Source organism: Pinus tabuliformis, chromosome 6, assembly GCF_031772625.1.
Source record: "Pinus tabuliformis cultivar Carrire ecotype Pingquan chromosome 6, CPIR1, whole genome shotgun sequence".
Lineage (NCBI taxonomy): Eukaryota > Viridiplantae > Streptophyta > Pinopsida > Pinales > Pinaceae > Pinus > Pinus tabuliformis.
The window spans coordinates 86,932,501-87,076,679 of record NC_142292.1 but is presented as its reverse complement, the minus strand read 5'-3'; positions in this window follow the sequence as shown (position 1 = coordinate 87,076,679).

Genomic DNA, 144,179 nt, shown 5'->3' with positions numbered 1-144,179 from the left:
AAATATGGGAGGGGAAGCGGTTTTTGATGGCCCAGTCAATGGGCTTTTCTAAAAAATTATGTGTTTTAAGGTCTTTTGTCTTTAAAATTGTAAATATATGCTTTATCAGTTCTAGTATAGGTTCAGTTAGACTCCATGCCCAATGGAACACTAGGAAATTTTGCTAATTTTTCTTCACAGGAAAGGCAATGATCTGCAGTTCTTGATACCTCACAAGGAGGATCTCATCCCCAGAAGGAGCCAGTGTTAGCCCTGCTACATATCTCTGATTTCTAAGGGCCGGAAGTGAGCTTGGTCCATGGTCACACCCAAGAGAGATTCATAACGATTACTTTCTCTTTCCTTCATTCTCCTTTCATCGGTCCTATCACAATCACATCTATGTGTGTATCAAAGACCGTGCTTCTCGGCTTCCGCCGATGCGATCTGATCGTAAATCGCATCCGCGAGTGTATAAAATCCGCGCCCCTCGGCTTTTGCCAATGCAATATTGTGATGTGATCTGATCACAATCGCACGTCGCCATACGTAAAGGCCCAAGATCCAAAACTCGATCTGACGACTCCCGTCGCGCCCAATGAAGCGATTCGCCCAATCATCCCTCTGCCGTCTGATCAGTTATGCCCAGATCCAACGGCCCATGATTATTCTCCTCCCGCTTCTTCTGATATCCCTCGCCAAGCCATCTCCACTGTCTATCCACCGGATTCGACGGCCAGTATCGTTCTTCCATCCGACCATTGCACAAACCGCATACCTTAACCATTCCATGCTTTCGAAAGGACGAAGGTGACCAGTTTTAGTACCAGGTGCATTTCCTCCTCAACAACCACATTCAAGCAGCAGTATGGCCGAGAAGGAAAGGGACAGAGCATGAACAGGCAAATGCATTTAACAGTTATGGGACTTCATCCCATACGACACTCCAGCCACCTGAGAGGACAACAGAGTACCTGAGAAGATCAATTTCATCCACTGCAGCAAGCAAATCGCACTCAGACTCCATCAGGCAGTTAAAGCGGTTGGTGGTCAATGATGACCCCCCCATACTTAGAATGGCAGAGTGCCTTTGTAATGAAACTCTATATATACCCAGAAACAAGATGTAATCAGGGTTGATGGTTGTTGTTTTGATGTAAGGTTCAACTTTTGGAGACTGTAACTGCTTTGATACTTGCAGCGTCTCGTTGGCATTTTCAACTAATACAAGCTTCTTTTGTTGTTAATTTCTCACTTTCCACCTCTTTTCTGTTCTAGGCTGTGCTTGATTTACATTTTTTCCTGAACTCTTGATGTTTAGCATTAGAGGGGCTATCATCCCACCTCTGTGTTTGAATCTTGCATGTATCAGTGAATGTGTCAATCAGGTTTCTTTTCACCTAGTGGCAGAGAGTTGAATTAGATTTTGCAGACCTTTTACTGGTTGCATCCAGCCATCACAGGGTCCTGTGCATTTTCTGGTGTGGTCGGTATTCTCCGTATTCACCCAATCCTTAAACTATGAGTAATTGGTGGTCTAAAGCCTTGTAGTTTGGGGGTGTTCACGCATGTCTGGAGTCAAGCAAAGTAGGAGTGGTTATCTGGCTTGAATATGCATCATTCCTTCCATTCATCCATTTCCAACATTAAGTTGAGTTTGTGATGTCCCGATCATCTCCGAGTTACAACCTAGGAGAGTTTCTTGGGTGATAATAGTGGGTTCGACCCTGGGCATGGTCTGATTCTATTGTTCTAGTTATGAATCTTTCATACCACACAGACTCAAATGTTCCCTTTCTCCTACCTTCGTGCATGGCCTGCTGAACTACACCCCTTCATAGCTTTGATCATTAGCACTATTCCTTGTTCTACGATGACCTCTCCTGGCCCATCTATCTGGGCTACTTCTTTTGGTAGGTATCGATGTTGACCAACCTCCTCCCACATCACCCTATCGATATTTTTTGTCACTCCTAAAATTTCCATCCTTATAACTCTCTTGGTCCATCCTTTCCTTTTTTTCTTTTTATGCACAATTATGTGTCGGCCGTTAGCTTCCATGACAATATGTTTTCCTATGTCCCTTTCCTACTCCTCAGACCATCTCCTGTGTCTCCCTCACTTCCCGTGCCCGTGCAGGCAGTATAACTACTTATGGTGTCAAATTATAAGGGAAAAACACCATGATTGAAAAACAACATCTCTATCAACAATGGGATTGAACTTATAAACCTTCATCTTGGTCCCTTTATAAATTTCCGCTCCGATGTAGTATAGGACACCATCGCTTCATTGCCAACTCCAAAATATATCCTTTGAGAACATTTTCAAACCAAAACTTAACAACACAAGAATATTTTTTGCTTACCGATTGAAGTTGAGGTGCCTCGTCTGGTGTCCACTTCCTTAGTTCTTCGTACCAATACGTGGGGTTTTTATCCTTCAATTGTTGAACCCACTCTGTTAAAATATTAAGAAAATTTCCAAAGAAAACTTCAAGGAATTTAGTAAACACGTATTGTTGTAGCCATTTCTTCAAGTTCTGGTTCTTGTCTCTGATCTCTTTCATAGCGAACTCACACAAATTTCATCTAAACTGCTACATAATTTCCTGCCTTATTGGGTTCCACTATTTCCACATTCCTAGAAGATAGACCCATTACACAACCATCCCAGTCCTATCAACAGAACCATTTGTTGGCGCACGAGATTAGGATTGACTCGGGATTTTTGACATAGTGGCCAAAAAAGACCCGCTTAGCATTGGCCCTTTCAACAACACCCATGAAGTGAGTGAAGTCTCACCAGAGACGCTAATGGATGACTATCAGAACCAAGCTTTTGCAGTCTAATAGGACTATCTTATAGCTTGGAATAGACTACTCCTAAATGACACATGCTATAACACCTTATGGTTACTACGCATTGTACAAAGTGCTAAACCCATTTGCCCATCCCAAAATGAAAGTCCACAACAACTATGGTATATGACTCCATATACAGACTCGGGTCAAAGAAGGCAATGTCGATGCCACACTCTGACAACTTCACTATTGACACACGACATTGATTAGCATTTCAACCCATGGTTAGTGGTTTATCCTTTCTGATTCATTCAAAGTAATTCAACACATACAACATTATGGTTCTATACTAGACCACGCCATCACCATACACAACATTTCCATTGCATATTATTAACATCAACATCAAGATTATTAACCAGAGATATACACCATCAACCCATCACAAGTGATACCATAAATTAGCACACAAAACATTCATACATATATGCATCAACATGCTAAAATAACTTCTCCAATCACTAGTTTATATTCATAATAGTAAAAGAGGCCTGACATCCAAGATTACATACGTTAATTCAATAGGATCTTCGACCTTTCATGAAAACACTCCATAGAAAAAATAACCAGACAATAATCATCAATACTAAACTCATATAACCAGAGAATAAAACCATTACAAAAGAGTTGTGAAGTAGTGACAAACTTAACTACATGCCCACAATTTACATCTAAAAGACATAGGTATCCTATGCAAACTTCGAGATTCAACTTCTCTTGTGCTTCGTCGTCCAACAACCACTTTGTATTCCACTACCGTCCATTGTTGCTAATGATTTCATATAATCCTACTTTGGATTCAAAGGGTCGTATTATAGCTATCTGGAACCATATTGAGTCCTCTCATCTTCCCTCCTAACCATTATAGTTGTCTGAGAAACCGTTAATATATTTCCCTTATCCTCTTCAGTTGTCCCATGGGTGGTAACGACTGTCGAAAATATCTTCTCCACTATTCGACTCCACTATGCCCCATCTCTTCCTCCTTCAAAATATCTCCAACTCTCTGATCACCAAGATATCCCTAGTCAACTCCTTCCTTTGTAGGATCCCAACTATCAATATTCCTTTGCATGTGTCTTTCCTTCCTTAAGTTTCCATAGTCACCCTTCTACGTAGCCTCCATCTTTGTCATATTCCACCTACTACGCCAACACTATGCTATGCTATGTTTACCATGCCATCCCTGTGTTGCGCTCCTTCAACTCCTTTATGTGCCCCTCATCCCTGTTGTGTGGACCTATAATACCAAAAATTAACAAATATTCTCTAGGCTCCAACATGAGCATTATCTTGATATATGTTTTATGTACAAGGCCAATTGAACTAAAAACTTGGAGTCCTTGTTGATTAGGATGGTTTCTTTATCAGAACATAGTCACAGTTGGCATGATAAATATCTCTTAAGTTACTCCTATTCAACATATGTTCATCCTCAAGTCTTTAGTTTACCATTTCCACTATTTTGTTATCATGTTTTTGTTCCAAAGAGTTGTTATTACTCTTGCAAGATACACAAGAAACAAGGTCAAATCATCCTTCTCATGATCATCAAATTATACCCATCATCTTATGCCACTACTGTCTGATGATTAATTTATGTTAATAAATTTTATAATATCTTCCTTCCAACCAATTTGCAGTACCATTCACTTGTCCTTGGACAAAAACATTATTTCCAATGATGGAGAGCAACCAATAGAAACTGCATTCTCACGTAATCTAGTGCCAAAGCCTTTATAATCCACATTACATGTGTAACTGTGTCTGACTTGTAACATAATTTAAAACAACCATTCATGATCAAGATGGCTCTTAACTACTAGACTATTGAGAATGACCAAGTACCCAAGGACTTGATTCTAGAAGAAAGGCATGACAAGTAGACACACATATGAATTTATGTGATCATGAGCATTCAATTTCTTATTAATGTCATAGGTTATTGATTAACTTGGTCTAGCAGTAGTCATCATAGACTCATTGTTTGTGGGATTTTGTAAGCTGTGGTTCTGCATTGGCATTAGAGATTTCTTTTGTAACAATCTTGAAGGATAATTTTCTATTGCTGGTAAAAATGAGCCATAATTTCCAAACTTGGGGTTGTGGGAATTCTAAGCAAATATTTTATTAAGTTACCCTAGTATATCAGGTGAGTCAACTCCCTCATGATCCTTTAGAAAATGTCTTAGTAAATTTTGCAATTTAAGATCGTTATATGGGAAAGAATTGTTACTTTCATTGCATCTATGCAGAGGACTTTCACATAATGCCTCATCATTGAGAAACCCGCAGCTTGGAAACCTAGACAAAATTGCAGGTATCATACCATTATGAAACATTTAATTCTTCAGTCGTATAGGGCAACATCAAGTCAGAAATTCTTACCAGATAACTCATTGTTTTCAAGCCTTAGATTAAGAAAATGAGTCATTGTTGCCTTCTAATTAAGAGATTAGTTGAGCATTGTCCTCAATGGTGGATTTGTAGTGTCTTCAATGATCTTTGCAAGAATTTTTCTTGCTTCTTTTCGTATTACAATTTTTCACAACCTATTCATTTTTGTCATGGAACATTCAACCATTAACATGCAATACCAAGTTATGATCTTCTATCTTTGACCCTTCTTTCTTTCTTCTCCAAACTTGGTTAGGTTTTTCATAGAACTTTTGTTCTTTGATTTGCTTAGGAACCCACTTCATGTTATTTTTGCAATGCCATGCTATATGACTAATATTGTGACATTGAAAGTATTTTATATTGACCTCCAATGGCATAGCAGCTGATCTAAGATAGCCTTTATAGTCATTCTTGTAGTATGCCTTAAAATATCTAGCTTTATGACTGAAATCAATCCAAGAATAAAAATAACCAAAGAATAAGCTTTGATACCTTTGGTACCTGGATGAGTAGCATTATTTTGACGATCTCCTAAAGTTGTTCTTCCTTGGAGGAGGCTTAGAATTTTGTTGATCCATATTGATTCTTACATTTAGAGTGTTTTCATAACTTTGTGGAGAAGTAAGTTTGCTAAACTCATATTGATTTCCTTTCTTGGGACTAGAGATCTAAAGGGTATGGCACTCAAGTTTTGACTTGATTTTTATTTTACGTGACTTAGGTCTTTCATCATTTTTGTGTGAAGTCTCACTTGTAGAGCCAAGATTTGATTTCTCAAATGGTTACTTTTTCCAACTGAGGATATTATCTAATAATTGAGAACTTTTCAAGTTCTTATTGAGCTTGAAAAATTCATTTCTCAAGGAAACAAATCTCTTATTCAAACCTCTCACAATCTTCTTCTTTATTTATCAGTTGGATATTCATTACTTCTTATGCTCTATTTTCTTCTTCTAGCTAAACTTTTAGGGAGTTGACTTATTCTTCATGTCTTCTTTCTTATTGATGAAATTTTGCTTCAAGCTTGCTAATTTTTTTATAACTTTCTTCTTCTTGGAGCCTTAAGAGAATTATTCCTTTGTACAGTCAAGGTCTTGATTCTTCTCTTCAAGATCTTTATTTTCTTTCATTAATATACTTGTTTCTTTCATAGCAACTATTAGTTCTACTTTAAGTTTTACTTCAACCTTTACTTTAATGTATTTTTCATATTTATTACCTTTCATGTTTTTGGTGCCTTCATATATTTCCTTTGATTTATGATTATTCTTGTGTTCTTATTCCACATGCTCTATTTTTTATTCAATAGGCACAAATCTAGATTCTGCATGAAGTTTTTGTAGTTTTTCCTAAAGTACTTTAGCTAAATAACACTGACCCACCTTGCTTTTTATAGAATTTGAGAGATTACTTAAGATCACTTCCATTGATTTTTTATTGTACTCTTCTTCTAACTCATATGTAGTTGTGTTTCTAGTAACAATTGATTCCCATAGTTCATATCCTATAGCCATCAAATGGTACTCCATTTTGTTGCTCCATGACACATAGTTTGTTCCATCGAACGAGGGAGATTTGCCAACATAATTTACTTATGTTTTCATGACTGAGGAGGAGATACATTCTGAAGGTTTGGAGGCTTTCCTTTTTTAATTTTTCATAGAATCTACCATCTAGATGTTAGGTTGTGCTTGACAGTACTAGATATGATACCAATTGTTGAAAAAATTTGGGGGGGTGGGGCGGGGGGGGTGAGCCAATATTTCTTTACAATTTTTATATTATTCCAATTAATATCACTAATAAAACCAGAACATAATATGTAGAATAAGAAGAAAAAAATTTATTAATAAAATTAGTGAGGACTCTAATCCTCTTACAAATAATCAAGCTCCAACATGTACAATAAAATTATAACTTCTTTAAGGCTCCAACCCTGAATGAGGATTCCAATCCTCAAATATTATCTAGACTATGACCTAGTCTCTCACAAGGCTCCATCCTTGTATGAGGACTCCAATCCTCTATCTTGCCAATATAGGCTCCAACCTAGTCAATATGAGGGCTCCAATCCTATCAGGCTCTAACCCTTTCACAACACTTCAATTGAAAATCCATCCAATGGCTATTCCAAGGTCTCTTAAATTAATGTTTGAATCATGCTTCAAATAATTCTCCACAAAGTCTTCAAGATCTACTCAAACTTTTATTCATGGTCTATTCTAGATCTTCTTCAAAAGGTTCCTCCAAAAGTCTTTAATAGGGTTGTTCCAAACAACTCTTCAGAAGATGTTCCATAACTACAAAAATGAATTCATTAATATTTCTCAAATTGGCTCCCAGAGTTATTTCTATATCAACTCAAAGAATACTCCAAGGTCTTCTCCAACACTATACTCATGTCTGCACAAAAACACTTCAACGACTACTCCAAAATATGATCCCAAACTTGAATACAATGGTCCTCAAGTTTAGCTCAAGAAGGTCTCCAAATTATGAATGAGCTTGAACTTTCACAAGGTTGTTGGAGAATCTAGTATGGCATCTATTTAAATAATTCTCCTTATCCTTAATAATTGCTCGTGAAATGCAATTAGCTTCTTATTGTTCTTTATTAGATTCTTTAGGCTCCACACAAGGGAAAAACCCCTCCAAGGGGAAAACCATAAAGAACTTCTTCTCTTCTTATAGAATCAATTCAAATGAGAAATGCAAGACCTAAACCTTTAGACCAATACCTCCTCCAAGTACCAAGTTATCCCTCCAAGAAATCTTCCTTCAATGAGTCAAATTCAACTAAATTTAAATCCTTCAAATCTACTTTAAACTCATATTTTTGGCCCCCACTCATAGAATTTCAGAATTGTATTGTTTTTAGAAGTTTTGGCCCCTTCAATAGCTCCCCAGAAACCCTAATTTTGTACATGTCAGAGAGAAAGAAATAGGTCAAAAACTTAAAGTATTTCTTCTTTGTTGATTTTTTCTTTCTTCTTTGACTCTCGCTCTTCTTTTTCTCCTTCTTCTTGCTTGAGATCGAACTGCAGAAGTGTGTGGTAAAGAGGTCGAATCTCCTTCTATGTATATGCTTCTCATGGGGTCAAATAGCCCTCTCTTAGGCCGACTTTTCACAGTTAGGGTTGACTTGGTTTTGGAGGTCATTTTGACTTTCTAGATTCAAAAATATATTCTTTTTCATGTTACAACTTGCCCAGATGGGTCTTATACAAATAAAATTAACTCTCTTGACTCATGAAAATTATTCTTGTGACTTGATAAACCATAGAAGCATGAAATTCATGCTTGATGTAGTTGGCAAGAAGCATGAAACCCATGCTTGAAATGCTATTTTTGTTTCTTCTTTTGCTTGTTACATAAGATATACATAATGACATGAGTAAAATGAAAATTATGAAGACCAAAACTAGTTACATTTTCCAACACTCCCTCTTAACTAGGGAGATATTCATAATTGTACAAGTGGTACAAGGATTTTCTCAAACTAAAGAGTTCCCATAAGAAGAGTTAGATTGATAAGTCATTTTAAGCATCATAACCAACACTGTCAACATAATAAGGCCTTTAAGTGACAAGATAATTTTATTTCATAGCATAATGATGAGAGACTTTATGCTAGAAACCACACTACCTCTAAGGAACATACCCCATATGAATGTTCACTATGTATTTCCTTTTAGGTATGTTCTTATCTTAGAATACCCATCTTCAAAGAATATCAATCCTCTTCAACCACTCTTGTCTTGGATACATGTCTATTCCTAAAAGAGTGTGAGTCAACTTCCTATATTATATTTTCTATCCTCAAGGAGTATCAATCTTAGATTCTTATCCAATCCTCCATTCTCCTTCCTAGTGCCTTCACTGAGACTTACAAAAGTTAGTCTTGGTATAGTGCATGACACATGGAGAATATCATTCCCTCTTGTTTAGGGATTAAATCCTTGCTCCTTTTTCAACATTTAAGGAGACTTCTTACTCCCTCTCACTCATAGAGGAGATTCCTTACTTCCTTTCAATTAGCAATTCAATTTCTTTAGTATGTCTTCATCAATACATCGAATACTAGTTCTTCATGTATATCTTCAAGTAGTTGCATGGCTCTGTCCTTTTGCATCTCATCATATTGAGATTTTTTTAATGGAGCCAAAGTTTCTTCTGTGACAAGGTTCATGCAATCAACCTTTCATATCACTTTCCTCTAGTCAACATCAACAAACGCATTATATTTTAGCCAATCAAAATAGAGTTGGTCATAACTTCCTTAAATCATGAAAGTGATATTCAGAGTCATTAAAACAAAAACATCAGGTTATCATTTTGTACTGCTACCTTTCAATCCCAAGATTATGTATACATCTTGATCATATCATCCTCCAAGGATTATCAAATCCATACACTCAATACATGTATTCTTTATGTTCAAAACAAACAATTGTACTTGCCTCAACTACCATTATGCATTTTTGCATCATTCTTCCAGGTAGCAAAACCGTATCAATACCAAAACATTAATATTATATGAAGGTCTTTCCTCAAATAATCAAATTTTTCTTTCCTGTTTCCTTTGAGATCAACATCCTTTCTTATGGTCCAACTCCATATTATATAATAATACTTCTCCATGCTTTTGATTTTAATTGAGGTGTCCATGGAGCAACATGCAATGATTTCTTCCTTGGAATTATCATTATCAACTTTATTTCTTTCTTTAGGAGACCATATTTGATGTTGATCAATAACATCATGTCAAATTCATGATATCTTGTGGAAGAGTATTGATCTTTAGCCTTTCCAAGTCATACTAAACTTCTTTCTTCCAAGTGTTGAGTAACCACATGGAAGATCTCTCAAGCTTATATTACCAAGCACATTCTTATGAGCAAATCTTTCTGCAATATTTATATAGAAATAAATTATACTTTCTAAAGAAGAGTTACTGAAAACATGCATATTTTATTCCATATAACCATCTAGTTGTTACTCATTTGAATGAGCTTTATTCTATCCTTATCAAAGATAATATTTCTTCTATAAGAGGAGAAAGACTTCAATTATACATTTGATACTACAACTCGACCATCCACATCCCTTCATCCTTCAAGACTATAATTTCCACACTAGGTGGAATATACTAGTCATAATTATTTTTCAAAGAACCTTCTCTAAATGATGGTTATTTTTGGAGGATCTTGGTGATCCTTCTTGCAAGATGACTTCCCATAGCATTATGTTAGAGAGTGCTTGGATGAACTATGATGTGAAAGATGGTCCAAATCTTTTCACTCTTTCTAGCTATATGACTTCTTCCAAATAAATTTGATTTTGTAGACTCTAATTCTTCTATTATCATATGTTTCCTTCTATGACGCGATGCTTAAAAAAAACAAAATTCTTCTAGAGAATTCAACGATGCATGCTTACTCTAACTTCTACTTTCTAATAAAATAAAGACAAACTGCAAATGTACATGATAGAGATGGAGCTTCCTTCAATAGCATATATCCTTAGGATCTTATCCTTTTGGCTTCTTTTCAAGTCCTTCCTTTTCTTTAGCTATGTGAACTACACTTCTCTCCTTCCTTTTGTTATTTTTCTTATTTTGAGGATTTTTGGGACGATCCCTGTTAAAATTTCCATATGCATTGCATCCAAAACAACACTATATCTTAGATATATCTTGTTTTTGTTTGGACTTCCCAAACTTCCCTTTCTTATTCTTGTATTTTACAACAAAGTCTTGATACTTTTCATTTGATTTGGTGTCATCCTTTTCCTTTATCCTTGTCCCTTCCAAGATGCAATGAACCCATAGTTCATCAAAGGGAGTAGTATATTTTCTTGAGTAGACACTAGTTGCAAACATGCTCCATTTAGGTGGCAAAGAATTTAGTACACAAGTAGTCATATCTGAATTAAAAATGACTTCTCTATGCCCTTGCAGTTGGTCCCTCAATTGTGATATCCTTATAATATATGAAGACATATCTTCATCATTTGACATCCTTGTTCTATATATTTGATTCCTCAGGGATGTTTTCTGACCTGATGTACTTTTAGAGTACAATTTCACCAACTTATCATAGATTGATTTAGATGTAATCAAATTAACAACAAAGGGAACAAGATGATCCTTTATGGATTCAATAACAATCCTTTGTGCCCTTACCTCTCTCTACTTATATCTTGTTGATTCTTGAGTCTTCTCTTTGTATGTTTGAGTAACTTTTCCAAGAACATATTCCATTTCTTGATTTTATTTAACCACCAAATTAATCATTTTCTTCCATGCTAGGAAGTTTGTTGATCCAAAAAGCCTATTTCCTTCCTTTCAAAATGAAGTCATTTTATTTATAGGTTGATACATGGAGGATAACATGATACTTGTTTAAACAAATTTCCTTCTTGATGGTGCCTTAAACTATCTTGATACCTTCAAGAACCTTCAAGAGACTTCAAATATTTCCCTCAATAGCAAAGAGCCTTCAAGAAACAAAGATAGATGTCCTTCCTTCAAATGATGAGACCTTGTAGTAGCTTTCCTTCCTTTAATGAGAGCTTTATCCTACATATTATGACGAAGTCTTCTTCCTTATGCCATTTTTTATGTCCTTAGAAAATGATTCCCATTGATAAGCAACCTTCTCTTGCAAACAAGATGATCTCCAAGATGCATTATCTGCATCTTAGCTTTGATACCATGTTGGAGAATCTAGTATGGAAACTATTTAAACAATTCTCATTATCCTTAATAATTTATTATGAACATTAATGAGCTTCTTATTGTTCTTTATTGGATTCTTTCATCAAAAAATTATCAAGACAATAAACAATTAAATACATTAGACACAAGAAGTAGGCTCCGCGCCAAGGAAAAACACCTCCAAGGGGAAATCCCAAAGAGAACTTATTATTTTCATATAGGATCACTTCAAATGAGAAATCCAAGACCCAAACCTCTAGACCAATACCTCTAAGTACCAATTCAATCCTCCAATAAATCCTCCTTCAACAAGTCAAAGTCAACTAAAGTCAAATCTTTCAAATGTGCTCCAAACATATATTTTCAGCCCTTAGATGCATAATTTTGGACCTGCATTGATTTTATAAATTTTGGCCCCTGCAATGGCTCCCTAGAAAGTTGAATTTCACACATGTGAGAGAGAAATAGGTCAAAAACTAAAATTCTCACTTCTCCCTTGATTTTATCTTTCTTCTTTGATTATCACTCTTCTTTTTCTCCTTATTCTTTCTTGAGATTGAATTGTAGAAGTGTGCGCTAATGAGTTTGAATATCCTTCTACATATGTGATTCTCATGAGGTTGAATAGCCCTCTCTTAGGCCAACTTTCATAATTAGGGTTGACTTGGTCTTGGAGGCCATTTTCACTTTCTAGACTAAAAAATAAATTCTTTTACATGTTACAACTTTCCCAAATGGGTCTTATACATATAACATTGACTCTCTTGACTCATGAAAATTATTCTTATGATTTGATAAACCCTAGAAGCATGGAATGTATGATTGGCCTAGTTTACAATTTAAAAGAAGCATGAAACCCATGCTTGAAAATAATATTTGTATTTCTTCTTTTGTTTTTTACATAAGATATACATATCACGTGTATAGTGATAATTATGAAGACAAAAACTAATTACATTTTCCAACAAGGGTAAAGGTATTCAAAATCACCAAAAGTTTGTTCAAGATGTCTTTTTCTTCAAGACTGAATCTCTGCTACAAGAACTAAGCTTATACAAGTCCCAAGTATAAGTCTACTCCACAAAGCCGAGGTCTCTTTCTCCACTAACCAAATATGATTCAAGTGTTCAAACGTCCAAAAGGTAAATGGGATTAGGTTTTTCCCAAGGTGTCCACATATCCAAGAGGTTTGAAATATTACCTTTCCATAGGTTCAAGAGGTTGCAAGGCCAAAATCTGAGATTTTCTCACAAGTGTGAGCTCTAGTCAGACTTAAATCCTTACCTTAGGGCTGAGCTACAGGATGATTGTCAAGAGGTTGAGATCTACTCGAAGGTAAGGATGAGATCTACTCTAAGGTAAGGTCGAGGTATGTTCCCAAAAAAGGATCCCAATATGCCACCAAAAACCATAGAAAAATATAACCAAAAAACCCAAATGACCCTCTCCTTGATTTCTTACTTTAGCACCTAAGTTCATGAGTTGTGAAATTATTCTTCTTTTACCTCAGTTCCGAGTACCTTCTATGCTTTCTTGGTCAAATTATATTGGAAATTGGAGGATTCATTATGTCTATTTATACAGATTCAACCATGAACGAAATGTCATGTCCCTTTTTGGGAGCCAACCTAAAATAATTCTCTTTTACTTGTATTTGTTTTAGGGGCCATGTGAGGTTAAATTACGTATGGAAGCAATGAAGAGTAGAGTATGGATTTGACTATAGTATTTGGAAAAGAGCCTTAAGTCTCTAAAAGGTTAACCAATTCATTCAAAATCAACCTACTCTATATCGTAGAAAAATCCATAGATCAGTACTTCTAAATGAGATATGCATGGCTCCCTTCCATATTTAAAGCTATAATATTCTTTCTAAAATCTTAAATACAAATTTTGTCTTACCCTTGACCCATTGAACATGAAAGAGTTATTGTAGTAGTTATAAAAAAACTCAAATGGTGGTAGAGTCTTACCTTCATTGAATTTGAAACACAATCAATCTGATTCAAGAATTGCCCTAGATTTCCAAATATGATTCACAATCATTTTTTGACAAGTTAGGCATACCAATAGGACAATCAGTCAAGAATCTCTTTTTACAATAGTCCTTCTCATAGGCAAAGATTTGTTTCCTTATTTGATGCAATGAGATTTAGCAAAACTAATGGCAGAAGTAGAAAGTAACCCCCTTTGCTTGGGCCATCAATGAAAATAATGATGACATCTCAACAATAAAGTTATTTTTTGTTCTATTTATTGTGTTCTAGTTTAATTTTTGATAAAATATTAACTGACATAATATAACAATTGAAATAATTATTGATTCACCCCTCCCCCCCACCTCAGTAGTTCCAACAATTACTTTTAACAAATGTTACTTAGTTAATCTAGAAAAATTGAATTCACATCACATAATCAATCATCAAGTTGTATGGACAAATAAATTAAAGTGCAAGTCAAAACTTAAAGATGGAACACTGGAAAACAATATTCAATTTATTATAATCATTTGTGAGGACATAAATCCTTTGTAAGCACCAACTTACAAATTTAGTAGGCTTCAACCCGTCGAGGGATGCCGACATCAATCCGCTTGTAAGTACCAACTTACAAATTTAGTAGGCTTCAACCTGTCAAGGAGATTAGGACACCAATCCTAATTGAGCTCCAAATTTCGTCTTGTTTACTTGTTCATGAATCAATTTTTAGTCTAAGAAACTTTGTCTTCATGGTAACTTCTCCTCTCTCCTTTAGAAACTATTTTTTTCATCACAATGAGTTTTACCTTAAAGCACCGGGAATTTTCCTTCAAACTAGGATTGAACTATATTTTGAAATAGTATAACTCGACCCTATAAAATAGAAGATCTCAGCCTAAAAATTTATCCCTCTCAGAGACAAAATTTTTCTTCCTTATATACCAAGACTTAGCCTTCAAAACAAGCTTGTAACTTGAATTAAACAGAGATGAACTCAACCTCCTTTTATACCACAAATTGGCCTCCAAGACATGTTTGTAAATCAACCTCTTTCAATTGAACTTCAATAGGTACAAAATTTTGCTTCAATATGCTTGAATTTGGATCTAAAAAAATACAACACTTTTTCCTTAATCCAAACCTCAAACAAACCAAATCCTTCCCAAGAGCAATGCCAAAAACCCTTCAAAAGATGTGTCAATGCCCTTCCACAAAAAGACTCTCCAATTATGCTTCTCTTTGCTTCTGGTTCATGAGTTTTGAACCTTAGAACTACTCCTTCTCTTTCCTTGTGTAGATATATTCAAGCTTATTGAGTGAGTACCTAAGTATCTCCTCCTTGCGCATATGTATATTGGATTGACCCCCACAAACAAGGCTGACTTGCCCATGACTGGGCCAAACTTACTAATGACTAGGATGCCTTGTATTTAGTAGCGTAATAAATTCAAGTTTTCATATCTTCTTAACTTTGAGGATTTAGAGGGAATTCCATTTATCATTGGAAAGGTATCGGACTAAGCTCTCGAACCATATATCATATGCTCCCATTTGAGCTAGGTAATTGGAGTAAACATTCCTTGAAAGATAGGGTATCTAGTTGTGTTGAAATATGTAACTAGGTTTTGTCTTCATAATGAAATATGCAATCATGATTTTATGTATTTGATGTAATGAGAAAAATAAATTTATTATTGATGTTCTTGAGGCATGGGTTTCATGCTCAAGGAAATTTATTTTTAGGTCAAGCTCCCATTGTGAGATTCTAGGGCTTGTCATTAAGTTTACAAGTCAAAAGAGTCATTATCATTTATGAAAGACCCTTATTGGCCATGTTACATATTGTAAAGAAAATTATTTGAGTCAAAATTAGAGTCAAATACCCTCCAAGACCTTGTCAAAGCTCAATGAACAATTCAGACTGCACAAGTAACAAGTCAGCCTAGACACAGTGACTAGTCAGCCTAATTTGAAGTGACTAGAAAGCTATATATAGGGCACTTGGTCTCACTCACAACTCCCTCAAGTTCGATCAAGGAAAAAGAGAAGTGCGAGTAAGAAGAGGGTGAAAGAAAGAGAAGAAATATCAAGTTTCTAAGATTATTTTTGGGTATTCTTCACACATGTGTGAAGTGGATTAGAGCATCCTTATGTAGCAACAACTACCAAAATTGCATTCATCATCAAGGGTCTTATTCTGGGTCAAGAAAGGTCTCTATATCAAGTCAAATTTTCAAGGAAAGGAAGTTAGGTCAAACAAAGTTGAAAGGATGGAAATCTATCCATTTTTTGAGTCACATGTGTGACCTAAGGTTTCTGTAGAAAAAGCCTAAATTGTAGGTCTGCAACAACAAGTCTAAATTCTGAACTAGGGCTAAAACCTAAAGTTGTGGAACAAGTTTGACAAATTTTGACTTGAAAGAAGAGAAGTTCATCAAGAAGAAGTTTTGTCTTGGTCTTGGAGGGAGTTTTGGTCAAGGGTCTAGGTCTTGGAATTCTTCAATTGAAGATTCTATAAGAAGAATAATTCTTGTGGGTTTTCCTCTCAGAGTTTGAGAGGTTTTGGCCCTAGATGATTGCCTATATCTTGTGTCCTTTGTTGGCATTATGAGACAAGCAAGTTTTGGCCTTGATGGCAAATCACACTGATGACAAATCATAGTGCAGAAGGATAGCAGCAAGGAATTGATGATCAGACTACAAGTATGAAGAGAAAATATATACACGTTGGTTCACTATATACCAAGTCGCGTATACAAGCAGGTTCACTATATACCAAGTCGCGTATACGCAGGTTCGCTATATACCAAGTCGCGTGTACACGCAGGTTTGCTATATACCAAGTTGCGTGTACACGCAGGTTGGATTCAGTAAAAGAGCGTGTATGTGGAAAACTTATCTTTGGTCCGTGGCGGTTATTCCTTGGAAGTTGTGCCTATGGTTTTGGACCATGGTGTCTCGACGGACGTGTTGATCCCTAGTTTTGAAGTTGATGGTATTGGATTTCTATGGTTTTGGCCTGTGGTATTGAGCAAGGCCTAAGGCTATATAAGGAGAAGAAGATCATTAGGCAAATGTATCTGAAAATTCTTGAATATCTGATGAAGTATTAGATCCAGTATGCAGGTTATGGGTTGATGATGCAATTGCTTGATCTGAGCTAAGGAGAGATCTCACCGGTTGATGGAGAACAAGATCTAAGGAGAGATCGGGATCTAATAGTTTGAAATGCACTATTATGATATGGTTGATTATGCGTATTTCTAGATCTGCATACTGACGCAATGTTATGTTCTGGGTCTAACTGATGTCTGGTACAGCTGCAAGTTAAGAGAATTTATTTTTAGATCTGTACGCAGGTTGTCTTTGGTAAAAGCGCGTGTATACGCGGGTTTCTCTCATTGAAGTAGTGTATATCTTTTGAAGTTTGATTTTTGGGGTTGCAGTTGGGTCTGACTGCTATTGCAGAGTTCTGTAGTCTGCTCTGTGTTCTGGTGACTGGTGTTGACAGGGCTTCAGTGGTTCAGTGATTCAAAGATTGATGATGCTAGTATTGGTTGTTTTGTGCTTCAATGATCTGTTACGAAAGTTGAATGAATTGTGGTCTTAAGATTGTAATGTTGTGCTTCAGGAATATCTAGTCTGAAAATGTATGAAAAGTGGTACCTGAAGGAAAGAAGATTGTAGGCCAGCACCTACGTACTAGTATCTTAGCTAGTACAAGAGCAAAGGGGGTTGGAGCTCCCTTCCAAGGAAGTTTGGAGAACGAGAGAAGGTTGAAGCCTTCAGCAGGTTGTAGCCTTCGTACTGGTATAAGGCTGCACCAGTACAAAAGATTGTAAACTGAAGTTTCATATTACAGAAAGATAGAGACGACTTGCAGCAGGTGGTTTTCACCCACATTGGGTTTCCACCTTATATCATGGTGTTCATGTGTGTGTTTTCTGTGTGATGATCTGTTCTGTTATACTGCGCCAATTTTACTATCATGGTTAATAATGTCCTGATGCATTTACTGAAGATAAGCTACTGAATCATAAGTTTTCTTGTTATACGCTGGTTGCTTTAGACACAGTAGCGTGTACATGCTATTTCTCTTAACTGAAGTAGCGTATATGTTTCTGAGCATAAAATGAAAAAGTTTTTCTGATAATACTGATTCACCCCCCCCCTCTCAGTATTATTTCCAACAATTGGTATCAGAGTAGGTCCTTCAGAGAAGCTTGATCGCTTGAAGGTAGATCGTTCATCATGAGCAACTACGAGAGAGAAGCATCAATCAGGCCACCGGTTTTTGATGGGACAAACTTCAATTATTGGAAAGTAAGAGTTACTGCCTATCTTCAATCTCTTGGTACAGAAGTTTGGGACATCGTAGATACAGGCTACACTTTTCCTTCAGCTGCTCCTACAGATGCAAACGAGAAAAAGAAATATGAAACAAATGCGAAAGCAGTCAATACTCTATTGGGATGTATATCTCAATCGGAATTCATGAAGGTAATGCACTATAAATCTGCAAAAGAAATATGGGACAAAATTGTCACGAGCTATGAAGGAGACGAACAGGTAAAGCGTGCTAAACTTCAAACTCTCAGGATTAAGTATGAGACTCTCAGAATGTATAATGATGAAAGTGTGGCTAACTATTTCCTTAGGGTAGATGAGATTGTTAATTGCATGAAAAACTTGGGTGAAGAAATAAAAGAGGCTATTGTGGTTGAAAAGGTTTTAAGATTTTTGTCCCCCAAATTTGAATCTAAAGTGTCTGCCATAGAAGAAAAGGAAAACCTGCAAATTCTTACTATGTCTCAGCTTCACGGAATTCTAACTGCTTATGAAATGAGAAAGGTAGGTCCATCAGACAGAAGAGAAGCTGCCTTCAAGGCTTCAGGCAAAGAAGATTATTATGAAGCAAGTCACGTGCCAGAAGATGAAGAAGAAGAATCAAATTTTGTCAGAAATCTTCAAAGGGGTTCTGGAAGGTTCAGAGGTAAGTTACCTTTTAAATGTTTTGCTTGTGGAAGAGTAGGTCATTATGCTGCCAAATGTCCTCACAAAGATAAGAATGACAAGGGAAAGGAACCTGTTAAATGGAACAAGAAACAGAATGAAAAGAAGAAAAGCTATTACAATCATGAAGATAGTGATGGTCTTTCAAATAGTGACGAAGATGAACAAGGTAATAGATACAAACTTTTAATGGCTTTTGAAGATGATGACTACATGGATGCTATAGATGTAGATGGCTTTTATGAAGAAATGAATAATCTCAAAGTTTGCTTAGAAGAGAAAAGTGCTATTATTGATTCTCTACAATGTCAACTGACTGAAAAGGAAAAACATCTTGAAAAATTGGAATGTGAGATTGTTTGTCTTAGAAAGGAGATTGAGAAAACAAAAGCGATTAATCTCAAACTTGTTAAAGGATCTGAAACCTTGGATGAGATTATCAATGTGCAGTGATCTCCTCTGATCAAGACAGGTCTGGGATATAATGGAGAAACATCTCAAGCCTCTACCTCTAAAAGTTATCTTGATGCAGCAAGGAGAAGCGAGCAAAGGCCAAATAAAAGTCATCAGGAGAATCAAGGACAGTTTACCTCAAGAACAAATAAAGACCATCAAGAAATTCGGGGACAAACTGCCTTAAGGACAAACAGAAGCTACAATCAGCCACAGGTAAAATCTTCCCAATTTGCTCCAAGAATGAATGTGAATAGAAGCTACAATCGGTTGGATGATAGATCTGATTATCGCAGAAGTTTCTTTAATGGCCAATGCTTTTCTTGCCATAACTTCAGTCACAAAGCAGCTCAATGTGTTGCCTACAAGACAATCATGACTAGAGAAGCTCAAAAGCAAGGGAGAATGACTGGAACCATGAAAAGGACTTATAACAACTTTTCGGTTCTTGAAAATGAAGTTGAATGCTCTATTTGTAATAACTTTGGTCATGAAGACTCTCAATGCAGGAGCAGGTTCTGGAAGACAACTCAGAAGGAACAAACCTCAAATGTCAGAACATGGACAATAAAGGAACCGCAACCAGAAAGATGTGGGATAGCCTTTTATGCAGAAGGTCAAGAAAGTCTATGGTACATTGACAGCGGATGTTCGAAGCATATGACAGGGAACAAAGAAAAGCTTGAGTCATATACTGCATTAGAAAAGGGGAAGAAAGTTTCTTTTGGAAACAATATCTCTGCAGCCATAAAAGGAAAAGGTGTTGCTCCATTGAAAGAGAAGGTCAAAGCTGGAAATGTTTTGTATGTTGATGGATTGAAGCATAATCTTCTGAGTGTCAGTCAGATGTGCGATCAAGGAACAGAGGTAATATTTAGATCAAATGGATGTTGTGTTCGTGATCTTGATACAGGTAAAACAGTGATCAAAGGAAGAAGGACTCCAAATAATCTATACATATTTGAAGAAAGACCACAACAATGCTATTTGAGCAAGGATGATGAACACTGGCTATGGCATCGGAGGTTGGGGCATCTAAGCTTTTCACAAATAAGGAAAGCATGCAAATATCAGGCAGTTCGTGGTCTTCCAGATATCAAAATTCCAGACAACACTATATGCAAATCTTGTCAGTTTGGAAAGCAAACCAGAACTAACTTTCCAGAGAAGGAAGGATCAGCCAGCATACCTCTTGAGCTAGTCCATACAGATGTATGTGGTCCATTTAGGAAAAGGACACCTCGAGGAGAAGAATATTTGATATTATTCATTGACGATTTCTCCAGGTTTGTCTGGTTAGGGCTTATGAAGCACAAAGATGAAGCATTCGAAAAATTCAAATCCTTCAAAGCCTTGGTTGAAAATGAATCAGGACACAAAATTAAGTGCCTCGGATCTGACAGAGGTGGGGAGTTTACTTCAAATGAATTTTTCGATTTCTGTGAAGAACATGGGATAAGAAGAGAATTCTCTACAGCTAGAACTCCTCAGCAAAATGGGGTTGTGGAAAGAATGAACAGAACAATCCAACAAATGGCTCGTGCTATGCTTGATGAATCAGGTACTCCCGCAAATTTCTGGGGTGAAGTTGCACATGCTACGGTTATTATTCTTAACAAAACAAATGTCCGAGTAAACAGCACTCAAACACCTCATGAGCTCTGGAGTGGTGAGACTCCTTCGGTGAAGCACTTCAAAATCTTTGGGAGCAAATGTTATATTAAGAATACTGATGAGCAACTTGGCAAACTTGAACCAAGAGCAGATGAAGGCATTATTCTTGGTTATTCTCCACATAGCAAAGCATACAAGTGCTACAATAAAAGACTTGGCAGAATTGTTGACAGCATTGATGTAGTGGTTGATGAGAAGGGATATATTCCTAGGCAAGTTCATCATGAAGACATTGAAGAAGATGAAGGCTACCCTCAAAAGCAAAATTATGAAGAAGAAGAACCTCAAGAAGAACCAGAGGAGCAGACAAGAATAGAAGAGAAGACTCCATCCAGATATATTCAAAAGAATCATCCAGAATCTCAGATTGTGGGGCAGAAAGAAGCAGGAGTACAAACAAGAAGAAGAATTGCAGAAGCTTCAAGCTATTTGGCATTACTCTCTTCCACTGAACCACAAAGTGTGAAAGAGGCATGCAAAGATGAATGCTGGGTCAAAGCAATGGATGAAGAACTTGAGCAGATCGAAAAGAACAACACTTGGGAATTGGTTCCTAGACCAAAAGGTAAAAATGTCATAGGGACAAAATGGGTCTTCAAAAATAAATTGAATGAAAATGGAGAAGTAATTAGAAACAAGGCCAGACTTGTTTGTAAAGGGTATGCGCAGCAAGAAGGAATAGATTTTGAAGAGACCTTTGCTCCTGTTGCAAGACTTGAGGCCATCCGAATGTTCCTTGCTCTCTCAAGCTTTCAAAACTTCAAGGTATTTCAAATGGACGTGAAATCAGCCTTTCTGAATGGAGACTTAGAAGAAGAAGTATATATTGAGCAGCCAGATGGTTTCATTCTTGGGAATGATCCAAACCTTGTATGCAGATTGAAAAAGGCTCTCTATGGTCTCAAACAAGCTCCAAGGGCTTGGTACTATCGATTGGACAAATATCTTCACCAACAAGGCTTTTCAAAAGGATCAGCAGATAGCAATCTCTATATAAAAGTTGAAAATAACAAATTGCTAATACTTGTTGTTTATGTAGATGATATTATCTTTGGCAGCAATGAAGAGACTATGAGTCAAAACTTTGCCTTGGTTATGCAGAAAGAATTCGAAATGTCACTACTTGGAGAATTGACATACTTTCTTGGATTGCAAATCCAACAAAATGAAGGAGGCATCTTCTTGTCTCAAACCAAGTACCTCAAGCAGATCTTGAAGAAGTATGGCATGGAAGATTCAAAGCCAGTATGTACACCCATGGTTACAGGATGCAGCCTCAGTGCAAATGATGAATCAGCAGCAGTTCATCAACCAACTTATAGATCCATGATTGGGAGTTTGCTTTATTTGACAGGTACCCGACCAGACATCATGCATGCAGTCGGAATAGTTGGGAGATTTCAGGCAAATCCAAAGGAGACTCATCTTCAGGCAGTGAAGAGAATTTTCAAATATCTTCAAGGGACACAAAATTATGGATTATGGTATCCTAGAGATACAGATCTCACACTTCATGCTTATACAGATGCAGATTGGGCCAGAAGCGTGGATGACAGGAAGAGCACAAGTGGTGGTGCATTCTTTATGGGCTCCAGATTAGTATCTTGGTTCAGCAAGAAACAGAGTTCGATTGCCTTATCTACAGCTGAAGCAGAATATGTGGTTGCGGCATCTTGTTGCACACAACTTCTTTGGATGATGCAGACCTTACAGGATTTTCAAATCACTTGCACTTCACCAGTCTCTATCTTATGTGATAATACAAGTGCAATCAGCATTTCAAAGAATCCAGTCATGCACTCAAAGACCAAGCACATACCAATCAAGTACCATTTTCTTCGGGAACAAGTGCTTGAGCAGAAGGTCAAGTTGGAGTATGTTCCTTCTAAGGAACAAGTTGTTGATATTCTCACAAAACCACTGCCCAGGGAAACTTTTGAATATCTCAGACAAAAGCTGGGAGTAATTGATGCTTCATCCTGTTGTTGAAGCTTGTCTGTTCTATAGAAAAGTTGGTATACGCAAGTTACGTAAGGGATATCTGCGTATATACGCAGATTTATGCTGGGAAAGTCGCATGTATGACGTGCGTGTGTTGTAGAAAGCATATCTGCATACATACGTTGTTTTATGGAGGAGAAGTCGCGTATATGGAGTTCTGAACAGCAAGGGTAGATTCTGGTTGGAGAAGGTCTGAGATGGGTATGCCAGACTTCCTCAGGCACAGTTTCAGGGGGTGCAACAGGCACAGGTTCAGGGGGAACAGCTTAAAGTCTCATAAAGCATTGTTGGCATTTAGATGCTTTTGGTTCTAGTACACAACTGTTGGTTGACTTTAGGAGAAGGAGCACAGAAGGAAATCTTGGTCGCTGATCTAAAAGATGTTTATCAGATGCTGCTTGTGACTTTCATAAGTCTTGGTCTAGATTTGTTGTCTCTATGTCATGTATCTCTTTTATCTCTTTTATGGTGTCAAGGTCATGTAACGGCCTATGTTGGTTTCCCCACTATGCCTGGGATGAATGATGTAATATAATTGGTTGTTATATGTAACTTTCTGATGTATCCCCTCTTGGAGTATGGATGTATGTATTGAGTCTTTTGGTGATAGGAAGGTATTGGTTCTTTTGAAGAACATCTTTTGCAGATATTGCCTACAGTCAGGGGGAGCATGTTTCAGCACAGCCAAGCAGAGATATCAGCACATACTCAGGGGGAGCATAGCCCTTTGCCCTTGATGACAAAGGGGGAGAATGGTTCTAAGGATCTTGGGGTTGCCATCAAGTCCAAAGGGGGAGATTGTTGGCATTATGAGACAAGCAAGTGTTGGCCTTGATGGCAAATCACATTGATGACAAATCATAGTGCAGAAGGATAGCAGCAAGGAATTGATGATCAGACTACAAGTATGAAGAGAAAATATATACACGCTGGTTCACTATATACCAAGTCGCGTATACAAGCAGGTTCACTATATACCAAGTCGCGTATACGCAGGTTCGCTATATACCAAGTCGCGTGTACACGCAGGTTGGATTCAGTAAAAGAGCGTGTATGTGGAAAACTTATCTTTGGTCCGTGGCGGTTATTCCTTGGAAGTTGTGCCTATGGTTTTGGACCATGGTGTCTCGACGGACGTGTTGATCCCTAGTTTTGAAGTTGATGGTATTGGATTTCTATGGTTTTGGCCCGTGGTATTGAGCAAGGCCTAAGGCTATATAAGGAGAAGAAGATCATTAGGCAAATGTATCTGAAAAGTCTTGAATACCTGATGAAGTATTAGATCCAGTATGCAGGTTATGGGTTAATGATGCAATTGCTTGATCTGAGCTAAGGAGAGATCTCACCGGTTGATGGAGAACAAGATCTAAGGAGAGATTGGGATCTAATAGTTTGAAATGCACTATTATGATATGGTTGATTATGCGTATTTCTAGATCTGCATATTGACGCAATGTTATGTTCTGGGTCTAACTGATGTCTGGTACAACTGCAAGTTAAGAGAATTTATTTTTAGATCTGTACGCAGGTTGTCTTTGGTAAAAACGCGTGTATATGCGGGTTTCTCTCATTGAAGTAGCGTATATCTTTTGAAGTTTGATTTTTGGGGTTGCAGTTGGGTCTGACTGCTATTGCAGAGTTCTGTATTCTGCTCTGTGTTCTGGTGACTGGTGTTGACAGGGCTTCAGTGGTTCAGTGATTCAAAGATTGATGATGCTAGTATTGGTTGTTTTGTGCTTCAATGATTTGTTATGAAAGTTTAATGAATTGTGGTCTTCAGATTGTAATGTTGTGCTTCAGGAATATCTAGTCTGAAAATGTATGAAAAGTGGTACCTGAAGGAAAGAAGATTGTAGGCCAACACCTACGTACTAGTATCTTAGCTAGTACAAGAGCAAAGGGGGTTGGAGCTCCCTTCCAAGGAAGTTTGGAGAACGAGAGAAGGTTGAAGCCTTCAGCAGGTTGTAGCCTGCGTACTGGTATAAGGCTGCACCAGTACAAAAGATTGTAAACTGAAGTTTCATATTAAAGAAAGATAGAGACGACTTGCAGCAGGAGGTTTTCACCCACATTGGGTTTCCACCTTATATCATGGTGTTCATGTGTGTGTTTTCTGTGTGATGATCTGTTCTGTTATACTGCACCAGTTTTACTATCATGGTTAATAATGTCCTGATGCATTTACTGAAGATAAGCTACTGAATCATAAGTTTTCTTGTTATACGCTGGTTGCTTTAGACACAGTAGCGTGTACACGCTGTTTCACTTAACTGAAGTAGCATATATGTTTCTGAGCATAAAATGAAAAAGTTTTTCTGATAATACTGATTCACCCCCCCCCCCCCCCCCCCTCTCAGTATTATTTCCAACATCCTTTGTGTTATTTTTCTTTATGGTTTGGCAGTTGTTTGATGAAGAAGACACTAATAATAAAAAAGTGAAAGCAGAAGCTAACTAAGTGAAGTAAAAAATACACCACAAACAATTATCAACGCAAGAGAAATCATCCTATGTTACTAGCCATAGATTTCTTAACATGGTATCAGAGCTAAGGTGACAAGTCAAGGAAGGGAAACTTAAAGAAGGGCACTCAAGGGCTAAAGTACTAGAATATTATCAAGAGAATCAATCATTAATAAGGACAACTCATCTCAAAGGAACTACAAGGACAAGGATTATAGCATCATCTTGAACGAAGAAGACCTCGAAACCATAGTTCATTCAAAGAAGGATTACACACTTGAAGAATTATTGGGAACCTTGCACAATCATCACCTTGAGAAGAAGGAGACATCAAAGACCCTACCTCTACTCAACTAAAGAAGGACTACACTTTGGAGCATCTTGAAGCCTCTACATAAAATAAAAACAAGGAGAAGGTATTATCATCATTCATCAAGGAACCAAGGTGATCTTCCTCTCTTTGAAGGATCAATTTTGAAAGAAGACATCTTCTATCATCATCATCATCAAAAAAATCAAGAAGGAAGTAAGTTGAAAATATTTTCATCAAAGAGTATCTTCACAAGTAAGTATATTTATGTCCACATCTAAATCTATCAAAATGAATTCATTTTGAAAGGAAAGCAACAAATTGGTTGGGTCATCAAGCTTTCTTGCATGGAAGAAGAGGACAAAATTGATCCTCATAGAAAACGAAGTCATTTATCATGTTAAGGGTTCAATCACTAAACCTCCAAAGGAATAACCTCAATTTCTTGCAAAGTACATGAAAGGGGAAGTAAGGGCTCAAAGTGTTGAAAATGAAACAAGAAAATCTTTGTTTGACTTTGCCTTGGTCAAACTAGAGAAAATTTAAATTTCTATTTCAACAAAAATCTTGGAGGTAGTTAATTGAGGTGACATGGCACTTGTCACTTAGTTAACTTAGTTAACTCATTTAATTCAAGTTGGGGAAGTGTTGAAAATGCAATAAGAAATTCCTAATTTAATTTTCCCTTGATTAAATTAGGAGAAATTCGAATTTCAATTTCAATAGAATACTTCGAGGTAGTTAACTAAGATTACATGGCTTTTGACACCACATTAACTCGTTAAATTCGAGTTGGAAACACTTAATTTCAGTTATACATGATTGATTGATAATTTGTAGCAATCTCTTTCACTTAATTTGAGTTATTGTTAGTGTAACTAGTTCTCACTATCAATATTACTAGTGGAAAGTGAATTGTGTGTAACTTTTTTCACACTAAGTGATCATTCAGTTAACTGATAAATCAACACAAAATAATTGTTGCATGCAGAGAATTTGAGTTACTCAGTCAATATTGGAGTTCAAGGGTAGTGTACTATCAATTATAAACTATTCCAAATTGTACAGGTCAACCATGTAGTCAGAGAAGGACCTATATGAATTTCACAATCTAGATTGAGGAATTTCCTAAATAATAGGGGGCTAATTCCTTGAGGAACAACACAACGAAATAGGATCTTGGAGGCTCGAAATTTTGGCTAAGTATTGGCCAAGGTTAGTCAGTCAGGCAGAGGATATAAAATACAAGTGCAGGTTGAGCTCAAGCTTGAGCAAAGCATATTGTATTCATACATATTCTTTGATTAATGCAATACATATAGTAAGTGGTTTTGAACAGTTGCTTTCTTGTACATAAATATCTGTGTATGTGTGTTAAATATTGATGCATGTTAATGATTTGTGTTTTCGATCATGAATTTACTTCCGCATATCAATAAAGTAGCTTCTAGTCTTGCGATTTAGAAAATTTCATGACCATTTTAGAATATACACATTAATTTCTACATGGTATTAGAGCTAGATTCACAGTAGAGAAGAGATTTTGAAGTTTTGATTGCAGGAGGTTCGAATTTGAATATCATTGTTACAAGTTTTCTCCAGGACTGAGAAGATGGATTTCAATGGACTCACGCTCAAGTATGCTTTGGAAGGAACCAAAAATTTTGTGGCATGTAAGATCCAAATGGAGGTAGTATTAGATGATAATGGGCTGCTAGAATACATCAAGACATATGTATCAAAACCCCCAGCATCGGATGCCTACGATCTTTCTCAGTGGAATAAGGATGTGGCTAATGTGAGGAGTATCATATTGGAGGTATTTCGGGATCATATTGTCTCAAATATCCATAGGATAGATGCTTTGTTCATGATGTGGAAAACATTGATCGAGTTGTTTGAGAACAATAGTGACCACATGAAGTTTACACTCAAGGATAAGCTTCGAAGTATTAAGATGCAAAAGAATGAAAAATATTTGTAGTACCTGTTAGCGCTCGAATTTGGCCTCAGGTTGAAGAAGGCAAAATCCAAGGCAACATCAAACCACTTAGCCTCGTAGCTAGCCCTACGAGGACAGGAGAGGGCTCTCTCCAGGTCTATCTCGGCAAAAGGTCTTCAAAGGGCTGAGATGACCAATAAAGAACACTGATTTTAGGCTAGTAAACTGATAGGGAAAGTTTTATTTCAAATTTTTAGGGTTTTGTTGGAAAACTGAGCACGGCAATTTTGGGTGCGGGGATGAGACACAGTTTTTGCAGAGGTCTTTTTGGGGCAAGGTAGGAGATTTTCTTGATGCCTTTGAAGGAAATGAATGGATAGGTATGACTGGTGAGGAGCTAAGGAGAGCAAGAAACCATCAAGAGTTCTCCTTAAACAGATGAAAACATAGATATTAAGCAAACTTAAAGGCAGAGCATAGAAACCATGAATTCTACCTTAACACTTCATTTACTTAATTTGCAGAAGAGAAGAGTAGGAAAATGATACACATAAAAAACTTACAAGTACATGAGAGAAACACACCATCAACACAAATCACCACAGGAATCCCAAATAGTGCTGCAAAACCCTGGTCTTTCCTTTGCCAAAATTGCAGAGATACAAAAAGTAATACAGTCTAAGATTATCCCTCAAGAGTCCAACCATGAAAATGACTAAGAAAGTACATGATATAGGCAAGCTAACACATTTCCTTGCCTCTAGGGGTCGAGCTCATCATCCTAGGAGCTGTTTCAACCAATTCTAAACTGAGCACTACAATCTAGGCAATCAAAACAACTTGCCTCTATAAGCTAGGAAACCAATTCATTCATTAATTTTTTGCTATTTTATGAATGAATCTTCTAGAATAGGTAAATAAGTGTCATTTAAACATAAAATTACATTAATTACATCAAGGAGGGTGAAAAATCCCACCAAAAGTCAAAACTGGTCAAATGCTGCGTTTTCCTGAGCTGAAGATGAAAGATTGAGAAAATGTCCTGATGCGTAGCGCGCCTTTGATCCCACTTTTGAGGCACTTCCCGGCATCCAAATGAGGCTCAAGTGGGCTTGTTGGAAAGGTCTGGATGTCTACTCTCTAGCTCAAGTGGAATTTCTCAATTTGGTGCCCATTTGCCCCTTCAAAAATGCAATCTCCCAAGACTGCTTCCGGTGTGTCCAAAAAGTGGCAGAAGGTCATTTTTTGCTTTTTTTTTGACCTTTTGGGGGCCCAAACCTCAATGAAATGTCTTGGCAGTGGATGATAAAGTGTAATTTGTCATGAAAAATCCAAAAATGCAGAGTTTTTGTGAAATGGACCTCCCCATCTTCAGGGTAGCGCGCGGTGCGCTACGCGTTGAGGGCAAAAACCTGTTTTTAGCAAAAAAATATCAAAATTGACCAAAATTGCTCCAAATTTTCTGAATTTTGAGCTGGGGGTGTATCATTGAGCACCATGCTCCTTCAAGGAGGCTTCAGCCAAAATCTGAAGTGGATCGGGCCTTTTCCTCCGTTTTAGTGCCTTGGCCAATCGTCCTTTGAGTACCTTCATTTTCACTTTGCACACATGTATGTGGGCCCAATAATGATTCTTCATGTGGCGGAGCATATCTTTGTCCCTGTTTGCCTTGGCTAGCAACTTCTATAAATGAGTGTTCACCTGAATGAGCATAGACCCTTGCTCAATAGGTGTCAAATCACCGGGTCTCTTGCGAGCCAAGTTCCGGTCTTCTCAGATCCTCCGCAACTCATCAAGAGTGTGTTCATCCTCTAACTGTTTGTTGCGCTGCTCTAAGTATTTGATTGTCCAATTTGCCATTTCCAACTTTTGCTGCAACAAGTGATTTTCAGCCTTTAGTTGCTGAATGATCTCCTTTGGCTTCGAGCTAGGAGAAACGATGTCAAGGTCAATGATGTCTATGTCCGGATCACCTGATGGTCCCTCATCAATCATGGGCTGCTTGCCTCTCTCCTGTACCTGTGCTGCTGTCGAAAGCGAGGCCCCTTCCACCTGATGTGGAGATAACACTCGTTGTGCTGATGAAGAAGGCGAGACCCCTTCCACCTGGTGTGGAGATAATACTCGCTGTGCAGATGCAAATAAGGCCCTGTGGCCTCTCTGATATGTAACACATGCTGGAGTGCTAACATGCTCGGGCTCTGGAATGTGAAACTGATGTGAAGGCCCTCCCTCATCATGGACAATCTCAGGAGGTGGTTGTGGCACCATGAAGAAGTCGCGAGAGATGAAATCCTCCCAAGCAATACCCTGCTGTGCCAACTGATGCATCACTATGATCTCGATCAGTGCATAATGATATATACTCTTGTGTTGCTATGCGGGGTTCTTCCTTTGCACTAAGGGCACCATCCTCTCTATATTTCGGCACATGAAAAATGGATTGTTCATCATTCGTACCCAGGTGAAATGCATCAACAAACGGATATGGTACGAATATAAACGTGAAAATCTGCCCTCACAAGTGAAATAGCGCATAATGAGCCTCATCAAAGGTGCATACTCATCCCTTAGGAATCTGAAGGGAAAAACAGCAGTTAGGTGTCTCATACACCCGGGTTTGATATATGGTTGATAATGAAATTTGTCTAGCTGTTGGCGCTTGTTCCACTCCTCCCCAACATTTGGTATCCCGGTGGCTTGAGCAACAATTTCGGGTGATAGGGTAAAATCCACTCCTGCAAGGTTCACATGACCATTGTGCAAATGTAGGAGGCACGAGCAATTTTGTTCTGAGAAAGGCAGCCTGATGCGTAGCGCGCCCCTGACGCGTAGCGCGCCCTCCCTGATGTGTAGCGCGCCTCTGAAACTGCCCAATTTGCTCAATGACTCTTGAAATCGCCTTTGCAAGGATTCACTTAGCTTGTGAGAGGCAAATGAGTTGCTAATGAAGAGTGATGTGCTTTTATAGGCTCCCTTTAGATTTTTATTTGCCCAAAACCCACTTTATAATGTTTGAGTGTTGACACTTTTTTGAATTAATTGGCTCTGACTTCTGGTTTCCTTTCTTTGAAAAAATTGATTGAAATGATGTTTTCTTCTGAAAATTTTTGCAGGGATAGCTTCTAAGTGGAGAATTTGAAATTTTTACAATTTTTACAAAAACGAGATAATGACCTTTGTTTTTCAAAAACAGAATTTTGAAAACAAGGTGAAAATTTAGCTGTACAATAGTGAGAATTATTGAAATGATGTTTTATGAAGGACATCCCTCTAGCTTGCTGGTCTTTTATGACCTCTCAAGACAAAAATTGACCCAACCCTAGACCTAAGACCTTGAAATTTAAAACAAGATGAATGACCCTTTGAAGATTTTATTTACTTAGACAAACGTGAACCAACAGTGCCAAACAGGAGGGGAATAAAAAAACAAACTCCCTCCACCAGGGTTATGGCATGCCTAACGGAATGCAACATGATCACACTGATGGGACACCTAATCATGAAATGCAAAGAGCTTTGATCTCTGGTGGAGGGCTACTAGACCGACTCTAACAGTACCTGAGCAGGTTTACACAGTGTCGTGATGAACTTGGTAGGGTTGGCGTTATTGTCCCTAAAGAAGATTTGGTAACCCTAGCCCTCTTGGGCCTTCCCAAGAGCTAGCATATTTATCAAGATTCGGTAAATGTTAGAGAGAAACTACCAAGTTGGGAGTGGTTATGGTCTGATCTAGTGCAGGAAGAAATAAGGTAGAGCAACAAAAATGGGACTTCATCCAAGGGCGAGGATGAAGAGAATTGTGCCTTGGCTAGAAAGGAAAAGAAAGGGAAAGGGAAGAAATCCAAATCCACAGTAGAATTTGGTCAAGGGGACAAGAAGAAAGACTTCTAAAAAATCAAGTGCTTTCATCGTCATGAACTGGACCACTATGCCATAAAATGTCCACACAAGAAGGTAGGAAAGAAGACCGTATGAGGAGAAATGGGTGAAGCCTTGGATTCAAAGTTCGAACTTGATTTTACCCTCATTGCATGCATGGAAAGTACAATTATGGGTAGTGTGTGGTATCTTGACAATGGTGCCTCATTCCACATGATGGGAAACAAAGAATTTTTTCAGTGTCTTGGAGAAGAAGGATCTCGACCATATGCACATCGAGATGGGAGATGATGGAAGGTATAGCACAACCAACATTGGTACATTTACTTTTCAGAGGGAGTCTATCTCACCTCTCAAGCTCAAGGATGTGATGTATGTACCAGGTCTGAAGAAGAAGCTAGTTTCCATCGTGGTGTTGGAAGACCGCGGCTATGATGTGATATTTAGATGTGGAAGACTATGCAGCATTGAGCACAAAATCAAAGAAGGTGCAAAGCTGATATGTCAACGAATTATGGCATAGAAGACATGGCCATTTGTATCATGGAGCTTTGAAGTTCATGCAGCAAATTTCTAAAGGACTCCCCAATGGAGCACTAGAGCAGCTTGATACATGCAAAGGGTGTACCTTGGGGAAGTACACAAAATCCTCCTTCAATAATGAGGACAATAGGGCACATGAAATCCTTGAAAGGATCCACTCTGATAGTTGTGGACCTTTATCAACAACCTCCACTGCCAAGCAAAGGTATTATGTTATATTTGTATATGATTTCTCACGGAAGTGTTGGATATACTCCATGCAGAAGAAAGACCATACATTCTCCAAATTTGTTTAGCTTAAAGCACTTGTTGAGAAAGAGACTGGAAGGAAAGTCAAGGCTCTTAGGAGCAATAATGGTGATAAGTATGTGCCGAATGAGTTTAAAAATCTTTGTGCAAAGGAAGGCATTCAATGGGAGTTGACAACAACTCATACCCCACAATAGAATGGGGTGGATGAGAGGAAGAACATAACTATTGTGGGAGCAACATGGGCTATGTTGCATGACCAAATCCTACCTCTACACTTGTGGGATGAAGCATGCAACACAATGGTCTATTTGAAAAATAGAAGTCCTCACGGGATTCTTGACATGAGTAGGAAGCTTTTTCAGGGAAGAAACTAGATGTGTCACACTTCAAGATCTTTGGATCATCAGTTTATTGTCATGTTTACAAGGAAGCAAGGAAAAAGCTCAAGCTAACAACAAAGTTGGGCATTTTTGTGGGGTACACAGATACACCTCACAACTATTGGGTGTACTTTCCATCTCTCAGGATGAAAGTGGTCAGGAGGGATGTGAATTTTGATGAGGAGAAGAAAATGAGGTGTTCTCTTGAGAGGGATCTTCAATTGTAGCATGATCAGGAGCTTTTGGATCCAAAGGAAGAACCTCAGGAAGTTTTTGAGCAACCAAAAGAAGAGGAGTAGAGAGTGAAGTCATCCACTAAAGCAGAGACATCCGGAGAAGGAAGGAAGTGAACCAGGGAAGCTAAAAGATTGTTGTAGGATGCTAGAGAGAATGTGGGAGCAACCATATCACAACGCGGGCAAAGGAGGTCACCAGATTGGTACATTGGATACATGACTCTGATGAGTGAACTTGTAGAGACAAATCCATCCTCATTAGAGGAAGTTGTAGAGAAGCTAGTATGGGTTGATACTACGGTAGAGGAATATGATTCCATTTTCAGAAACAGTGTTTGGGAAGTGGTCCCAAGACCAATAAACAAATCAGGGGTTGGTTTGAGATGGATTTACAAGGTAAAGCATGTAGCAGATGGGAGTATAGAGAAACACAAGGCCAGATTTGTGGCCAAGGTGTTCTCTCAAGTGGAGGTAATTAACTATGAGGAGACCTTTTCTCCAGTAGAAAGGTACTCATCCATCAGGTCAATTCTAGTATTGTCAACGCAGATGGGGTGGAAGATCCACCAGATGGATGTGAAGACGTCATTCCTCAATGGATTTATTGAGGAAGAGGTGCATATTGAGAAACCAAAGGGGTTTGAGACTTTTGATAGAGAGTCACATGTGTGCAAACTTAAGCGAGCATTGTATGGACTCAAGCAAGAAGCCCATGCTTGGTATACCAGGATCAAAATCTATCTCACCGGTTTGCGCTTCGCCAAAAGTGAAGCAGATGCAAACCTTTATCACATTGTGGTGGAAGGTAAATTATTGATTATATTTTTATATGTCAATGACTTGATCCTTACTAGCGATGAGCAACTGATCAAATCTTTCCAGGAGGACCTTGAAAGAGAGTTCGAGATGAAGTTCATGAGACTCATTCATTATTTCCTTAGTTTGGAAGTATGGAAAGGAGATGGGGAACTACTTTTCTCTCAAGTAAAGTATGCCAATGAGATATTGAAGAAGTTCTGCGTGGAGAGTTGCAAACCCATGGAAAAGTCCTCTAGCAGGTAACTGGAGGAAATAGGATGCCACTTCAGTTGAGGAAGTGAAGGCTACCATTTATAGGCAGCTTGTGGGCTCACATATGTATTTGGTGAACACACGACCAAAAATGTGTTATGCAATTAACTAGCTTAGTCAAGCCATGGTTAAGCCAACCAAACTATATTGGAAGGCAACAAATCATGTGTTGACATACCTCAAAGGCACTACTAAGTTTTATCTTTGGTACAGAATGTTGGACACCTAATCCACTAAGGGTTTTATGTGGAAGTTGAATAGTCAAAAGGAGTCCAAGAGATGTTGGAAGATGAATCCAACCATCATAAGAATGTATTATAAATGTACACCTATAATTGATAGAAATGTCATTCATGTTGTGGTGGTTGTTGTTGTTGTGGTTGTTGATTATTATGATTTTCAGGCACCTTTACTTTTTCAGTGATTTCATCAAGAACTACGTATTCCTTGTTTTCCTTTTCCTGTTTCTTTTCCTACAACTGATTCTTATACAAGACCTTTTCATTGAATATTACATCTCTGCTCCTAATGATTTTGTGATTTTCGTAATCATATAAGCGATAACCAAAATCATTAACACCATATCAGAGCCGAAGGTCTATTTGGCTGTTAAACTCGCAGGAAAGAAGGGTTCCTGGTTCGAGTGGGAGCAATGGTGGAAGATGGTAAGTTTAGGGTCGAGAAATTTAACGGCCAAAACTTCTCGCTGTGGAAGATGCAGATGGAAGATTATCTGTATCAGAAAGATCTATACCTACCATTGGGCGGAAAAACAAAGATGCTGACGGGTATGAAAGACGAAGAATGGAACCTTCTCAATAGAAAGGCACTCGGAACAATACGGTTGTGCCTTGCTGCATCAGTCGCCTTCAACATTTCTAAGGAAACCACGACAGAGGGTTTGATGCAGACGTTGTTGAAACTATATGAAAAACCCTCGGCCTCAAACAAGGTATTTCTTATGAAACGGCTATTTAATATGAATATGTCAGAAGGTGGATCTGTTGCAAACCATTTAAATGATTTAATACAGTTACAAGTCAGTTAAGTTCTGTAGGGGTAAACTTTGATGATGAAGTTAGAGGTCTGTTATTCTTGTGCTCATTACCAGAAAGTTGGAATGGTTTGGTAATGGCCATTAGTAACTCCGTTTCTGGATCTAATACTTTAAAGTTTGATGATGTTGTCGGTGCTATCCTTAGCGAGGAAATGTGACGGAAAAGCTCTGGTGAGACATCGGGAAATGCTTTGAGTGCAGAGTCTAGAGGAAGAAAAATGGAAAGAGGAAAGAGCTCAGGATATCGTAGTAAATCAAGGAAAGGCAGATCTAAGTCCAGATCAGGGATAGTGTGCTGGAAATGTGGAAAGAAAGGACACCTAAAGAAAGATTGTAGATCTCGGAAGGGAAAAGAAGGAGATGCACAGCAAGAAAAAAATCATGAAGCAAATGTGACAGGTGAGGTGTTACAAGATGCTTTGATTCTTTCTTTCTAAAATATTACTGATTCCTGGGTGGTAGATTCAGGGGCTTCATTCCATGCCACACCTGATAAGAAATACTTTCATGGCTATGTTCAAGGAGATTTTGGACAAGTTCGTCTGGGTGATGATAAACCATGTAAAATCGTTGGAATGGGTAAGGTTCTTGTAAAGCAGCAGAATGGAAACCAATGGCTATTAAAGGAGGTAAGGCATGTTCCAGATCTAAAGAAAAATCTGATTTCAACAGGGCAGTTAGGCGGTGAAGGTTGTGTGACAACTTTCACAGATAAAGCTTGGAAGGTCACCAAAGGAGCCCTGGTAATAGCAAAAGGCGAAAAGGTTGGTACATTGTATTTATGCAATGGTATTTCTAACTCTGTTAATGCTTTAACTTCCAAAGGAGCAGATGCAGCATTATGGCATCATAGGCTCGGACACATGAGTGAAAAGGGGATGAAGATTCTTCACTCAAGGAATTTGTTGTCAGGTTTGAAGAATGTTGATTTGGACTTCTGTGAGAATTGCATTTATGGAAAACAGAAGAGAGTCAGATTTCTCAGAGTTGGGAAAGAAAAGAAGAATGAAAAATTAGAGCTTGTGCATATAGATGTATGGGGACTTTCTCAGGTATCATCTCTCGGTGGCTCTCGTTATTATGTTACTTTTATTGATGATGCAACTAGAAAAACTTGGATTTATTGTATTAAGAATAAATCTGATGTATTTGACACTTTCAAGAAATGGAAAGCTTTGGTTGAGATTGAGACAGGAAAGAAATTGAAGTGTCTTAGATCGGACAATGGAGGTGAATATTGCAGCAAAGAGTTTGATAGGTACTGTTCAGAGCATGGAATTCGCAGAGAGAAGACAGTTCCAAGAACACCACAAGAAAATGGTGTGTCAGAAAGGATGAACAGAACAATCATGGAGCATGCAAGGTGCATGAGATTGCATGCAGGATTGCCTTTACAGTTTTGGGCAGATGCTGTAGATACTGCTATTTATCTAATAAACAGAGGGCCTTCAAGTTCCTTGGATGGTGGTGTTCCAGAGGAAGCATGGACAGGTAAAAAGGTAAACTACTCTATTTTAAAGCCTTTTGGTTGTGAGGCCTTTGTCCATATTGATAAAGAAAATAGAACAAAGCTTGAGGCAAAGTCAAAGAACTATACCTTTATTGGATATGGTGTTAATGATTTTGGTTATCACTTATATGATTACGGAAATCACAAAATCTTTAGGAGCAGAGATGTAATATTCAATGAAAAGGTCTTGTATAAGAATCAGTTGCAGGAAAAGGAAAACAAGGAATACACAGTTCTTGATGAAATCACTGAAAAAGTAAAGGTGCCTGAAAATAATAATAATCAACAACCACAACAACAGCAACCACCACAACAACAACAGGCACCCCAAACACCTGAAAATGGTGTTAGAAGATCTACCAGGATAAGTAGACCCCCTGAACGATACTCTCCTTCATTATATTATTTATTGTTGACTTATTCCGGTGAACCCAAATGTTATGAAGAAGCAATGCAGGTTGAAAGCAGGAAGAAGTGGGAGGTAGCCATGGAAGAAGAGATGGACTCCTTAATGCATAACCAAACTTGGGATTTAGTCAGGTTTCTTGTAGGAAAAACTACATTGAAGAATAAATGGGTTTATAGGCTGAAGGAAGAAGATGGAGGAAAACAGAGGTATAAAGCTAGACTTGTGGTGAAGGGGTTTGCACAGAAGAAAGGTATTGATTTTGATGAAATATTTTCTCCTGTTGTTAAAATGGCTTCAATCAGAACTATTTTAAGTCTTGTAGCAGCTGAAGATTTGCATCTTGAGCAGTTAGATGTAAAGACAGCCTTTCTCCATGGGGATTTGGAGGAAGAGATATATATGCAGCAGCCACAAGGATATGAGGTGAAAGGGAAGGAGAAACTAGTGTGCAGGTTGAAGAAGAGCTTGTATGGCTTAAAACAAGCTCCAAGGCAGTGGTATCTAAAATTTGACAAGTTTATGTCTGAACAAGGTTATACTAGATGTCACTCTGATCATTGTGTTTATTTGAAAAAGAAAAATGATGGCAGCTATATTATATTGTTATTGTATGTAGATGACATGCTTGTTGCAGGATCTAACATGCAAGAAATAAATGTGCTCAAAAGAAAATTGGCAAATTCATTTGCAATGAAGGATTTGGGAGCTGCAAAACAAATCCTTGGTATGAGAATAACTAGAGACAGGAAAAATTGTAAATTAACATTGTCTCAGAATGAGTACATACAAAAGGTGTTGAAAAGATTTAACATGCACAATGCAAAACCAGTTAGTACACCTTTTGCTAGCCATTTCAAACTTAGTAAGGAAATGTGCCCAAAGACCCAAGAAGACATGGATTATATGTCTAAAGTTCCATATGCATCAGCAGTTGGAAGCTTAATGTATGCAATGGTCTGCACAAGGCCTGATATTGCACATACAGTGGGAGTTGTAAGCAGGTACATGAACAATCCAGGAAAGGAACATTGGATGGCAGTGAAATGGATTCTCAGATATTTAAAAGGTACCACAAATCAAGCATTATGCTTTGGTGGTTCAAACATCTCCCTACAAGGATATGTTGATACAGATATGGCAGGTGACAGAGATAACAGGAGGAGCACTACAGGATATGTATTTACTGTTGGAGGAACAGCTGTCAATTGGGTTTCAAAAATCCAAAGTATTGTTGCACTTTCAACAACAGAAGCAGAGTATGTTGCTGCTACAGAGGCTAGTAAAGAAATGATTTGGTTACAAAGGTTTATGGGCGAATTGGGTAAGGAGCATGGTATGGGCACGTTATACAGTGATAGTCAAAGTGCCATTCATCTTGCAAAGAACTCAGCATTTCATTCCAGGACTAAACACATACAACTCAAGTACCATTTCATACGATCAGTGTTGGAAGATGGAGAGTTGAAGCTGGAAAAGATACACACTAGCCAGAATCCTGCAGATATGCTAACAAAAGTTGTAACCAGGGAGAAACTGAGAATATGCTCAGTTTCAGTTGGTCTTCAAGGATGACGATGAAGATGAGAAATAGCCAGGTCCAAAGAGGAGTCATTGTCTAGCAAATGGAGCAGCGGTGGAGTTGCTACAATCAGTCTCCAAGTGGGAGATTGTTGGGTGTGGAGCCTAATTATCTTCTATATTCAAATGTATTGCCACATAGGACCCCAGTTCGAAATGGGGGTGGCAACGCCGCCCATAAAATATTCGCTGCAGGGGGGGTCCAAGGGGGGGCGGCTGTGGGGGGTTTCGGGGGCAGCGCCCCCGAAGCTAAAAACAACTGTAAAATTGCCTTGTAAAAGTATAGTAATTTCTAGTCAATCTGGGCCGTTCATTAGGCGGATGATCTGACGGTAGAACTTATGTTTAGTTTAGGGTTTTTTGCCCAAGAAGGCAACCCCTCTCTTTGTATGAGGGTATTGTATTTGAGGCTGTGTGATAGATGTGTATTCTGTGAGCGAGAAATAGAGAGGTGAGACTGTGAGAGAAAACAGAGGATATTACAGTGGATTTGCTGTAGGTTGTGTCTCTTCATTTTGCTGGATAATAGAAAGGAAGGACTGGCTATTCGGGGTGGACGTAGCCCAAATTGGGTGAACCACGTATATTTGTGTCTCTCTTGTTTTGTGTGTTTTCTGTGTTTATTTTTCTGCAATATTTTATGTGTTCCATTGCTCCGTAATATCTAATTTTCTAACGATTCATTGTTTTATCATTCATGTCTATTCAGATTCCATGTGTGTTTAACATGGTATCAGAGCCACGATGTGTGGCCTTCACTGCGAACTAGTTTTGTGGTCTAGCCATTTTGGGTGTTTTAGTAGCAGATTTGTCTCCTTGTTTGTTATATTTCTTTATTTTAGATCTATCATTTCCCTCTATCGAATTCACATCGTTTTCACATGAAATCCCAGAGTTATTATGAAATCTATCATCTGTCAACCCTATTGGTTAGTGTGTTAGGCCTCGTCGGTAACATCTCTTCCATCTTCTATTTTCTAAACTTGTCACTCCAACGATCTGTCAATTTTCAGCGATTCCTTGCCTTTGCCAGAACATCTTCGTTGTGGTAAAAATGTATCCATTTTTCATTTGAAGATTCAGTTCATGCACATTGTTAACATCGCGCATTAGTTCTTGTCTTCCAAGGGAAGGGTTATCCCTCCAAGGAGATATTAAATCTGCCAAAGAAAATATATGCCACTTGTTGGGTTATGGGTACCCATATCTATTTGAAAATATGGTTATCACAACTTGCATATCCACTTTAAATCGCAATTGAATTTCATGTGTTGATTTTTGCGCGCTATATTGAATGCCTATATATTGGAGTCAATTTTCACCATTGAATCCCTGCGTTGAAAGAAGAGCAGTTGAATACTGAAACAGTGTGTTAAATGAAGTGTAATTTCTGCTTTGAACAATCTCTAGCATCACTGTGTACATTGAGTTTTTGAAGGCAGTGCGTTGCAATGAAGCCTTGAAGTCAAATCCCGGTATGTGTGTTGAATAATCTCCTAGTCTGTGCTCTTTATATGTTTGTTAATATACAACACAATTTTAATGAGCCTGAAGGAAGACATGGAATGAATTTAAGAATGGAGTCTTCCATGGAGGTCAAGCATTCCTAAAGATAGAAGAACGATTCCATAAAGATTAGACATGACAAGATTTTCCTGAATTAAAGTTGGTCGATTATCACTGTTATGGTGTGATTCCAAGGAGGAAAGAGGGTGGAATCCTATCGCTGCCAAGTCTAGACTAGTGCTGGACATTTTTTTGGGCCGAGTTACAGTGAAGTTGGAATGAGTTTGATCTTTGTTTGAAGGTTGTATATCACCTTATAAAGGCTCAATTTTGGATCTTGTGTTAATTGCATGGAGTTCTAGGCCAATGCCAGTGAACTCGAAGGAGCTACGAATAATTTGTTGTGTTTATAACAGTTGATTACATCTTTTGTTGATTGTTGGTTGGATGTATCATCACATTTGGAAGTCTAGTCTAAAATTTGGGCCTAATATATGGTATTGGGTAGCATATTTCTCAAACTAAAGCTGGAAAACCCCTCCAAGTATGTTATCTCATATGTATATGCAATCTTTGTTAGCTACCATCTAAATACCAGGAGGAAGGACCGCTCCTCATGCACCAGTCTACAGTCCTCCTCAGCCAATTATGCATGCTCCTCCTCCAGCACTCGCTTGATGTGAAATATCTCGAATATGAAACATAAGCATTGAATGTCCTGTGGTATTTATGTGCATTCGCTTACTTTTGTTCGATTATTGGGTTCCTACGTTGGTTTGAAAAATGGTCGAAGGGAAAACAATTGGTGTTGTATTAAATTGATGCTGGAACGCGTGTTTGAAATCATGTTTTCAATGCAACACAGAAGAATTGAAAGCAAATGTGTTGATTTGGTCTTCGTTCACTGAGGAAGGTTACATCATATTTCCTTATTCCTACTCTAATGCCATTATTCTGCATTTTTCCTGGTGAATTTGCTAATTTAAGAGGCATAGAGTATCTGGAGGACCAACAATAGCACTCAGGCAAGGTTCAAACCCTATTGTCGACTCCATAATCTAGACTTGAAAACCTGAGCACATGCATCCCTTGGTGCGTTGAGAATTTAGAGGGTCGAAAGCACTCAAAGGTGCGTTGGTGATGGGAATAGACAAGGTTTGATACAAACCTACTTAAGCTACTTTTTGATGCAGTAAATATTCATTATTGGCCATTTAGAAAACATTGCTTGTATCTTTATTTGATCAGTCATGGTGTTTAGGTCTCAAATTATCTTATTACCCACAACCTGGTGGCAATGCTAGAAGTATTTCCAAAAAGTGTCATTTAAGGAGGTACGTTAAAATATGTTGATTGCAGTGCTTGGTTTATTAAAACCTCATCATATGTGCGCTGGTCCATTCATATGACTCTATCGCTAGTTCATATGTGAGTATATATGTTATCTGCATTGAATATATTACTCTTTGCATTGAAGTTTGTGCCTAATTTCAGCGTAGAAAATATTGTATGCTAATCGAGCTCTCCATATGTCTTGATCTATATTGTGCATTGAAGATTAGCTGAATTATATGGGTAAATTGTGAATTATCTCGTTGCACAAGTGTTGTGGTCTTTATGGATAAAATAGAGTTGTTTTTGGATTAAAACAATTATTTTTGTAGGAGAAAATCATTACTATTTCCGCCTTAAAGGGCTATTGAACATTGGTTGTTGTTGCAAATTTACAAAAATATTTTGCAGTGACATCGTATTGCAAGTGAGTATTGTTTCTTCTTTACAGGTTCATAGTTGTGATCAGTTTTAAGTGAAATTTTGAAAATGGATAAAATAGTCATAATTGGTGAAGTATTAGAGTTCTTAAAAACTCTAATACATTCCTCTGATAATGATATAGTAAGAATCATCAAAGATTCTCTTGTTGACAATAGAACCTGTTTGTAAAATGCACAAGAGAAGATAGAATTTTTGGAGCTTGAATCTCAAATTCATCAAGACGAATTAAAACAAAAGAGTTGTCATTCTGAACTTGTTTTTATTTAGAACATTGAGATAGACTCCCATCAACAACAAGTCAATAATGTTGAATTTCATTTAGATCTAGTGCCAAATGAAGGAGCATATTTTCAAAAAGAAGCAGAAATTCAGGATACACTTCCCAAACCCAGCATTAGACCTTGGGAAGAGCTTGTCGATAACAAGAAAAAAAAATGGTCTTGGATATGACAAGGATGTGTCCTTTCATATTCCAGATTACTCAAAGCCCATCTAGTTCCATAGTGTGGGGTTTCTTCATGACAGTTCACCTTCAGCTGTTCCAGATTCTACTCCTCTTCCACACAACCACAATAGATTTTGTTAAATGCCAAAATTGTGACAGATTTGGCCATATGAAATATCATTGTTTTGATATTCATCCATGTGAGCATTTTCATAAAACCACTCATTCTTCAAAAAGATACTTAAAAAACAAGGCTCCTACAAGAACAAAGACTCACCTTGGATGGATCGCTTCTTGGAAATGGGCTTCAATAACCAAGAATATATTTCGGTCATATGTTCAAATTTGTTCTAAAGTATTGAAAAGTCTTGCAGTTGAGTTTTCTCCATCATCTCACCTTGTATGTGACAAGGGGGGAAGTGATGGTCATCTACAAGATTCAAATCCACATCAAGCGAGCCTGAGCCACAACTTGAACCTACTACCTAATTTAGAGTTGTAGCTAGAGACGCAGAAGTTCAAGCGAGCATGAGCCACAACCTGCCATAACATATTCAGAGTTGTAGCCAGAGTCAAATATTCCCCTGAGCATGCCTTTGGTTGGTGGTCAACCTTAAACCATCTATGTGGGTTTGAGACCTCCCTTTTCAAGTTGAGCTTCTCCCTCTTCAAATAATTGGGGACACTTCCTCTAGCAGAAGACTTCAGCTTCTTGCTACTTATGGAAGAGTTCCAGGAATTGTATTAAGAATTCTAGAGTTGGTGGTCATCCTTAAACCAATACATGTTGTAGACCTCTTTTTTCTAGGTTTGAAGGTCTCCCTCTCCAAAGCATCAGGGACACTTACTCTGGTAGAAGATTTCAGCTTCTTATGAGACTTGGAAGAGTTCTGGGAACTACACTAAGTGTTCCAGTGTTGGTGGTCATCCTTAAACCACCACCTTATACCAACATTTCAGAGAGCAGATTAATCCTAGTGTTGCCATGGACTTTTGTACATTTTTGTATTACAACTATCATCTTGGACTCACACATGCCTCTTCGGATTAAGGGGGGGAATGTTGGACACCTAATCTGCTAAGGGTTATGGTGTGGAAGTTGAACAGTCAAAAGAAGTCCAAGAGACATTGGAAGATGAATCCAACTGTCACAAGAAAGTAGGGAGTGAAGTTGCAAGGCTTCACAGATGCAGATTCGGCGGGGATTCCATCAGATAGGAAGAGCACATCAGGAGGAATTTTCAATGTTGGGTTATCAGCAGTTTCTTGGTACAACAAGACACAAATATCTGTGGCACTCAACTCAACAGAAGCAGCGTACATGGTTACAAGTCAAGCAACATGTGAGGCTATCTGGATGAGAAAGATTCTTGTTGGGTTATTTGGTTAGAAGATGGATTCTATAGTGATTTAGTGTGACAACCATAGGTTTATCAAACTCTATGAGAATCCAATATTTCATGATCAATCCAAGCATATCAACATTTGGTATCACCATCTACGAGATTGTGTGTAGAGGTAGATCATGTTGTTGCAGTACATTCCGACAGAGGAACAATATGAAAATATTTTGACAAAGGCTTTTTCAAGAGGAAAATTTGATTTCCATAGAAGCAGTATTGGCATATCTGATAATCCCTTTCTTGTTGAGAGGGAATGTTGAAAATGTAGTAATAAATTCCTAATTTAATTTTCCCTTCATTAAATTAGGAAAAATTCGAATTTTAATTTCAGCAGAATACTTGGAGATAGTTAACTTAGGTGACATGGCTCTTGTCACTCACTCAACTCAGTAAATTCGAGTTGGAGACACTTGATTTTAGTTCTACATGATTTATTACAAATTAGTAGTTGTCTATTTCAGTTAAATTGAGTTACTGTCAGTGTAACTAGTTCTCACTGTTAGTAGAACTAGTGGAGGTCAAGTTAAGGGTGTGTAACTTTTTTCTGATGGAGTGATCATCTAGTTAACTGATCAATTAACCCAAAATAATTATTGCATGTAGAGAATTCAATTTATCCAGATGAGATTGGAGTTCAAGGGAAGTGTACTATCAGTTGTAAATTATTCCAAGTTGTATAGGTCATGCATGCAGTCAGAGAAGGACCTATAGGAATTGTGCAATCCAGATTGAGGAATTTCCTAAATAATAGGGGCTAATTCCTTGAGGAACAACGCAGGGAAGTATTGGCCAAGGTCAGTCATTCAGGAATAGGATAGAAGGTATAGGTACATGTTTTGCTCAAGATTGAGCAAAGCATATTGTATTCATCCAAATTCTTTGATTAATGCAATACATATAGTAAGGGGTTTTGAGAAGTTTCTTTCCCCTAGGTAAATATATGTGTATGTGTGTTAAATCTTGATGCATGTTAATGATTTGTGTTCTCGATCGTGAATTTACTTTCGCATATCAGTAGAGTAGATTCTAGTCCTATGATTTAGAAAATTTCATGAGTATTTTAGAATCTACACATTAATTTCTACATGAATCTTGAGTTCAATTCAGTATGATTGATTAATAGCAATCTATTTCAGTTAAATTGAGTTATGGCCAGTTAAACTAGTTCTAACTATTAAATGAACTAGTGGAGGTCAAGTTGTGGAAGTGAAACTTCAACCACACTCAATGATCAACTAGTTAACTGATCAATCAACCCAAAATAATTGTTGCATGCAGAGAATTCATGTTACCCAGTTGAGATGGAGATTCCAAGGAAGTGTACCATCAATTGTAGACTATTCCAATGTGTACATGTGGTGCATAGAGTCAAAGGAAGTACCTAGAGGAATTGTGCAATCCAATTGAGGGAATTTCCTAAATAATAGGGGATAATTTCCCCAAGGAACAACGTAAGGAAATAAGAGCTTGGAGGGCTTGAAAATTGGCTAAGTGTTGGCCAAACTTATTTAGTCAAGCAGAGGGATAGACTATACCCTTGTAGGTTGTGCTTGAGCTTGAGCAAGCATATGTATTTCATCTTTATTCTTTGATTAATGCAATATAGATAGGAAGGGGATTTGAGTAGTTGCTTTCCCCTAGATAAATATCTATGCATGTGTGACGTTTCCTTTTGAATGTCTATGGTTTGTGTTCTAGATGGTGAATTGACTTTCGTAGATAAGTAGAATAGCTTCGAGTCTTGTGATTTAGTAAATTTCATGATCAGTTTCGAATCTACACATTAATTTCTACATCATATCAAAACAGGCTTCACAATAGATTAGAAATTTCGCAGTTGTTATTGCAAGGGGATCAAATTTGTAGGATTAATTCTTCAGAGCTAGAAGGAAAGATTTCTATGGAATGAGACTCAAGTATTCCCTTGAGGCAAGATCGAATATGTTGCTTGGAAGGACCAAAAGCAGGCAATGTTGGAAGATAATGGATTGAAGGAATTCATCGATAATGACATCCTAAAACCAACAACTGTTGATGCTCAAGATCTTGAAAATGGAAGAAGTTTGTATATAAGGCAAGGAGAATCATATTGGAGGGAGTACGAGACCATATTGTCTCAAATATCCATGGGACAGAGACTCTGTATGAAATGTGGCAAGCACTGAAATATTGTTTCAGAATATTAGTGACCACAAGAAGCTGGCGCTTAAGGATAAACTTCAAAATATCAAGATGCAAGAGAACAACGCTATTCTGCAGTACCTGAGAAGGTTCACACAATGTCATGATGAACTTGGTCAAGTTGATGTTATTGTTTAGAAGATGATTTGGTAAGTCTAGCCCTTCTAAGCCTTTCGAAGAGCTTGCACAAGTACCGAGATTCAGTGAACGGGAGGGAGAAACTACCAAATTGGGAACACCTATGGTCCGATTTGGTACGGGAGGAAATAAAGTTGAATACCAAAGATGAGACTTCATCCAAGGGAAAGGATGAAGAAAATTTTTCCTTGGATGGAAAAGCAAAGAAGGGAAAGGGAAGAAATACCAATCCAAAGCAGAATCTAGTCAAGGGGGCAAGAAGAAAGACTTGTCCATAATCAAGTTCTTTCACTGTTATAAATTCAGACACTATGCCACAAAGTGTCCACACAAGAAGACAAGCAAGAATAACTCGACAGGAGTAGAATGTGTAGCATTGGCTTCATAATTTGAGCTTGACTTAACTCTCATTGCATCCATGGCCAACACAGTGATGGGGAGTGTGTGGTACTTGGACAGTGGTGCCTCGTTCCATATAATGGGGGATAGAGATTTTTTCAGAGATTTGGAGGAGAAATTTCTCCATATGCACATCTATATGGGAGATGATGGAAGGTACAGCGCGACCAATATTGGTACAGTCACCTTTCATAGGGAGTCAAACTCCCCTCTCAGACTCAAGGATGTGATGTTTGTCTTAGGCCCAAAGAAGAATCTCGTATGCATTACAGTTTTGGAAGACCGTGGTTATGAAGTTATCTTCAACAAAGGAAAGGAATTCCTAAGACATATAGCCACAAGACAAGTGAAACAGATCAGGGTTCGTGTGAAGAACCTCTACAAGCTAGATGTGGAGGATTGTGCTGCATTTAGCACGAAGGAGGAGAACGTGCAGAGCCATGATGTTGGTGAAATTTGGCCATTTTCATCATGGTGATTTGAAGATCATGTAGTAGATGACCAAAGGCCTCCCCAAAGGATCACTAGAGCATCAGGATACATGCAAAGGGTGTACCTTTGGGAAGTACACAAAATCCACTTTCCATGATCTGGAAAACAAAGCACATCTAGTCCTTGAAAGGATTCACTCTGATGTTTGTGGACCTTTATCGACAACCTCCACTTCCAGGCATAAATATTTTTTCATTTTTATTGATGACTTCTCACGGAAGTGCTATATCTTCTTCATGCAAAAGAAAGATGAGACATTCTCCAAGTTCTTAGAAATAAAGGCATTGGATGAGAAAGAAATGGTCAATGAGGTGAAGGATATTAGAAGCAATAATGGAGGTGAGTACGTTTCGAATGAATTTAAAAATTTCTTTGTAAAAGAATGCATTCGACGAGAGTTGATAACACCCCGTAACCCATAGTAGAATGGGGTGGCTGAGAGGAAGAACCACAACATTGTGGGAACAGCGAGGGTGATGTTGCATGATTAAGGCCTACCTATGCATTTGTGGGTCGAGGCATGCAACACAACCGTTAATTTGTAGAACAAGAGTCCTCATCAGATTCTTGGAATGATTACACCAGAGGAGGCTTTCTCTAAGAGGAAGCCAGATGTGTCACACTTCAGGATTTTTGGAGCCTCTATTTACTGCCATGTCCCAAAATAATCAAGGAAGAAGCTACAGCTGAGAACATAATTGGGGGTATTTTTGGGTTAAACAGAAACTCCCCCCAACTATCCCTTAGAATGACAGTTGTGGGAAGGGATGTAAAATTTGATGAATACAAAGCCATTTGGTGCTCTCTTGAGAGGGAGCTTCTGATCCCAGCAGAGGAGGAGATTTTATCTCCAAAGGAGGAACCTCAAGAAGTTGTGGAGCATCCACAAATTGAGGAGCACAGAGTGGAGACAACCACTCAAACAAAACCATCCAGATAAGGAATTAAAAGGACCAGGGAATTTTAGAGACTTGTGAAGAATGCGAGGGAGAATGTGGGTGCTCCCTCAAATCAACACAAGAAGAGAAGGTCACCAGATTGGTACACTAGCTACATGCCTCTAATGAATGAGCTAGTAGAGACTAATCCATCCTCTTTTGAGGAAGTAGTAGAGAAACTTGTATGGGTTGATGCAACGGTGGAGGAGTACGAATCCATTGTAAACAATAAGGTTGGGAAGTGGTCAAAGGAACAATAAACAAATCAGTTGTGTGTTCGAGATGGATCTTCAAGGTGAAGCATGCAGCAGACAAAAGCATAGAAAAGTACAAGGCAAAATTCGTGGCTAAGGGGTACTCTCAAGTTGAATGGATTGACTATGAGGAGACCTTTTCTCTTGTAGTAAGGTACTCATCCATCAGACCAATCCTTGCTTTGGTTGCACAGATGGGGTGGAAAATCCACTAGATGGATGTGAAAACAACATTCCTGTTATACAGTAGTTTGTGACACTCCCCATATCGTATCCTAAAGTGTTGAAATTTGTATCGTTAATGCCATAAATGACAGAAGTTTTTAATGTATACACCATGAAACATGTTCAGAAGCATCCCTGAAGAAGAGAAGAAGACTTTCCTTGAAAGAATTCTGAAGAAACTTGTCAAAAACCTTTTTTTAAGGATCAACGCATTTTTCATAACTAGTGACCTGTGCTGGTCACTTGTTGCATCATACTCTCCTAGCACTGCTAGCATGACTTTTATCGGGAAAACCCGAATTGATCCTCTTCGAGCAGTTTTTCCCAAAATGGAGGAGAAGCTTCTCTTACTAGAAGTCTCAAGAACAACGAGATGGTAATAGGTGAATGAGGATGGGAACGAGACCTCCCATTCCTGGTCCTTGATCCTACTTTCATGGATCTTTTCCTTGAGATGTGGAACTTCTCCCTCCTTTCATGGATCCTCAACTCCATCTCCTTCCCTATAAATGAGATCCCTATTATCCACTAATGGTTGGCTTATGATTGGTTGCCTTCATAGTACTGAACTATGCCCAATTGCTACCCATTTTTCTTAGGAGAAAGGAGTGCTTGAAGGTTAAGGCTAGGACTTGGAAACTCACCTAACGGAGGCTTCCAACATCAAGGCTTAAGTGGTTGTAATGCTCGCTTTACCATATTTAATAATACATTATGTGTTTTCTTCCCATAAATGTGTCAATTATTACTCATATAGTGTAATACTCCTTGATCTCTTACATGGTTTATATTGGAATGAATTTTTCTGTGTATGTGTTTCTTATCTCCACGTGATTTTCCTTGCAGGTATTCATCCATAATGGTGAAGAGGAGATTGATCTTGGCAACGAAAGAATCAAGGACGACACCAATGGATGTTGGCATCAGAGTGAGGTAGGCCATCTATCCTCCTTTGTGTTTTCTGGTATAAACTAGGAAAGTTTACATATTTTTGTCTTTGTTTGTTGCTACATCTTCCCATAGGACTAGAGGGATCGTTTATGTCTGCAGAAAGGATTTCCTGCCCAACAAAATGGCGACTTTGATAGGGAACTTATAACCCTTCAGACCTTTTTTTATTTTTGGTCTTTTTTATTAGTTTGGCCAACCTCTTAGTGATCTGTAACTTAGGTTCATTATGGGTTTGCATTCTGAGTAGTATGTTCTTTAGAGTGTCAAGTTTGGACCTCTCTTTGAGTTTCTTTTCATTTTCCTAAGTCTTTCTTGCTCAGCAGATTTTGTTCTGAAACAGTCGCACTGTTAGTGCTGATTTTAGCCAGTACAGTCGCACTTGAACCTCTGTCTCACACTGTCTGCCCACATTAATCCACAAAAAATGAGAATGTTTTATTGTTCCTACCAGAAATTTCTAGTGTGTCTTGATCTCCGAAGTGTCCTCATGCTCTGTGTGCATATAATTTTCCATTATTTTTGTTGATTTCTTATTGGTTTTCAAAAGGCCATCCCATTGTTTGAGGTAGTGAAAGTGAATTTTGGTTGATTCTTTAGTTCTTTGGGTCAATTGAATTTATTGTTTGCTTCTTTTGTGTGTGGAAGGAATACTAATTTGTTGTTGGTTAAAGCATTATTAGTTCTTTTGAAAACCATAAAAGAAATGACATTTGCATTTGCTTAGCTTTCATCTCAAAGTTTACTTTTCGAAATTGCATTAGATTACATTGTATTGAAAATTCAATTTTTGGATTATCATTGAGCGTAGATTACATTGCTTAGTGTTGAAAGTTGAAAAGTTCATTCTCAGTCATTGAAAAGAAAAATTGAAAAAATTCATGTAGGTGCATTTTAGTGAATTGAAATTCATTTTAATTTTGGTGGGTGCATTGAAATAGTGAAAGTGAAATATGTAGTTAGGAAGCTTTGTTTGTTGCATACTTGGTTGTTGTATCAATGTTTGAACTTCTTCCCTATGCTATATAGCTTTCATTGAAATGAAAAGAATCATTTTTTCATATTAGTTGCATCGTAGGTGTGTTCAGGTGACATCGATTTTTGAGCCTTGAAATTGAAACTTAATTCAAGATCAACTTTAATATTTACCTCAATTATCCTAAGGAGAATTTGGAACATTAACGAAAACATTTAGAGGTATAGGCTAGAGACATGTTCCAACGTCGAGCGTTGCATCCTGGGGGTGAAATCTTGTTCCACCTATGGAAGTGTATAGGATTGTTCTCCAGTACTTTCGGGTATATCAGAGGCGCTCCACGCATGGTAAGTATATGGGAACTCTCTCATCGAACAGTTATGCATTAGACAACACTACTACTGACTGCAATCCCATGTACGATCGCATATATTTTTGGAGTCCCCTATAGGTTTCTATCCATCCATAGGTAACTGAATTTGTCACCTTGTATAACGTGATACGCCGAACACAGCATTCAGGGAGATTGGTTGATGTACGTTAACTCCTTGGTTCGCCAAGCTATATATTGTAGTTCACGGTTGCTTGGTAAACCTTCATGCCTAATTATCCCTTTTTGATTTATTTTTTATTAATTTCTAAAATTAATTGACCATGAAATAACATCGTACCCATGAAACAACTCCTTTTGTCCTCAAAATAAATGGTTAATTGTAAAGACGGAATTGAGCCAAAGTATTCACCAACATACAATTAGTAATTGATTTCGTGAAAAGGCCATTGTGGCAGAACCACCTAATCCTCCGTCACACCACACGCAAGGTTCACCTCCCATATCCTCTTCACATTCTAAAGCTGACAGGTTACAACAAGGAGTCCAAAACGAGACCCCAGATACAAAACGCAATATCTATGGAGATTTTAATGCACCTAATCCACCTATAGTTGTAGGTTCCAATATTTTTGAGCCTGAGCCCCTTGAGAACCAATGTGTTGAACTTGGTACCCTCCTAAGTGTGCAGCCCCTTTCTTCCCGACCACCGCCTCAAGAGTTAGTCACTTCATCTCAGTACTCTCCTCCGGCTAGTCCTCAACCTACTTCGAAGTTCTTGTTTTTCCTCCCAATCCACTCTTTGATCCAAATCCTATGTATTTATCAAATCTTGTGTATTTATCACCTCCTCATCCGTATAGTCCTTTTGATACTCATAATGTATTGATTCGAGAACTTTTCCCAAACATGGTGATAGATAGTGATAACCCCTCTATAGATTTAACACCCCAAGGTGTTCCTTTGGAAACATTTGAAACCCATGTTCCAACTGCTAACATTGATCATATATCACTCCTTCCTCCTGAGAACTTCCCTTATGTTTCCACTCCCTACAATCTGATGAGTGGGCCAAGTACAACTCCTACTTATAGTGTACCCTTGGTCCCACCGAGTTATAACTCTCTTGACGATGCTTTTTCTGACACTTCTAGTGCAACTTCACTTTTTCATAACCCCATTTGGTAGTCTGGTGTCACTCCTACTACTGGCTTGTTTGTTCCAAACGTATTAGTACCTACGTAGACCCCTGCCCAGCCTATAGTAATGATAGGTCAAATGAAGGTTCCTCTTGGGCCTTCTTCTCTTTCTACTATAGCCATGGTAATCATGTTCCTCGCTCAGAGTGAACAACCTACGACTTCATCTATTCCACCATCTAGGGGGGAAATGCCTCCACCCTAGGTACTCCTGCTTCTAGTGGAAACCATGCAAACTATGTACCCCCTCCTCCTGCGTCAAGGGCAAGTCAGCCCACTGGTGTTATTTCTTACCCGAGTGGAATGTCAATTCCATCTATATCAGGTACTATCACAGGGACCCCCTTGCAAGGTCACCAAGTCCCCTTGACTCAACCTTCCTACCAACAGCCATATGTTCCTACTGGTTCTCAACAACCTCAAATTCCACTTTCGGAAGTTCCTCCCAATCAGCAGGTAGGTCCCAAATGCAGTATGTACTATGGCCCCAATCCTTTGTATCCTCATGGGACTAGTAATTCCCCTTTGCAATTGTTAGAGTCGGTCTGGTCAGTCCTCTGTTAGAGATCAAAACTCTTTATGCATTTCATTTTTAGGAGTCCCGCTCCATTCACCCAGCTGCATTCCGCTAGGAGCATGCCGTAATCTGACGGAAAAGGTCATGCTAGTCATTTCCCCTCATGTCTGGCTCCTGCTGGCTTAGGTCTTTTGTCAATGATCACTAAATTCCATGACAGTCAAGGTCTGGTCCTTTAATGGACAAAAGTCATTTTCGATAATTTAATCTAGGGATTAATGATTTGGTCTTCAACCATGTCCAATAAAGCCAGGCAGGCCAGAGTGAGGCCCTTACAAAGTTATGATTCAGAGAGTTTCATCGTCATGTGGACAAATTTCGACTGTTCTTCAAAACTCTGTTTTGAAGAAAAGTCAAACAGTGTCATTTGTGAAAAAAATTTCAAAAAAGTCGTCAGTCATGGTTTCCGTGGCCAAATGCCCTGTCATGCAATCCCTGCAAAGAGTGCTGAAAACTTCATCATTTTAGCTAAAAATTCAAAGGGAAAAGTGAAATTCAGTGTTGCATTAAATCAGTGAAAAGTGTCAAAATGAAACATTATTAAAGTGGGTTCTGAAGAAGCAAAAATTAAACCTATGACTCCAAGGTCTTTATATACAAGTTTCCACAAGAAACCAAATCATTATGCACACCAAGGTCATAGAGAAACATAGCAAAGTGATTGAGGGCGCAAGCACGCGTTTGGAGTAAGTTTGGGGTCGGTTTCAGGAGCACGGTGCACACACAGAGGGGCGCGACGCACAAAACGCGACCCCGCAATGTAAAATTACAACGGGTGCGACGCATATACCGAGCGCAAGGCACACCCACAAAGGCCTGAAACTGTGCCAAATTGCCTCAAGTTTCCTATGAAACCCCTCAAATCAACGGGTAGGCTGTATATCATGGCTTGCTCATCAAATTTTGTGAATGTTATGATGGTTCATGGCTATGTTTAATTGCAACAAAACTCATAAAACAACCACAAGAAAGCACCAAAAGCCATTGTTGCTAGGGTTGCATAACTGTGGTGTTGATGCCAAGGTTCTGTTACCACCCTCATTTTCCCTTTCTTACCATTTTTCCCTATCCCCCCTATCCCATTTTTTCCTATTTGCCCTACCCTAAAATATTGCCAAACCCCTATTCCTTATCCCTCCACTCTTTGGTCAATATAAACCCCAAAACCCTACCCTATCAAATCCCCAAAAACTCCTATATATCCCTAAACAAAACCTCTCCCCATAACCCCTATTCCCATCATATTATTCCCCTCCTAATACTCCATTTTTTTCCTTGGTTCCCCTTGGTGGCAGATATCACAACAACACCTAGTTTCACACCATCATCAAAGGGCAGCCCAAGTACAGTACACACAACAGTCATGGCATCTGAGCATTCATCAGAGTATGAGATGGAGACACAAAGTGATTCGTCCTCGGAAGAATAGGCTCCCAGGAGACATCACAAGGGTGGCAAACATGTTAGGGATGAGCCAACCACCCTCACTGAATTGCAGGCCTGCCCTCTTGCCATGTCATGTTTCCAGCATCTATCATGTTTTGAGTTTTTTCAAAGAGTGGCTAACGTTCGAGTTCATCATGAGTTGGCCCGTCTTTTGTGCTTCACCTACATGGAGATCACTCTATCTTGGTCGGGGTCACCTTCACACTGACACCCGAAACTATCTCATTAGCAACCGGTATACCGAATGTTGGAGAACCATGGCACAAGAAACAGAAAGTTGATTGGCAGCATTATGAGCCTTACATTAAGGCCAGTTGCTTGAGGTAGCTCACAAGAGTCTTTCCATTCAGATATTTGAGAGATGAATATGCTCCACTCATGAAGTTGATCATGAAGTACTTCAGCTGTGAGGGGAGGTTCTCTCATCTATATGCCTATCACATCAGGTTACTCATGCACTTTACCAAGGTACGGATGATGAACATCCCATTTTTCATTTGCAGGAACATAGAGAGGATGAACACCTTCATGCAGCACAAGACCCCTCAGCAGCAACTTAACAGTGTTTATCACTTTTCCCTTATTAAGATTTTGGTGGTTCATCAGCTGGGATTGCAGGGGATTACTTGGGATGATTTCATCTCCCATGACCTCTTCAACACTTCACAGGTATTATCAGAGGTTAAGCATGAGGGTGAACCTTTTCGTCGGTATGAGCGCCATGAGACTGCTAGTGTGTCGGTTTTCATCACATATCAGAGGGGTGCTGGACATTTGTTTGCAGCAGCAAAGCGAGTGTTATCTCCACCCGGGGTGGAAGGGGCCTCACTTCCGACATCAGCACTACAGGTACAGGACAGAGGTAAGGAGCCAATGCATGATGAGGGGCCTTCAGATGAGCCATCAGGTGAACGAGATACCGAATTCGTTCTCTTTCATGATGATGATACAGATATAGAACCGACAAGTGCACAGCTCAATGAGATCATCCAGGAGCAGCAATAAGAGATCGAAGCCTTATCACTTGACATGGAGAGGGCTAAGTGGAACATGAAATATCTGGAGCAGGGGAACAAACAGCTTGAGGATCAGCAAGCGATCATGGAGCTACAAAACATTCGTGAGCATCGCCAAGCTGCACAAAGGAGAAGAGTTGAGCTCACGTCATTGGAGCAAGAGATTAATGAGGATCGGAAGGCCAAACTCAAGAGAGTTAACATGCACTTAGAGAGGCTTCTGGACAAGGCTTACAAGGACCATGCATTGCTGAGACACATGGCTTTCCACTACATGGCGCAAAACAAAGTGTGCAACGCCCGAATCAGGAATTTGAAGGCGAAATTGAGGAAGGCAATCAAGAAGCAAAAGAGGCAAAGGGAGCTTGATCGACTTCAGATATTGGCCAAAGCCTCTTTGGCCCAGCATAGCACTTCATAGAGAACCTCCAGCCCAAATTTCAAAAAATTTGGGGCAATTTTGGTCACATGACAAATTTTTGGGCACAAAAGAGGGTTTTTCTCCCTGTGCGTCGTGCCAGTAGATTGGGAGCTCCAAATCACAAATGGTTTGCATTTTTGGATTCAGCATGCAAAATCATGACTACTGGTGTTTGGACAAGAAATTTGGGCATGATTTGAGTCTCCAGGAGGTCAAAAACACTCAAAAAATGACCTCTCTGCCCCTATTTTGACACACAGGAAGCAGTCTTGGTAGAATAAATTTTTGGAGGGGAAAATGAGCACCAAATTCAGAAATTCCACTTGGGTTAGAAATTAGACAGGCCAAGCTTTCCAACAAGCACACTTGGGCACAATTTGGACTCTAGAAGGTACCTCAAAATCGCCTCCAAAGTGGCGTGGCGCGTACAGATTTGGGCGCGACGCATATAGAGAAAAAGGCCAAAATCGCACCCGTTTCGCGAAATTTCAATTCGCGACTTTCTCCAAATGGGCCTGCTCATTTACACTATATTTTTCTTAGCAATGAAGGGAATGTTTAAAAATCATTTCACTAAAGGTGGACTCCTATCCAAGTTGCAAAGGAAGGTGAGCAGTCACCCAAGCCATTTGTCATTTTTGTAACGCTGCACCTGTAACTAATGGTTGGATTTCCACTTCCACTTTATAATGATTCGTAAAACTCCCCAACTCTTGGTCGTTCTATTTCCTCATGGCATAGTCTATCTATTGTATGCAAACCATTTGTAAAGGGTTTTTTTGTAATTTCTGGGAGACTGTGGGAGAGAAACTCAGTTATTCATTGTATATTTTGACAGAGGATTAATGAAAGGCAGCGGCTCTGTTTCATGAGATTCATGTGGTTGTGAGTGTAGCAAATGTGTCTCTTATGTTTCATATGCATTTCGTAATGTTTCACAGTTCATTTCATATTCATTTCCAGTGAAATTTTCTAAGTTAGATAAGGTAGAATTCATTTTTATTGCTCTGGTTGTGGGAAAATTTCATGTTCAGTCTTCTTCTTCTTTTGAAAAGGATTCATGTACTTATGCCCTTTTCACCCTGTTGACCTCTACCGGTCAACTACCCATGCAGTACCCCCCCTTTTTCTTTGCAAGAAAGGGGCAGCACCTGATCAACGTGTCTGTGCCATCCAGCAATCATCAGCAGCTTGATCAATCTAATTGTAAACCCAGTCTGCATGTGTTAATTGTAAATAATCTTAGCAGATATGAGTCGTGTATGTGTATTGCCTAGGTGGACCTAACTTTCTAGTGGTAATCTACGTCCCGGGAGGTTTTTCGTCTCACCGATCCATGGATCGGCAGAGTTTTCCTTCAAACCTGACCCCAAAACCGGGATGGATTTTGTCATTAGAAATTTAGGAGAATCCTAGTGTGTTGATCTGCTAGATTATAGTTGTGTCGCAGAACTGGGTGTTTTGTGAGGGTCTGTATGAAGTGGGTTTGTCCCCTTGAGATGTAAATTGTAAAAAGTCATCATGAAATGTGTCTTGAGGGTTGAAAATGTTTTAAATCCCCTCGTGAGTCCTAAGTCCTAGGTCCTAGGTGATGTTTCCAAAGGCTTAGTTCGATGATCCATTTAAAAAAATGAAATAAAATAATAAAATAAATAAAAATTAAGAAATTTAAAAATTTAAAAAAAAATAATAATGAAATAATAAATAATAAAAAATTTAAAAAATTTAAAAATTTAAAAAATAAAATAAAATAATATTTTAAGTGAATAAATCGACGGATGAGATCAAGAGATGTCTTGATCCTCATCAACGGTCGAGATCATTTCTACATGGATCATTCGAACTAGCCGTTGGGATCATTTCCTTTATATAGGGTCTTAGGTGGTCATTTCAGATAATTCGATCTGGAGTCAGATACTGAAGAAGCTCTCTTGTAAATCTGTTTCTGGTTAATAAAAGAAGACTTTGGGGTCCATATCTTGCTGGTGTTACTATCTTAAAATGCTGTGAGATTGTTTCATTTTCTGCATATGTTATTTTCAGCCGTTAATAATAGCTTTTTGTAGAGTATTGTGAGCACACGTATCTTGTTCACTTGCTGGGGTTTGGGTGTTGTTAGGGTTTCTAAAGTAATGGCAGGTATCTCCATTACTTCCTGAGATCTAGCAGCATTTTTTCCCTCTTTATTGACAGTTGTTTTGAGCTGTGCAGAAAACATCATTTGAAGGAAATTTTGTGGGTATTCGGGGAAGTTCTCGGCTGAACCAGCCAACTCCCGCAAGCATTTTTTTGTTGAGCCCAGTTGGATTTGATCCTAGGTCTATCATTCGGTTTATTTTTTAAATTTGCATGAGAGATTTTCTGAAGTTCTTCACAGTGAAAATCTGAGTTTTCTGATCTTTAAAATTTTTCTGTGCTTATTGCTGAATCTGGCTGTTAAGGGGCCAAATCTGTACATTAAATCAGCTGATCTAGGGTTTCAAATTTCAAGAGTTTTCTTTGTACAGTTTTTATTAGGGCTTAGGGTTTTTAGGTTAGCTTCTGGCATACTCCATCTTGAGTTCTTTTTCTTCTTGCAGGTTACAGACCCTAGACAAAATCGATAGAAAGTTTTCTCTAGATGCAGCGTTGATCGTTTGCCCATCTGTTTGGCTGGCCGTCGAAGGATCAAGGCCCAGAAATCACGCATAGAAAGAAGCATATTTCGTTTCAAGGGTTTTGGCCGTCCTGTCACCCATGTGAAAACTTCCTAGCTGCAAAAAATCTTGAATTTGTGCATTGACTGCATAAAGGAAACGCATTCACTGTATCCAGCATGAAAAGCTTCAAGTGAAAATACAGTTAACCAGTTCTGTTGGGCTCGTGGTCCCGGATTATATGCGATGCTTCAAAATACCCACGCACCTTAAATCTCAGCCGTCTGGTTGCTGTTTTCAAACAATGTGTAAAGCTTTGACGTGGTGGACATACTGTGAAATCGTCAGACAGCGTGGACATCAACAAAAATTCGTTGCTACACAAATTTTATTCACATAGACGGTATACTGTATGAAAAGAATTGCTCAGATCCGATCTCAGTAAAAACCATTCCACTCTAGCTGAAATACACGTCCTCAGGCCTGCAGATCTGTAAGCCGTGTGCGTAAAGGTTTTGAAATCATAAGTTAGCAAACGATTCCCTTCAGAAATGCTGAGCTGCCGACAGAGAATCGACTTTCTAGAAAGCCGAACAGCTGTTCATGGTTTCCGCATTTAGTTTCTTTGTTTCAGAACGAGGTCTCGATTTACTAAGGGCGTGACTGTGTATACGGGCAAGATATTTGCAAGCAAATCCATCCACGCTGCCGCAGCATAAAAAAAGATGCACGTAACCTCATTGCCCAGCGTACTTCTGTCTCCACGCACTCATTCTCACGCTGCTGTGAACCTGCGTTTGGCGTTTTCCAAAAGCCTGCATCCACATCTCCCGCAGAGGTATGCTGTTGTCGTTCACGGGCCAGGTAACGTCTATCATAAGCCTGCGTTTTTTTTTTATAATTTTGATTTTTTTTGTAAATACAGCGTAACTGTAGTTTAGGGCTCCGATTCATATTTGCGTTTTCGTTTTTTTGTTTAGATTTTGGTTTAGCGTAGGTTTTAAGTTTTAGATTTATCTAGAGTTTAGAGTTACGTGTAGATTTAGTTTTTCATAGATTTTAATTTTATTTTTTTTTAGATTATAGAATTAGAATTAGATTTAATTCTGTTTCTTTTAAAAAAACATATATAAAAAAAAGTGTGATGTTTTGATTGTTTTAGCCTTAGTTTTATTTTATTTTATTTTAACCCTTTTTTTTTAATTTTTCATTTTCATAATATATAAAAAATAAAAAAAATAAATTTTTTTTTTTTAGGGTTTTAGTTTAGATTTAGAATTTTTGTTTTAGTATAAAAGAAAAAATTTCGAAAAAAGTATAAAAAATAAAATATTTTGGTGGAAAATTATTTTTTCCAGATCCAGTCATTTTCGGGATTTATCATCTTTCATGCTGAGATCTAAATTTTCAAGTCGAGATGCGAAATTGATATTTGGTTAATGGTTTATGATTCGTGATGGTTTAAAGCATTCATCTTTCAAAATTTTCAGTTACTGGATATCATTTTAAGAGCATTGTGATTTAGCTGATGGTAGATGATTGTTGTTCATCATTCAACAAGTAATCGTTTTAACCACAATCTCTTAAGGCACTGGTTTGCTCAACTAATTAAATCTTTTTAGTGTTTTTCTTAATCGTATCTCGTGTCTCCCAACCAACTGGTCGACAGTTGGTCTCATCATCTCACAGGGACTACCCCCCTTAGCCACGGGAGACAGGCTTAAACGGAGGGATCGGGGATCAGAGTGATAGCCCCCGGTCTGAGCGTTGTCGTGTCAATCCGCGCGACAACATTTTTTGGCGCCGTTGCCGGGGAGTTTGTTTTCTCGGCGTTTCAACGACAATCTTCCTTCTCATTTTTGTCTTTTCATCTGGCCCGACAACGCCAACATTTTTTGGCGCCGTTACCGGGGACAGAGTTTTCCTGTTCCTAGAGTTTCATCGACATTCATCTTCTCATCTCTCATCTCTCATCTCTCAGTTGAGCTAGCAGATTCAATATTTTTGGCATATTTTCATCCCATATCAGCAGCATCTCTTGGGGTTGTTTCTTGTTTGGGTGGCGACTCCATTTTCTCATTTTTCTCAGACAAGAAGCCTTCCTCATATCTGCTAGCGATTCCTTTTTGGATCTTAGAATCAGATTCATTGTTCAAGTGGCGACTCCACTTCTCTCATCTCTTAATTTTCTTGAGCAGAAATCTCTTTCTATCATCCATTTGATCCCTTATTGTTCATCATGGATTATTCATGTAAACCATGTCATTTTACTGATAATCTCCATGATCTTCCGAAAGAGGCCATTTCTAAATTATTTAAGTTCTCGGGTGGTGATTCGGTCACTGTTAAACAACATTTAAACATGTTAACTTGTGTAATGATCTTATATTGTAGATTTCCTCAATATAATCATGAAGATTTCAAGATGCGTCTCTTTGTCCATTCTTTAGAGGGTGATGCCTTGAATTGGTTTAATAACTTTCCTAATGATTTTTTCACTTCTTTACAAGACATTCTCAATGCTTTTAAAGATAGATATGATAGTCCAAACAGCTTGCCTTCTACCTCTAAAATTGTGCAGCAGAATGAAAGTAATTTGATAAGTGGTCCAGCTGAAAGATCCCAAGACGATTCATCATGTCAGAATGTGTCATCCACCGGAAATATTGCAGATCAAGTTCATGATAGTGAAAAATCAGGGACAAATGACAATGAAAGGGAAGAGCAAAAGCAAATTTTACGAGATCTAATGATGCTGGTGAGAAATATGGAAATCAATCAAACTAATTATGTCAATGATGTGAAAACTTTATGCACCCACCTGGAAAAACGTAATAGGGAGATTGAGGTCATGCAAAATCAGCATGCTAAAGAAATTGAGGCCATGAAAACTAAATATGAAACAGAAATTGGAAACATGCAAAGCAGGTTGTCAGTCTTAGAGGAAAACATGGTGACCATGAAAGCTGATCATGATAAGGAAATTGACTCTATGCAAAACAAGTTATTAACTATGGATGAGGAAATGACTATCATGACGTTCAATCATAATAATCAGTTGGCCGACATGCAAGCGAATCATAAAGAAGAAATAAATTTCATGCAGCATTGCTTGATGAACATAAAGGAAGGAAATGTTAAAGTAATAAAAGATATGCAAGAACACCATGCCAGACAAATCAGCGCTATAAAGGTTGAACACTCTAGACAGATGGATGCCATTAGAATATAGGTTCAAAGGTTTCAGCAATTGGAAGATGAAAGAAACCAGGTGACATCAATAGATCATGAGCCTTCTCATGTGCTGCAACAAGCTCCATCTTATTATGAGGAGGTTATTGATTCGATTGAAAGATGGTTAGTTGAAGGTGATCCGGATAGACTTAAGAATGATAAAGATCAGATGCAAGATAAAGAAAGACATATCACGCATAATTCATCTGATAGTTTTGAAACAAAAAGTTCCAGGTCATCAGTAATTCAACCTACCAAAAAGAGAAAGCGTAAGAGAAAGAAAATAAGAAGAAGATTTGACGCATCAGACGGCCGTGAGCAGCTTGATTTTCGGATAGGAAAAAGTCCTACTATATGCAAAATTGGACATGGCACATCCGACAAGCAGCCGACAGATTTGCCTGAAAGCAGGCAAATGCTCAGTATGCACTATATTGAACACATCTGATGCCGTAGGGCATCCTTTGTATCGTATTTCTAACCCTACTCCTTGTTTTTCTGCATTTTCGTTTCTGCTTTAGATAGTTAATAAATGAAGAGCTTTTATCTTTATTGTGCTTAACGTATATGTTGATTTTTGGATGGACGCTACTTATTTTTGTGTTGTATGGATGCAGATTCTGGATTCTCACATTCCTGCAAGCAGCAACGTGTCCCCAAGTAGAGCCAGATGTTGACCTCTGCCGGTCAACTACCCATGCAGTACCCCCCCTTTTTCTTTGCAAGAAAGGGGCAGCACCTGATCAGCGTGTCCGTGCCATCCAGCAGTCATCAGCAGCTTGATCAATCTAATTGTAAACCCAGTCTGCATGTGTTAATTGTAAATAATCTTAGCAGATATGAGTCGTGTATGTGTATTGCCTAGGTGGACCTAACTTTCTAGTGGTAATCTACGTCCCGGGAGGTTTTTCGTCTCACCGATCCATGGATCGGCAGAGTTTTCCTTCAAACCTGACCCCAAAGCCGGGATGGATTTTGTCATTAGAACTTTAGGAGAATCCTAGTGTGTTGATCTGCTAGATTATAGTTGTGTCACAGAACTGGGTGTTTTATGAGGGTCTGTATTAAGTGGGTTTGTCCCCTTGAGATGTAAATTGTAAAAAGTCATCATGAAATGTGTCTTGAGGGTTGAAAATGTTTTAAATCCCCTCGTGAGTCCTAAGTCCTAGGTCCTAGGTGATGTTTCCAAAGGCTTAGTTCGATGATCCATTTAAAAAAATGAAATAAAATAAATAAAAATTAAGAAATTTAAAAATTTAAAAAAAAATAATAATGAAATAATAAATAATAAAAAATTTAAAAAATTTAAAAATTTAAAAAATAAAATAAAATAATATTTTAAGTGAATAAATCGACGGATGAGATCAAGATATGTCTTGATCCTCATCAACGGTCGAGATCATTTCTACATGGATCATTCGAACTAGCCGTTGGGATCATTTCCTTTATATAGGGTCTTAGGTGGTCATTTCAGATAATTCGATCTGGAGTCAGATACTGAAGAAGCTCTCTTGTAAATCTGTTTCTGGTTAATAAAAGAAGACTTTGGGGTCCATATCTTGCTGGTGTTACTCTCTTAAAATGCTGTGAGATTGTTTCATTTTCTGCATATGTTATTTTCAGCCGTTAATAATAGCTTTTTGTAGAGTATTGTGAGCACAGGTATCTTGTTCACTTGCTGGGGTTTGGGTGTTGTTAGGGTTTCTAAAGTAATGGCAGGTATCTCCATTACTTCCTGAGATCTAGCAGCATTTTTGCCCTCTTTATTGACAGTTGTTTTGAGCTGTGCAGAAAACATCATTTGAAGGAAATTTTGTGGGCGTTCGGGGAAGTTCTCGGCTGAACCAGCCAACTCCCGCAAGCATTTTTTTGTTGAGCCCAGTTGGATTTGATCCTGGGTCTATCATTCGGTTTATTTTTTAAATTTGCATGAGAGATTTTCTGAAGTTCTTCACAGTGAAAATCTGAGTTTTCTGATCTTTAAAATTTTTCTGTGCTTATTGCTGAATCTGGCTGTTAAGGGGCCAAATCTGTACATTAAATCAGCTGATCTAGGGTTTCAAATTTCAAGAGTTTGCTTTGTACAGTTTTTATTAGGGCTTAGGGTTTTTAGGTTAGCTTCTGGCATACTCCATCTTGAGTTCTTTTTCTTCTTGCAGGTTACAGACCCTAGACAAAATCGATAGAAAGTTTTCTCTAGATGCAGCATTGATCGTTTGCCCATCTGTTTGGCTGGCCGTCAAAGGATCAAGGCCCAGAAATCATGCATAGAAAGAAGCATATTTCGTTTCAAGGGTTTTGGCCGTCCTGTCACCCACGTGAAAACTTCCTAGCTGCAAAAAATCTTGAATTTGTGCATTGACTGCATAAAGGAAACGCATTCACTGTATCCAGCATGAAAAGCTTCAAGTGAAAATACGGTTAACCAGTTCTGTTGGGCTCGTGGTCCCGGATTATATGCGATGCTTCAAAATACCCACGCGCCTTAAATCTCAGCCGTCTGGTTGCTGGTTTCAAACAATGTGTAAAGCTTTGACGTGGTGGACATACTGTGAAATCGTCAGACAGCGTGGGCATCAACAAAAATTCGTTGCTACACAAATTTTATTCACACAGACGGTATACTGTATGAAAAGAATTGCTCAGATCCGATCTCAGTCAAAACCATTCCGCTCCAGCTGAAATACACGTCCTCAGGCCTGCAGATCTGTAAGCCGTGTGCGTAAAGGTTTCGAAATCATAAGTTAGCAAACGATTCCCTTCAGAAATGCTGAGCTGCCGACAGAGAATCGACTTTCTAGAAAGTCGAACAGCTGTTCATGGTTTCCGCATTTAGTTTCTTTGTTTCAGAACGAGGTCTCGATTTACTAAGGGCGTGACTGTGTATACGGGCAAGATATTTGCAAGCAAATCCATCCACGCTGCCGCAGCATAAAAAAGACGCACGTAACCTCATTGCCCAGCGTACTTCTGTCTCCACGCGCTCATTCTCACGCTGCTGTGAACCTGCGTTTGGCGTTTTCCAAAAGCCTGCATCCACATCTCCCGCAGAGGTATGCTGTTGTCGTTCACGAGCCAGGTAACGTCTATCATAAGCCTGCGTTTTTTTTTTATAATTTTGATTTTTTTTGTATATACAACGTAACTGTAGTTTAGGGCTCCGATTCATATTTGCGTTTTCGTTTTTTTGTTTAGATTTTGGTTTAGCGTAGGTTTTAAGTTTTAGATTTATCTAGAGTTTAGAGTTACGTGTAGATTTAGTTTTTCATAGATTTTAATTTTATTTTTTTTTAGATTATAGAATTAGAATTAGATTTAATTCTGTTTCTTTTAAAAAAACATATATAAAAAAAAGTGTGATGTTTTGATTGTTTTAGCCTTAGTTTTATTTTATTTTATTTTAACCCTTTTTTTTTAATTTTTCATTTTCATAATATATAAAAAATAAAAAAATAAATTTTTTTTTTTTAGGGTTTTAGTTTAGATTTAGAATTTTTGTTTTAGTATAAAAGAAAAAATTTCGAAAAAAGTATAAAAAATAAAATATTTTGGTGGAAAATTATTTTTGCCAGATCCAGTCATTTTCGGGATTTATCATCTTTCATGCTGAGATCTAAATTTTCAAGTCGAGATGCGAAATTGATATTTGGTTAATGGTTTATGATTCGTGATGGTTTAAAGCATTCATCTTTCAAAATTTTCAGTTACTGGATATCATTTTAAGAGCATTTTGATTTAGCTGATGGTAGATGATTGTTGTTCATCATTCAACAAGTAATCGTTTTAACCACAATCTCTTAAGGCACTGGTCTGCTCAACTAATTAAATCTTTTTAGTGTTTTTCTTAATCGTATCTCGTGTCTCCCAACCAACTGGTCGACAGTTGGTCTCATCATCTCACATGGACTACCCCCCTTAGCCACGGGAGACAGGCTTAAACGGAGGGATCGGGGATCAGAGTGACAGCCCCCGGTCTGAGCGTTGTCGTGTCAATCCGCGCGACAACACACCCTCCTAAGCAATTCCTCCATTTCGCGTTATTTCAAACTAAATTGCTAGACTTTCCACCAGTCTTGCCTCACGAAGTAATCTGTGCCTTTGTATTAAATTCTCTACTCATTGTTGTCCGTTGGTCCCATACCATTCCAGAAACTCATGTCATTCATAAAAAATTGCTTCTTGTATCCATATTTACTTACTAGCCTAAGATCAATATTTCACTATTAGTCATCTCAAACCATTCCATTTACTTATTCGCTGAGTGTGACTTGGAGAGAGCCCTCACCTGTTCTGGTAGGGCTAGCTACCAGACTGAGCATGGTTTGTGGTTACCCTGAATTTTTCCTTCCTTCAGCCTAAGGCAGATTTAGGTGCTAACATAGTGGCGACTCCACTAGGGAACAAAAATGGTTTGCTTGAAGATTGTTTTGCCCCAGTACATATCTCAAGTTCAGAGCTGATTGTTGATGGTGAATAGCGATCAGACATAAGAAGGCTGAAATCATTCACCTGGCGACTCCATTCACTGAAGAATCCAGCAATCAATCCTTCATGGTGACTCCACTGCAGAGAGATCAGTAGCTTTGAGATTTTCAAAATGGAGCGGGTTACAAGAAGATACGCTCCCATGAGCCAAGATCACATCCCATGTTTTCCAAATAAAATTCCGAAGGTAGATTGGTCAAGGAATCTGCCTACGTTTAAGGATGATGGTAAGAAGGACGCTGCTTTACATCTAGTTCAATTTCACATGCATATTTGCAAGTTGAAGGTTGATTTTCCTGAAGATTGCTTGATGAAGATATTCCTAGCCACTCTGGAAGGTGAAGCCCAATCTTGGTATGAAAGTTTGCCACCTGTTTGTATTTACTGTTTAAAGGATTTTCATGCCCTGTTCATTGAAAGATATCAAGAATCTTATCCATCATTAAATCTAGTTCATGACTGTTGCAAACATGCTTCTACTTTTATTGAAAGCCTTGAAAAATACTATGAGGATGATAATTTTATGGATGATGAGATCATGGAAGCCTTGTATGAGAATCCATTTCAGCAACATGAAGAGAAACTAAAGGAGTCCCATCAAGATGCTCAGGAAATGTTGCAGCAGAATCTAGATCTTTGTACGGTGAAAAATGAAGGAATTTTGCATCTTGACAGTCAACATGAATTACATGAAATAGATCAGCAAGTTGAAGAGTTCCATATGGTTGAAAGTGATGAAAGAAAAAGTGTTGGTTCAGATCTGTGCATAGAAGAAGACAGCATGCAAGGAAGTCCAGTTCTAATTCCAGAATGTGATAATGTCAAGTCACCCATTTCAGATTCAGATTCAAATTGTGATGACCAAGAAAACCTTGTACTAAGTCCCATGAAAGAGAAATCTGCTATTGAAATCATCTGGGATGAAGAAGACAGAGTTTTGGATCCGAATATTCTCATGTCAACAGAACACAGTCTTCATGAAGAGGTAATCCAGTCAGCTCATGAACAGCAAGATGAGATCGTTGCTCAAGCAAGTAAAAAAGTTCCTCTGGATGAATTTATGGTAGATGATAGAGATGTTAGAGTTAGGTTTCAAAAAACATCTGAAGTTGCTTTTCTCATGATTGATGAATGTGATGAATGTAATGAGAATCTGGCTGTCATGTCGTATGAAGATGACCTACCATATATTCAAACTTCAACAGACCAGACTATTCTGTTGGGTTGTGTTATATTCTTTCCACGACTAACCTACGTAGTTAAACGGGGGGTTAGAGGGGGGCGGTAGCCCCCCTTCGTTGCGCCGATTGCGCAGTGGGGGGCGGGTAGCCCCCCTCTACGGGGTCCGGGGCAGCGCCCCGGGAAAATTTTTTTTGGACCCTATATTAGGTTGGGCGAACCTACCTATGGTTTTGTGCATGATTTTCGCACATGGTATTGGACGCGATGGTTTTTCGGTCCATGGTATTGGATGCTTCGGCATGTATAAATATGTATTGTAACATTGAAAGGAACATAATGAAAAATCAAGCTGGTAGTCCCGTTTTTGGGATCCAGGGAAAAAATCTCTGTGCATATGTGTTTTATGGGTTATGCTCTCGCATTGTTTATTTTCTTTGTTTAAGAATTCGTATGCATGAAATTTCTGTATAGGGTTAAAACCTACATATTCAGGATTCCCTTTCAGATTCTTCCTCATATGTCTCATGTTTGGAAATGTTTTTTGAAGAGGAAATCTGCTCATCCACTTGTTCAGAAATTTTTGAGGACCAGGACCATACTTTTTCTGAAGAACATTATGAAGGAAGATCAGCATCAAAAGAAAAAGACATCTTGTTTCCTAAACAGGAGGTAAATCTTCATGTTTTCCATGATCCAATGGCAAATCTGTTGCAGTCAGCAGTGAAGGTGATTATTGCAGTATTCAATAATGAAGGAGATCATGGTCGACTATGTTTTTGGATGCCCAGTTACCAGTATCTGTTGTTGACCAGGAGATCTAATCAGGAGAATCAATCAAAAAGGCATCTACTTGATTGGTTATATTGGAAGACACATTACACATGATTGTACATATTGCATTAATATGCAGGTGGCTGTCATCATAATTTGAAACCCTCGAATCTTGATGGACTACTGCCATTGAATAATTTTTGTCATTTCTTGTTTTAGTTAAGTCAGTCATGAGTCATTTCCTTTTGCATTGAGTCCGTTTTTTCAGTCATGTTGGTTTCATAATTAATGTCGGTTTAAGTCAAGTTCCAGTCAATAAATGCGTCAAAGTCTTGTGTTGTTTGTCGAAATAATGACTCCATATCCCAATGCACGAAGACACTGTCTGCTCACCCAAAGATCTGCAGTTCTTGGCACCTCCAAGGAGTTGGAGCTACCATCCCCCATTAGAGCCAATGTTAGAGTCGGTCTAGTCAGTCCTCCGTCAGAGATCAAAACTCTTTATGCATTTCATTTTTAGGAGTCTCGCTCCATTCACCCAGCTGCATTCCGCTAGGAGCATGCCATAATCTGACGGAAAAGGTCATGCTAGTCATTCCCCTCATGTCTGGCTCCTGTTGGCTTAGGTCTTTTGTCAATGATCACTAAAGTCCATGACAGTCAAGGTCTGGTCCTTTAATGGACAAAAGTCATTTTCAATAATTAGGTCTAGGGATTAATTGATTTGGTCTTCAACCATGTCCAATAAAGCCATGCAGGCCAAAGTGAGGCCCTTACAAAGTTATGCTTCAGAGAGTTTCATCGTCATGTGGACAAATTTCGACTATTCTTCAAAACTCTGTTTTGAAGAAAAGTCAAAGAGTTTCATTTGTGATAAAATTTTCAAAAAAGTCGTCAGTTTATTTCTTCAGGTGCAATCATGGTTTCCATGGCCAAATGCCCTGTCATGCAATCCTTGCAAAGAGTGCCGAAAACTTCATCGTTTTAGCTAAAAATTCAAAGGGAAAAGTGAAATTCAGTGTTGCATTAAATCAATGAAAAGTGTCAAAATGAAACATTATTAAAGTGGGTTTTGAAGAAGAAAAAATTAAACTTATGACTCCAAGGTCTTTATATACAAGTTTCCACAAGCAACCAAATCATTGTGCACACCAAGGTCATAGAGAAACATAGCAAAGTGATTGAGGGCGCAAGCACGTGTTTGGAGTAAGTTTGGGGCCGGTTTCAGGAGCGCGGCGCACACACAGAGGGGCGCGGCGCACACACAGAGGGGCGCGGCGCACATAAGGAGCGTGGCACACAGAGCGTGACCCCGCCATGTAAAATTAAAACGGGCTCGATGCATATACCAAGCGCGGCGCACACCCACAAAGGCCTGAAACCATGCCAAATTGCCTCAAGTTGCCTGTGAAACCCCTCAATTCAACAAGTAGGCTCTATATCATGGCTTGCTCATCAAATTTTGTGAATGTTATGGTGGTTCATGGCTATGTTTAATTGCAACAAAACTCATAAAACCAAGCACAAGAAAGCACCAAAATCCATTGTTGCTAGGGTTGCATAATTGTGGTGTTGATGCCAAGGTTCCGTTACCACCCCTCATTTTCCCTTTCTTACCATTTTTCCCTATCCCCCCTATCCCATTTTTTCTTATTCGCCCTACCCTAAAATATTACCAAACCCCTATTCCTTATTCCTCCACTCTTTGGCCAATATAAACCCCAAAACCCTACCTTATCAAAACCCCAAAACCCTACCCTATCAAATCCCCAAACCCTCCTATATATCCCTAAACAAAACCTCTCCCCATAACCCCTATTCCCATCATATTCCCCTCCTAATACTCCCTTTTTCTTCATTGTTCCCCTTGGTGGCAGATATCACAACAACACCTAGTTTCACACCATCATCAAAGGGCAGCCCAAGTACAGTACACACAACAGTCATGGCATATGAGCATTCATCAGAGTATGAGATGGAGACACAAAGTGATTCATCCTCGGAAGAACAGGCTCCCAGGAGACATCACAAGAGTGGCAAACATGTTAGGGGTGAGCCAACCACCCTCACTGAATTGCAGGCCTGCCCTCTTGCCATGTCATGTTTCCAGCATCTATCATGTTTTGAGTTTTGTCAAAGAGTGACTAATGTTCGATTTCATCATGAGTTGGCCCATCTTTTTGTGCTTCACCTACATGGAGATCACTTTATCTTGGCCAGGGTCACCTTCACACTGACACCCGAAACTATCTCATTAGCAACCGGTATACCGAATGTTGGAGAACCATGGCACAAGAAACAGAAAGTTGATCGGTAGCATTATGAGCCTTACATTAAGGCTAGTTGCTTGAGGCAACTCACAAGAGCCTTTCCATTCAGATATTTGAAAGATGAATATGCTCCACTCGTGAAGTTGATCATGAAGTACTTCAGCTGTGAGGGGAGGTTCTCTCATCTATATGCCTATCACATCAGGTTGCTCATGCACTTTACCAGGGTACGGATGATGAACATCCCATTTTTCATTTGCAGGAACATAGAGAGGATGAACACCTTCATGCAGCACAAGACCCCTTAGCAGCAACTTAACAGTGTTTATCACTTTGCCCTTATTAAGATTTTGGTGGTTCATCAGCTGGGATTTCAGGGCATTACTTGGGATGATTTCATCTCCCGTGACCTCTTAAGCACTTCACAGGTATTATCATAGGTTAAGCATGAGGGTGAACCTTCTTGTCGGTATGAGCGCCATGAGACTGCTAGTGTGCCGGTTTTCATCACATATCAGAGGGGTGCTAGACATTTGTTTGTAGCAGCAAACCGAGTGCTATCTCCACTCAGGGTGGAAGGGGCCTCGCTTTTGACATCAGCACTACAGGTACAGGACAGAGGTAAGGAGCCAATGCATGATGAGGGGCCTTCAGGTGAGCCATCTGGTGACCGAGAGACCGAATTCGTTCTCCTTCATGATGATGATACAAATACGGAACCGACAAGTGCACAGCTCAAAGAGATCATCCAGGAGCAGAAATCAGAGATCGAAGCCTTATCCCTTGACTTGGAGAGGGCTAAGTGGAACATGAAATATCTGGAGCAGAGGAACAAACAGCATGAGGATCAACAAGCAATCATGGAGCTACAAAACATTCGTGAGCATCGCCAAGCTGCACAAAGGAGAAGAGTTGAGCTCACGTCATTGGAGCAAGAGATTAATGAGGATCGGGAGGCCAACCTCGAGAGAGTTAACATGCACTTAGAGAGGCTGTTGGACAAGGCCGACAAGGACCATGCATTGCTGAGACACATGGATTTCCACTACATGGCACGAAACAAAGTGTGCAATGCCCGAATCAGGAATTTGAAGGCGAAATTGAGGAAGGAAATCAAGAAGCAAAAGAGGAAAAGGGAGCTCGATCAACTTTAGATATTGGCTGAAGCCTCTTTGGCCCAGCATAGCACTTCATAGAGAACCTCCAGCCCAAATTTCAAAAAAATTGGGGCAATTTTGGTGACATGACAAATTTTTGGGCACAAGACAGGGTTTTTCTCGCGCTTAGGATTGGGAGCTCAAAATCACAAACGGTTTGCATTTTTGGATTCATCATGAAAAATCACGACTACTGGTGTTTGGACAAGAAATTTGGGCATGATTTGAGTCTCCAGGAGGTCAAAAACACTCAAAAAATGACCTCTCTGCCCCTATTTTGACACACAGGAAGCAGTCTTGGGAGAATGAAGTTTTGGAGGGGAAAATGAGCACGAAATTCAGAAATTCCACTTGGGTTAGAAAGTAGACAGGCCAAGCTTTCCAAAAAGCACACTTGGGCTCAATTTGGACTCCAGCAGGTACCTCAAAATCGCCTCCAAAGTGGCGCAGCGCGTATAGATTTGGGCGCGGCGCATATAGAGAAAAAGGCCAAAATCGCGCCTGTTTCGTGAAATTTTGATTCGCAACTTTCACCAAGTGGGCCCACTCATTTACACTATATTTTTCTTGGCAACCAGGGCAATGTTTAAAAAGCATTTTCACTAAAGGTGGACTCCTATCCAAGTGGCAAAGGAAGGCGAGCAGTCACCCAAGCCATTTGTCATTTTTGTAATGCTGCACCTGTAACTAATGGTTGGATTTCCACTTCCACTTTGTAATGATTCGAAAAACTCCCCAACTCTTGGTCGTTCTATTTCCTCATGGCATAGTCTATTTGTTGTATGCAAACCATTTGCAAAGGGTTGGCTTGTAATTTCTGGGAGACTATGGGAGAGAAACTCAGTTCTTCATTGTATATTTTGACAGAGGATTAATGAAAGGCAGCGGCTCTGTTTCATGAGATTCATGTGGTTGTGAGTGTAGCAAATGTGTCTCTTATGTTTCCTATGCATTTCGTAATGTTTCACAGTTCATTTCATATTCCAGTGAAATTTTCTAAGTTAGATAAGGTAGAATTCATTTTTATTGCTCTGGTTGTGGGAAAATTTCATGTTCAGTGTTCTTCTTCTGTTGAAAAGGATTCATGTACTTATGCCCTTTTCACCCTCCTAAGCAATTCCTCCATTCTGCGTTATTTCAAACTAAATTGCTAGACTTTCCGCCTGTCTTGCCTCACGAAGTAATCTGTGCCTTTGTATTAAATTCTCTTCTCATTGTTGTCCGTTGGTCCCATACCATCCCAAAAACTCATGTCATTCATAAAAAATTACTTCTTGTATCCATATTTACTTACTAGTCTAAGATCAGTATTTCACTGTTAGTCATCTTAGACCATTCTGTTTACTTATTCGCTGAGCGTGACTCGGAGAGAGCCCTCTCCTGATCTGGTAGGGCTAGCTACCAGACTGAGCATGGTTTGTGGTTACCCTGAATTTTGCCTTCCTTCAGCCTAAGGAAGATTTAGGTGCTAACAGCAATCACAGATTCCTATCCAACTGCAGCATGGACCTTACCCATAGCCACGGCCACAGGTTCCTCTCCAACCCCACCAGGGACCTTACCAGCAGCCGCAGCCACAGGTTTCTTTCCAATCCCAGTAGGGACCTTACCAGCAGCCATAGTCACAGGCTCCTTTTCAATCACAACAGGGACCTTACCAGTAGTCGCAACCACAGGTTCTCTTTCAGTCAAAACAGGTACCTTACCAGGAACCATGTCCATCGATGTCTCTATGAAACCAAGGATAGTTGAAAACATTCACATAGGGGCCTCTTGTTCTTCCGATGAGATTAAGGTCTATACGACCCCATTCAAATAATTTCGCATGTCTTCGCCTGGACCTACGAAGCAATGCTTGACATCAATCCAAGAATTATGGTGCATGAGATCCCAACCTACCCCAATGAGAAACCTATTCGACAACGTCTTCATGCAGTACACCCAAGGAAGGCAGTTGTCATTAAAGGTGAAGTTGAAAAACTTCTCAAAGCTGGATTTATTTACCCCATACCTCTGACAAATTGGGTTTGCAATATCGTTCCAGTGAATAAAAAGTAGGGAACCATATGTGTTGGTGTTGATTATAGAGATATTAATCAAGCGTATCCTAAGGATAATTACCCTACTCCCTTTATCGACTATATTATCAACAAATGTGTTGGGAGTGACATATTTTCCTTTATGGATGCATTTTCGAGATATAACTAGATTAATATCCTTCCTGTTGATCGACATAAGACTGCCTTTATCTGTCCTTGGGGAAATTTTGCTTGTAAAAATATTCCTTGTGGGCTTAAAAATGTTGGTGCAACCTTCCAAAGTGCCATGTCTTATGATTTTCACGATATCAAAAATATCGTTCGACCATATCTTGATGATTTACCCACACACTTGTCTAAATGTTAAGACCATCTAGCTCACCTTCAAGCGATTTTTCTTCATTGTCGACACTATAATATTCAATTAAATCCTCATAAATGTGTCTTTTATGTTGAATCTGGTCATCTCTTATGATTCGTAGTGTCCAAAGAAGGCATCCGAATTGATCCTCTTAAGGTCAAGGCCATTTTCAACCTACCACCTCCATATTCTATACACAATCTTCAGAGTTTGCAAGGGAAGGAAAACTTTCTTCGTCGCTTCATCCCAAACTATGTTGAGCTTTCCAAGGGTTTTATTCTCCTTTTGAAAAAATGGGTCTTATTCATTTTGGATGACATTGCCCATAAATTCTTCGATGCTTTAAAGACCACACTCATTAGGGCACCTTTATTTCATCCTCCTAATTACCATCGCGAATATTTCCTATACTTGGTCGCGACTGACAGTACAATTTCTATGGTGCTACTTCAAGACGATGACAACAGAAATGAACATGTGATATACTACCTGATCCGTAATCTCTTTGATCATGAGAATTAGTATGCCCATGTAGAGAAGTTGGCATTAGCAACAGTTCATATTGTCCAACGTTTTCGCCACTATATCCTCTTACACAAAACGATAGTGATATCTAATTGTAACCCCGTGACTTATATTTTGTCTCATCAGTTGCTTGGGGACAAATACTCCAAAAGGATTGTCATCTTGTAGGAGTTCGACTTAGAGTTCACTAAAGCTAATTCAAAGACATCACTATTTTTTTTTTTGAATTGATATGTGATCTTCCCTCTGTAGACACGAATAATGTATCTGATGAGTTGATTCCTGATGAATCTCTCTTCCTTATTAGCCAATATGATCATGGTATGGAGATATCATCATATATCTCCAAACTCATACCTTTAGACCAGATATATCTTGCTTTGAACGACGTTGAATCTGGTACCAATCCCAACCATATCGCATTATTGGGGATACCTTATACTGCCTTGGTGTGGATTTAGTCTTTCGATGGTGCTTGACACGTGAGGAAGCTAAGAAATATTTAAATGATTGCTACTTTGGACCCTATGGTGGTCATATGTTAGGATACACAACAACTCAAAATATCCTTCGCACTGGCTACTTCTGGCCTTCCATCTTCAAAGATTGCATTCTTGCAGTCCAGAAATGTCACGCTTGCCAAATTTGTAACCGGAAACAGCGAACCCCGCTCACTCCCTTACACCCAGTTATTACCGTTGGTCCATTTGCAAAATGGGGCATTGATTTCATGACTTGTAACCCTCACTCAATCAGGGGGCATGGGTACATCATCGTTGTCGTGGATTATTTCACAAAATGGGCTGAGGTAATGCCTACATATGATGTCTATGGTAAAACTATTGCTTTATTCCTTTTTAATCATGTCATAGCTCGGTTTGGTGTTCTGAAATCCATAATCACCGATCATGGCTCCCATTTTCGTAATCACATGATGAAAGAACTTGTTGCTCAATTGGGCTTACGTCACAATATCTCAACTCCAATGGTCAAGTTGAAGCAGTCAACAAATTTTTGGTCACTATGCTTCAACGAACTATTCGGATGCATAAAAAAATTGATATCTTATGCTTTTTTTGGCCTTATTGGCATATCAAACCACTGCTAAAATGGAAACCGGATTTACACCTTTTCAATTGGTATATGGTCTGGAAGCCATTGTACCCATTGAGTGTGAGATCCCATCATTGAAGCTAGCTATCGAACTACTTCCTGGTACTTCACCTAAAGAAGAATGGTTGCTTTACTTAGAACATCTTAACGAGACTCGCCAAATTGTCGCATTGGTAACTGAGACTCAAAAAAGATGAGTTAAATCCCAATATGAAAAAACCATAACCCCTCATGCATACGCAAAAGGTGACTTGGTATTATTGTACGATCAAGATAATGATAAATTAGGTGCTGGAAAATTCGAATCCATGTGGCATGGACCCTATATTATCAAACACGTATTACAAAAGGGTGCATATGAGTTAGTTGATTATGATGGAAATTAGTTGTTTGAGCCCCATAATGGGCTCTACCTGAAAAAGTATTATGCTTAATCTTGCATAGATACTTTGTACATTAGTGTGTGTTTCATTAGTGTGTTGTCTTTTGGTGTGATTGTTTGCATTTTTTCAAACATGTTTTCTCCTGCTTACCGTGTGTTCCACTTGGTTTGCAAATGTTGACAAACCCTCTTCCTTATGTCAGTTGCACTGATGAAGCTTGTCATAGTACATAGAATATTTCTTTTGCTGCATGGGCACTCTTTGCTCCCAATGATGAGTTAGTCAGTTTACAGGGTATATGTCTAGGGCACACAACTAACAATATAACAGAATATAGTGCGGTCATCGAACTATTGTCGGAAGCTATTGCTCTTGGTATTAGAGCATTGGTTGTTAAACTTGATTCACAACTCATTGTATTACAATTAAACATGCACTATTTCGTCAAAAACACTAACATTTTAAGAATGTATTTGCGTGTTTGTCTCTTGGAAATAGATTTTTATTACATAGCATATCAACACATTCCAAGACATCTAAATACATTGACATATGCATTAGCTAACCATGTTTTATATCAACATTTGCAACATATGTAAAAATAAAACCATGATACAATAGGAACATTAGGTACATAAGGTAAAACATGTATATATAGATCGCCATATAAAGTTTGCAAAATGTCTTTTTTACATCAAAAATCAAAATTTGTGTTATGAGACACATGGCTCCTCGAGCCTACATAAGTGCAAAAATAAGACTAGAGACATGTCTATCCGCCAACATGATGCTCATGATAGCATGATATAGCCCTAACAACTCGGCCCAATAGTTGATGCAGTCTAGTTGATACCTCCATGGTATGCCTCTAATACCGAAGTGGCACCTCATCAATAGTAGCATAATCTGGAATGCCTCTATTCAATGCCTCCAGATTGCGGTCCACCTCCACCATAGGATCAACTCCTTCGACATATGGTGCATCCTCGAGTTGTCATGCCACTCTTCTCGCTATCAAAGAAACCCCTGGAGGTCTCTCTAGTCCCACATCTGCAAAATATCACAAGTCTCGATCTCAATAAGATAATTCTTTACCTGAGTCATTCCAGTTTGCTCCAAGTGGCAGTGGGAAATAGAGATCTCCTTGATGATGAGCTTCTGACATAGCCATAAAAATGTTGGAATCCAGAGGCACGGCAAACAAAATAAACACACAGCAGAATATCAAGCACATATGACACAGTATTTTTAACGTGGTTCACCCAACCAATCTGGGCTACGTCCACCAAACATAGGCATCGGCAATTTATTAATCAAACTGGAGATTACATAATGAAATCCTCACAAAACTCTGACCCTCTCAGCAAACCATCTGAATGATTGCCTGTTATATAGCATAGAGAATCTAACAGCCTCATTAACTCACTCACATCAAATATAGGAGGCATTAACTCCCTCCCAACAACCTGGAGCTAATCTAGGAACTAAATTTCTATTGTTGTCATCAGCTGAGATTTTTCCTATTTTGCTCCAAAATAGAAAATCTCAACAATCTCCACCTTAACAACAATTAGCCTGATGCCCTGTTATTATTATTTTATCTTTTCTGCAAGCCAAGAGAAGCCAAACACCAGCGTAGCTTCTCCAACAAAACTGGTTTCGTGAACATGTCTGCACAGTTCTCCTTTGTATGCACCTTTTCAAGAGAGACTCCCCTTTCAGTGATAACCTGTCTTACAAAATGGTACTTAATTGGAATATGCTTTGATTTACTATGATAGGCCGGATTCTTAGCCAAATGTATTGCACTTTGACTATCACAAAGTAACCTGATGTTGTCCTGTAACCTACCAAACTCACCAAGCAAACCTTTCAACCAAACCGCCTCTTTGCAAGCATGAGAAGCAGCAATGTATTCTGCTTCAGTAGTGGATAAAGCAACAATATTCTGTAGCTTTGACATCCAGCTTATAGCTCCACCTGCAAGAGTAAAGATGTACCCTGAAGTTGATCTTCTCTTATCCAAATCACCTGCAAAATCGGAATCAACATATCCGCAAACAAATTCACTACTTTTATTGTAAGAAATACAATAACTACTTGTGCCTCTCAAGTACCGAAGCACCCATTTCACTGTTGACCAGTGCTCTTTACCCGGATTTGCCATGTACCTGCTGACAACCCCAACTGCATGAGAAATATCTGGTCGCGTACAAACCATCGCATACATTAAACACCCTACTACATTGGCATATGGAATTCGAGACATATAATCCTTTTCTTCATCTGTATTAGGACATAAACTGGAAGAAAGCTTAAAATGGGAAGCTAAAGGGACTGACACAGGCTTCACATTATTCATACCAAACCTCAAAAGTATTTTCTCAACATACTTCTGTTGTGATAGCCACAGCTTACCATTACTCCTGTCTCTGAAAATCTCCATGCCCAAAATCTGTCTTGCTGCTCCTAGATCTTTCATATCAAACGTCCTTGCCATCTGAGTCTTCAACCTGTTGATTTCTCCAATGCTTTTGCTTGCTAAAAGCATATCATCAACATACAACACTAAGATAATGAACATGCCATTATTTAACTGTTTAAAATAAACACAATGATCATATTCACTTCTAACATATTTCTGACTCAACATGAAAGAATCAAACTTCTTATACCACTGCCGAGGCGACTGCTTCAGGCCATATAATGACTTCTTGAGCCTGCAGACAAATTTCTCATTGCGATGGTGAACAAACCCTTCCGGTTGTTCCATATATATTTCCTCATCTAAGTCACCATGTAGAAATGCAGTCTTCACATCTAACTGTTGCAACTCCAAATCAAACAAAGCCACTAATGCTAACACAATTCTAATTGAAACAATTTTAACCACTGGTGAAAAAATCTCATGAAAGTAAATACCAGCTTTCTGAGAAAACCCTTTTGCAACCAGCCGAGCTTTGTACCTGTCTTCCGTATCATTCACACCCTGTTTCAGCTTGAAAACCCATTTACACCCCACAGTTTTCCTGCCTTTCGGAAGCTCAACCAGATCCCATGTACCATTCTTACTTAAGGCCATCATTTCGTCCTTCATGGCTGCTTTCCACTTGTCACTATTTGAACCTTCTACAGCTTCCTAATAACACAAAGATTCATCATCATTAGCGATCAAAGCAATTGAAGTAACATGATCATCATACCTTCTCGGAGGACGTTTGATCCTTGTAGACCTCCTTAAGAATTTTTCTGGTGCTTCCACAATTGGCTGTCTATCATCTGTAGGAACTTCTTCATGATCGCCATCTGAGACCTGTTCATGACCTCCATCTGAACCCTGTTCAAAATCTGATTCTGAAGCCTGTTCATGACTAGAATCTGAACTATGGTCGTTATGACTATCATTAGAAATGTTGTCAAACTGAATATGCTGGAAATCAGATACATCATCCTGTTTCAATCTACTATTTACATCTAACTGTACAAGAGAGGATTCATCAAACTTTACATCTCTGTTGATGATGATTTTGCGGGTAGTAGGATCCCACAATCTATATCCCTTTGTTCCATCACCATACCCAACAAAGATATACCTTTTAGACTTTGGATCTAACTTAGTTCGCTGATGTTTAGGCACTAGAGCATATGCTTCACAACCAAACACTCTGAGTTTAGAATAGTCACAAGGGTGTCCTTTCCATACCTCTTGCGGAATCTTGCAGTCTATGGTCGTTGATGGAGATCGGTTTATCACATAACAAGCTGTTGCCACTGCTTCCGTCCACAACTCCTTCTGCAACCCGGCGTTACTCAGCATACACCTTGCTCTCTCTAGAAGAGTCCTGTTCATGCGTTCAGCAACTCCATTTTGCTGAGGAGTATAAATCGTGGTCTTATGCCTCTCGATCCCTGCATCCTTGCAATAGCTGTCAAACTCATTGGAAGTAAACTCACCACCATTGTCAGTTCTTAAACACTTTATTGTTCTACCAGTGTTGTTTTCTACCAATGCTCTAAACTGCTTGAAAACTGAAAAAACATCAGACTTCCTTTTCAACATGTAGACCCACACTTTCCTAGAAAAGTCATCAATAAACGATACAAAATATGACGAGCCACCATATGACGCTGTAGGGGCTGGACCCCAAACATCTGAATGGATATAATCAAGTATGCCTTTACTAGTATGTTTTCCTGTTTTAAACTTTTGTTTACTTTGTTTACCAAACAGACAATGTTTACAGAAATCCAATTTTCCAGATCTTAGATTAGGAAGTAACTTTCGGTCAGCCAAAATTTTCAATCCTCTTTCACTCATATGCCCCAATCTTTGATGCCATAAGTGAATGGAACTATTGTCATGTTCAGACACAGACACATGATCTGACCCAGTTCTACCTTCTAACTGAAATAGATTTCCTACTTTCTTAGCTTTCATAACTAGTAAGATGCCTTTGTAAATTTTCATTACTCCACCTTGAATTACAGTTTTATATCCATTTGAATCAAGTGCTCCTCATGAAATCAAATTTTTCCTTAAATCTGGTACATGCCTCACATCAGTTAATATTTTTGTTGTCCCATCAAACATTTGTAGTTGTACACTTCCTATTCCAACAATATTGCACGTGACATCATTACCCATGTACACGACTCCATCATCAATTGATTTATATGTTTTAAACCAATCTTTATGAATACACATGTGGTTCGATGCCCCGAAATCTAACAACCAATGTTGATCATGTTTAGAAACATTAACAGACAATACCTCATCACTCATACCTGAACCAGATACTGAACCTGTATCTGTGGTGTTGGCTTCCTTCTTTTCTATCGAAGAGCCTTCTTTAGCAGCCTGCTTTCGCTTCCAGCAATCCTTTTTCAGATGTCCAGCCTTGCCACAATGCCATCACTTCACCTTTGGCTTCTTTCCTTTGGACTTTGAGCGAGAGTCACTATGCTTTCCCCCGGAGTGTCTCTCTCGTGAGCGACCTCTGGCCATCATTACCTCTGATGTAGAGGTGTCTGCATTCGACCTCTTCCTCGTCTCCTCAGCCAACAAGGCTCCAACAACATCGTCAAACTCAAGAATTTCTGATGTACTAAGCTTATGGAAGTAACAAAGTGATCCCAGGATTCAGGCAAAGAACATAATAGAGTTATTGCCTTATCCTCTGAATCAAATTTCACATCTAGACTGTCTAATTGCACCAGTAAGGTATTAAAAACATTCAGGTGATCAGCAATTGAGGTACCTTCTTTCATTCGCAAACCGTAAAGCTGTCATTTCAGGAGAATCCGATTTGTCAAAGATTTCGTCATATAGAGCTTCTCAAGCTTCGACCACAGGCCTGCGGTGGTTTTCTCTGACACAATGTTGAACAGAACATCGTCCGCCAGACATAACCGAATTGCGCTCAGAGCTCTATCGTCCATCTCATCCCATTCATCCTCCGTCATGGAAGGAGGCCTTTTGTTTTTCCCCAACAGTGCTTTTGCCACACCTTGTTGAACCAGCAGATCGTGCATCTTTACCTTCCAGATCTAAAAATTATTCTTGCCATTAAATTTCTCAATTTCAAACCGGGCACTTTGAGTTTTCGCCATTTGTATCAACCAAAAAACAATAATCTCCAAAAACAAACCAATGTTTCAATACCAGCACTTAACAAAACAAACTTCCTATGCCTTTCGTCTTTGCCTTAAAAAAAAAAAAACTCTGCCCTTTGCACTTATATTACTTTGATGTCTCTATTGATTTAGAATTTGGTTGATTTTTTTTTTGTTTTAAGAATTCGCAATGCATGAAACTTCCACTATATACCAAATTCCACTCAAATATAAAATGCAAATAAAATCCGAATTGCCATAAACTTTAATGACATTATACCTCCACCCCACCATATGCGTTCACCCAACCAATCTGGTCTACGTCCACCGAACTGTCTCCTCCAAACGTATACGCAAACCGGTTTGGAAACAAAACTTTAGGGCCAGGCGATCCAATGATTCTATCTCCTTTTTTCAAAGAAACGTGTTGCAAGTTTTGATCATGTGAATAAATTACTTGTATCTGCTGTTTATTGCATTACTGTTTTTCACTGTATATATTTCTTTCAATAAAACAGATTTCATTGTTTCATGGCATTTCCTGGTAAGGGTGATGACAGAAGGGCCGTATAAAGGGGGACAGCAACCAGCAACCAGGCCGTAACCAGTCCAAAGTTATATCAGCGACCAAACACAAGTTATATCACGCAGAATTGCAATATATATGCCTCTCAATTGCAATGTATATGTATTTGGCACGGTAAAAAAAAGTTTCAGCATTAAAGTTATGCAACACAATGCATTATCAGCAATACGCACCGTCTTCCACCAGCAATCCACGCACAGTAAAACATTCACGCACCAGCACGCAGGTCTGGTCTCTTCCGCGCAGCAGTAACGCCTCCACGCTCCAACACCATTTGTTCAGCAGACACTTCCTGATCCACGCAGCACCTCCAGGCAGCAATCGATCTGCTCACCGGCAACCAAACCAACTCCGCGCTCCACCTCCAGCAGTGCCGCTCCTCCAACGCGCTTTGATACCACTTGTTGGAATCCAGAGGCACAGCAAACAAAATAAACACACAGCAGAATATCAAGCACATATGACACAGTATTTTTAACGTGGTTCACCCAACCAATCTGGGCTACGTCCACCAAACATAGGCATCGGCAATTTATTAATCAAACTGGAGATTACATAATGAAATCCTCACAAAACTCTGACCCTCTCAGCAAACCATCCGAATGATTGCCTGTTATATAGCATAGAGAATCTAACAGCCTCATTAACCCACTCACATCAAATATAGGAGGCATTAACTCCCTCCCAACAACCTGGAGCTAATCTAGGAACTAATTTTCTATTGTTGTCATCAGCTGAGATTTTTCCTATTTTGCTCCAAAACAGAAAATCTCAACAAAAAAGAACGTAGGTATAAAGGGAATTTATTACCCACCTCCATGATGAGGCATCAACTCTCCCCACCATAATAAACGTGGATCCCTGGGTCCGGGAGCTTCTACTTCCACCCACTGATATATGAACAAAACAGCAAAACTTGCTTTAGAAGGAACGTCACCAAAATTGATCCGTAGCCAAATTGTTTGAGTTTACCTGTCTTGCACTTGGTGAGCTGGTCTTTCATATTGACCAATAGTCCTTCACACCAGTTGAACACAGTTGAACTGAGGCAATCCACTACATACTACAATTGGGATTTGCTCGCCTCATGTAGAGCTTGGACCTAAGCCATTCGAACTATGGTGTAGAGAATTGTTCTTAATGGAATATGTTAGGGTCCAACCCTAACCCCCTTATTTATGTAATAGGATCAAGTCATATTTATAGTTAAGTAAAGAGTCAATAAAGCCCATATTAATAATTGTAAGTGGTTAACCCGCATTTAATGAAGGGACCACAGTTAGTTGCAAATGGGCCATGGTATTAAATAGATGGTATTAATAAGAACCACGGTATTGCCCCATGGTATTGCATGTATGAATCCTATATAAAGGATAGAGACTCCCCTCGAGGAGCATCATGTCTTATTTTGTAATTGAGCTCAGCTCTATTGGAGGTTTCCCCCTCGAAGAGGCAAGTGAACATTGCTTTCTGAATAATAAAATACTTGTTGTTATTTCTCATTGTTATATGTTCTGGGTATATTTCTTCGCATATTTGGTATTCTGGTATTGTCTTGCATGTTAAGAGAATAAAAAGTGGTATCAGAGCGCTTTCTAGGGCCAGTGGGATTACCAGTTTTTAGCAAAAAAAAATTGGCTAGAGACATGTTTCGGCGTCTTTAAACCACAGGATCTGTCGTTGAGCACATAAACCTATGGATTTGGGGAGGCATGCATGCAGGAAATACAAGAGGTGGTCACGCTTGTTGGACTCCCTTGTAACCCCTGTGGGTACCCCTTCGAGTAGTAGCGCATTAGACAGAACCACGCACAGACTATCTTCTTAGTACCCTCTGGGTATATCGGAAGCCCCCCTAGCTCCCTTGAAACCTCGCCATAGATAAATCGCCAGCCGTCTTGCTACTACAGTACACTGAGAACAACACTTGGGGAGATTACTCGCGCGTACGATAAGGTAGTCGGGTTGTACAGCTAAGGGTATAGTTGATCCTCCTTGGTTAGTGCCCTGAAAGATTGGGCGGAGTACTACGGTCAGAGCCTTATGTATATTGCGATCTGTAGCACCTAACACTCCTGGAGACCATAGTTCCCTTCTCTATCTCTAGATCATGCATCATCTTTTCCAGATCAAATCTCACAAGTGGGGTTTTGTCGCAGCAGCAGCAATCAATTCCACCATTCAAATCTATCAGATCAGCCATTCAGATCTATCAAATCCATCAAATCCGCCATCTAGATCTAGCAGTTTGGGCTCTGTAGTCATCGCAACAATCAGATCCGCCATCCAGATCTAGCAGTTTGGGCTCTGTAGTCGTCGCAACAATCAGATCCACCATTCAGATCTAACTAATTGTGGGGGTTCCTATACCTAGGCGTGATTTTCGTAGGACTTTGGGCCCATAAGAATCAGGTCGACGAGCTGAGCAAGGTGGTACCATTCAATTGTTAGTGCCAAAAATTTTGGGTTGTCCCAAATTTCAAGTACATTGGATCGGTGCATGGTACAAACTAGAGCTCAAGCTATGGCCAATGAGAGGATTGACAGCCTTGAAGCACAATTGAAAGATGTCATGTTGCAACTGAAGAACTTAAATGAAACACTCTCTAATGGCAAGGTGGAGGAATGCGCGGAGGCATATATTGGCAATGAAAACATTGAGGGCGAGTCTAGCCAGTCTCTTCACATCTTTGGCACCCACCAACAATCCCATCCAAGACCACCCAAGCTGGACATGTATAAACTTGATGGCTCTCACCCAGCCGCATGGATAGCACAAATGGAGCAATATTTCACACTGAATTACATCCTGGATGATGCGACTCAGCGTAGTGTGGGTATCATGTACTTGGAAAATGAAAGATGGCAATGGTGGCAATGGCATCAACGTTGCTATCGAAGTCCCTTGACTTGGAAGACATTCAAAAAAGCTCTTATAGATCAGTCGTCTCACTAAGCTTTGACAGACAGGAACAGTGAACGAATATATTGCAGCCTTTGAAGCCTTAGCTTTCCGCACTGGAGGTCTACACGATGAGTTCTACGTGGAATGTTTTGTCAGTGATCTCAAAGAAGCCATACAAGCCCACGTCCGACTGCACCAACCTAGCTCATGGCTGCATGCTTGTAGGATAGCTCGTGAAGTCGAACGTGCGTTAGCGGCCCAGTCTAATCGCCCAAATTTCATCGCCAAGGGTCGCCCCACACAGGCTCAAAGCACTACCCAAACACTCAAGGTTCAAAAAGTGTCACTAACAGAAATGGCGGAAAGAAGAAAGCAAGGATTGTGTTACTGCTATGATGAGAAATACTCCCCCCGAGCATAAATGCAAGGAGCCCAAATTCTTTCAAATTGATGCTACTGATCACAATTCATCGGAGGAAGCCCCACCACTTGAGGAGCCAGAGGAGGAAGAAGAGGAAAACCAGCATGACAATGTACCCGAAGAACCAATTATCTTGCTGCATGCTTTGGCAGGTATTTCTTCTCCCCAAACTCTCAAAATCAGAGGTTTTATTAAGCATCGCCCAATAGTAGTCTTGATTGATAGTGGTAGTACACATAATTTTATCCATCAAAGAGTCGCAGAAGCAATGCATTGTTTTGTCCGAGCAGTTTCTAACTTCCAGGTCCAAATTGTTGATGGAGGGAAAATGAAATGTGAAGGCCGCTGTGAAAATGTCAAACTTCAAATGGTGGATTATCAGTTGAAGACCCACATGTTTGCCATACACATGGGAGGGTGCGACATTGTCTTAGGTGCTAAATGGCTTCACACACTTGACCCAATCACAATGGATTTCCAGGAGTTATATATGAGCTTTAAGCAGAACAACCACACACATACCCTCCGCGGACTCCAGGCAGGAGCTCCCTCTATCATCAGCTCATATCAGATGGAAAAATTGTTAAAAAAGGGCCACCATGGATTTATAGCCCAATTTAATTCCATCCAGGCCTGCGAACCCAATTCTCTTCATATTCATCCTGAGATGCAACAGATCTTAAACAACCATCTGCCAGTCTTTGACAAGCCTAATGAACTTCCACCCTTGAGAGGGGAACATGATCATAGCATTACTTTGGTCCCAAGGGCCCAACCACCAAATATGTGCCCATATAGATATCTGTTCGCCCAAAAGAATGAAATTGAAAAAATAATCAAGGAACTCTTGGAAGCAGGTGTCATTCGTCCCAACATTAGTCCTTATTCATCGTTGGTGTTCATGGTGCTCAAGAAAGATGGGGAATGGCGTATGTGTCCAGAATTCAGGGCCCTCAATAAGTTGACAGTCAAAGATAAATTTCCCATCCTGGTTGTCGATGATTTTCTGGATGAACTAAATGGGGCTCAATTCTTTACTAAGCTCGACCTTCACTCGGGCTACCACCAAATTCGCATGAAAGAAGTAGACATTCCAAAGACTGCTTTCTGAACTCATGAAGGCCATTATGAGTTCCTGGTCATGCCATTTGGTCTTTGTAATGCCCCATCCACTTTTCAGAGCCTTATGAACCACCTGCTCAAACCATATCTCAGAAAATTTGTCCTTGTTTTCTTTCATGACATCCTCATTTATAGTCGCACCTAGGCCACACATCTTCAGCATGTAGATCTACTCTTGCAACTGCTCCACAAGCATAAATTATTTGGCAAGATGTCCAAGTGCTATTTTTGCATGGAAGAAGTTGAGTATTTGGGCCACATTGTGGGGCGTGAAGGTGTCAGGGTGGACCCCAAAAAGATCCAAGCAATGTAGGATTGGCCTCAACCAAAGACCTTGAAGAGCTTGAGATGATTTTTGAGTCTCACGGGCTACTATCACAAATTTGTCCACAATTTGGTCGCATTACTAGGCCCCTCACTGAACTCCTCAAGAAATATTCATTCCTCTGGAATGATGAAGCAAAACAAGCCTTTACAACTCTCAAACATGTCATGTGTTCCATTCCAGTCTTAGCACTACCCGACTTCACCAAATCTTTTGTGATTGAATGTGATGCTTCTGGTATGGGTATTGGGGCGATCTTAATCCAGGAAGGTTGACCCTTGGCCTTCACGAGCCAACAACTAAGTGGGAAGTCTCTGGGACAATCTACCTATGAGAAGGAGATGATGGCCATATTACATGCAGTAGATACCTGGAGACCATACTTATTGGGGTGACATTTCCAAATCCACACAGACCATCAAAGCCTTAAATATTTTTTAGAGTAACGCCTATCCTCACCACAACAAAATAAATGGCTCACTAAAACGTTGGGATATGATTATGAGATAATTTACAAGAAAGGGTACGAAAATATTGTAGCAGATGCGTTATCCCGCCAATTTGAGGAGGAAAGTACCCTGCTCACAATTTCCCTTCCCATTCCAGAATGGATTGAAGAGGCTTGCAAGGAATGGTTTTCACATCCCTGGCTCTCCCAACTCATTAATCAATTGCAAACGGATCCAAATTCCACAACAGGATACTCGTGGCAGGATGAGATTCTTCGCTACAAGGACAAAGTCATAATATCACCAACATCCACCTCAAAAGCTGCATTTTGGCGGAGTTGCACTCATCTCCCACTGTAGGACATTCAGGCTTTCAGAAGACCTATGCTCACACTTGAAGATCATTTTTTTGGACAGGCATGAAAAAGGACATTCTTACTTTTGTAGTGGAATGAGACATCTGTCAGTGCCACAAAGGAGAAGCAGTCAAATCCCCAGGCACATTACAGCCATTGCCCATTCCGGCCTCAATCTGGATAGAGGTTTCTATGGATTTCATTACGGGTCTTCCAAAGTCAGGAAACAAGTCAGTCATCATGGTGGTTGTGGACAGACTTTCTAAGTGTGCTCATTTTTGCGCCCTACCCCCCCCCCCTTTTACATCGAATTTGGTCGCTCAATATTTCATGGCTAAGATCTTCAAATTGCATGGCATGCCCACTTCCATTGTGTCTGATCGTGACCCGATCTTCACCAGAAACTTTTGTACCCAACTACAACTCAGTACTTCCTATCATCCACAAATTGATGGTCAAACTGAAGCAGTCAACAAATGTCTGGAGACCTACCTTAAGTGTTTCACTTCAGAAAATCAACATCTCTAGGTACAGTGGTTACCTCTAGCCGAATGGTGGTATAACACCAACTATCATGCCACCACAAAAATGACTCCATATGAAGCAGTTCATGGTCAACTCCCTCCTTCCCCTACTTCTTATATCAAAGGATGCTCAAAGGTACAAGCAGTGGATCAACTCCTACAGAAGCACACAACCATGCTGGCCCACCTTAGAGAGAATCTTCATCAAGCCCAAAACCGCATGAAGCAACAGGCAGAGCAACATCGCTCAGAACGCCAATTTCAAGAAGGGGATCAGGTATTTTTGAGGCTGCAACCATATAAGCAAACATCACTCAAAGACAAGGGTTGTCAGAAATTATATCCAAAATTCTATGGACCGTATCAAGTACTTCAGCATATTGGAGAAGTCGCCTACAAGCTAGCTTTGCCACCCACTGCAAAAATCCATCCAGTCTTCCATGTCTCATGCCTAAAGAAAGTGATTGGGAACCATTGTAGAATTCAAACCAGTCTATCTTAAGTGGATGAAGAAGGGTCAATCTAGCTCCAACCTGAATAGGTTCTTGACACAAGAGAACGACACCTGTGTGGCCACACAATCAAGGAAGTCCTCGTCAAGTGGAAAGACACCTCTCCAGAAGATGCAACCTGGGAACCAACCACTATCCTTCAGCAGTTTCCGCAACTTCAGCCTTGAGGACAAGGCTATTCTTATGGGGGAGGGCATGTTAGGGTCCAACCCTAACCCCCTTATTTATGTAATAGGATCAAGTCATAGTTATAGTTAAGTAAAGAGTCAATAAAGCCCATATTAATAATTGTAAGTGGTTAACCCGCATTTAATGAAGGGACCACAGTTAGTTGCAAATGGGCCATGGTATTAGATAGATGGTATTAATAAGAACCATGGTATTTCCCCATGGTATTGCATGTATGAATCCTATATAAAGGATAGAGACTCCCCTTGAGGAGCATCGTGTCTTATTTTCTAATTGAGCTTAGCTCTATTGGAGGTTTCCCCCTCGAAGAGGCAGGTGAACATTGCTTTCTGAATAATAAAATACTTGTTGTTATTTCTCATTGTTATATGTTCTGGGTATATTTCTTCGCATATTTGGTATTCTGGTATCATCTTGCAGGTTAAGAGCATAACAGAATATTTGTGATGTTTTTGATGTCTATCTTCCCGCTTTTTGTCTTGCGAGAACCATGGCAATGTCTAGCTATTAGCATGTCAGTGCTTTCTCCTCCAGCATGAGGACCAGATAATTGAACTTGTTGTCCTCTCTTGGACAAACCAGTGATGAATTATATGTCTACAACTTCTAGGTCAAGCTCTTGGTCCCCTATTATAAACATTTGATGGTCTACATCCCACCATCCTATCCAGTGTTGCAATAACTCCACTTGGGCTCTGATCCCCATGGTACATAATAATTTAAGCAATCCACATGCACAAAGATCCCTTATGCAATTAGGATCCTATGATGCTTGATGATATTCCACTTCATGGCCTCTTTCTTTCTACTCAATAACCATTTTCTCAAACAAATAAGTTGTAAAACATCATTGAAAAAGGTTTTAATTAGATTCCATGGAGGAAAATTCGTGAAACAATTAGTAATTTTAGAGATCTATTGAAAAAATTTATTTCATGGCACCAACGCCTCTGTCCCTAATTTTTTTTGTGCTTCCAGTGCAATGGCACCATTAAGCTCAAGGAGGGTAGCATGATCCCGATGCGTAAAATCCACGTTGGTCGTCCTCGACTCAATTTTTCTTCAAACCCCCTAGCTACCTATTATATGGGTTAAATTGCTTGAAATTACTATCAAATTGTAGAGGAAGGACATATCTCTTACCTGTGATAGGTGATTCACTGAATGGTGCCCTAGATCAATCTCCTCGCCTGAAGATCGGGGGAATTTAGGGTAAAATGTGCTCTCCAATTCACAAAATTACAAATGGAAATTTTATTTTTACTTTTGGAGTTTATATAAAGTTTTTTAAGTATTTTTACCATTTAGGGCATATTTTACCTATATTTGTATATTTTTCTCGAACCAGGTAACATTTGTTCACATGTGTAGCGACAGGTTATTACTAATTCGTGACAGGAATTGATTTTGGATAAAGTATCGAGTTTTATTTATCACTTTTTCATACTCGTAAAAAATAAAGGAAAAAGGGACCCCCTTGGAGTCATCTTTCAGCGCTTTTCTGACTCGAAATATGAAAATATTGTCGAGCACTTGTCTTTTCGAACTTGTAAAAGTAAATGAAAAGACGTCTACTCAGTATAAGTTTAACCCTTTCCTAGACTAAGATAGACTAGCTACGAAAAAGGAATACCTTAGTCAAACATGGCTAAGAGGTTCTCTTAATATTGTTTTCTACCTATTCAGATTCAAGAGACTATCTACGAAAAAGGGACATATGGAGTTTCCTTTTTGCCTCTTTTTCAAACTCTCTAAACATGAAAAAGACGTCCAATTACCCCTTTGTCGGACTCGTAAAACTGAAATGACGAAGGAATTTCCACCATGACGAGACCGAGTTACTCCTTCTCAAGGCTCGTTACAAATACTAGGATGGATTCATTTGAAGGATGAAATTATACGACAAGCATATGGTATCCTCTTCAAGCTTGAGATTAAAAATAAAGAGGTACTCACTAGAAATAGTAGGGAAAAATGGAAGGAAACATATATCCTATATTTTGTATAAAATGCAGCAAATCGCTCTTAAACATGACGCTTATCTGTATCTCGTGTCGTGTTTGGTTTATCCTCACTTTGTCACTTACCTTACTGGGTTTTGGGAATCCATTTTCCTATCATCTAATTATATCCTATTGTCACCATGACCTCTGATCATATTTTGGGTCAAATGCTTCCAAATTCTAGAGTCGTATTGCCGATATGTTCAAGAGAAGTCCCATATGCAATTCAAACCACTTATACCATATTTAACTTTTCTGCAACAATCTTGAATCACTCTTGCCAACTCTGCAAAATCCTATGTTTCGTGTCGATGATGTGGGAAACATTATGGCCCTCCTTCGACAGATCACTTCCTGTCGACTCCAACTCATTATCCAGGAAGATGATATAGAAACTCCTTTCAGTACCTTGGAGCTTGCATGCCTCAATGGCAAGTTCTTTGCATTCAACGATAGGTTCACATCACTGGCCTTCGATCGAATGATTCTACGAGTGTTTGACTTCAGCTTCATTGTTCACACCCATGGATTGTGTAGTTGTACCTTGAGACCCATCGTGTCATTGTTGGTTTCTCTCGTGCCTATTAACGGTTTACATCATTGATCGGTAATCAAGTGGTTTCTACCATGTTTGACTTCGACACATTTATTCCCATGGTTAGATTCGTACTTTGGTTGGATCGGGACAGAGATGAAGACCCTAGGTTACAACTGACAAATCTAGGTTGCATGGAGTTACTAAGTTTCATGATTGTACACATGATCCCTTCTATTCGGATGTGTGTGTCTATGTCATGGATCCATTAACATAATAATTTCTATTTTGATGGTTGTGTCCATGCTGTGGATTCATGTATTGTTAGATTCCTACTCAGAGATGTATTACTAGGCATACCTACATTAGAGATGTCAAATATGTTATATTATGTTTTAATTGTAGGTATCCTGATAGTGTTTCTCTAAGTCGTTGCCTTGGCTTATAAAGCACTTCAACCATCACTTCCCATTTTTCCTTCATGCCTTAGGGGGCATCTATTATATAGTATTTTGTCACACTCCCCATCTCGTATCTTGAAGTGTTGAACTTTGTGTCGTTAATGCCACAAACGAGAAGTTGTCAATGTATTCACCATGAAACATGTTCAGAAGCATACCTGAAGAAAATAAGAAGACTTACCTTGAAAGAATCATGAAGAAACTTGTCCAAAACCTTGTTTTTCAGGATCAGCACATTTTGCATAACTAGTCACCCATGCTGGTCACTTGTTTCATCAAACTCTCCTAATGCTACCAACGTGACTTTTACCTGGAAAACCTATGTTGATCCTCTTCAACCAGTTTTTCCCAAAATGGAGGAGAAGCTTCTCTTACTAGAAGTTTCCAGAACGACGAGTTGGTTTCAGGTGAATGAGGATTGGAACAAGACCTCCCATTCCTGGTCCTTGATCCTACTTTCATGGATATTTCCCTTGAGATGTGGAACTTTCCCCTCCTTTCATGGATCCTCAACTCCCTCTCTTTCCTATAAATGAGATCCCTTCTATCCACTAACGGTTGGCTTATGATTGGTTTCCTTCCTAATGTTGAACTATGCCCAATTGCTACCCATTTTGCTAAGGAGAAAGGAGTGCTTGAAGGTTAAAGATAGGACTTGGAAACTAACATAAAGGAGGCTTCCAACATCAAGGCTTAAGTGGCTTTAATTCTCCCTTTACCATCTATTAGTAATACATTATGTGTTTGCTTCCCATAAAGGTGTCAATTAGTGCTCATTTAGTGTAATACTCCTTGATCTGTTACATGCTTTATATTGGAATGAATTTTTTTATGTATATGTTTATTGTCTCCACGTGATTTTCCTTGCAGGTATTCATCCATAATGGTGAAGAGGAGATTGAGCTTGGAAACAAAAGAATCAAGGACAACACCAACGGATGTTAGCATCAGAGTGAGGTAGGTCATCTATCCTCCTTTGTGTTTTCTAGTATAAACTAGAAAATTTTACATATATTTGTCTTTGTTTGTTATTATATCCTCCCATAGGACTAGAGGAAATGTTTCTCTCTACAGAAAGGATTGCCTACCCAACAATTCCTCAATGGAGTTATTGAGGAGGAGATGTATATTGATCAACCAGAAGGCTTCGAGACTTTTGATCGAGAGTCTCATGTGTGAAGACTCAAGAGAGCGTTGTACAGTCTCAAGAAAGCACCCTGTGCTTGGTGTTAGGGTCCTATAAATATAGTGATCAAGGTATGATCATCTAGCCATTTATGCTAGTGGGATGTTGTAAGTTATTTTGTCATGTTAAGTTATTTGGTTGTTAAAAAGAAAAATAAAAATAAAAATAAAGGGGAAAAAGAAAAATATATAAATAATAAATAAAATAAATAAATCCTCAAATGGCGTGCCAGTCAAAATGCCACCTAAGTTGTTAATATTTATTTAAATCTAGATTAAATTAATGAAAGTGTGGTTTAGATGTTGAATAAAAGTCGACAGGATATTTTGTCATCTTGCAATAAAGAACTCGCATTTCTGGATGAATGAGATTGTCCCCGCCGAAATCAATGACAGGGAACAATGTTCGAGACCCCCGACTTCCCGAAGGTTAATGCAAAGGGGGGTGGGTTTGAATTGTAGTTTGTAGGAAACTATCATCGAGTACGTGGCGACCCCACAGGCATTTCGGGGGCCTCTCCTCCCTTACCACTTACTGCCAGACCCCCCAAAAATGTTATGAAACCAGCTCACAAAAAGATAGAAAAGATAAATCAATGCCTTAGAATTCAGCCTCTTCGAGGGGGCAACCTCCTTTACATTACACAAATGAATGATTCTTTGATGATTCAAATTACAAAACCTCCTTTCTATATATAGGAGTCTAAGGAGTCACAATATAACCCAGCCGACCTAACAATAATAATATAAAGGCACAAAAATAACAATAGAGGGATTCTATGGGGCACAGTAATAACAATATGGGGACAATAGGGGCACAACAATATTAATAAGGGATACAACTACAATAGTAATGGGGTAATCACTAGTATTATAGGGACCTAACATGACCCTCTCATTCAAAAAAGTATTGTCCTCAGCACTTGAGTAGTTCTAGATGCTTCTGTATAAAATTCTCATCCTCCCATGTGGAATCTTCAGCAGATAAGTTCTTCCACTTGATGAGATACTCCGAAATTGATCAATTTTGTAGCTGTCAATTTCTTGTTTCTGTGACTGCTTTCGGTTCCAATATAATTTTTCCTTCCTCATCATGTTCTGGCAATATTGTTTGAACTGGGAGCTTGCCGCCTATAACCTTCTTTAAACATGAAACATGGAAAACTGGGTGCACTCGAGAAGCTATAGGAAGCTCCAATTTGTATGCCATAGTACCAATCTTTTGCAACACCTTGTACAGACCATAATACTTTGGTGATAATTTATTATCCTTCTTAGCTTGCTTGAGGGACATTTGCTTATATGGTTGTAGCAGTAGGAATACCCAATCACCTACATCAAAACTTCTTTCGTTGCGATGTTGATATGCCTGTTGTTTCATTCTATTCTGCGCCAACACGAGGTTATCCTTTAAGAGTTGGAGGACTTGTTGTTGATGCTTGTTGTGATGTTCCACTGCTTGAAACTTAGAATTTTCTCTTAAATATGATGTGATGGATGGTGGCTGATATCCATAAAGTGCCATAAATGGGGTCATTTTTGTTGCTGTATGGAAGGAAGTGTTATACCACCATTCAGCCAGAGGCAACCATTTGACCTATTGTGTCTATTTATCAGATACAAAGCAAAGAAGATATCCTTCCAAACATTTGTTTACTATCTCAGCTTGCCCATCAGATTGAGGATGATAAGATGAGCTATCAGCGAACTGAGTACCAAGACAAGAAAGTAATTTCGTCCAAAAATTTCCAGTGAAAATGGGATCTCTGTCACTTACAATAATCTTTGGGTTTCCATGTAGCTTTTGAATTGTTTCCATAAATGCAGTATAAACTGTACTGGCTTTAAATGGATGTGATAATGCACAAAAGTGTGCATACTTGGTAAGTCTGTCAACTACCATCATGATGACACTCTTTCCCTCAGACTTGGGTAAACCTGTGATAAAATCCATTGAAACCTCCTCCCAATATTGGCTTGGAATGGATAAAGGTTGTAATAGACCCGGGGTCTTAATTGTTTCAACTTTATTTTGTTGGCAAACCAAACATTCCGCCACAAACTTTTGAATATCCGATTTAAGGCCATCCCAAAAAAATTCCTTCTTAACCATGTGGTAAGTTTTTAAAAATCCTGAGTGCCCTCCTAAGGGAGAAGTGTGCAATTCCATAAGAATATTTTGTTTGAGTTGGGAATTCTTACAGAGGTATAAGTGATTTGTGTACCATAACGAATCATTTTTCCAGCTAAATGTATCAGATGTAATGGAATCTTGTTGTAACTTTCGAATAAGTGCCCACACTTCTTCATAATTCTTCCATTCCTCCCTTGCTTCGTTTATCCAATCTGGTTGGATAATAGAAATGGCGTACAACAATGCTTCCACATCCCCATCCTTTCTCGAGAGTGCATCTGCCACCACATTTTGCTTCCCTTTTTTGTGGAAGATTTCAAAGTCATAATCCAACACCTTTGTGACCCACTTTTGTTGCTCTTCCGAAGATAATATTTGTTCTAAAAAGTATTTAAGGTTATCATGATCCATTTTTACCTTTAAGTGTCTTCCCATTAGGTAGGGTCGTCATTTCTTAAGTGCATGTAGTATTGCCAACATTTCCTTCTCATAAATAGCTTTGTGTAAAAACTTTCCCTTGATTGGACGAATTTCAAAAGAAATGGGTCTTTCATCTTGCATTAAAACAACACCAATTCCATTTCCTGAAGCATCACATTCCACAATAAAGGTTTTTGTGAAGTCAGGTGTAGCTAAGACCGGTGCTTGGCACATTGCTTCTTTAAGATGTTCGAAGGCCTTTGTTGCTTCTGGAGTCCATGAAAATGTATATTTCTTCAATAATGTTGTTAGAGGCGCTGCTATTCTCACATAATTCTTAACAAACTTGTGATAATACCCTGTCAACCCGAGAAATCCTCGTAGATGCTTTACGGATGTGGGGATTTTCCATTCCTTAATGGCTTTAATTTTGCTAGGGTCTACCTTAACTCCTTCATGAGATACAATATGACCCAGATATTCCACCTCTTGTACTCCAAAGAAACATTTGGATTTTTTTGCATATAATTGTTTCTCCTCCAATAGTTGTAGCACCCTGTCAACATGTTCAACACGATCCTTCCAAGACTTGTTGTAGATTAGTATATCATCAAAAAATACTAACACAAATTTTCTAAGGAAGGGTTTGAAAATGGAATTCATCAAACCTTGAAATGTAGAAGGTGCATTGGTAAGGCCAAAAGGCATGACCAAAAATTCATAATGACCCTCATGAGTTCTAAATGTTGTTTTTGGAATGTCTTCAGTCTTCATTTTGATTTGATGATATCCTGAACGAAGATCCAACTTGGTCAAGCAAATTGATCCATGCAATTCATCCAGTAATTCATCAATGACAGGAATGGGAAACTTTATCTTTAATAGTGAGCTTTTTGAGCTCCCTATAATCCGAACACATGCGCCATGATCCATCCTTCTTGTGCACCAATACTACTGGAGCAGAGAAAGAACTTTGACTAGGTTGAATTATACCCTCCTCTATCATTTCTGTAACCATACGTTCAATTTCACTCTTTTGGGCATAAGGATATCTGTACGGCCTGATGTTTGGAGGAACACTTCCTGGAATCAAATGAATAGCATGATCATGATCACGAATAGGTGGGAGACCTTTGCGAGTCTCAAATACCTTGGAATGATTGTCCAAGACTTTTTGGAGATCTGGAGAAATAGATAATTTCAATGTGGAAACATCTAGCGAACATAATTGTGCAATTACACCTCTTTGTTCCTTTTTTAGAAGCTTTGTCATACTGTTAGAGCTGATTATCTTTCCTAGTTTCCCTGTAATACCCCTTAATTCAAATTCCTTTCCTTCCGCAGAAAATTTGATGAAAATTTCTTGAGAATTAAAAGCTATTGTACCCAAGGATTGTAGCCATTGGACTCCTAGTACAACATCAACACCTCCCATTGGAATGGAAAGCATTGGGCTAGTCAATACATATTCTCTCATGGATAGCTTGATATTATGGCACTTTCCAGAGTAATTTATCGTTCCTCCATCTACAACCATCACTTGACACTCTGGTGCTGGATATAGGAAGCAATTCAATTCTTTTTCTATCTTACAATGAATAAAATTGTGGGTACTTCCTGAATCAATCAACACTATTACCTTTTTCTTCATGATTTGTCCTTCTATCTTGATGGTTTAAGGAGTGGTAATTCTAGCCAATGCATTACAAGATATGGTCGGATTCATTTCTTCTTTATCTAGGCTTTGTTCCTAGAGTATATCCTCTTCTTTTGACCTTTCTCGCTCCTTTTCTTCTTCCTCTTCACAATCTATGTAGAATAATTTCTTCTCAGCACACTTATGACCTTTAGTGTATTTGCTATCACAACTGTAACAAAGCCCTTTTGCTCTTTTTTCTTCCAATTGTTGTGGTGTCAATCTTATAGGTTGTGGAAGGTTAGGGGAAACAACACTTCCATCTTTATAGTTGTGAGTGGTATGCTTCCTAGTTGCCATAATTTTGCTTTCCATTTTTCTTGCTAACCTGAATGCCTTCTCTAATGGATCAGGTTCCCAAAGGCGAACATCATGTTGGATATTATCCTTTAAATTCTATTAATTTTGGTATGTTCTATGTTGGATCTATTTATTTAATTTCTTTTCATATTAGCAATCACATCAGCATAAAGTAAACTGCAGATAGAACATAAATATAAATTGCAGAAGACAAGCCAATACAAGAGGACACAAGATGTAGCGCAAGCTAGGGACAAACCCCACAATGTGTGGGGAAACCCTTGATCAATTCTTCTTTTAAGTTCTTCAAAGTTCAGCAAAGAAAGAGAGAGAGAGATAGTATATTTACAACAGAAGTCAAAACTTTGACTTATCTAGATCTAGCATAGATCATTTCTTATAACGATGAGATCAGTTGAAGACATTCTGCTTCAACTGATTCTCCAAGGTGTCTCCTTCACCTATCATTGTTCTGCATCTCGTTCATTTGTTGCACCTGACCATGTAGCCCCATCACGATGTATCATCATGATGCTCATGATCATTGTGTTGCTCACACATCATGTTGTCCATGACCTCATACATCATGTTGCCCATGTGTTGTGCTGCTTCATGATGTTTCCCATTCATTATGTAGTGCTGCATCCAAGTATTACTGAGTTGTTCTCAACATCATCACATTGCATCTATATGATGTGTACTCAATGACTATTATGTTGCTCTTATTATACAGCATCACATTGCTACCCCAAATCAACAAGTATGCTGAGAAAGACAGATCCGGTCTTTTCATTGTAATATACTCCTTTAGTATGGCTATGGGATTAGTATTGCTTTAGGGTTTCATTGATCCCATTCATGGAGGTGAATATCACCAAGGAGGTTACAGAGATGAAACCTGAGTTTTGTTCCTCTCGATATAGCGTATACATGTGCCCAAATGCGAAGTTATGTATCTCCTTTTGACAACAAGAACAGATCTCATAGTTGTGCTTAGATGTCTCCATTTACAGCGCTATAGGAGTTTCGTTGATGAAGTCTTCACTAACTGCAAGATTAGGACCTGCGTGCCTGCTAAGCCTGTGTGGATATACTTGCGTGGATCATCCTCATCAGCAGCGTGGATATACTTGCGTGGATCATCCTCATCAGCAGCGTGGATATCCTCATGACTGTGTATGACTGCGTGGTGTATTATATGAATGCCCAACATATATATTCAGTGTATATATTTCTAGCGTATATACATGATGCGATGTATGGACATCATATTGCGTTAACATGGTTTCATATTCATATGACATGAACAGCATTTGATATATAACATGAACAGCATTTGATATATAATCATGAACAGTGTTTAATATATGAACAGCGTCTAATATATGAACAACGTTTGACATATGAACAGCATTTGATACATGAACAACGTTTGTATACATATCTCACCATGAACAAGCCTATGCTATCTACGGCATTTTCATCACGTTGATTGCTGCTTCAATCTAGACATTGCTAGGACTGTGTTTCATATAGCATTCACCATAACTACACTTCATCATAATGCCATGGCTGCCCAGATTACACGTTGCCTATTGTTCTACGCTACAAGATCTGTAAGGCAACATAGGTTTCTTCTTGAACTGCGTTATGTGATATTGTGCCTTCATGTTGTTGCATATTGAATGACAGCTTCTAAGGTTTCTACCATAGCAGAGATTAGATCTAGATCTTAATGCTACTGCAGCTAGGGCATCATAGCAAATACTCTTAGCGTTTTCTATTTCTCCAAAACCTAGACATGGAGAAGAGATCACATGAAGAGTGTGTTGTGCTAATGACTCCAAATCCTCTCTTATTTATACTAAAAGCGGATGATTGAATAGACATGACGTTAGGGCTTCTAGAGCCTACATAAGAGCTAATCGGCTTGATAATAATTACATAAATAAAATAAATTCATATCTCCATAAATACTTCTCGGAATCGGATGATCTTTGGATCAATCCTTGTTAAAATTGGCAACCAGGGCAAAACTTCATGTGGGTCATCTTATTCATGGCTGATAATATTTTTATTAGATTTCTCTCGTCGAGAGGTGTGGGATTGATATAAACATCATCCGATTCCGATAAGTATTCATGGAGATATGAATTTATTTTGATTATGGAATTATTATCAAGCCGACCTACAACTCATGTAGGCTCAGAAGCCCAACAGTCGCATCTATTCACCCACCAACGTTGTGTATAAATATAAGAGAACTTTTCCTCATTTAGACTCACTCATCTCATCACATCTCTCTCTCTACTGCGCAGATATGAGTCTCTTCTCTACTGCGCTGAAATGTGTCTCTCTCTCTCTCTCACACATGTGAAGCCGGAAGCTGTTGAATTTGAAGCTGCAACTGCAGAAGTAAAGATTGACTTATGTGGCCTAGAAGATCTCCTCTTTGGAACTGCACTGTAGGTTCATCTGAATCTCCTTTGAAAGCCACAACTTTTGGTGGTGGAATGAAGTCAATCCGACGAACGGTTTGCAAGATATCGACTGCCCTAGTTTGAAGCTGGAAACTGCTGAAACTGAAGCTGCAATTGCAGAAGTAAAGATTGACTTTCGTGGCCTAGAAGATCTCCTCATCTGAACTGCGTTGTAGGTTCATCTGAACCTCCTCTTGAAGCCGAAACTTTTGGTGGTGGAATGAAGTCAATCCGACGGTCGGTTTGTGAGATATCGTCTGCCCTAGTTTGATAATGAAGCCGCTAATGCTGATGTTGCTGATCTAGGGTTTGCTACTGCTGATATCAATCAGATTTACTATTTCTCTCTGCTGAATTATTGAAGATAAAAGAAGATTTGATCAAAGGGTTTCCCCACACATTGTGGGGTTTGTCCCTGGCTAGCCGCCACATCTTGTGTCTCTTGTCTTGGCTTGTTTTCTGTCGATCGTTTAATGTTCTATCTGCACTTTACTTTATGTACATGTGATTGCTAATCGATGGAATATAATAAGAAAAAGAAGTAAACTGTTATAAGCATAGAACATACCATAACTTAACAATCCTACACCTCTCGACGAGAGGGATCCAATTAAAATATCAGCTACCATAAATAAGCCGACCCACATGGAGTTTGGCCCTAGTTGCCAATTTAACAAAGTCCCTATGAACACATCAATCCTATGCTCCTCTAGAATATTTTTTACCCTTATGTTCAATTTTTGGAACTCCTCAATGTGCTCCATTATTGAACCCTTTTGTTTGAGACTTATCAATTGGCTAAAAAAAGTGTTGTTTTTTGTATCCTCATAATGTGTTGTCAATTCTTCCGTAAAAATTGCCCACGTGATAATTCGTTTACGAGAGCAAAGCCATTGATACCATACAAACTAATTTGGTTCCAAATATAAAGTTGCAATACGTACATTTTGTGTGTTTTGCACATTATTGAGATCGAAAAATTGCTCCATCTATAATATCCATGTTGCGGGATCCTTGCCATCAAACTTTCTCATATCAATTTTTAGAATATGGTGGGTCTTCGATCCAACATTAGAGTCTATGAAATCATTATTAACATTTCTTTTGTTCTCATCATGAGTTTCCTTTACTACCCTTTCACCATTAGTAAGTATTTCTTGTAGAAAATTTGTCAAATCTGTCTTCAAATCTGCCATGTCTGTCTTCAAATTTGTCTTCAAATCTATCTTCAAATCGTCCATCTTAGCTTCCACGTCATTCATCTTAGCTTCTACATCTTTCTTTAAACCATCCATCTTAGATTCTGTTACTTTTTGTGCGAGTGACATTTGTTGCACTTGGTCTCATAATTTTGATATATCATGTTGCATTTCTTCCTCTTCTTCATAAGTCATGCTAGAGCTTTCAGGTTGCTTACTAGGTGTTTGCATTTTCTTTCCTCGGGGTATCAGTTACCGATAATAATTCTCTATTATGCCCTTTGAATTCCTTCAAAATAATTTTTCAAACCAAGCTTAAGCAAAAATTTAAAAAAATCTACACACCTTTTTTCACTTTGTAGGAGCTCGATATTGCCTCTAATGTATCTTTGTAATTTCGGATCATCCAGTTCTAAAATTGTGACCTGCATTAGCCCTCTATGTCCTCTTTCCAATGCCACCAATCTAATTGAATTTAGATTCTCCAAGGCAGAGTTATGCACAATCTCCCAAGATGACCTGATTATAGACCTTTTTAGGAGAGCAAACTTGTAGGAAGTGCCACGTGTCACTATTTCGACCTTAGGATCTAAAAAATATACACAGGAAACAAAAATTCGTCCTCTTTCTGTAACTTCTTACGAAATTTCAATCCGATTCTCAAAACAAAAGTTATGACTATTTTCCCCAGGTCACCTGTTTGGAATGTAATTCGGGAGTCTGCAAAAATGCCAACTTCCTCATATCATATCTCCGCAAATATAGTGCGAAAAGCTCTAAAATTCAGTCCTGTGGTTAAGAATGATTTCGTCCCAAATGGGTTTTTTTTAGCGTCTGAAACGTCGTAGAAAAAAAAAAGAAGCTATAGTGCAAATGCCATGATGACCTGTTTGGAGCAGCGAAACCCTAGAATTCAAAGCTCTGATACCAAATGTTATGAAACCAGCTCACAAAAAGATAGATCAACGCCTTAGAATTCAGCCTCTTCGAGGGGGCAACCTCCTTTACATTACACAAATGAATTATTCTTTGATGATTCAAATGACAAAACCTCCTTTCTATATATAGGAGTCTAAGGAGTCATAATAAAACCCAGCCGACCTAACAATAATAATATAAAGGCACAAAAATAACAATAGAGGGATTCTATGGGGCACAGTAATAACAATATGGGGACAATAGGGGCAGAACAATATTAATAAGGGATACAACTACAATAGTAATGGGGTAATCACTAGTATTATAGGGACCTAACAGAAAACCACTTCCAGTTTCCACTTGCCCCCGCTCGAGCCACCCCACTCATCCATCCATGTCACCCCATCTTCCACGTCACCTCACCCCTTTACGTAAAATGATCGTTGGCTAAATCCCCTGTGAACGGTGATGTAAATGTTGGGTCATTAACTCCCGCCAACATTTAAACTATTAATTGTGATGCTCCAAAAATGGAAATTTTTTCGTTGATCTCCTTCCCCTCTTCGCTTTAAAGATCCCACATTGCCCAACTTTTGTCCATTTTCCATTTCGTTGTATTAGTGCAGGTTCATGATCAGAAGTCGTTCAATGCATTAGTGTCCTCTGGAATCGCCATCCTCTTCCAGTACCAATCAAGTACAAATTGAGTAATTCCCCTTGGGCCTCTCTACAATCTAAAATGTCTTCACATAAGGGAAAAGCGAAAATGGTGGTCGAGAGTCCAGTCTTACCTTCTATTCCCAATTTAAATGAGATGCATTTAGTTGACACACAGTATAAGATAGCAAAAATTCAATGTGAATTTGATTTGTATGAGATTCATAATTGGGAGAAACAAAAGTATTTAGATAATAGTGATGATTTAAGCATCTAGGAATAGTTTCTACTTCAATTTGCTTTTCCCCATACTCATATTTTCCTAGAGTTCGCTACCTAGTGTCATCTCGGTTACCTCCCCAGCTAAAAAGTGGTAATTGCTCAAAACAATGAAACCTTATTCTCAATTGCCCCAAAAGCCATTTGTCAAGCCCTTTCAATTAATTCTCAAACTTATTTACACCCATTTTCCTCTCATTCACTCATGGAAATATACAAAAAACTTACCTTCCCCCAGCGAGCCCATATTTTTGAATTTTTTATGCCTGAAAATTTTGAATTGCCTAGAACAAATCCCCCATACTCTGCTTCTATTTTCCCTGAGATGTCAAGACAAGTTATTTCCATGGTTACTTGCCTATTAGGTTATCCCACAGACCAATGGGTAGATGAAGTAGTGTTAGGTTTCTTGTCAGTATTTTCAATTGGTCAGAAGCCATCACTCATTTTCAATTACAGTCAATACTTGTCAGATGTTATTCATGAGAAATTTCTGAAATTTAAAGTTGAAGGTGCATTTAAACACCAATCAGTACTTGTGTATTTAATGTTATTCTATCAAGCAGGCATGTTCAAATTCCAGTTACAGAAGATGGATGATTAGGGAAGTCCATTATCATTCATTCACTGGACTTCTTTAGTCAGAAGGAATTCAGAAGATTATTCATTCAGCAATTTTGTGGATTAGTTTTTACATACATCCTTGTGTCTTCTTAGTAGCGATATTATACCAAGGATTTCACCAGAGATCAAGAAGCTTTTGCATCTTCCAAAACAAGCTGAAGTTGGAGATCAGTATCTCTACCAGAACTATACAGAGATTCAAATCTATCGGTGTGAGCTTCCTCCCTATATATTACCAATATTTGTACAAGGATTTTTGCTATCGAATACATTAGACATATGTTAAACATGGATGACCTACATTTTGTATGAAGTAAAAAGACAGCGAAATTTAAATTGAAGGCATGTGTTGGGCCTTATATTGTAAATACTAGAACAACAACAAAGGAAGTGGATGAAATACTAAAGAAAATAAAATTTAAGCTAAGCTTCACATGGTCTTATGATCCATTAGGGATTATTTAAAGACTAAGAGTCGAGCAGAATACCACACCATATGCACATACACCTAGGCTAGAGATAAAGTAGTATGCCAATTAGGAGCAGTGGACAAAGAACACACTACAGGAGGTTGAAGAGCAATTTTTAAGTCAATTATCTCTACAAAGTCCTATTCCAAAAGACAAAGAAATCAAGAGACCAAGGGAAAGTATGTCCCCTACAGATTCTGAAGCTCAAATTACAGACTTTAGTGTTTTCAAGAGGCGAAATAAGGATCCAAAGGCCAATACTAAGACTGATACTAAAAGCGATGCTCAGATAATAAATATTCAAGAAGAACCCTCAGAAGAAAAGGGTTCACAAGAGAAAACCACAATGGTTTTGACATGTATTACCACCACTTCATTCCCATATGTTGAGGAGACAGTTGAGTCTTCTATGTCTTCTACATCTCAGATTCCAACACAACACAACATTTTTTTCCAAATATATGGAGATCAAGAAGAAGAATGAAACATTGAAGGCTTCAACGTATTCAGAGTTTTGGAAGAAAACTACTACTACTCAACGCAGGTTGTTGTCTGCACTTGACACAAAGAAGGGGTAGTTCCAAATGGCCTTTTTGGAACCTACAGTTCCAGTTCCCAAAAGTGTTGAGGACTACAAAGCCTTGATTTTTTCTTTTGATCCAAGAAGGTTCATGCAATTGATCAAATTGATTTGCATAAACAAGTAGGTGAAATGATCTATTCAACATTGACAAGTTCAGCCATGGCTACCTCAAACTTGCAGCCCTCCTTGAATAATATGCATTCACACCGAAAGATAGAGTGAATGTCATCTTTGACCAAAGACACTAGAACCAAAGCTTTGGAATATTTAGTGATTAAACTAGCATATGATCCTAGTATCATCAAAGCATATAAGGAAATAATTAAAAATAGAGATGTTGATATTTGAGCTATGAGGAAACAACTCAAGCTACCAACCACAGAGCACCCTTAGGCCAAATAAGTAACTAACCTGGAGATATAAAAGGAAAATATGTTCAAACTAATAGTTGAACAGAATGATCCAATTCAGAAAATGGAGACAAACATGGAGGCACTGTTAAAAGAGAAGGAAAACTTAGCATCTATAGGTACATCAACACAACAGGAAGTACAACAAACAATAGAAACATCCATTGCAGATTCTTCTAAAAATCTAGTCAAAGCTTTGGGAGAATTATCAATAAAAAAACGAGAAAGAGAGGTTTATGACAACACTGATAAAAATGGAGGAAAACAAAATTAAAGTTGATAATGCATATCTAGCAGAGGTATAGAGGAATTTCAAATTGACTCAACAAATTGAAAAATATGAGAATCAATCTTTGACAACTCAAATGTTGGCAGAGGCCAAGCAAAGTATATGGCATAACATCAATGCCAATATTACAGAATTGTGGCCATCATTTCAAATTATTTTTTAGCAGGAGGAGCTAGTACAAAGGGTCAAAGCAACAATTGAGCAAACAAAAGTTGAGATTGAGCACAAACCAGGGGAAGCACACATAATTATTAAGATGCTTAACTCCAAGACTAGAGATGAACTAGAAGAAGTCCAGATTCAAGACAGAACAGGCACAGTTATGGAAATGAAGAGAGTTCTGACAAAGAAGAACCTCATGATACAGTTGGAGAATAAATGCAAAGAGTTGGAGTTACAGGTGAAAATATTTAACATAAAATTTAATGTATTGCAAGAAAAAGGACTTCCATCTCTGAAAGCCTCTAATGGAAAATTGATTCCATTAGAGAACTATCAAGAGAAGCTATGCAATATAGCTGCAGATACTTCCAAATTCACCAAAGTCAGAGGAACAATAACTGGAGAAACTTTCCTCAAAGGACTACAACACGACCTCTACATTCATCATGAAGTCCACCATCTATTTCTGAATAGCAAACTTTTCAGACATATATAGAAGTAGATGAGAGATTTCGGAGCATGGTAAATCTCTCCATTCCTAGTGAAGAGCGGTCGGATAAATTGTTGGAGCTCATTGAATAAGGGTAAACAAGAATCCTACAAACTGGGGAGCAGACAAATAGAAGAAGCACAAAAGTAACTACAATCAGTAACAATTCTCCTCAAATTCTGAACGGAACATCAAAAATAGTCCAGATTTCCTATTACTTAGTTCTATTTTTGAAATATCTACATTACTCAATATATATTATATTTTAATAAATTTTATTTTGAAGTCCGAATTAATTTGATACAAACTCTATAGATATTTTACAAGAAGATTTAGAAAGCATTGGATTATGCAAAAAAGAGCTTTATCTTGATTGTAAGCAGTCAAATATATTTTGAAGTAATCAATTTCAGAAATACAAAGGTAGTTTTGTTCCACGATTCTTGTGTCAGATAAATATGATGTTTTCTCTTGTGTTAAGTTGTTCTTCTTTCTAAGTTTTCACATGGATTTTCCTTCTTTATTGTTACAAGAAGATTAAGAGTTGAATTTACTTATGAACTCTACTCTGGCTTGTTTAAACAATCTTAAATGTTTTCTTTTTGAGATTAAATATAAAATTCATTCAAACATGCTTTATATTTAATTGACCATCAACTCGTTCATCTCATCCACACCATAAAATATTTTAAGATCTAGGAGTTTGCATACGTTGCCCTATTTTAGATACCCTGTTAATTTGTGATTGATTACTGCAGTTTTTACGACTCCATGCCCAATGGACTTTTCTTTCATTCTACAACCAAAAAAAAAACCTATCTTGACCTTTCATACCTAGTCAAAGATCTATAAAGTAAAATAAAAAATCATATAGAGAGAGCCCTCTCTGAAGCTAGAAGGGCTATATCCCAGCTTTACAAGTGGTTTGTGGTTATCTCTACAGTTTCCTTTTCAGCCTAGGAAAACTACGGAGTGCTAACATTCTGGTGACCATATTGGGGACTTTCCCTAGTAAACTTTGATTTCAAAAGCTCAAAACTATTTCATGTGGGTGACAGTGAATTAGAAAACCTTTAGGCTAAGTTCTTCACCTATAATTTGTGTTTTTACCCAGTTGTGATAAGCTCTTTTAGAAATATGGCTCCTAAAAAGGTTTATACAAGATCAAATCCAGATCCTGATCCTCCCAAAGTTGTGAATGATCCTGAAAAACTGATTAGGAAAAAGAACCTTCAAGAAAGTCAAGCAAGCAATAGCCCTTTACTCAGGTCTCACTCACTCCCTGAAAGCTTTCAAAGACTCGAGTATATTGATTTTGATCTATCTTTTGAGCTTAGTATTTTTAGAAACAAGTCATTAAGTTTTGTCCCAGAAACAGTATTTGATGAATCCATTTTGAAACCATACATTTCAGCAGAAAGGCTTGCTTTTTTAGATCTTGATAAAGACATTCACAAGAGTTTTGAAAAGCTTGAATATATGGTAACTTAGTTGGATAAGGCAGCTCAAGAACCATACATAGTTCAGTGGACTGACATTACTTCTTCTACTCCATTATTGACCTCCCCTTTGATTTCTCCTTTTTCAATTGTCCCCATTACATCCCTCAATCATACTCCTTATACAACAACTCAACAGATTATAGTCCCACTATCTTTTCCACCTCTAACATCAAGCACAAATATAGTTTTATCTTCCTCTAATATTCTAATCATGGCAGCCCGTAATGCCCCTTTGATTCTGCAACAACCATTACACGTTATGCCACTTAATTATTCACAATGTATACCCCAATTCAATGGCATTAAGCCCACCACAGCTTAGAAACACATTGATAAGATGAATGATTTTGGAGATCTAGAAGAGGTTGATGATGATGTTTGAATAAGGTTGTTTTCTCAAAGTTTGACTGGTGAAGCAAGAAAATGGTATAGGGGATTATCAGCAAGCAATATTGCCAATTTCCATCAATTTCATCAAGTTTTTCTTTCTCGTTCAAGGGTTAAAAAGAATCCACTTCATATTCTTGCAGAATATTAAAGTTTACGAAGAGTTCCAGGAGAGTCAGTTCAAGATTATTCAGATAGATTCAACAACCTTTATAATTCCATTCCAATAGAAATAAAGCCTCCTCGAGGATTGGCTTTACTTTGATATCTAGATGGTTTTGATGCTGACATGGGCTATCAGTTGAGAAAAAGAAATCCATCCACTTTAGAAGAGATGCAAAAGAATGTTGTTAGTGTAAAGGAAAATTTTCTAGCCAAGAAAGCCAAATTGAGGGTTGAAAAGAGAGTGACTATTAAATAAGAACCTTCTTCGTCATCAAATGTAAAGTTGGACACTTTAGTTAAAACTATGGAGAGAATTATGGAAATAATTACTTTGACAGATAGAGCAACACCAAGAGAACCACAAGGGGTTCCTCAAATCAGGAATCCAAATTTCAAAAGACATCGACCCTAAATTAAACAAAGAGAGCCAAGAAACCCAGCAAATCAACAACAAATTAGACCTCCTTTTTAGGAAAATTATGCAGAGGAAGAAAAACAAAAGCAAATGATCTAGAAGAGAATCAGATAAATCTCTTTGGTGAAGGAAAAACAGATAATGTTTTCTTGACCAAAGAGAAACAAAATTTGTTTCTATTAGCACAACAAGATGTGATGCCTATAGAATCAGAGGAATATAAAAAGGGTATCAAAATGGCATTATGGAAGTGTATAAACAATATAATCTGAGAAGTCGGAAAGATGCAACAAATCCTCCTAAAAAGATCCAAATTGATACACCTTCTACAAGTCAAACAAATATTGATCCTCCAAAGGAAGTCCCTCAAAAACAAGATACAACTGTGAAAGAGGTAGAAAGGCCTCAACCCTCATTTAACATTGAAAATGAGTTGTCAAAGGTTAAAATTTATGTTCCTCTGATTGAATTAATTAAAAAGGATGTATATAGAAGTCAAGTTATAAAAGCACTAAAGATAGAAGAGGGAACAAATATTGTAAACATGAGTGATAACCAACCTAAATTGCAATTTGGACCAGAAATTGAGGGAATATCACAAGATGGTAATGTGCCACCATTTTATGTTAGTCTTAATATTCATGATTTCATTTTTCACAATGCCATGTTAGATTCAGATGCTTCACATAATCCATGCCCAAAGTAATTATGGAGAAACTCGGATTAGATATAATCATACCATATATAGACCTTTTCTCTTTTGATTCAAGCAGAGTAAGATGCTTAGGTTTGATTAAGGATCTATGTGTAACCCTTGCCCAAATCGGAAAAAAAAGTGTAGTCATGGATATTGTTGTGGCTAATATACCTCCTAAATATGGAATGTTTTGTCAAGATTTTCAGGAGAAAAGTTGCAGGGCGCCTTGCAGATGGATATGACATTTGCAACTATTCTTGTTTTTTGACAACAAAGGAGGTTGTACAACGAGACTCTGATGAAATATATGGTAAGTAGTCAGGAAAAACTCCATAATATCCATTTCATTATGTACATTCAGATATGGATTCTTTCATTTTATATAACGACATATCTTTAGAAGAGGAAATCCCAAACATGGAAAGTCAATCAAGCAAAACTGAGGATGTGATGTTAAATATTGAAATAGAAGATGATAATGATGGAGGACTTTGGCATATGGATTTTGATGGGGCAGTCAACAAAGAAGGAGTAGGAGCTGGTGTATGGATCTTAGACACAAAATCAGGCAGGTCAAAAACATATTCCTACAAGCTTACTTTCCAATGCACCAACAATGTGACTGAATATGAGGCACTCCTTTTTGGGTTGCAGTTATTAAAGAGATCAGGAGCCAAAATAATTTCAATCCATGGATATTCATAACTCATCATAAATCAAATTAAAGGTGACTATTCAAATAGGCATCCTAGATTGAGGGCATACAAAAATGTTGTCTTAGATGTTTTGCAGTGTTTTCCAAAGTAGTAGTTGTCTTTGATTATTAGAAATCAAAATGTGTTCGTTGATGCATTAGCTACCTCAACAAGTACATGTAAAATCCCTTTCCACCCAAATAAGAAGTATGAGATTGAGGTAAAACATAGACCTGTTGTCCCGGATAACATAAGGTACTAACAAGTGTTCGACAATGACAAACAGTTAGACATTTTTTTGCAATTAAAAGGGGAGTTTGAAAATTTGCATATAGATATAGAAAGTATTGTTAAAGATGATGGACAAGAAACTATTTTGAATCAAATCAATGAGAAGGTTGGTGAACATGAAGAAGAGCTTGAAGTCCTACAGTTAAAAGACAATATAATACTAAGAGGTTTGGTACCACTTGAAGAATTATTTGTTGAAAATGCAACAAGATGATGGAGCTTAGCGGAAAGGAGTCGCCTTCACTAAGTGGGCCCGCAGGCTATTTTTGGTGCAAAGTCTATTTTTAGACTATGTCTATTTTTAGACATATGGATCATGGTCTATGAGTTGCAGGATGCTGTTTATGGATTATTGGTCATGTTGGGAAAAATAGATGGACTTGTATTTTTGGTTCACAGCGGAGTGATCAGAGTCTATTTTTAGACTGCCAGGCTAAAAATAGAAATAGTCAAATATTATTAGCCCGTAGTAATATTTGGACTCTAAACATTATCTTATTCTCTTGGAGCACTTCAGTTCGAGCTACGAATGTGGCACATGTAGCTGACAAAAGGAATCACGTGGTTTCTTATGTGTTAGTTGATCTATTGCATGGAGGATTTCAGTTAGAACTCATGCATGTGAGTTCTGTGTAGTTGGATGTGGAGTTGATAGAGTTGTGTTCAGTTTGACTTAGTTGAACTAGTTGTATTTTAGTCTAACTAAAGAATACACTAGTGATGAGTTGTGTGAATTAAATATTAATTAATTCACTAATTATTAACTCATAAAGAAACTAAAGAATACATCAGTTAACTCAGTGCATGGACAGTTCAACAGAGACAGGTGTTAGAGGTAAGTGAAAGGGTGAGTTGTGACTATCAGTTGTGCATGAGATTTGCACATGCATGGATTGAGTTATGCCACTGAGGACTGCATAGTGTGGGCCAATATCAAGGGAATTGTAGCCTGTGCTCACGTGATTTTCAATTTGGATTGTGCAGTGGAGGCAGGCAAAGCAGTGGAGGAGATTTGAGCTGTGATTGATCAGATCTGAGCTAGTTTTGTGTGTAACCAAGTGGAGATAGTACTGAGTACTTGTGAGGAGTATTGTACTATGTATTGTTACATGTTCTCAATCATTATAATATACAGATAGTGTGGGGTTTTCAGCTGTATGCTTTCCCCAGGTTACCTAATGTGTTCATGTGTGCATGCGATTGATGTTTCATTGTTTTTTATGCTGCTAAATTGATGATCAACGTAGAGGAGATTATGTATTGTGCATGTATTCCACAATCGTGTATAATCGGGATAATCTCTATGAATCAGTGTTTATTATTCAAAATTTCTACATGGTATCAGAGCTGGTTGATTTGTAGAAAAAGTTCTATAGGATATCAAAGCAAGGATTGATCATCAGATCTATTATTTAGAAAGTGTTTACATTTTATTTCTTCAGGCAGAGTCTGTAATCGGGCCAGGTAAGGTAGCTTCTGGATTCATCCTTCTTTTGGAAGGTGAGATACCCAGTGAATGCCCATACAGTCAATCTCTGTAAGAGAAATACTTTGTTCTCACGAATTTTAGATCAGAAGCGGTTGAGTTTTGAGCTGGTGGAATGGCGCTCAAGGATAAACTCAGAAACATCTAAGTGTGAGAATGGAGACAGTATGCCCCAGTATCTCACGAAGTTCACCCAGTGCCGGGATGAGCTGGGAAGTGTGGGGGTGACTGTTGATGATGAATACTTGGTGAGTTTGGCTCTCCTTGGTCTTCCGAAGAGTTGGCATTCCTATCAGGACTCTTTCAATGGTCGAGAGAAATTGCCAGGATGGGAGAGACTTCGGTCAGATCTAGAGGAGATCAGGCGGAATACCAGGGATGGATCTTCATCAAAGGCATATGATGAAGAAGATTGCACTTTGGCTGCCAAAGCAAAGAAGGGAAAGGAGAAGGGTTCTCTTTCCGAATCCAGTTCTTCCAATGATGGGAAGAAGGTTGACAAGTTGAAGGTGAGATGCTTTCATTGTCATGAGTTGGGCCATTATGCTACTAATTGCCCAAAGAATAAATCCAAGAAGGGATACGGGGAAGGATCTGAAGGTGAGGCACTTGCTTCACAGTTCGATTTGGACTTCACACTCTTTGCATGCATGGTTCCATCCATGGTGGGAAGTGGTCGGTTTCTTGACAGTGGAGCTTCTTTCCACGTGACCTGTGACAAGAGCTTGTTCAGTACTTTGGAGGATAAAGATCTCCAGATACTCATAGCGATGGGTAATGATGAGAAGTATAGTGTCTCAGGTGTAGGCACGGTTATTTTTCAAAGGGAGCATGGAGCTCGCCTTACCTTGACCGATGTCAAGTATGTACCAGGACTACTTGGTGTCGATTGCAATGCTAGAAGACAGAGGCTATGATGTAGTCTTCAGTAAGGGAAAGGTTTTCCTTAGACACATTATCACTAGACAGGTGAAGTAGATTGGTTCACGGGTTAAGAACCTGTATTCTCTTAAGGTTCAAGATGCATGCAAAGCCTTGAGCAGCGAGGCAACTGATGGAGACTTGGTGGTTGAGAGGGAGCATATATTACCTCTCAACATGCAGAGCCAGAAGAAGTCTCAGACAATTGTGGAGGAGCCACGATTGATGCAGCAGCTTCAGGAGGTTGTGGAGCAGCCACAACAAAGGAAGCTGAGAGGAGATCGAGTAGAGACATCTACTCATGCAGAGACCTCCAGTAGGGGGAAACTTCGTGCCAGGTGGGCAGAGGGATCGCATGCAGCCATACCTCCAGGTAGGAGGTGGGGTGATGTGGATTGATCGCCCCAAGGAGGATGGGCAGGATCCTTGAGGTACCCAACCTCTTGGATGAGACCTTACTACGGGAGCCCCGATGTGGAGTAGCAGGAACTGACTGATTGGGTAGAGACAGATGCAGATGGAGCGGCAGAGAGAGCGACAGTGCAGGGAATCCCGGGACAGCACATAGCTAGCAGGCTGCAGCAATGCGAGAGGCAGAAGTGTTTTGCACAGTGCTAGGTGGCACAGAGAGGTGTTCAATGGTGCGAGATGCATGGAGATGTTGCAGTATCGCAGATGTCAGAGAGAGAGCACTTGTCAGCAGCAGGTAGAGCTTCAGCATCAAAGTATGTTCCTAGCCCAACAGAGTGGTCAGTTGGGAGTGTTTTTGTTCCAAGTGTTGTTGGAGCAAGTGGACCGGGCAAATGTGTTGCATGCAGAACATTCCAGAGTTGCAGGATAGGGGTTGCAGATAATCCATATCTTGTTGAGAGGGAGTGTTGAAAATGCAACAAGATGATGGAGCTTAGTGGAAAGGAGTCGCCTTCACTAAGTGGGCCCGCGAGCTATTTTTGGCGCAAAGTCTATTTTTAGACTATGTCTATTTTTAGACATATGGATCATGGTCTATGAGTTGTAGGATGTTGTTTATGGATGATTGGTCATGTTGGGAAAAATAGATGGACTCCTATTTTTGGTTCACAGCGGAGTGATCAGAGTCTATTTTTAGATTGCCAGGCTAAAAATAGAAACAGTCAAATATTATTAGCCCATAGTAATATTTGGACTCTAAACATTATCTTATTCTCTTGGAGCACTTCAATTCGAGCTACGGATGTGGAACATGCAGCTGAAAAAAGGAATCACGTGGTTTATTATGTGTTAGTTGAGCTATTGCATGGAGGACTTCAGTTAGAACTCATGCATGTGAGTTCTGTGGAGTTGGATGTGGAGTTGATGGAGTTGTGTTCAGTGTGACTTACTTGAACTAGTTGTATTTTAGTATAACTAAAGAATACACTAGTGATGAGTTGTGTGAATTAAATATTAATTAATTCACTAATTATTAACTCATAAAGAAACTAAATAATACATCAATTAACTCAGTGCATGGACAGTTCAACAGAGACAGGTGTTAGAGGTAAGTGAAAGGGTGAGTTGTGACTATCAGTTGTGCATGAGATTTGCACATGCATGGATTGAGTTATGCCAATGAGGACTGTGCAATGTGGGCCAATATCAAGGCAATTGTAGCCTGTGCTCACGTGATTTTCACTTTGGATTGTGCAGTGGAGGCAGGCAAAGCAGTGGAGGAGATTTGAGCTGTGATTGATCAGATTTGAGCTAGTTTTGTGTGTAACAGGTGGAGATAGTACTGAGTACTTGTGAGGAGTATTGTACTATGTATTGTTACATGTTCTCAATCATTATAATATACAGATAGTGTGCGGTTTTCAGCTATATTCTTTTCCCGGGTTACATACTGTGTTAATGTGTGCATGCAATTGATGTTTCATTGTTTTTGATGCTGCTAAATTGATGATCAACGTAGAGGAGATTATGTATTGTGCATGTATTCCGCAATAGTGTATAATCGGGATAATCTCTATGAATAAGTGTTTATTATTCAAAATTTCTACATTATTTGACTTTAATGATGTGGCTCAAAATCCCAAAATGCAACTTGTGGGAACTGAAGTGGAGGATTGTAACATAGGAACTAAATATAATCCAAAGATTTTGAATCTTTCTAAGTCTTTACCTCAGGAAGAGAAACAAAAATACATTGATTTATTGAGAGAATACTCTGATGTTTTTGCATGGGGATACGAAGATTTGAAAACCTATGATACCACTATTATTCAGCATACTATTCCTATCAAAAAGGACCTGATGCCTTTCAAACAGAAGCTAAGGAGACTGAATCTTGTTCTGCTACCTTCAATTGAAAAAATATAAGGAAGCCTTTTGATGCCAAGATTATTATACCTTTGGGATTTTCTAAATGGCTATAAAATCTAGTACCAGTGAGGAAAAAAACTATAGAAATAAGATTCTGTGTGGATTTCTGAAACCTTAATAAAGTTTCTCTCAAAGATAATTACCCCTTACCGAAGATGGATCATGTTCTACAGAGGGTAGTTGGTTCTAGAAGAATTTCATTGCTTGATGGTTTTTCAGGTTACAACCAAATTTTAGTGCATCCAAATGATCAAGACAAAACAACCTTCACAACACCACGGGGAATTTTTATGTATGTGAAGATTCCTTTTGGGCTTATGAATGCAAGGGAAACTTTTTAGAGAGAAATGGATATTGATTTTCCAGATGAAAAGGACAGATTTATTGTAATATATCTGGATGACATCATTGTGTTTTCTAACTGATGAAGGTCATTTGTTTTATTTAAAAATTGTGTTTGAGACATGTAGACAATTTGGTAATTCCTTGAATCCTAAAATGTATTTGTTTGGTATAGAAGAAGGTAAACTACTAGGTCATGTAAGTTCCAAAGATGGTATATGAATCGAACCAAGTATAATTGAGGCTATCATGAAAATTGATCCCCCAAGAAATAAAAAGGAAGTACAGTCTTTCATTGGTATAATTAATTTTCTGAGGAGTCTTATCCCAAATTTAGTTGAGATCTTAAGACATATCACCAACATGTTGAGAAATGACAGTGAAATAAAATGGAATGCAGAAGCAAAAAGTTCATTCAGTGAGGTAAAGTCAAGTTTGACTCATGCTCTTGTTTTAGCCAGTCCTGATTTCACTAAGGATTTCATTATTTTTTCTTTTGCTTCAAAACATACTATTGCAACAATACTAATGCAGAAAAAAAAAGGAGGGATATGAGCAACCCATAGCCTTTTTCAGTAGGGGATTAAGAGATGCTTCTTTGAAATACAATATTATGGAAAAGAGCTTTTTCCTTGGTAAAGGCTTTGAAATATTTTAGGGTGTATGTTTTGCATTCTCATATAATTGTGTTTGTTCCCAATGCAGTAGTTAAGGATATCCTGCCCTTAGAGAACATGTGATTATTATCTAAGTCATGGCTTAGTTGGTACTAAACTCTGTTATTCTCATATTGAAAAATTGGCTTTAGCAGCAATTCATGTTATTCAACGACTCTGTTATTACATTTTGCTGAGAAAAACCTTTGTAGTAGCTGATGCCAATCCATTTCAATTTGTCCTAAGTAGGTGATTGATTGGGGGCAAGTACAAAAAATGGATTGTTATTTTACAAAATTTCGATCAAGATTTCGATCTTATGGTATTGAATAATTACTTGTGTAATTGGACTCACAATTGGTTGTGTCTCAATTAAATAATATTTATCTTGTGAAGGATCCTTCATTACATCATCAAATTCTGAGAGTGAGATTATTCCAAATATCATTTAATTTTATTACTTTCATTCATATTCCATGATCAGATAATGCATTTGCAGATTCTATAGCTAACCAAGCATTAGATTAACATATCAATAATTCATCACATTAAATCAAAACATCAAACAATCATTTGTATATATGATCAATTCATCCTGAAATATTTGTATATATAGATATATAAGTGTTAAAATATTACAAAATGTGGACAAATGTCCTGCAAAATTAGGGCTCAAGCCCAAGCATGTGCATATCAAAAAGATTAGTGTATCTAAAATCTAAGTCCGAGGGCCCTGCCCTAAATGAGTATCTCGGTAGAAGACGATGAAATTTTCCACTCGTCATAAGAGTCACACCTACTCTTGTGGTACTCCAACCACCCGTTTTTATATCGCCTCAGGAAGATCCTCTATTGCTTCCATTGGAACCTGGCGAGTCAAAATCTCCAAGTTCCTTTGTACTGCATGGAGTACCCTCTCAGACTCAATTTTTTCTCTCTCTACATCTCTATCGCGATTCCTATGCCTGGGTAGACCCTCAGGTCTCACTAATCCCACATCTGCATCATGATCATTTTATTCTTGTCAGGATTATATTTCATGGAAAAAAAGACTTTAAATTTCTTTAGATTATCCTTAAAAAACAAAAAAAATCAAATATGTTAAAAAATTAAAATTTACCAATGTTTCCCCATGCAGCCTCCTTGGGAAGTTCTAACTTCAGGTCCTCTTGGAATTCTAGTCCTACATACGGGTAATCCTCTATGGCCACGACTTGTTTCTCCCACCAATGGAAGAAATCATCATCAAAGGCCACCTAGGTGACTTTGCCTCCGCCAAGTCTCCTTACTACATCTAACCATTTGGCCATCCTTGGATCTCTAGGATTGCTGATGGTAGATGCCACTCTGGGTCGTAGCGCAAGAATCCGCTCAAAGAAAAATGAGTAGAGAATGGTACCATTACTGAATTTCTATGACTTCCCCTGTCTAATTGATGTGAATTTCTTTTTCATATTGACCAAGAGCGTTGTACATTAGTCATACACTATTGGTCACAAGCATTCCACTGCTAGAAACATAGTTGGTCGTGAGGCCTAGTGTAACGAAGTTGAGCCTGATATCCTAGCAATAGTGAAAAGGATTATCTTGATAGGCAGGCTTGTAATTTATTTAATCGGGACTTGTGAACCAACTTTGTTAGTGTCTGGTGCACAATGCACAACAATACAATCATCAATGTTAAGGACCTCGTTGACCTTGCCTTTCAAATTGACCGCTTCTCCCCTTCGGGAGAGTCCTATAATGAAGTAGATGTCTTCCACTTCAATTTGCAAAGGCATTGGGTCTATGATGAATTGTTCTTGCTCTGGGTTCCAATAATTAATCAACATTTCCAATAATTAACTTTGAGCTCTCATATTGGGCATCATGAATAATTTCATCAAAGAAGAATCTCTCAATCCATCCAAGGATAATTGATCTTCTAAGACCTCATTATCCACATCATTGTGTTCTCTTTCTCTCCAAACAATCAACATCCTGAAAATTTGAGTGACTTCACTAATTAGAAATTAAGTTACGAACTTTGTTCTGTGCATACGCAGTTTCTTTAAGAAACAATTGTGTATATATGTGAATTTCCCTTTAATGACTCGCGTATATGAATTTCTATACATGACCCTATAATGTCAGGATCGCATATATGCAAAACTGGTTTCGAAATTTAAAATTTTCATTTGAAAAATTGATTTTATCTATCAAATTTTTTACTTAAATGGAAGAGATTAAGGTTATGAATTACCTAGAGTTCATAGTTTCTAGATTCATTGGTGGAATTTGTTGGATTATCTTGCTCAAATTTGCTCCAGAAACTCTCTCCTCGACACTTGGATGGCAAGAATGAAATTAAGTGAGTTCAAAACTTCATTTTATAGTTAAAATTTAAGCCCACTTTTCTAAAGTTCATTTTTAAGTTTATTATTTTATTTTTATGAACTTTTGACCATTGCTTGAAGTGTTGGGAAGGGCCTTTTTCAGGGTGATGAAGACTTACTTATCACTTGGTGATATTTCCCTGTTTCTTCGATTCCACGCTCACTGGCCTATTGTGGTATTTATCATACTATAAACTGGCATATAGGTTAAGACATATCACTTTTCCGTTTCATTTTACTTCTTGACCTCATATTGCAATATTTATCCATAGGGTCGACCCCACTATGTTGTGATTCTTTAACCTCTCTCACTTGTCATTTCATAAAATCATAACATAGTGGTAGAACCTTTCCTTCCTTGGGCTTCCTAGTTAGAACCTCACTAGCATATCTTGCCCATGTTGCAAGTATTGTGTAGGCCCAGGAGTCCCCTTTAGTCCCGCCATGACTTTGTGTTGAAGCCTCATTCTTCTTCTTCTCTGGTTTTATTATGGATTTATACCCTAGAGTCCCACATGTGTTGAGTTGTACTATTGCATTCCATATTGACCACTTTCACCCCTTTTGGCGTTAAGCTGACTTCATTGGACTCGTGTATAAGCATCTTCTGACCATGAATTTTCTGCAAGTTCAACCTATGCATTCATTAGCCTTTGCAACTTGGCACCATTTTCCTTAGAGGGAACATCCCCCAAGTGTCGATGACCAGTATCTGTCACCTTGCATTGAGCATAGAAATGTTCCAGACCTAAGAACTCATGCATTTTCCCTTGATACTCGTTCTCTCCACTGTACTATAGGCATTATTTTATTCTTTTTCAGGCTTTATAATATGAAAAGACAAAAAAAAAGAGCAGGAATGGGACATTTTCTTCATCATTTGATGGCAACAAGTGTCAGTAATGTCGGATTTGAGGAAAGAACTTAAAATGAGTCTTTGCTCCATCAGGATGGTACTTAGTTTGACTTTAGGAAAGCCAAAACATTGTTCTTGAGTCAATCCTCCACTGGTTGGTTATCTCTTCCAATCATATGGAGTGTTTTTTGATACCTCCTGCATCGCAACCTTATACAAACCTATTTTATGCTGCCATAAAGTCACATAAGTTCATGCTTTTATTCAAGGGAAGTTAACCTATTATCGGCCATTTTGCACTGTGTCTCTTAACTCATTTTTGTCAAGTTATTCTCAATATCACATAAATGACTTGGTCCTTTACTCATGCTATTTAAGAAGGTCCCCATTGACTTCTTATTGTTGGGTTTACTCTTATCGACTCCAACAAATTTCTCTAAGAGTAGAACCCTGGCCCTATTTACATCATTGATAGGTGACCTTGTGCTCAGCATTGATCAACATTATGGATCTTTCACTGAGTGGTTTCCCTTGTGTTCGACGTCAGCTTACATTATCACATATTGGGATTCCTGAAGTACCTGGGTTTCCATTTGACCCTATTGGTGGTTTCCTCACCTTTGTGTCAACTTTCATTATTGGTTGGTTTAGAGGATTTATTTCGTGTGTTAGCCAATGATATTTTTTGCACACCGTAAATGTACTTCAGAATGGTTACTTCATCTTTCTTCATCTGAGTTCTTCCAAATTATTGGCCTGCGGGTTACACTTGCACTAGTTGATGTGAGATGCCTTAATGCCTTCCTTCCAACAGATCTTTTCCCATCGACTCCAACTTAATTCTCTGGGAACAAGGTTTAGAGTCCTTTTTCAGTACCTTAGGCTTTGTAGTCATTAGTGGTAGACTCTTTCGCTATCGACAGTGAGAATACATTGATGTCTCTTGATTGGTAGATTCTTTCAAGTGTTTGAATTCAACACATCTATTCACACTTGTTATATTGTATCGGGGTACCTTGACACTCATTATCATTATTGGTGAGTTGTCTTGTGTTTTTTAATAGTATACATCAATGACCAGCAACCAAACGATTTCTCACATGGTCAACTTTAGCTCATCTATTACCATGGTGTAGAAATGTACCATCTACGGTCGACAAAGTCCTCAGGTTGTGTCAACATCTTGGTTCACTTGACAACTCCTTCAATTTTGTACCAGTGACACCTCTCAACTCTATATGTTGCAGACTTTCTCAATAGAATTTTATATGTTGGCACCTGAGTTATACTGTACCATTATTTCACCTATATGACTTGGTATTTTTATGAGGATCAGTTATTCAACATCAGTGATCAGACATTCTTCTATGTGATATTGAGATGTAGCTCCAATGTGTTATTTCGTGGCTATGATCCACTATGTATTATTCAGCTCATTTTGTACACCTATGTATACATTTTGGATCCGCATTATACTTTATCAACGAACATGCTTTACTAATTCTAAGCATGGGTATGCCCATCTTAGACATGAGTTTTCTTTCTGACTCCTTCCACATGTATTTGATGGGATGGAATATGGTGATCTCCTCCTGGGTTTTCGAATGACTCCTCTCTTTATACTTAATTTATTTTAGCCATCATGTTCCCCTCTAAACTCATATGAAAAGGGGCATTTGTTATATCATCATTCAACACTCCCGTAGACCTGATGATCTTGTATGGCGTTGGGCAGTCCCTTTACCCATGCAGACTTGAATTTATACTAAAAAGTTGTATTTCAAATTCCATACGCGACGCCGCCCACACAAAAATGCGTACATACGTGGCACCCATAATACTATTCCCGTGTATACATTTTTAAATATGAAAAGATTAAATTAAAACGTTATTTTTCAGGCACGGTTTAGTGTTTTTATTGAAATCCCACCCACAGGAGCCCATGGCCTAACTAAAATAACCAATTTGAGGTGGCATATATACACCACTTAGGTACGCCTAATTCATAATAGAAGAAAGATATCGACATTATACTTGATTACCCCAAGATCAAGTTTGCTTTTCATGTGCCTCCTGCACTCCCATTCTCTAGGAAACCTTCGTTTCCTTTGCAAAGACTCTCAACATCCTTATCTAGCATCTTCTTGCACCTATTAGAGAGGTTGTCTTTGTTGCTCAGGCTAGAAGGATCCGCAGGAAGGCTTCATCAGTGCCTTTAGCCTGGATCAAGTTGTATCTATCTTATACTTATTGTTGATCAATAAAGAAGCTCATGTATTGTTCCCAATATATGTTGTCATCTTATCAATGATAGCCTGAATTGTTATATGTAACACCCTCCTCCCACATCCACCTAAGCAACCATGTCAACTGGGTAAACATGAGACGAGAGGCTACTGTGATCAGATTCGACCTCCTATGTCACTTTAAGGAAGTGGAATCGACAAAAACATCACACATAGTCATCCAACATCATCAACAGAACCGTAAGGAGACAAGTCAGCCACTGAGACAGCTTGTCCCCAGTTCCCACTATTGTTATTGATCTCTTAGGCCATAGTTTCTCTCATGCTATGGGCAAGGGAGCGACCAACAACCTAAAGTCGCTCTCACGGGCTTGCCTGCCAGCAACTAGGGACCAAAATTGCCAATTTTGTGCCAACGACCTCGGGATTTAAGCCACTTTTTCAGGCCCAGAGCCCAGGCCACTGCCCAAAATGGAGTGATAGATTAAAATTATTAAAAATATAGGGAAAAAATGATGCAAAACCATAAGTTGAACAAGACCATAACCAGACCCCCACTAGCCATGCCAGGCATTTTGTCAAACATACCATCAACATGTAACCTACAGGTGTAAACAACATAATTAATTGTAGGATCTCATACTTATCCGAGAATCACTATGAAACATTGTTCCCTCATGTCATTTCCTGCATTATCATCTATTAGGCCATAGATACATTATCCATTCTTTTACAAGTGAAAACTTGTTGAGAGGCATACATAGTTGTTGTCATAAAATATACATATAACTAGCATAATAGGAACAGAATTACCATAAAGATATCAGCCATCAAAATCCACATATACATCAATACATTCGCACATAGAAATCGAGGGAATGAATTTCTCATTAATGAATGCATTAAACCAACCGGACATGGGACTACCACATTCCACCCGACCATAGAATGGTTGAGCCTATTGAAAATTGGTACCGGAGGACAGGTGGTTCCCTACGGCTTTGATCTTTGGCCTAAAGAAAAGTGTCCAAAAGAATTTCATTTTTCTCCTAAAGTGACTTTATAATTTTTATAAAGTCAAATCTAATTTAAAAGTGACTTTAAGTGATAAAGTTACTAAAGTCTAATTTTAAAGTGACTTTAATAAAGTCAATGTAAAATTAGAAAGGAAAAGTGACTTTGGAAATAAATGACTAAGTGGGTCTTTATTAAAGTGGGGTGAATTAAAAAATAGAAAGTGAGATTTAAATGAGCATTTAATCTCAACCCTAGATCTCAATCTATTTCAGCCATTGGATTTAGGGATTCCCCAAAAGTCACTTAGGGTTAGATTAAATGAGGGAAAGGAGAAAAGGTCATTCATTCTTTCATGAGCAGATTGGGAAAAGGAAAGCAAGAGAGCAAAGGAGATTTCTGGACAGTGAGGAGAAGGAGGCAGCAGCTTGGCACACATTCCAAGGCAGCATTCCAGCAAGTCCGTACAGCTGAGTTAGCACACAGTGAAAGGCAGTGCATGATTTTCTAGAAAGCCGTACAATAGTTTTGGCTCAGATTCCAAGTAGGTCGTACAGCAAGTTAGCACATAAATCGAGGAGCAGAAAGTCTGAAGTTTGCTTGCACGTTTTTCAAGGGAGGCCGTACAACAAGTGGTTGTACTTGGCACATTTTTCTAGGCAGAAATCCGTACATTGTACTGCGTTTTTCTGCACAAAAATTGAGGAAACCATACAGCAAAAAAATGGCAGCTTGCATGCTTTTCTAGACAGGCCGTACAGCAGCATTTAAGGATAAAAGTTGGCACAAAAATCGAGCAGGCCATACAACATTTATTGTTGTTTTGTTTTGCTGTTTGCAATTTTTTCCAGGTGGCTGTGAGGCACGGAAAACGAGAAAAGTTGTAAAAGTTTGCTTGCTGATTTTTGTTGAATATTTCTCTCTCTATAAAAGCATTTTCCAGAAATAAGAAAGAGCTTTCGAATTGGTTTTCCCCAAGAGTTGTAGGGGGTTTTCCCAGGGTCACCTTGACCAAAAATCACTGTGTTTAAATGTGTTGAATGGTTGTTTGTATGTGTTGATATTTATTTCTGCATTTTCCAGCATTCTGTAATTTTTCTAGAATTTGTGTTTTCAGCAAAATTTATTTTCCAGTTATTGAATGTATGGATATGGGAAAGGGCATTTAACTATTTTGGAGAAATAAGGTGAAACTGAAAACCGGGGTGGGGAAAGAGAAATTTCTACATGGTATCGAAGCTTGAGTGTTGAAGTGAAGTTTGGGACAGCAAGGAAGAAAATTACAAACTGTTGATTTTTCACTCAGAAAATTCCAGCAAGCTGATTTTTCACAAACAACAGTTTTATCCTTACTACAACAGTGCTATTTTTCAGTTTTAGGACAGCAGGATGTCATTGGGATTGAGGGTGGAGGATAGGTTGGATGGGAATACCAATTACAACGTTTGGAAGAAGAGAACGTAGAGTATCTTTGAGGAGGCAGAAGTCTGGGACATTATGGTGCATACCACACAGAACCCCGTTGTTGTGCCTACTAATGCCACTCAGTTGGTTGCTTATAATAGAAAGAACAACGAGGGTAAGAGACTAATTCTAGACGGAGTCAAAGACCATTGCATTCCTCATGTGAGAGGAAAGAGAAATGCCCATGAGATGTGGACGGCATTGTCCAATCTCTACCAGAGTACCAATGAGAACCAAAAAATGGTCCTGAAGGAGAAGCTGAAGACCATTAAGATGGGTAATGATACTGCAGTTGGATATCTCACAAAGATTACTAATGTGAGAGATGAGTTGGCAGTAGTTGGAGAGGTCATTCCACCCACTGAGTTGGTGCGGATTGCAGTGAATGGCCTCCCCTGTTCATGGATGAGCTTCAATGATGGGGTTTGTGCATGTGAGACCCTTCCCACAGGAGAAGTTTTGGGATGATTGCATTCAGACAAAGATCGGGAAAGGTCAGCTTGGGGAAGCCAAGCTAGTTGAGCAGGATGAGGATGTAGCACTGTTGGCAGGAGGCAAGAAAGGAAAAGGGAAGAAACAGGCTTCCACAAGCAATGGTTGGGGCAAAGGCAAAGGTAAAGGTAAACAGGGTAACTCACAGAAGGACTATTCCAAGGTGAAGTGTTGGAATTGTTAAAAGATGGGACACTATGCAGTTGTGTGTCCGGAGAAGAAGAAGAAGAAGGGGAAGAAACAGAGCATGGCAGCTTCAGCAGAGGTTGAGGACTTTGCAAATCGTTTTGACCGAGAGTTTGCGTTCACTACGTGTGAGTCCTCTAGTGCAGGATCACCTGCCACACAGGTTCAGAGGGAGCATGCTTTTCCCTCGATTAACGGAGCATCTTCGGGTATCTGGTATGTGGACAGTCGGGCTTCACATCACATGACAGGAGTCCGTGAGTACTTATCAGAGCTTTCATAGAGTGGCACTGATATAGAGGTAGTACTCGGTGATGAAAAAATTGTTAGAGCAGTCGGTGTGGGGACACTGACATTTCAGAGGGACTCCAAACCTCCCTTGAAGGTGTCAGATGTTCTTTATGTGCCAGGGATGAGGAAGAACCTCATATCTGTCTCAGCTTTGGAGGATAGAGGATATGAGGTACTGTTCAAGGGAGGACAGGTGTTAATGTATCCCAGGGCCACTCTAGTTGATTCAGCTAGAGCGATAGGTGTACGCCATGCAAAGGTGTACAAGTTTGCATTCCAGCCCCTTTTGGCATTGAGCAGTAGTACCGACAGCAGAGCTAGCAGTTCTCAGCTGTGTGAGATTTAGCACCGCAGGATGGGGCATATGTATCATGGAGCCTTGAGGACCTTGCGGGAGACCACTACAGGTGTGCCAGATTTCAGTATTGATCACTTTGATACTTGCAGAGGATGTGCGATGGGCAAGTTTTCCAAATCCCATTTTCCCAGTAGTGACAGTAGAGCGAATGGGATACTTGACTTGATTCATTCTGATGTGAGCGGTCGGATGTCTCATGTTTCCTTGAGTGGATATGAGTACTATGTTTTATTCATTGATGATCACTCCAGGAGGACCTGGATTTATTTCTTGAAGACCAAGAGTGAGGTCTTCAAGCGGTTTCAAGAGTTTAGAGCTCTTGTGGAGACAAAGACAGGTCGGAAGATCAAGTCCCTGAGGTCGGATAATGGGGGAGAGTACACCCTTGGAGAGTTTGTTGACTATTGTGCGGAGGCAGGCATTAGGAGGGAGTTCACTGTTCCTTACAACCCCCAGCAGAACGGGGTTGCGGAGAGGAAGAATAGATCCATCGGAGGGGCTGCCAAAGCCATGTTACATGATCAGGGGTTGCCATTGTTCTTGTGGGCAGAGGCCTGCAACACAGCTGTTTATTTGCAGAACAGGAGTCTGCATCATGCCTTGGGGCACATGACTCCAGAGGAGGCTTTTTCGGGGAAGAAGCCTGATATTGGTCATCTTCGTATCCTTGGGTGCATTACATACTCCTACATACCCAAGGAGAAGAGGACCAAACTAGAGCCCACCGCAAAGAAGGGTATCTTTGTGGGCTTCAGTGAGACCTCAAAGGCCTTTCAGATTTACATTCATGCACAGAGGAAGGTGTTGTCAGGCGGGATGTGAAGTTCGAGGAGGACAGGGCCTTTAGGAGGTCACGTGAGTTAGAGTATCTGGATCAGCCCTGACCCTCAGCAGCAGTTGAGTCAATCGCAGCGATCCAGTGGGTAGGGATCAGGAGGATCCGGAGGTACATCTATGAGGATTTCAGGTTTGTCAGTGTGCAGTGGCTCGCCGAGCCAGAGGGGTGGTGCTCCGGGCAACATGCAGAGTAGTTTACTAGGGAGTCCACTGACAGACAGTTCACACGGTACCTCAGCTTCTATAGGTTCAGGTGTAGGCAGGAGGATAGCAAACAGACAGTGAGGAGTTCAGGCTCCTGATGATGATGATGAGGAGGAGTTTCATTCTCCAATGGGAGAAGTGCACTCAGGGAAGAGGAAGCCCAAGTGGCTTCAGGACACCTTGAGAGATGCCACATCTATTGCTGAGCCTAAGAGGCTGGTCAGAGAGAGTAGACCACCTGAGAGGTTTTGTAGCTATATGGCAATGGCTACCAGCATCCTTGACTCTGAGCCTTCTAGCTATGAGGAGGCAGCTAGCCAGCAAGTTTGGAGAGAGGCCATGCAGGAGGAGTATTCTTCTATCATGAAGAATGATGTTTGGGAGGTGGTGCTGAGGCCTGAGGGAAAATCTGTGGTTACTTCCAGATGGCTTTACAAGGTAAAGCATGCTGCAGATGGCAGCATTGAGAAACTCAAAGCGAGGTTTGTGGCTAGAGGGTTCTCCCAGGTAGAGGGAGTTGATTATGAGGAGACCTTTGCTCCCGATATACTTTGATCCGCTCCATTATATCGATAGCAGCAGAGATGGGTTGGAAGATCCACCAGATGGATGTGAAGACTGCATTTCTCAATGGCTTCATACAGGAGGAGGTGTACATTGAGCAGCCACAGGGCTTTGAGGTGCATGAGAAGGAGTCCCATGTGTGCAGACTGAATAAGGTCCTTTATGGCCTGAAGCAAGCTCCCAGAGCTTGGTACTCCAGGATAGATACATACTTGCAAGGAATGGGTTTCATAAAGAGTGAGGCAGATCTGAACCTTTACTTTATTGTGATAGCTGAGGAGCCTCTCATTCTGGTGCTGTATGTGGATGACTTGGTCATTACAGGTACAGAGAGACTCATAGAGCACTGCAAGAGAGATCTTGCGGCGGAGTTTGAGATGAAGGACATCGGCTTGATGCATTACTTTCTGGGTTTGGAGGAGGGGCATTCCTTCGTGGGCCAGGGGAAGTATATTGTGGACATCCTTGGCAGATTCCACATGGAGGATTGTAAACCCATGTCGACACCGATGATCACCAACTGGAAGAAGCTTCATGCTTCGGATTCAGAGTTGGTGGATCCCACATTGTACAGGCAGCTGATTGGTTCCTTGATGTATTTGGTCAAAACTCGACCATATATTTGTTTTGTAGTCAACAGGATGAGTCAATTTATGTGTGATCCTAGGAAGGTTCACTAGGTGGCTGCAAAACACATTTTGCGGAACTTGCAGGGGACAGTGGATTATGGTCTGGACTATAGGCAGGGGGATGGAGTGAGATTGGCAGGTTATACTGATTCTGATTGGGCAGGTTGTGCTTCTGATAGGAAGAGCACTTCAAGGTGTTGTTTTGGGTTGGGTTTGGCAGTAGTGTCATGGTTCAACGGAAGCAGCAGTCAGTAGCATTGAGTTCAGCGGAAGCAGAGTATATGGCAGCCAGTCTAGCTAGTTGTGAGGCCATCTGGCTTCGCAAGATGTTGTTTGGCTTATTTGGTCAGCCGTTGAGACCTTCAGTGATTTACTGTGATAATCAGAGTTGCATTAAACTCACGGAGAATCCAGTATTTCATGACAGGTCAAAGCATGTCAGAATCAAATATCATTTCATCAGAGACTATGTTCAGAAGGGAGCTGTGAAGCTTGAGTATATTCCCACTGATGAGCAGGTTGCAGATATTCTTACCAAAGCCTTACCACGGGACAAGCATGTCTACTTCAGAGACAAGATGGGTGTGGTGAGGAACACCTTCCTCGGTAAGAGGGAGTGTTGAAAATTGGTACCGGAGGACAGGTGATTCCCTAAGGCTTTGATCTTTGGCCCAGGGAAAAGTGTCCAAAAGAATTTAATTTTTCTCCTAAAGTGATTTTATAATTTTTATAAAGTCAAATCTAATGTAAAAGTGACTTTAAGTGATAAAGTTACTAAAGTCTAATTTTAAAGTGACTTTAATAAAGTCAATGTAAAATTAGAAAGGAAAAGTGACTTTGGAAATAAATGACTAAGTAGGTCTTTATTAAAGTGGAGTGAATTAAAAAATAGAAAGTGAGATTTAAATGACCATTTAATCTCAGCCCTAGATCTCAATCTATTTCAGCCATTGGATTTAGGGATTCCCCAAAAGTCACTTAGGGTTAGATTAAAGGAGGGAAAGGAGGAAAAGGTCATTCATTCTTTCATGAGCAGATTGGGAGAAGGAGAGCAAGAGAGCAAGGGAGATTTCTGGACAGTGAGGAGGAGGCAGTATCTTGGCACACATTCCAAGCAATGTCACATGGTTCGGGTTCGAGTTCGGGTTCGGCAATGATAAGGTTCAGTTGAGTTCGAATTTTTTGATGAGGTTCGGATGAGGTTCGCCATTAGGTTGTGCATATATATATATATATATATATATATATATATATATATATATATATATATATATATATATATATAAAGAATTAAAGGATAAAATAGTAAGAAATCAACATCAGTAAACATCAAAAATGTTATTACGGACATGGAAACTACAAGGATAAATTACAAGCTTAAGTTGTGACATGAGGTTATAAGTTTTGATCTATGAACTTGATCGATGGCTATGAGGTTCGATGAGGTTCGCCGAACCTCAAAAAAAATTTAAGGTTCGCCAAAGTTCGAACCTCTAGGTTAAAGTTCGACAAACCTTGTGACATAGATTCCAAGGTAGCATTCCAGCAAGTCCGTACAGCTGAGTTAGCACACAGTGAAAGGCAGGTTTTGTGCACGATTTTCTAGAAAGTCGTACAATAGTTTTGGCTCAGATTCTAAGGAGGCCATACAGCAAGTTAGCTCAGAAATCGAGGAGAAGAAAGTCTGAAGTTTGCTGGCACGTTTTTCAAGGGAGGCCGTACAACAAGTGGCTATACCTTGGCATGTTTTTCTAGGCAAATCCGTACATTGTACTGTTGTTTTTCTACACATAAATTTAGGAAACCATACAATAGCATTTATGGCAGCTTGCACGCTTTTCTAGGCAGGTCGTACAGCATCATTTAAGGCTGAAATTTGGCACAAAAATCGAGGAGGCCGTACAGCATTTATTGATGTCCTGTTTTGTTGTTTGCAAGTTTTTCTAGGTGGCTGTGAGGCACGGAAAACGAGATAAGTTGTAAAAGTTTGCTTGCTGATTTTTGCTAAATATTTCTCTCTCTGTAAAAGCATTTTCCATAAATAAGAAAGAGCTTTTGAACTAGTTTTCCCCAAGAGTTGTAGGGGGTTTTTCGAGGGTCACCTTGACAAAAAATCACTGTGTTTAAATGTGTTGAATGGCTATTTGTATGTGCTGATATTTATTTCTGCATTTTCTAGCATTCTATAATTTTTCCAGAATTTGTGTCTTCAGCAAAATTTATTTTCCAGTTATTGAATGTATGGATATGGGAAAGGGAATTTAACTATTTTGGAGAAATAAGGTGAAACTGAAAACCGAGGTGGGAAATGAGAAATTTCTACAGAGCCAAACCTCTCTTTAGCTATTCACCCACATGCCATATTCCAAACATGAAGGTGGGACTCAAACCAAAAGAATCAACCAGGGCATACTGAGGCTAAACCACCTCACCCCCATAAATAGAAATCAGGAATTACCGTAATCCATCCTGGATCACTAGTTCAACACAATGAACACATCATAATAGGCTTTACCATGATCTCCACTAAATCACTAGGCCAAACAAGCATGGATGCACCAAATTCCTCCACCTACATCGTGAGGAATTTTTTTGACTCCTAGTCTCTCAAGCTTTACCACAATTCAAACCCAGATCACTAGGCCTTAAACCAAGACCCACTCTCCGAGTTTTACCGTATATCCCAAACCTGGGATTACTAGGTCCAATGGAGAGAAAACCACCTCTTAGCTTTACCATATATCTTGCCATTCACCGGAAAAGATTCCTAGGCCATCTGAGGATACACAAAATCTGGCTTTACCACAACCCACAGTTCAGCTCAGGGTTTACTAGGCCATGTTTTCTACCATTTTGGAGATCCACCTCACTCAGCTTCGAATCCATCCAACAATCCAGCTCAACCAAAACATGAGAACCCCATCACACCATGGCTATTCGGAAATGGAAAGGCTATGTTGAAAACACTGTTACACATGGAAAAACCCACGCTATGGTAGAAAAGAACCACATGCAATGTCACACATGCCAAATATAGCAAGGAAAATACACATGCAAGTTGACACCTGCAATGAAGCTTGTTGTAGCTGCTTGATCTTGCCTTTCCCTGCTTGATCTTTGATTCCTCTTGTCTTATTTTCCTTTCTTGCTTCAATGCCAAAATGCTCCAAGAAAACTCTAAGTGTCCAAGAGTATGAGAGAGAGGGAGAATAATGAGAGAGCTCCAAAACTCAACCGATAAAAGGTTATCAACTGATCCTCATAAGATTTTTTATGAATGAGGCCTCTATTTTCTTCATTTTCCATTATTTTCCTTCATTTTCCTCCTCACATGCAACCTGTGACCTTTCACCTCCCTTTTCTCCTATTTTCCATTACTTTCATAAATAAATGTGCCAAAAATTCCATTTTGCCTTTCCAAAGCCTTATCCATTGCCTTTTCCAATTTCCTTAGCCATAAACAACCAAATGAACACCCCCTAGGATGTCCTGCCCAATATTACATGGAAATTTTCACCAGGGTTGTTAGAAAACCCTCCCCTTGGGAGACACCATCCTCGGTGTTCAATCGCATATATACCTCAACAACCTATTGGAAGAATACATACTGCTCATGAATCTTTATAACACAACTCATTGCAATATTTACAATGAAGGACCTGCTCAAAACCAAAACATCATGACAACATGATAACATAACCACATGATAGCATAGTAATATGACAACATAATCATAATAACATGACACCCATACCACATAGTGGAACTTTATAACATAGCTCATGGTGGTATTTACATCCATACGCATATGTACACATAGCAACATTACCAAAATATATACCAAAAACATATACCAAATGATATACCAAAGCATATATCAAAACATGTACTAAACACCATATCTAAGCATATATCAAAATATCATATAGCATATACCAAACCATCATAAAGCATATATCAACCACCATAAAGCATATACCGAACCACCATAAATCATATACTAAACCACCATATCGAATCTGCTTTGCCTCAACCAAAAACAAGGAAGGATGCATAGCACGTGTAGCTTCATAGGTCCCAAAGTGCTTCCTTTGTATTTTAACTTGCTCGATTGCTCAGTTCCGGATCATGAGCACCTTTTTCTGCAATATACACTAAGGATCCAGTTGGAATTATCCATCTAGTTCCACCTGCAATATAGACCAATCAATCACATGATCAACATCCTTAACATATTTCTTAAGCAAAGATACATAGAAAACATCATGGATTTTCAATGTCGAAGGTAGTGCAAGTCGATAGGTTATTGGCCCAATCCTCTCAATGATACTAAAGGGTCCACAAAATAGTGGTGCCAGATTGGCAGAAGATCCAATCCGCAAGGAGCTCTTCTTTGGTTTGATGCGCAAGTACACATATTCCCTAACCTGGAACTCCTTAAACAACATGTTCCTATCTGCATAACTCTTCTACTTATCTTGTGTTTCCTTTAGGTTCTTCTTGATCACCTGCATTTCTTGTTCCATTTTTGCCAACATATCTGGTTTATTCAATACCCGCTAACCAGATCACTCCAACTGATGGGAGTGTTACAACTCTGCCCATACAATGCCTCAAAAGGACTCATCCTCAATGAATCTTGATAACTGTTGTTATATGTGAACTCTACCAAAGGAAGATACTCTTCCCACTTCCATTATTGATGCATCACATACATCCTCAACATGTCCTCTAATATCTTGTTGACCCTCTCTATTTTTGTGTCTGTCTGTGGATGATAAGTTGTGATCAAGGCCAAATGTGTGCCCAAACCTGCAAATAACTCCTTCTAGAACTTGGAATTGAACTTCGCATCCTTGTCTGACACAATCTTCTTTGGAACACCGTGCCGCCTAACTACATCTCTGGTGAATACCTGTGCCACATCACTAGCTGAGAACGTATACTTCACCGAAATGAAGTGTGCAACCTTTGTTAATCTATCCACAATGACCATAATGGAATCATGTTGTTTGACTATCTTCAGTAACCATGTGATGAAATCCATGGAAATAACCTCCCATTTCCACTCTGGAATCGCAATTGGTTGTAGGAGTCCACTTAGATGTTTACACTCTTCTTTCACTCGCTGATAGTCGAAACACCTTGCCACAAACTCTGCTACATCCCTTTTCAAATTTGTCAAACAATAGAATATCTTCACCATTGTCAGTGTCTATTGATAACCTAGGTGACCTTAATAATATTTTGCATGAAACTCCCTGAATATCACCTTCTTGAGCTCATTGTTGTCCGGTACATTCCTGTCTCAAAACGTCACCAATCCTTCCGCTATAAGACAATAATCCATACCCTATGCACCTGCACCTATACCTGTATCCTGCTGCAACTTGTACACAATCTCCATAAACCTGACATCATGTTGACCTCCCTGCAAGATCCTATCTTGTAAGTTCGTCCCATAGGAGCTCATAGCTACCAAGTGATGTACTTGTACCCGTCTACTGAGAGCATTTTCCACCTTGTACTCTTTACTTTTGATATACCTGATCTCGAAATCAAACTCGTTGGTCGTGGATAACCATCTAACCTGCCTGGCGTTCAGATTCAGCTAGTCAAACAAATACTTCAACCCAATAATGATCACTCAGTAGTACAAACCTCCTGCCAAGAAAATAGTGCCTCCACATCTTCAATGCATGTATGATCACTATTAACTCAAGATCATGTGTTGGGTAGTTTTTCTCATGCTCATTTAATTTTTGGGACTCGAAACATACCACCTGTCCATCTTGCATAAGGACTCCACCAAGCCCTCTCTTGCAAGAATCTGTGCATAGCAAAAACTCTTTTTCCAGATCTGCAATCTGTAGCACTAGTGCATATGTCAACAACTGCTTAAACTGCTCAAAGCTAGCCTCGCACTCCTCTCTCCATTCAAACTTCTTACCTTTCCTTTGCAATGATGTGATGGGATAAGAAATCTGTGAGAAGTTCCTGATGAACCTCCTGTAATATCTTGCTAGACCCATGAAATATCTTACCTCATCCACACTCTTAGGAGCTACCCACTCCATGATGTTCCTTATCTTCTCTGGATCTACTACAATGCCTTCCTTGGAGACAACATGTCCCAAGTAGTGTACCTCGGTCTGAAAGAAACTACACTTGCTGAGCTTAAGATACAATTGATGCTCTCTCAAAAACCTCAACACTACTTCTAAATGCTCAATATGCTCTTCCTTATTTTTAGAATATACCAGTATATCATCAATGAACACAATAACAAACTTATCCAAATATGGGTGCAACACACTATTCATCAAGCACGTGAATGCATCTGGAGCAATTGTTAAGCCAAATGGAATAACAACAAACTCATAATGCCCATACATGTGCAACACACTATTCATCAAGCACATGAATGTAGTTGGAGCAATCGTTAAGCCAAATGGAATAACAACAAACTCATAATTCCCATACTTAGTCTTGAACGTAGTCTTGTAAATTCCCTCCTCTTTGATGTGTACCTGATGGTATTCAGAGCTCATATCAATCTTCAAGAACATTGTTTCTCCCGTCAGCTGATTGAACAAGCCATCAATCCTCAGCAAAGGGTACCTGTGCTTGACAGTCCCTTTGTTCAACTACCTATAATTAATGCATAATCTGAGTGTACCATCTTTCTTCTGCACAAACAAGACCAGTGCTCCCCAAGGTGATACACTTGGCCTAATGTATCCCTTGTCCAAAATTTCTTTCAACTGTAACTTTAACTCAACTAACTTAGGTGTGCTCATCTTGTAAGGTGGTTTTAATGTTGGAGCTGCCCCTGGCACTAACTCAATAGAAAAGTCTACCTCCCTATGAGGTGGCAACTCTGTAATGTCCTCAGGAAATACATCTTTGAAATGTTGTAAAATTGGGTATCTGCTCAACACATTTGCATCCTCAACTTCCTTACCTTTATCACTAGAAATGTGTATTACAAATAGATTGCACCCTTTTCTTCGGCTACGCTTTGCTTGCATAGCTATCACCATCCTAACTGATGTGGATTTCTTCTTACCCTATAAGACTCTTGGTTCTCCATTGTCATCAACACACTCAATGGCTTTGTCATAACATTCTACCATGGTCCTGTTGAAGAAAGTGTAACTAGGTTCGGTATTTACAAATGTAATTTTGATCTTTGTACTTGTCAAAAAAAAGAAATATTATTTTTGTAAATTATACGAATGAGTTTCTTGCTCATTCCATAGGTCTAGGAAAGTCAAAGAGTTAATGACATATGTAAAGATCTCTTCTTGAGCATATATGAAATGTATACAAGTCTAGAATAGCCCTCCAAGACAAGCACAATCCTCCAAGACAAGCTCGAAGAAGTCTGCCTGCAAAATGATGAAGAAAACAGTTTAGTCAGCCTCAAAATGAATATTAATGACAAGTCGGCTCAGAAATAGGGACACATCGGTTCACCCTAACATGTCGGCTTATTTACAGAGATCTAACTATTATAAATAGGCATGTAGGTCGGTTACCACAGGAAGGAAAATTTTCAGATGTCTCTGAAACTGCAGATGATGACAGAGACACAGAACTTCGGACGGGTACAGCAGTGCAAGAATCTCGGTTAGGTCACTTCGAACAAGCTCAATGGTTCAGGTCTCGGATGAGTAATAGTCTCTGTGTTTTCAAATGGGTAATGCATAGATAATGTCTCGGTCTCTTCACTCATTGTCTCAGCATGCAACTCAGTCATAGTCTCAAGCGTACATATGATAAGAATGATCTCGTCAAACACCCACTGTCTCGGCATATAACTGCAACCACAAACTGTCTTAGCATACTAAACGTGGTTACAACCTGATATATTGGTGATGAAAAGGATCTATGTGATCACACTGTGATACTCTCTATCTTGGGTTACTTCCTAGATACAATCATGATCCCGGCATGGATGCAATTATGGTCTTGATGGTATCTCAATAAAGACATCAGTGGTGTAGTAATGATCTTAGTGCAGCAGCGATGATGATCTTAGTAAGAGTGCAGTAATGATCTAAGTGAAGATGGAAATATGATACAATGGCCATCTCAGTGAAGGTGCAAGAATAATTATCAAGCTAAAGCAACAGTGTTGATGATGATCTCAGCAGTAAGAAGAGGATTGGTGTCTTGTTCATGGAGTGGCCTAGTAGGTCAAAGGGTCACGGTCTTGGTATTCATCAATTGGAATCTTTATAAGAAGAATTTAGGGTGGGCTTTCTTGTTGTTGGGAAAAGTATCCAATACGGAATGACCCTATCCCACTCTAAGGGTGATAGTACCTCAGCAACAATCAAAGCAAAGCTATTCGAGATTACTTCTTTATGAGATGTAAGAGAGGGGAGAAAGAGATCCACTAACCGTTGTCTTCCGCTAATGATTGATCCAATCTTCTCTCTTTGCTGCTTGCTCCCAGCTCCTTGCTCTTTCACTGGCCCAGCTACACCAAGATCCTGCAAAATAACAAGGGAGGGAAACTACAAGAAGCATACAATCATAATTGATTCAAGGATTAGAATAAATCAAATATACAAGTATCAATACGCCATTGAGACACATGCATATAGAAGAACCTCAAATGCTTTATTAATGGAAGAAGTAAAGTTCAGGAAGTGATACAACCATAAAAGGCCCAATCCAGCATCACCTCCCAGCAGAAAGAAATCTCCTCTTCACCTCCTTCAAGCAAATCACCCAATAGTTCTATACTCAAACCAACAGCACTTCCTTACATTCACAAGATTCCAGCCTCCCTAGACCTCATGAGAGAGCCCTATATATAGGAGTTTTGGAGAAAGGATGAGTCAGCTTGAGCTTGTCATGAAGCTGACTAGTGTCCTCTCCCACTTCAGTTATTCTTCAGTTCTTGAGTCCACTTGGAGGTTCTTGCTTCCACTTGGAGATTTAGACCCTCTTACTAATCACCAGTCGAATTCCCTGATCCAAGTGTCATTTTGGAAGCTTCCTGGGCATTGACACCTTGAGGAATGACTGTGCCACTTGGCCAAACTCGCCCAGCGCAGGTAGCCTTCTTTGCAGTTGACATTCAGCGCAGGTACACAGTGGAGCAGTTTACATTCAGCGCAGATGCTCAGTGGAGCAGTTGACATGATCCAGAATAAGCTTGTTTTTGAGTGTTTTCAGGTGGAGAACTGATATTCAGTGCTGTGGTTTGCTGACCTTGTTCCTCTAGGGGTAGGAACAACATGTTTAGGGACTTTGGATCCCTTAGATTATTGACATTTCATGCTTCATGCTATAAGGCACAAAAATGTCTATAACATTTCCTCTCCAAGAGGGAGAGGTTTTGGCCCTGGCAGGATGCCAACATCTTGTGTTCTTGTCTCTTTGTTTTGGTAGCTATTTGCTGAAATAACGAAGATACACTCTAATAATAATAAGTGAAGATTGGAATAAGAAAAATTGGAAAACACCTCACAAATAGTTATCATGCCTAGAAGAATCTCATTATCTATAATTTCCCTAGATTCTTCAACAGGTGAAGATACACCCAACCCATGCCCAACAACATATTGTATGATCCCAACGGTAACACATTTAGATGTCATGCAGTAGGCATACCATTCAAATCAAGTGCGCAAGCTCTTACCCAATGGTGAACTCGCTTCTTTGTACCTGTAGCCAACTGCACTAACCAAGACTCTGCATGCAATTGATTACTCAAACCACACTTATCCACTAAGTTAGGACTAACATAGCTATAATTAGATCCAAATCCAATCAAAATAGAAATAACTTGATCACAAAGCTTACCGTCCATCTCAATGATAGATTCCTAGTGTTTTGCTTGCATGTTGTCCACTTCTGCTTAGATACGTGGAATACTCTGACCAACATCCCAACAGTCAGTGTCTCCTTACTGCATGTCCAACACTCCAACTGATCAGTGCCCTCACCTCTAAGTTCTTTTTGCTTATGTGACCCATGTCCCTGTCAATCTGCATTAAATCTCTTTTGCAGTGCCACATTCTCTTTCTCATCTACAAGCGAAGGCCTTGTCCTCTTAGGCTTCCATTTACCCATACCTTTGTACTTTCCTTTCCATCCATGTTGAGATTCATTCATACGCTTTGATTTTTTCATAGCAATGCTTCAGTTTCCCAATAACTTCCTCAAGTGACTGAGGCTCATCATACTCAATCTTATCTAAATGCTACTGGAAAACCACTGACAAATCTCTGAACTTTAGCCTTCTCATCAATAAGATACAGTGCATACATCAATAGCTCTAGAAACTTGGTTGTGTACTCTTCATCTATCATTGATCCCATATTTAGCTCATAGAACTCTTTAGCCTTTCTATCATAGTCCCTTTCTGATAAGTACTTCTTCCTGAAAAGCCTCTTGAACTCCCGCCAACTCAAGTCATTTGTCCTGATGTCTCAAACCCGTTTAACATCTTTCCACCAAATGTTTGCTTTACCTTTCAAGCTGAAGATCGCTACTTTGGACTTCATGTTATCTATGTAATCATGCAACTCAAAGAATTTTTTCATCCCAAGTATCCAATCCTATGCATCTTCCCGCTTCTTAATATCTCCATCAAAAGTAGGTTGTTTTTCTTTCTTGAATTCATCCGACAAGTATCTGTTATCATTCCTCCTTTAAGGATGATAGCGATGATGATCATGATGTCTATGAGAACCAGAACTATAATAATTCCTGTACTCATTTCCCCTCCTACCTGGAGTATCCAACCACCTACCATCTCTCACAGTATCATATCTATTCGACCTGTGCCTACTAGGAGACCTGCTACCATATGCCCCATTAATTATATCCTCATGTCCATGGCTGATCCGAAGTGGCCCTTGTCGCTACAATTCTGACAAACTCTGAAGAAGTATAGAATTAACATATGCTTGCTTCTCTTGTGTCTGTATGATCCAGTCATTATCTTCCTTACAACTCCTTATCTCTTCCTTCAAACTTCTCAATGTAACTGCCAAATCAGAAGGATTTCGAACACCATACTGCTCTTCGAATTCATAGGGAGAGTCTTTGTAGTCAACCATCTTGCTAGCCATTTGATCTCTTTCCTACAATGCATAATATGTCAGATAAACCAAATCACAATAAATCAATGTACCTTAGTATAGCTCAAGGAGGATACCTTGTCTGCAAGATCACCAAATCAGTGTGATACATGTATAACATAATCATAACCACATATAGACATATGCAAATAAATGTATCACCATATAAACATCACTCTAGCTAGGGTCCAGACATTGATGCAAGACCATATCAACAATGCATGTTATGACCTCATGCATGACAACAACAATTACTCCATTGTACACATTGCCACATGCAACCAACAACATGCATAATCAATGCCTAATAAACTACACATACGCATAAACGCATGTAGTCGAATGTAAGTGATAAATTCTTGAAATCAACCTACAAGACTAATACATGTAACCAAACCTACAAGAATGTAGCCTAACATACAAGGATGTAAGTAGGCGACATAAAATCAACATGTAAGCAAAATATAACCATATACAACCAATGATATACTCATGACAAATGCATTCCACAAAATCAATATCAAATTCTCCATAACAACCATACTACAACCATAATCAATCGTGAAGCCAATGTACCAAGCACATGGAATGCAATTGTAAGAGACACACATGCAACTAACATGCATGCATGACAAATGTTGCACAAAGCGGGGACGTTTTCTGGAAGCAGGGACGCGGAAGCGTCATTTTCCAAAAATCTAGGAAGCAAAGCGTCTGCTCTATATATATCTATATATATATATTTTGCATTTATACTCAAAACAAACATCCCAAATACCAAATTAGTTGTAGAAGACATGAAAACATGCATATTTTTGCATAAATCAAGATAGATATAACATCCATTATACATTAATGATTAATTATTCGAGCATCAACCATTTAGATGCATCAACCATCTAGAATCTAGATTCTTCTCCTCTTGTCTAGCCTTTGCCTCTACCTCGATTGTCTAGGGATATTAGTCAAGATTGCCCAATTTTGATCAAACTACCTAATTCAAGACTTAAAATATGATAGAAAAAGCTTAACATGCTTGATCGATGATTTTGACTTGATTGAAAGGTAAATTTTTGCTAAGGGCGTGCCGCATGACAAAGGAGTTCAACAATTAACACCACCAACACTAGGGTACATATAGGGCTTAGTGCTCTTGATTAAATGCTAATCGCATACCTTCATACTTGATATAATCTAATGAAATGCCACAATCCCATTGATCCTGAATTTCTGAAAAATGTTAAGTCTGCTGAATTTTGAATAGGATATGAAATTCTATTTTCTCCATATGAAGTCCAATGAGGCTGGAACCACTCTCAAACATCCTGAGTCATTTCATGGTAATGTTAAAAATTTAAGTAAAAGGATGAAAATGAAAAATAAAGAGAATGTCATCTACTATATTTATATTTTTTTTGCCTTCATTCCTCATCCTAACCCAAGGTGGACCCACCCCCAACAAGCAAAATCACCTAAAATTTAAAAAAAAATTGAAAAAAAAAAACGATTTCTAAACAGCGCGGCGCTTTTCCAGAATCATATGAAAGCGCCATGCTTCGAACTGTTGAAGCGTCGTACGAAGCGCGCTTTGGAGGTCTGGAAGCGCGCCCTCCGAAGCGCGCTTCGGAGCCACGCTTCCGAAAAGTCCAGGAAGCGGCAAAAAAATTCAGAAGCATGCTTTTGGCGAAGCTTCCTAGGCGCTTCCGAGCTTAGAACCGGGGGGGGGGGGCACTTCGTGCAACATTGTGCATGACCAACACACACTGCCCATTCAATCCGAGGGGTGAACCATGCTCTGATACCACTCTGTAAAACCCTCCTCCCACATCCACCCAAGTAACCATGCCCACCGAGTAAACATGAGACGAGAGTTGCCTGTTTTGTGCTAGGGACCTTGGGATTTAAGCCACTTTTTTAGGCCCAAAGCCCAGGCCATTGCCTAGAATGGAATGATATCTTAAAATAATTAAAAATATAAGGAAACAATGATGCAAAAGAAATAATCTGAACAAGACCATAACCAGGCCCCTACTAAGCATGCCAAGCATTTCGTCAAACATATCATTAACATGTAACCTACAGGTGTAAACAATAAAATTAAGTGTAAGGATCTCATACTTATCTGAGAATCATTATGAACCGTTATTCCCTCATGTCATTTGTTGCATTATCATCTATTAGGTCATAGATACACTATCCATTCATTTACAAAAAACTTGTTGAGATCCATGCATAGTTGTTATCATAAAATATATATATAAACAACATAATAAGAACAAAAATGCCATAAACATATCAGTCATCAAAATCCGCATATACATCAATACATTTTCACTTGGAAGTCAAGGAAATGAATTTCTCATAAATGAATGCATTAAACCAACCAGAGATGGGACTACCACGTTCCACCCGACCATAGAATGGTTGAGCCCTATGTTGCAGGAAACGTGGTATAGAGGTCTGTTTCCGTACGGAAACGGGTACGAAACGCGGAAACGCGTTTGGTACGGCCGTGAAACACATTTCCGGCCGTACTGCCACGTTTCCTGAAACGGAAACGTGGCCAGTACGGCCGGAAACGCATTACAGGGTCGTACGACCCACGTTTCCTCATTAACTTGTGTTTTTTTTTTTTTAATTTGTTTTTTAATTTACTTTTAGGGTATGTTAGTGACTTCTTGTTGCTTCTAGATGCGTGTCTAAAGTTATAAAAGTGAATTTTTTCCCTAGTGTTGATATGCAGTTCATCAGGGAGTTTGAGGAATATGCATTTCATGGTAATGTTAAATTCTTAAAGTAAAAGTGATATTCTCCTTTATTTTTCATTTTCATCCTTTTACTTAAATTTTTAACATTACCATGAAATGACTCAGGATGTTTGAGAGTGGTTTCGCCCTCATTGGATTTCATATGGAGAAAGTAAAATTTTAGATCTCACTCAAAATCCAGCAGACTTATTTGTTTTTCACGATTTCAAGATTGGAGGGATTGCAATGTTTCCATTGGATTTTATCATGTACTAGGGTATGGAACTTGTATTTAATCAAGAGAACCAAGTGCTCTATGCAGGGGAAACTCCCAATAATCAAGATCATGTATTGTACTAGGGTATGAAACGTGTATTTAATCAAGAGCACTAAGGTCGTTCGACTATGTAGGAGGAGACTCCCAATACAACAGTGGTCCTTCTAAAGAATGGGATGTGGATGCAAAAAATCTTGATTTGGATCTCTCTCTTGTAGCCTTATAGTCTTTATTGTACTTGCAGCCTCATATATTAATATAAATAAAGGCTGATTTTGAGATTTGGATATATAATAAAGGTTTCTTTTGGATATTCCAATATTTTTATTTTCATTATGTGATCATTCATGAGTAAATGTGATGTAAATTAAATCTTAATGTTTAAGTGTAATAGATTATAATGTATCATTTATGCTTTATGATTACACACACATATATATATATATATAGATATAGATATAGATATAGATATAGATATAGATATAGATATAGATATAGATATAGATATAGATATAGATATATATATATATATATATATATATATATATATATATATATATATATATATATATATATATATATATATATATTCGTGTTTCCCCGTTTCCAAAATTTGGGGAGGTCGCGTTATATATATATATATTCGTGTTTCCCCGTTTCCAAAATTTGGGGAGGTCGCGTTTCGTATCGCTTCCCGTTTCGAAAACTCGTACCCATTTCCCCGTTTCGTGCAACTTAGGCTGAGCCAAATCTCTCTTCAGCCATTCACCCATGTGCCATATTCTAAGCATGAATGTGGGACTCAAACCAAAAGAACCAACCAGGGCATACCAAGGCTAAACCTCATCACCCCCATCAACATAAATTGGGCTTTATCGTAATCCATCTAGGATGACTAGGTCAACACAATGAGTGCATCATAACAGGATTTACCGTGATCTCCACCCGATCACTAGGCCAAACAAGCATGGATGCCATCGGATTTCTCCACCTACACCATGAGGAATTTTCCTGTCTCCTAGTCTCTCAGGATTTACCACAATCCAAACCCGGATCACTAGACCCTAAACCGAGACCCACTCTCCAGGCTTTACTGCATATCCCAAATTCGGGATTACTAGGCCCAATGGAGAGCAAACCACCTCTTGGCTTTACCGTATATCATGCCATTCACCAACAAGGATTCCTAGGCCATCTGAGGCAACATAAAATCCGGCTTTACCGTAACCCACAGTCTGGCTCTGGGGTTACTATGTTGGAAATAATACTAAGAGGGGGGGTGAATCAGTATTATCAAATTCTTTTCAATATATCTTCCTTATTTATACTTTGAATAATTCTTCAAATATTGATCATTACTTTGTATGTCAGTATCATAAAATAATGAGCAGGAACAAGAAAAGCAAATAGTCACACAAAAGAACACCAGATATAAGGTGGAAACCCAATGTGGGTGAAAACCACCTGCTGCAATATGTCTCTATCTTCTTTTAATAAGAAACTCCTTTTACAATGATTTTGTACTGGTGCAGTCCTTTACCAGTACGCAGGCTACAACCTGCAGAGAGCTACAACCCTCTTAGCTCTTGTACTAGCCAAGATACTAGTACGCAGGTGCTGGCCTACTGAAGGCTACAACCTTCTCTTTCTTCCAGGGACCACGTTTCATAAATTTTCAGACTGGATCCATGAACATCAATCAATCATCAAGTATATCTGCATCAAACAATCTCCTTTTCCCAATTAGCACTGAATCAAGTAAACACTTCTCTGACAGCTGTACCCAGAACACAGTAACAGTAACCACACACCAAATTCTGAACCCAGAATACTGCAGCAATAGACAGAGGCAGCTAGATCATAATTTAAAGATATACGCTACTTCAACAACCTGAAACCTGTGTGCAGATCTATAGAGGATAATTCCTTCTTTCAAATATTCAGACACTAATTAACCCAGATTGTCAGATTTATAGATCAAGCATGCGCCTCATATAACAGATCAAAATCATGCAAAGATACTATTATTCAAGCATAAAGATTATGACCCATCAAAAGAACTTATCCTTCTTTATGCGCTAAGGTTCCTCCTTCATTCAGATCCAGATCTGCACCATAACCCAATCACAAATATTTCAGATCTAGCACTTATTAGATATTCAATTCATTCGATAATGCTTTGCCAAATGATCTCCTTCCTCTTTTATAGTCTTAGGCCTTCCACAATACCACGGTCCAAAACCATAGGATCAAAAAACTGTTGGACTAATACCATGAACCAACCATGAAAGTGCGTGAGATCAACACTTTTGGATGCAATACCATGGGCCAAAACCATAGGATCAAAAACTTTCGAACTAATACCATGAAACAACCATGAAAGTGCGTGAGATCAACACTTTTGGATGCAATACCACGGGCCAAAACCATAGGATCAAAAACTGTCGAACTAATACCATGAACCAACCATGAAAGTGTGTGAACTTTTTCTGTACATGAAATAAACTTTTCTCTGCATAAAAGTGCGTGAACTTTTCTCTCCATGAAATAAACTTTTCTCTGCATAAAAGTGCGTGAACTTTTCTCTACATGAAATAAACTTTTCTCTGCATAAAAGTGCGTGAACTTTTCTCTACATGAAATAAACTTTTCTCTGCATAAAAGTGCGTGAACTTTTCTCTACATGAAATAAACTTTTCTCTGCATAAAAGTGCGTGAACTTTTCTCTACATGAAATAAACTTTTCTCTGCATAAAAGTGTGTGAACTTTTCTCTACATGAAAGAAACATTTATCTTCA